The 139700-nt window shown below is 36.0% G+C and overlaps 3 protein-coding genes across 4 annotated transcripts; all 3 read left to right on the plus strand.

Moving 5' to 3' along the window:
- The first annotated feature begins 12517 nt into the window (after window positions 1-12517).
- Window positions 12518-42810, plus strand: LOC105463704 (arylacetamide deacetylase like 2). Its single transcript, XM_011710936.2, has 5 exons — window positions 12518-12762; window positions 21481-21703; window positions 24687-24756; window positions 26111-26282; window positions 38513-42810. The coding sequence occupies exons 1-5, from the start codon at window positions 12625-12627 to the stop codon at window positions 39113-39115; spliced, it is 1206 nt and encodes a 401-aa protein (XP_011709238.1). The 5' UTR covers window positions 12518-12624; the 3' UTR covers window positions 39116-42810.
- An 8946-nt stretch (window positions 42811-51756) lies between these two features.
- LOC105463703 (arylacetamide deacetylase-like) lies at window positions 51757-75839 on the plus strand. 2 transcript variants are annotated; one of them, XR_011619805.1, is made up of 3 exons: window positions 51757-52023; window positions 66601-66824; window positions 74771-75352. XR_011619805.1 is itself a non-coding variant. In XM_071091108.1 (3 exons), exons 1-3 carry the CDS (start codon window positions 51886-51888, stop codon window positions 74842-74844), a joined length of 282 nt encoding a protein of 93 aa, XP_070947209.1. In that variant the 5' UTR covers window positions 51757-51885; the 3' UTR covers window positions 74845-75839. The 2 variants fall into 2 exon arrangements, 1 of the variants encoding a protein (XP_070947209.1); XM_071091108.1 differs by lacking the exon at window positions 66601-66824 and adding an exon at window positions 69134-69203 and having other exon boundaries at window positions 74771-75839.
- Window positions 75840-97103: 21264 nt separating this feature from the next.
- LOC105463706 (arylacetamide deacetylase) lies at window positions 97104-113551 on the plus strand. The gene is made up of 5 exons (XM_011710937.3): window positions 97104-97381; window positions 100489-100711; window positions 105705-105774; window positions 109725-109896; window positions 112538-113551. Exons 1-5 carry the CDS (start codon window positions 97244-97246, stop codon window positions 113132-113134), a joined length of 1200 nt encoding a protein of 399 aa, XP_011709239.1. The 5' UTR covers window positions 97104-97243; the 3' UTR covers window positions 113135-113551.
- Window positions 113552-139700: the final 26149 nt, after the last annotated feature.

Here is a 139700-nt window from a genome sequence, read left to right on the forward strand (position 1 = left end):
TATCTATTTCTGCCACAATTGTGAGAAGAGTGTGGTGAAGTCTTTGGCTCTTTTTCTGTTTATGGGGGTTTAGGTTGTCATTATTGGTTTCTTCCTTTTACCTTCTTCAGGCTGAGATGTTAATGAGTTATCTATTTTTTAGAGTACGTCATCTGTCCTAGGTCACTGAGGAGGATTCCAGGGCCTGGGAGAGGGAATGCTGGATCATATTTCTAATCTCATGAGAATCCTCCGTACTGTTTTCCATAATGGCTGTACCATCTTACTTTCTCATCAACCATGCACAAGAGTTCCAATTTTTCTGCATCCTTGTTAACATTTGTTACTTCTGTTCTTTTGATAGTGGCCATCATACTGGGTGTGAGTTGATATTTTATTGTGGATTTTGATTTGCATGCCTCTTATGGTTAGTGTTGTTGACTATCTTTCCATATGCCTGTTGGCCATTTGTATATCTTCTTTAGGGAATTGCCTATTCAAGTCCTTTGCCCATCAGATTGTTTGTGTTGTTCTTGTTGTTGAGTTTTTGAAGTTCCTTATACATTTTTGATATTAATCTTTTATCATCAGATATATGACTTGCAAATATTTTCTCCCATTTTATTGGTTGGCTTTTCACACTGGTGATTGTTTCCTTTGTTGTGGAAAAGTTTTAAAGTTCGATGTAGTCCCATTTGCCCATTTTGCTTTTGTTACTTGTGCTTTTAGTGCCATATCCAAATAAATCATTGACAAATCCAGTGTCCCAATACTTGCCCTGTGCTTTCTGCTAGGAGTTTTATAGTTGTAGGTCTTACAATTAAGTATTAAATCTGTTTTTGAGTTAATTTTTGTATATGATGTCAGAGTATTTTTTAAATTTTTCATTGTAAAATCAAACAATATAGTAGATTACATGAAATAAATGTATAGCTAATGAATTATCATGATATGAAGACCCTTGTAAACCCCACCCTGGTTAAGAAATAGAACTTTGCCAGCCACCCGTGTGCCCACCCTTGTGCTACAATCAAGTCACATTTATTCTCTTCTTCCATGTGTAACCCTATCTAGAATTTTTTGTTAATAATTTTACTGCATTTCCATGTAGTATTATCACCCACCTATGAATCATTAGAAACTCAAATTTATTCTTGCACAAGTTTAAACATGGTATGTCTTTTAACTGTGTTTAATCTACAGGTACACTGTATTTCTAATTTATCTGTTGAAGGACATGAGCCATTTGACCTGTAGCTTACTAAAATCTGGATTTTGCTGATTGCATATATTTTTGCAGTTTACCATATTCCATTGTCTCTGTATTTTCTGTGAATTGCTGGTTGGAATCCAAAGGTTTGATCAGATTGAAATCTAATCACCTTGGCAAGAGTATACACAGTGGGGCTTTCTTTCCTCAGAAAAGACATAATTGTTACTTTTTGTTTATGTTAGAAACCATTGAGGCTCAAAGTACAGATTTATTCACTGGAGATTGAAAAATATTTTAATTCTATTATTTTGCTTTTGCACATTACCTGGACTATTCAAACAAAATGGTTACCCTTATGTATTATTTAGTTATCCAGTGGCACACGTCTTATAAGACAAGCAGTATAAGTTGTCAATCATTTCCTTTTCTTTACCTACTTTTCAAGATAATGAATGGATTCCCTGCTATCTTCATAGTGCAACCAATTAATTTAAAATAATATATTAGTATATACTCAGGGATTTCAGCCCATTATGTCAGTTAATTCCTTATTGAAGCAGTTCAAAATTTCCCATTTGGGGCCAGTGGACACTCTTTTCAGTCATCTTGATATGAGTCTGGAAATCTTTGACCACTTCTTTGCTGTCTGGTATGTTGGTATTTTCCAGGCTCACATTATTTATTCCCAGCACAGGTCTGGGATTAGCTATTTATCCCCAAATACCGAATTTCAGTTTATTATCTGGGCTTACTTTGATGAAAGTGATGTTTCAAAACTACTATCTGTTGCGAGAAGTCTGGGACCCTGAACGGAGGGACCTGCTGACGCTGTGACAGAAGAACATAAATTGTGAAGATTTCATGGACATTTATCACTTCCCCCAATCAATACTCCTATAATTTCCTATGCCTGTCTTTAATCACTCAATCCCGTCATCTTCGTAAGTGGATGATGTATGTCGCCTCAGGACCCTGTGATTATTGTGTTAACTACACAAATTGTTCATAAAGCATGTGTGTTTGAACAATATGAAATCTGGGCACCTTAAGAACAGGATAACAGCGATTTTCAGGGAACAAGGGAGATAACCTTAAAGTCTGATTGCCTGCGAGCCGGGCAGAAAAGAGCCATATTTCTCTTATTACCAAAAACAGGTAAGAGAAATATCACTGAATTCTTTCCCCAGTAAGGAATATTAATAATTAACAGCCCTGGGAAAAGAATGCATTCTCAGGTGGGGCCTCTAAAATGCCGCTCTTGGGGGTGTCTGCATTATGCAGTTGCAGATAAGGGATGAAACATGTCCTGGCCTCCTGCAGCACTCCCAGGCTTGCTAGGATTAGGAAATTCCAGCCTGGCAAATTCTGGTCAGACCGGTTCTCTGCTCTGGAATCCTGTTAAGATGTTAATCAATGACCATGGGTGCACAGCAGGACTTGGAATTTCATTAGTAATTCTAGTTTCGCTCTGACCTTGTGATCTTGCCCTGACTTTCTACCTCGTGAACTTTTGTTGCCCGTGAAGCATGTGATCTCTGTGACCTACATCCTACTCGTACACTCCCTCCCCTTTGAAAATTGCTAATAAAAACGTGCTGATTTTACGGCTCATGTGGCATCACAGAACCTGCCGACATGTGATGTCTTCCCTGGACACCCAACTTTAAAATTTCTCTCCTTTATACTCTTTCCCTTTATTTCTCAGACCTGCCAACACAATAGAAAAGAATGTACATTGAATTATCAGGGGCGGGTTCCCCCAGTAATTACCTGAGCATGAGGTCTTGTCAGTGAACACAAACAGGAATTTTATATAAATATTTAAAGTAATTCTTAACTTTACTCTGATTTTTTTTAGTTTCAGTGCAGGAACAAGGTTTTTACCTGATCTCTTTTATATCACATCTCTCTTTTTATCACACTAAGAATTTAAGAATGTAGGCTCTTAATAGACATACAATGAGAAAATTAAAAGAGCCACAATTTCGAATACTTTCAAATTTGCTTTTTCTCACTTAAACATTAAGTCTCAGAAAAACAATATGAATATTATCACCAATAATTTTGATTGCTGAAAATAGTTAATTTAGTCTTTTCACTATTTTCTTTTTCCCCTACTTAATCTAGTTGCACTTTGTCTACACTGTCAGATAAAAAATGCCCTCACATGCTATTCTCTCTCCTTTAACCACAATTCTCCTTTATAAATGTATTAAATAACAGTACATTTAATGATGTCATTCAATGCCTATGTTGATAGCTCTCTATTAATTTTGGTTGTGTGAAGGTTACTCTCTACTAGATTCCTTTTGAAACAGAAAAGATTACCTTGTCCCCCTCACAGGGTGTGCAATGGGGGTGTGGCTTGCTTCTTCAGTGCCCCACTGCTCAGAACTCTAGGGGAGCATACAGACAGGCAGGCTGTGGGGCTCTGATCCCAGGGCAGTGTCTAGGAGAATGTCTACAGCCGAAGCTCCAGTGAACATGTGTTACAGGGTGCTCTTTTAATTTGCTGTCTATAGGCAGCTTGTATTAACCAGCTCAATTAGACCCTCTACCCTGTTGCAAGGACAGAGAACATTTTGTATCCTGGGTTCTTACCTTGGTGTATTGGAAGAATTGGATCACATGTGGGCTTGGAGAATGAGTGCAGAGTTTTATTGAGTGGAAGTAGCTCTCAGTCAATGGCAGAGTCAGAAGGGAGATGGTTTTCCCTTGGAGTTGGGCCACTCGGCAGCCTGGGCTCTCCTCCAACTGGCCCAGCCAAACTCTGCCTTGTCCCGCCAGTCAATGGCCTGCCACCCTGCCAGTGCCTGTCAGCATGCTCTTCCTCCAGCATGCTCTCAACAACCAGCCACTTGTGTTTTCTTCAGCCAATGTGTTCCTCTCAACCTCCAGCCACTTCTGTCTGCCCTGGGGTCTTGGGGATTTTTATAGGCACAGGATGGAGGCATGGCGGGCCAGGGTGGTCTTGGGAAATGCAACATTTGGGCGCAAAGGCAGAAGTGTCTGTCTTCATTTAGGTCCGTGGGGATGGAACCCTAGCCAGGGACTGCACCCTCCTCTACCCAGCACTTCACTTCCCAACTTTTGTATCATTTAAAGGGACCACACTCTTCCCTTCCCAGCACTTTTGGATTATGTTGGAAGTGCTCTTGAGTGCAATATTTACTGACTTCTTATATGTTGAAAAGTTATGAATATTAAATTCTTACCTCACATTTACTTTTATTACATATATAGATACACTTTATTTTCTTCTGGCATAAAGAATGTCTATTAAATTACAATGATAATCTAATTACCTACCTTATAAGCCAAATGATCTTTTTGTCTGGATACATATTTATTTCCTTTTTCTTTAGAGTACAGTAATTTTATAAGCATATGTCTTGGTGTTGACCATTCTGGTTCATATTCTCAGGTACATGGTGTGGTCCTTCATTATGTATTTCCAAGTCTTTTTTATTTTAGCAAAGTTTCTTGAATTGTAGTTGTTAATATTTTTTTCTGATGCCTTCTGTTTTTGTTAGTTTGTTTTGTTTTTTCATGAAGTAGGGTTTTGCTCTGTCATCCAGGCTGGAGTACAGCGACATGATCATGGCTCACTGCAGCCTCAACATCTCGGGCTCAATCAATACTCCCTCTTCAGTCTCCTGGGTGGCTGTGACTAAAGGCATGTGGCACCATGTCTGGCTAATTTTTTTTTAACCAGTCACCCATAGGTGGGTATTTGGGTTACTTGTTACGTTTTTCTGTTAAAAAGAATGTCACAAAGTAAAATTTAGTTATATGTACATAATTTCATACATTTAGATTTGTATAACGAATTATCGCAAATGTGATGTTTGGATCAAATTGGAAAGTATAGTTACATTATTAGGTGTTACAATTGTCTTTCCTATGGTTTGACCATTTTGCACTAGTGTATTAGTGCATGAAAGTATTTTTTCCACTATGCTTTAGAATGAGTTGTCAATCTTTTTTATTTTTACAATTAATTTGGAAAAAGTTACATTTCTCTGAAATATTATGAGCTTATTATACATTATATTAAATTTCTTTTAACATGTTTAAGGGCTATTTGTATTTCCCTTTGCTTTGAATGTGCATTCATAAACCTCATTGATTTCCTATTGCATTGTTGGTGGTATTATTCTCAATATACAGAACATTTATACATTAGGGAACTACCTGTTCTGTAGTACGTGTTCCACACATTTTAAATGTTTTTACATTTGTCTTTTTCTTACTGGTAACTTTGTGTTTGGATGGACTCTTTAACTGAGGAGGTCTACAGACCTGAAGTTCTGGACCCGCAATCTCGGCTCATGTGATAGTGAGCAAAGAATTGCAAACTAACACTAAAATGCAAGCTCAAAGCAAACTTTATTGAAGCACAGTAATACATTCTCAGAGGGAGAGCAGACTAATTTCTGCAAAGTGAAATTAGCCCCTCCTTACAAAACTCAAGGGGCTTTTATGACAGTTTTGTGGAGAGGAGTTGAGGTTTGGGCTATGTCAGAGTGACAGGATGAAGTTATGTGATTGGCAGTTTATGGTTACATAGCTAAAATTAAACTGCATATGTTCTTACCCATAGTTTGTTAAGAAAAACCCACTGGAGGGATAAAATCACATGTAAATTTTATTATAATGATAGTATAATGAGCTTGGGGTGAACTCGAGGACACAGTTCCATGCTACTGGACATGCACCACTTTAGGGGATTTCCACCTGTCCCCTAGTTTCTCCTTCTCCAGGATGTGCTGGCCACAGACTTTACCACAAACTCAATCCCTTAGGGTGGAGTTAGGGCAGTTCTGGGGCTGAGCTTAGGTGGACCATAGGCTGCTGTCTTAGTGACAGCATTTTTGTTCTCTTCTTTTACCCGCTCCTAGCTGCTAATGTCTATCTACCTAACATTTTTAATACATGTTGTATTAGTCCATTTTCCCACTGCTGTAAAGATACTACATGAGGCTGGGTAATTTATAAAGGAAAGAGGTTTAGTTGACTCACAGTTTCACTTGGCTGGGGAGGCCTTAGGAAACTTACAATTGTGGTGGAAGGCAAAGGGGAAAGAAGCCATGTCTTACATGGTGGCAGGCAAGAGAGAACATGAGAGTGAAGGAGGAACTGCCAAGCACTTATAAAACCATCAGATCTTATGAGAACTCACTCACTGTCATGAGAACAGCATAGGGGAAACCACCCTCATGATCCAATAACCTCCCACCAGGTCTCTCCCTCCACACCTGAGGATTACAATTCAGTAAGAGATTTGGGTGGGGACACAGAGCCCAACCATATCATATGTAGAACTTGCTTACTGTGAGTTTAAGTTTTTAAAATTGTATTGTAAAATCTATCAGTCTTTTTAATAATCATTTCCAGGTTTTAAATAACCATTAAAACAAACTTCTCCTTTGTTATAACAGAGTTTACTCATATTTTTTCAAGTAGTTGCCTGGTTTTCTTTTGGTTTGTTTATTTCTATTGTGATAAAACATACCTAATGTTTATCATTTTAACCACTCATAAATGTTCAATTCAGATACGTTAAATACATTCACAATGTTTTGCAACCATGACCACTGTCTATATTCAAAACTTTTTTTTTTTTTTTTTTAAATCATTCCCAACAAAAGTCTGTGCCCATTAATCAATAACTCCCTTTCCCAACCTCTCCCCAGGCCCTGGTAACCTCTATTTTATGTTGTGTCTGTAAATTTAATCTATTCTGGGTAGCTCAGATAAGTGAAATTATTAAATATTTAACCTTCTGTGTCTAGTTTATTCCACTAGGCATAATGTTTCCAAAATCCATGTTACAGGAAAATAATTTCATTCCTTTGTATGACTGAATATTGCAAATATATACTACTCTATTGCAAATATATACCATTTATGTTTATGCATTCCTCAGCTGATTGACACTTGGATTGTTTCCAGCTCTTGGCTTTCGTGGATAATGCTGCAATGGACATTTGAGGGTTTCGAGGAATTTGTCCCTTCGTTCTAGGTTATCTAATTTTTAGGCCTACTACAGCTGTTTATTTTATTCTCTTATAATCCTTTTCATCTCTGTAAGGCCAGTTACTTATGTCCTCACTCTCTCTTCTGATTTTAGTTATTTGTGTATTTTTGCTTTTTGGATTTGTCGTTCCAACTAAAGGTTTGTCAGTTTTGTTGGTTTTCTTCAGACATCCAACTTTTGGTTTCTCTGATTTTCTCTATTTTTTCTATTCTCTCTTTTTAAAATTCACATCATAATGTCTACTATTTGTTATTTCTGCTAGCTTTGAGCTTAATTTGCTTCCCACACCGCCAGTTCCTTAAGGTGTAAATTTAGGTTGCTGACTTGAGATTTTTCTCTTTCTTTCTTTCTTTTTTTCTTTTCTTTTCTTTTCTTCTTTTTTTTTTTTTTTGGTTGCATTTTCAGCTATAAATTTCCCTCTTAGCACTGCTCTGCTGCAACTCATAAGTTTTGGTGTGTTGTGGTTTTGTTTTCATTCATCTCTTTGTATTCTCTAATTTTCCTTATGATTTTTTTTTTCTCTGACCTATTGATTGTTTAAAAGCGTGTTGTTTAGTCTGGGTGCAGTGGCTCATGCCTGTAATGCCAGCACTTTGAGAGGCCAAGTGGGAGCATTGCTTGAGGCCAGGAGTTTGCAACCACCTTGGACAATATAGGTATATCCTGTCTGTACAGAAAATTAAAAAATTAATTGGGTGTAGTAGCACACACCTGTAGTCTTAGCTACTCAGGAGGTTGAGGCAGGAGGCTGAGGCAGGAGGATTGCTTGAGCCCAGGAGTTTGAGGCTGCAGTGAGCTATGATTGCACTACAGCACTGCAGGCTGGGCAATAAGGCAAGACCTTGTCTACAAAAATAACAAATAAATAGAAATAAAATATGTTTAATTTCCACATATTTGTGAATTTTCCTGTGTTCGTTTTGTTATTAATTTCTAACTACACCATTTTGATCATAGAAAAATACTTTTTATGATAAGCTACTATATAAAAAATCTATTAAGACCTGTTATGTGGCCTAATATATAGTCTATCTTAGAGAATATCCCATGTGCACTTGAAATAATGTGTATTTTGTTGTTGTTGGGTGGAGTGTTCTATATATATATATGTGTTAGGTCTAGTCAGTTTATTGTGTAGTTAAAGTTCTCTATTCCTTCATATATCTTCTATCTGGTTGTTTTATTCATTCTTGAAAGTGGTTAGGATTTCAACATATAGATTTTAGGGGTGGGGCATAAACATTCAGTGTATAGCAACATTTAAAAGAAATATTTGTATGTATGTGTCCTGCACATATCATTAAAAGAAGAAGATTCATACCCACTACGTAAGTTCAGTTTGGTGTTACTCATACTATAATTTGCACTTCTTTAGGAGGAGATAAAGATAAATTGATCAACTCTACCTCTTAGGGATCACAAAAAGCAACGTAGAAGGAATTGAACTGAAAATTAAAAGGAAAAATGAATGTTTGACAAGGAGATGGGATCAGAGAAATTGAGTGGTTCATTCTAGGAGGAGAGATGTGATAAGAGCTCTAGAAGCTTTATTGGTTTGTTGTTGTTGTCGTTATACAATCATTTCCGGCAACTGCTGGGGTCAACCTAAAGTATAGGATAAAAGGAGAGACGTTGTGAAGATGGTCGGAAACATATACCGTCCTATTGAGGAATTTGTTGGATTTTCTCTCAGAAGAAATGAAGAAAATACTACTTGCTATAAAAGTGTTTGAGATTGTCTGAACTTCATAGAACTAAGTTGTGGGAAGGGGCATCCAAGACTCCATAGATATTAGTCATAGATTATGATACTGTATGGTGAAAATTTGTGAAGCTCAAATAAGCACACTGTCCTGAACTGTTTGCATGGTGCTTCAGAACTCCACACACCAAAAACCACAAAAGGGCAAATCAAACATTATTTCTCTTTCTTCCACAATGCCTCTTTCTGTTCATTTATGTGTGTGTATGTGTGATGTGTGTGAAGGCAGAAGTCTTGCTATCTTTACCTTACCTCTATTCCTCCCTTAGTTTTGGCCATAACTGACCCTTCCTAAAGTTACTTTCCAGATACCATTGCTGTTGGTGGATTTGAGAATTTCCCTTTCCTACTATCTTTAGGCATCAATTAACCAATTAACTAGGCCATCCTTTAATTTATTTTAAATGTTTATTAAGCACTGCTACATGAACAGCTTTGAGCACTTAGGGGTTGCAAGGATAAAAAAATTAGGGTGTCTTCCTTTAATAATCTTATTGTCTACTTAAAAAGGGAGGCACACAAATGAATTAAATTAAAGCTTTATAATTAGGCTAAGATGGTAAGTCCCATTTTGTCCAGGACAGTTCCAACATATGAACATTATTACTATTATTATTATTATTATTATTTTTTGTTGTTGTTGTTGTTGTTGTTGAAACAGAGTCTCGCTTTGTCGCCCAGACTGGAGTGCAGTGGCCGGATCTCAGCTCACTGCGAGCTCCGCCTCCCGGGTTCACGCCCTTCTCCTGCCTCAGCCTCCCGAGTAGCTGGGACTACAGACGCCCGCCACCTCGCCCGGCTAGCTTTTTGTATTTTTTAGTAGAGACGGGGTTTCACCGTGTTAGCCAGGATGGTCTCGATCTCCTGACCTTGTGATCCGCCCGTCTCGGCCTCCCAAAGTGCTGGGATTACAGGCTTGAGCCACCGCGCCCGGCCATGAACATTATTTTTAATAATAGTGTCACCTTTACTTTAATAGTGTTCTTCTTTAAATGATAGACTATATTAAGTTATAACTAAGGAATTCAGAGAAGCCTGAAATATAGGTGAATAAAAATAAATGTTTAAATAATTCAATTTTGATAGACTTAAAGAGGTCCAATATATACCTTTAATGATATATATGATATATATATATACTTATAACGTTTACTTATGTCAGTAAAATGATATATATACTTATATCATTAAAAGTATACATTGGACCTCTGATATGAGTGTATTCTATTACTAAAAATTATTTCCCATAAGTATCAATCCTGTACTTACTATTTACTATGTCCTGACACATCAGAGAGAAAATCTCTAGTACTCCTTGTATCTCTGAAGAATTTTCAGGTGATCAGCTCTAATGTGGACAGGGTCTCTCTCAGGCTGTCAGGTTGCAGCAGGCACAAGTCCAACATTTGCATTTGATGTTCTCTGCCACCCTAGGCTAAATTATTCATGTGAATTAGTCCTAAAGATTTACCACTGAAACACATGAACAAAGTCACTATATGTATTAGTCAGGGTTCTCTAAAGGAATAGAACCAACAGGAGATAGATAGATAGATAGGTAGATAGATAGATAGATAGATAGATAGATAGATAGATAGATGATATACACATGTACACACACACGGATATACCTATATAACTATGTATAGATATCTATCATATATTTATATCTCCAAATCTATATATACATCTATATAGCTATATAAATCTATATATCTATTATCTATTGTATCATAACATGGATAGATACACACACATTTATATATATTTATAATATATAAATGTATATATAATGTATTATATATACATATAATATATAAATATATAACATAAATTTATATATTATATGCACACATTTTATATTTATGATATATAAATTTATATGTTAATAATATATTTATAATATATAAATATGTGCTTGTGTTTATCCATATATTAGTGTGTATGTATGTGTGTATATATATTTTATATATATATATAATATATATAAAGTGTAAATTGGCCCACACAATTATTTAGGCAAAGAAGTCCCACAGTATGCTGTGTATAAGATGGAGAACCAGAACCAGGAAAGTTAATGTTCTATAAAACCAGTCTGAGTCTGAAGAACTGAGAACTGGGAGCAGGGAGGTGGTGTCTGGTGTGAGTCTCAGAGTCTAAAGGCCTAAGAACTAGGAACTCCAATATCCAAGGGCAGGAGAAGATGGATGTCTGTTGTGCTTTGTTAAGTGAAGAATAATTTAAGTTAGGTTTGGTGTAGTCAGGTGCAGCATAATGAGGACATTTAGACTGGAATGTCAAAAAGATGAAGTTTATTTACTTGAAGTTTCCAGAAAGAGGAGGGTAAAATGTCTCGCAGAGCCAATGGAAAGCGGGAGGCAGTCAAGGATACTGTCTCTCAACCAGCAGGTGAAAAGCAAGCAAGAGATGGAGGGACCTATGGGTAGAACCCTTTATCGGGGTTCAGGATGACCTAGGTGGGTTTTCCACAACAGAGTTGGATTTAATTTGAAGGAAGCATGAGTTTAACTGTGAGAACTTGGGTTACATGATTGTATTTACCAGAATTAAAGCAGAAGTAAGGCAGCAAATGGGGCCTTATCTATCTAGAAACAAAAACAGAAACTGGGTGGAGACTGTCTCGAAATATGTAGGTCATTTGTGACAAGCCGAGGACAGACCAAGAAGGTGGTGCTGAGGCAGCACTAATATGAATTAGAGTTACAACAATGTCCCAGCCCAAGAAGAGAGTGAATTTACCTTTCCACCACATACTGGTCTGTTCAGGCCATCAGTAAGTAGATTGGATTCTGCCTACCCACATTGGGGAGGGTGATTTTCTTCATTCACTCTGCCAGTTCAAATGCTAATCTTTTCCAGAAACACTCTCAAAGACATACCCAGAAATTCTTTTTTTACGAGCTATTTACTATTAACGAGCATCCCTTAGCTCAGTCAAATTGACACATAAAGTTCATCATCATACTATGTAATCCTCTAAAAAAACAGATAATTGCGCTGAGCTTCCTGGCTTAGTCTATGGAAAAATTCCAGTTTGATGCTTAACAGAACTCGAACAAGCCCCCTCATCCCTTGTTTTTTAATCCAAAACTTGTTCCACCACAAGAAAGTTTTGTTAACATGGTTAATAATCCATGATAACAGCATTAGCCTGGATTTTGACATAATATCAGCAAACTTAAAAAACAAAAAACAAAACAAAACAAAAACCTGTTTTTAAAACCTGTTGCAACCACCACCCAACCACTAAAATTTGCTTCATGACTTATTCAGTGCTTTCATTTAGGTTCTGATTTAAGTCTCAATAATAAAGTTGTTTTGGGCTGATGATGGTATCACAGGACGAAGAAACACTGTAAGAGCATTAAATTGCATGATAATAATGCATGCACACCCTGATGAATTATGACATCTGTTCCAGTCTGTGTGCTTGCAAAACAAGTTACTAGCGACACTGTAACATTTGAATTGAAAATTAGCTTCATGTTGTTAAGACAATCACATTACCTGAGAGAGTTCCCAAGTCTACATTTGCTCTACTGGTTACTATTCAGTGTTTATGAAAAATTTTAATCTCAGTACTGTGAAGAAGCTGGAAAAAGGGATATTATGATGCTAAAAGCTCTCTGTTTGGGGCTGCTCTGTGTTATTTTTGTCTCTCATTTTTACACACCCATGCCAGACAACATTGAAGAAAGCTGGAAAATAATGGCCTTGGATGCCATCGCTAAAACTTGTACATTTACGGTAAGGTTAACATTTTTTTCTGTTCGATATTGGGATGACTTATTGATGAAAAATGGATGCTTATGAACTCTTTTATTAATAGTATTAATATCACCATTTTGAAAGAACCATTGCTTGAGTAAATTAATTAAATAATATTAAGTAAATAAAACTTCCTACATCTGTGCGAAACAATGAGACAGAATTCTCACTTCTAAGACTTTATGTCTAAATGTGACATGTATACAATAAATTTATTGTGACATGTATAAAATAAAAGGCTTTGAGGTTTATTTGAGAATTTGACTTAAATTTGAACTTTCAGGAACAACCTAGTCCCATAATTATCTTTTAGCCGTTCAGATATACGTTATTGATATTTGTAACTCTTTGATATTAATTTAAGCCTCTTACTATTTAATGGCTTTAATAGTCCATCTTCAATTCTAAATTGCTGGTTTTCAGGGACTATCTGACTGGGCATGTGCAGAATTAATTATAAATTCATGCAAAAATAGTTCCTTTAAAAGGAAGAGATAGGATTAGAAACTAATATTTTTGAGTTCTTAAATTGTGTAGGCTTTGTATAATATGTACTTCCATTGATTTCCCAATATCCTGCAATTATTTTTATCTAGTTATGGGGTGGGGGAAGAGATTGAGAAGAGCACCTGCAGGTAAAAAGTAACAGCTCCATAATTTGAACTCTAAACTGTCTCATTTTGAAATACATACACTTTCTGCCAAGCCAGATAGCTTCCAGAAAGGGTAACAATAAGAGGCTCAAAGGAGAAGGCAACAGCAGAAGATGATCAGAAAAAAGCGAGCAATCCATGGTCTAAGAAGGAGAGGCTGTCTTTTGATGCTTTGTACAGCAAACAATACACTTGTTTTGTGAAACCACAGTCAGCTACTTCTGATATCTGCTAATATTTTCCCCTGTAATCACTTCTAGAGGCTTATCTTCTCCATAACTTTTCTCCAATACTCTTACTTCCTGAGTAAGCATATGTGGGTAAGCAAGTGTCAGTTCCACAGAGAAAATGCTATCTTTCCTTCCTTGATTATCTCATTTGTATCGCAGACCATTAACTTGTTTAAACCCCACTATAGCCCACTGAAGGACTTATTATTATTACTATCATATAGACAAGGAAATTGAGCTACAGAAAGTAATTTTCTTAATGTCAATCAGCTAGTAAGCAGTAGCATAAGATGCTGGTTTAAATGGATGCAAACTTGGCTTTGACATTTACTGGCTACAACTTAGAGTTTCTGCATACTTCCTGGTCATTAAAGTATAGGGGTTAGCACGGTGGCTCACGATTGTAATTTCAGTACTTTGGGAGACCAAGGCAGGTGGATCACCTGAGGCTAGGAGTTCAAGACCAGCCTGGCCAACATGGGGAAACCCCATCTGTACTAAACATATAAAAATTAGCCAGCTCTGGTGGCGCACACCTGTAATCCCAGCTACTGGGGAGGCTGAGGCAGGAGAATCATTTGAATCCGGGAGGCGGAGGTTGCAGTGAGCCTAGGTCATGCCACTGCACTCCAGCCTGGATGACAGAGCAAGATCCCATCTCAAAAAAAAAAAAAAATTAAATTAAAATTAAGAAAATAAAGTATAGTGGCTAGATGTTCTCAATTGCCCTGTAAATACCTTAATTTCCTTGGAATAATTATAATAATTAAGATTGTTTACTGTGTTATCAACCATGTAATTTTTAAGATTTTTTTATGAGTAAACTGTCCAGTGACATAACACAAAAGTCCTGGAAAAGCTGGTCAGAAATACCAAAGGCAACTTTTTTCAAGGACCTCAAATATGGAATTTAAGTGTGAGGAAAGTGCACTAATCTTTTTGGCATTGAAAGCCAAAAAATTTGGATTATTACTAGTGTGGTCATATGACAATATTTAAAACTTTGAATTAAATAAAATGAACAATGAAGAAAGAAAACATGACAGCATGCCTACAAAATGGGTTTTTTTCCCTGAAAAAAAAATTACAAATCAAAAATAATTACAGCAGCACAAAAAAAAAACTACTAGTAAATTAATGGATTTTGAATAGGACAGCTCTCAGCCTAAAATACTAAATATTTGAGATTTTCTTCTTTTTATACACAAGGATTTATTATTATTATTATTATTTTTTGTCTTTTACTTCAAGTTCTGGGATACATGTGCAGAACGTGCAGGTTTGTTACATAGGTATACACGTGCCATCGTGGTTTGCTGCACCTATCAACTTGTCATCTAGGTTTTAAGCCCTGCATACCTTAGGTATTTGTCCTAATGCTCTCACTCCCCTTTTCCCCCACCTCCCTACAAGCCCTGGTGCATGATGTTCCTCTCCCTGTGCCCATGTGTTCTCATTGTTCAACTCCCACTTGTGAGTGAGAACATGCGATGTTTGGTTTTCTGTTCCTGTGTTAGTTTGCTGAGAATGATGGCTTCCAGCTCCATCCGTGTCCCTACAATGGACATGAACTCATTCCTTTTTATGGTTGCATAGTATTTCATGGTGTATATGTGCCACATTTTCTTTATCTATTCTATCATTGATGGGCATTTGGGTTGGTTCCAAGTCTTTGTTATTGTGAATAGTGGTGCAATAAACATTAAGTGTGCATGTGTCTTTACAGTAGATATATTCATAATCCTTTGGGTATATTCCAAGTAATGGGATAGCTGGGTCAAATGATATTTCTGATTAAAGATCACTGAGGAATCGTCACACTGTATTTCACAATGGTTGAACTAATTTACACTCCCACCAACAGTGTAAAAGTGTTCCTATTTCTCTGCATCCACGCCACCTTCTATTGTCTCCTGACTTTTTAATGATCACTATTCTAACTGGTGTGAGATGATATCTCATTGTGGTTTTGATTTGTATTTCTCTAATGACCAGTGATGATGAGCTCTTTTTTGTGTTTGTTGGCTGCATAAATTTGTTCTTTTGAGAAGTGTCTGTTCATAACCTTTGCCCACTATTTGATGTTTTATTCTTGCAAATTTGTTTAAGTTCCTCATAGATTCTGGCGTTTAGACCTTTGTCAGATGGGTAGATTGCAGAAATGTTCTCCCATTCTGTAGGTTGCCTGTTCACTCAGATGATAGTTTCTTCTTCTGTGCAGAAGCTCTTTAGTTTGATTAGATCCCATTTGTCGATTTTAGCTTTTGTTGCAGCTGCTTTTGGTGATTTAGTCATGAAGCCTTTGCCCATGCCTATGTCCTGAATGGTATTGCCTAAGTTTTCTTCTAGGGTTTTTATGGTTTTAGGTCTTACATTAAAGTCTTTAATCCATCTTGAGTTAATTTTTGTATAAGGTATAAGGAAGGGGTCCAGTATAAGCTTTCTACATATGGCTAGCCAGTTCTCCCAGCACCATTTTTTAAATAGAGAGTCCTTTTCCCATTGCTTGTTTTTGTCAGGTTTGTCCAAGATCAGATGGTTGTAGATGTGTGGTGTTATTTTTGAGGGCTCTGTTTTGTTCCATTAGTCTATATGTCTGTTTTGGTACCAGTACCATGCTGTTTTGGTTACTGTAGGCTTGTAGTATACTTTGAAGTCAGGTAATATGATGCCTCCAGTTTTGTTCTTTTTGCTTAGAATTGTCTTGGCTATACAGGTTCTTTTTTGGTTCCACATAAAATTTAAAGTAGTTTTTTATAATTCTGCAAAGAAAGTCGATGGTAGCTTAATGGAATAGCATTGAATCTATAAGTTACTTTGAGCAGTATGGCCATTTCCATGATATTGATTCTTCTTATCTATGAGCATGGAATTTGTTTTCCCATTTGTTTGTGTCCTCTCTTATTTCTTTGAGCAGAGGTTTGTAGTTCTCCTTGAAGAGGTTCTTCATAATTCATGTAAGTTGTATTCCTAGGTATTTTATTCTCTTTGTAGCAATTGTGAATGGAAGTTGACTCATGATTTGGTTCTCTGCTTGTCTATTACTGGTGTATAGGAATGCTTGTGATTTTTGCACATTGATTGATTTTGCATATTGCTTTGCTGAAATTGTTTATCAGCTTAAGGAGTTTTAGGGCTGAGACGATGCGATTTTCTAAATATACAACCATGTCATCTGCAAACAGACAATTTGACTTCCTCTCTTACTATTGGCATACGCTTTATTTCTTTATTGCCCTGGCCAGAGCTTCCAATATTGTGTTGAATAGGAGTGGTGAGAGAGCATATCCTTGTCTTTTGCCAGTTTTCAAAGAGAATGGTTCCCGCTTTTGCCCATTCAGTATGATATTGGCTATGGGTTTGTCAGAAATGGCTCTTATTGTTTCGAGATATGTTCCATCAATACCTAGTTTATTGAAAGTTTTTAGCATGAAAGGTTGTTGAATTTTATAGAAAGTGTTTTCTACATCAATTGAGTTTCTTGTCATTGGTTCTGTTTATGTGATGCATTATGTTTATTGTTTTGCACAGGATGAAGCAGTCTTGCATCTCAGGGATCAAGCCTACTTGATCGTGGTGGATAAGCTTTTTGATGTGCTGCTGGATTTGGTTTGCCCATATTTTATGGTGTATTTTTGCATTTATGTTCATCGGGGATATTGGCCTGAAATTTTTTTGTGTGTGTCTCTGCCAGTTTTTTTGTATCAGGATGAAGCCAGCCTCATAAAATTAGTTAGGGAGGAGTCATGTTTTTCTATTGCTTGGAATAATTTCAGAAGGTACGGTACCAGCTCTTCTTTGTACCTCTGGTAGAATTTGGCTGTGAATATGTCTGATCCTGGGCTTTTTTTGGTTGGTAGGCTATTAATTACTGCCTCAATTTCAGAACTGGTTATTGATCTCTTCAGGGATTTGATGTCATCCTGGTTTAGTCTTGGGAGGGTGTATGTGTCCAGGAATTTATCCATTTCTTCTAGAATTTCTAGTTTATTTGCATAGAGGTGTTTATAGTATTCTCTGATGCTTGCTTGTATTTCTGTGGGATCAGTGGTGATATCCCCTTTATCATTTTTTATTGTGTCAATTTGATTCTTCTCCCTTTTCTTCTTTATTAGTCTAGCCAGTGGTCTATCTAGTTTGTTAATCTTTTCAAAAATTGGATTTGTTTGCTCTTGCTTCTCAAGTTCTTTTAATTGCGATGTTCGGGTGTCGATTTCAGACCAGAAGCTTTCTGATGTGGCCATTTAGTGGTATAAATTTCCCTCTTAACAGTGCTTTCGTTGCGTCCCAGAGGTTCTGGTACATTGTCTCTTCATTCTCACTGGTTTCAAAGAACTTTGTTATTTCTGCCTTAATTTAGTTATTTACCCAGTAGTCATTCAGGAGCAGGTTGTTCAACTTTCATGTAGTTCTGCGATTTTGAGTGAGTTTCCTAATCCTGAGTTCTAATTTGATTGTGCTGTGGTCCAAGAGACTGTTTTTTTTTTTTTATGATTTTCATTCTTTTGCATTTGCTGAGGAGTGTTTTACTTCCAACTATGTGGTCGATGTTAGAAAAAGTGCTATGTGCTGCTGAGAAGAATGTATGTTCTGTTGATTTGGGGTGGAGAGTTCTGTAGATGAATATTAGGTCCACTTGGTCCAGAACTGAGTACAAGTCCTGAGTATCCTTGTTAATTTTCTGTCTCATTGATCTGTCTAATATTGACAGTGGGATGTTAAGGTCTCCCACTACTATTGTGTGGGAGTCTAAGTCTCTTTGAAGGTCTCTAATAATTTGTTTTATGAAACCTGGTGCTCCTATATTGGATGCAGATGTATTTAGGATAGTTAGCTCTTCTTGTTGCCTTGGTACCTTTACCATTATGTAATGTCCTTCTTTGTCTTCTTTGATCTTTGTTGGTATAAAGTCTGTTTTATCAGAGACTAGGTTTGCAACACTTGCTTTTTTTTTCTTCTTCTTCTTCTTTCCATTTGCTTGGTAAATCTTCCTTCATCCCTTTATTTTGAGCCTATGTGTGTCTTTCAATGTGAGATGGGTCTCCTGAATACAGCACACTAGTGAGTCTTGACTCCTTATCCAATTTGCTAGCCTGTGTCTTTTAATAGGGGCATTAACTCATTTACATTTAAGGTAAACATTGTTATGTGTGAATTTGATCCTGTCATCCTGATGCTAGCTGGTTATTTTGCACATTAGTCAATGCAATTTCTTCAGAGTGTCATTGGTCTTTATATTTTGGTGTGCTTTTTCAGTGGCTGGTACCAGTTTTTGTTTTCCATATTTATTTTCTTTCCATATTTCTTTCCTTTCCATATTTCCTCCATATTTCCTTTTGCAAGGCAGGCCTGGTGGCAACAAAATCCCTCAGCATTTGCATGTCTGGAAAAGATTTTATTTCTCCTTTGCTTATGAAGCGTAGTTTGACTGGATATGAAATTCTGGGTTGAAAATTCTTTTCTTTAAGAATATTGAATATTTGTCCCCACTCTCTTGTGGCTTGTAGAGTTTCTGCAGAGAGATCCACTGTTAGTCTGATGGGCCTCCCTTTGTAGATAACCTGATCTTTCTCTCTGGCTGCTCTTAACATTTTTCCTCTGTTTTAATCTTAGAGGATCTGATGATTATGTGTCATAGAGTTGCTCTTCTCAAGGAGTATCTTATACAGTGTTCTCTGTATTTCCTGAATTTGAATATTGGCCTGTCTTGCTATACTGGGGAAGTTCTTCTGGATAATATCCTGAGGTGTGTTTTCCAACTTGATTCCATTCTCCTTGTCACTTTCAGGTGCAACAATCTAATGTAAGTTTGGTCTTTTCACATTGTTCCACATTTCTTGGAGGCTTTGTTTGTTCCTTTTCATTCTTTTTTTTCCCTAATCTTGTCTTCACACTTTATTTCATTAAGTTGATCTTCAGTCTCTGATCTCCTTTCTTCCACTCGATTGATTCAGCTATTGATACTTGTATATGCCTCACAAAGTTCTTGTGCTGTGTTTTTCAGCTCCATCTGGTCATTTATGTTCTTCTCTAAACTGGTTATTCTACTTAGCAGTTCCCATAACCTTTTATCAAGGTTCTTAGTTTCCTTGCAGTGGGGTAGAACATGCTCCTTTAGCTCAGAGGAGCTTGTTATTATCCACCTTCCGAATCCTACTTCTGTCAATTCGTCAATCTCATTCTCCATCCACGTTTGTGCCCTTGCTGGAGAGGAGTTACAATCATCTGGAAAAGAGTCATTCTGGTCTTTGGAATTTTCAGCATTTCTGGGCTGGTTTTTCATCATTTTCATGGACTTATCTACCTTTGATCTTTGAGGCTGATGACCTCTGGACGGGGTTTTTGTGTGGGGGTCCTTTTTGTTGATGTTGATGTTGTTGGTTTTTGTTTGTCAGTTTTTCTTCTAACAGTTAGGCTCCTCTTCTGCAGGTCTATTGCAGTTTGCTGGATGTCCATTCCAGACCCTGTTTGCCTGGGTATCACCAGTGGAGGCTGCAGAACAGCAAAGATTGCTGCTTGCTCCTTCCTCTGGAAGCTTCATCCCAGAGGGGCACCATCCTGATGCCAGCCAGAGCTCTCCTGTATGAGGTGTCTGTTGACCCTTGCTGGGAGATGTCTCCCTGTCAGGAGGCACAGGGGTCAAGGACGCATTTGAGGAGACAGTCTGTCCCTTAGCAGAGATCAAGCACTGTGTTGGGAGACTCCTCCTTCTCAGGATCAGCTACTCTCTTCAGAGTCAGCAGGCGGGAAAGTTTCAGTCTGCTGAAGCTGTGCCCACAGCGTCCTCTTCCCCCAGGTGCTCTGTCTCAGGAAGATGGGAGTTTTATCTGTAAGCCTCTGACCAGAGTTGCTGCCTTTCTTTCATATATGCCCTGCCAAGTGAGGAGGAACCTAAAGAGGCAGTCTGGCCACAGACACTTTGCTACTTGGTGCTGAATTCTACCCAGTCCAAACCTCCCAGCCTCCTTAGCAGGGTCAGGGGAAAACCACCTACTCAAGCTTCAGTAATGGTAGACCCTTCTCCCCACACCAAGTTAGATCATCCCAGGTTGACTTCAGACTGCTGTGCTGGCAGTGAGGATTTCAAGCCAGTGGATCTTAGCTTGCTGGGCTCCTTGGGAGTGGAACCCTCTGATCGAGACCTCTTGGCTCTCTGGCTTCAGCCTCCTTTCCAGGGGAGTGAACAGTTCTGTCTCACTGGAGCTCCAAGCACCACTGGGGTACAAAAGAAACTCCTGCAGCTAGCTCCATGTCTGCCCAAACTGCCACCCATTTTTTGCTTAAAACCCAGGGCCTTGGTGTTGTAGGTACACGAGAGAATCTCCTGATTTGAAGATTGCAAAAACCATGGAAAAGCGTAGTATCTCAGCTGGGTGGCACAGTCCTTCAATGGCTTCCCTTGGCTGGGGGAAGGAGGTCCCCTGGCTCTTTGCACTTCCTGGGTGAAGCAGTGCCCCACCCTGCTTCTGCTCGCCCTCTGTGGGCTACACCCACTGCCTAACCAATCCCCATGAGATGAACTGGGTGCCTCAGTTGGAAATGCAGAAATCACCTGCCTTCTGCATTGCTCTCACTGGGAGCTGCAGACCGCAGCTGTTCCTATTCGGCCAGTTTGCCAGATATTTGAGATTTTCAAGGGCAAGAAGATTATGCAATAAGATCTTCACAGTATTATTTGGAAATAATATTTATAAATAGTCTATTTCTTTTTGTTTACTTTGCTTATTTTTTCTTCCTTTTAAACTTTCTTTTTATATACATTTGGTGTTATTTACATATCTAAATATTTAATTTTGTTTGTTTTGTTCTTACAGGCTATGTGTTTTGAAAATATGGGTATTATGAGATATGAAGAGTTTATATCCATGATATTCAGGCTGGATTATACCCAACCACTTTCAGATGAATACATCACAGTGACTGATACAACATTTGTTGATATTCCAGTACGATTGTACTTGCCAAAAAGAAAGTCAGAAACCCGAAGGCGAGCTGTAATATATTTTCATGGTGGTGGTTTTTGTTTTGGAAGTTCCAGTAAGTTCACTGTGTAAGGAAAAAGTGTAGCTAGCCCTACGTTTTTGATATAAAAACTATTTTATATAAATATACACACTTATACTGATATGTACATCTATATATATATTTGTCTGGATATGGATAAGTATAGATATAAATGTTAGATATCTAATAAAGAGACATAGACATATGTTTGGCAAAGGGGATTTTAAATTCAGTTTTTGTTTTGCTTTGTTTTTTATTATCCTTAGCTTTCATATTGAATGAATATATATCAAATGAAAATAGGATATAAAGTCAATTACTAAAACTTTTTTTCTTGGGATCTGAATTTGGAGCAGAAACATTGAGGGGATGCAGATGTTTTAATTAACAAGTCAAAAGCATTTGCTTTTGGTTACTACAAGATCAAGTTTGCAGTTATTGATAACATAATATAAACAGTAGTAAGATTTAGAATGCAGTCGTTAGTATTGACTTTAAAAAGAAAGCACAAAATAGTACTATGTGATAGTAAGCTCTTCCCATAAAGTCGAAGTTCCTTACTTGTCTTTTTAGGCATTTTTCATACAGTGATTATCCAATAAATGTTTTTGTGAAGAAAAATAGTACACACAGAGTGAATGAGAGGGACATCTGATGATCTCTAGAGGGATTATTATCCAGAATGTTCCAACTCTTTTCTTTTATGAATTTTTTTATCTTCTTTATATTTTCAATAAATTAGATTTCATCTATAATTTAATTTATATCATGCATTAAAATGGTCAGAATAACCTGCTTTCTCGATAAGATAAATACCAAGTTTGCCTCATTTCTCTTCAAAGAAATGCATTCATTCCACTGAAGTTTTTTCAGGTCTATGAAATATCCAAGTGTTCATATACATATTACCTAGGAATTGAGTAAGCATAAAAGAAATGGCCACTGATGGGAAAATATCACTTTGAAAAATACTAAGAAGTATTCCTGATTATGAGGTTTATATCTCTTTTTATTGACAATGTAAAGTAATTGTAATTACTTTTATTTTTTTAATAAATAAATTTTTTATTACTTTTATAAAGTAATTGTAATTACTTTACATTACTTTACAATGTAAAGACCGTAGGCAATGACTGTGATCAATAATTTCTAAAACTGTGAGAATTATTATTCAGGATATGACATTCCAACATTCCGCTTAGCTAAATTCTAGATGTCTTTTTTCAATATTTTGGTTTTATATTTACACATTATTCGTTTTCAGATCTCCCAAACATATGTGAATAGACTGGAAAAGACTTAGATACTTTCTATTTTTTCGCCAAGAAAAAAGACATTATAACTATTTTCTAGTATTTGCAAATTTTAATTTTCTTTCTTTTCCCCCAGGCTTCCTCTTTTTTCTTCTCTAAAACATATCAAAGTTGCTTTGAGAACTAAGAAATACAGGAAAATGTTGGTTATGAAATGAAACTGGAAATAAGACCACAAGTTCTCTGGATGAAATGGACTCCCTGTGGCTGATAAAGATACCCAAATTATGATACTAAGAACTCAGTGTCCATAATGAGTGAGAAAAGGGTGGTCACACATCCCTTTGTTCCCAGAGAAGGCAGATCCAAACATTCTGTTTGTGCCCCTGAGCTAAGATGTTTCCAAGCTAAAACACTTTGACTAGAAAACTCCTCCCACCGGTTGCTTGAAAGGGGTATCTAACAGACTTTCAGTTTGGGACTTGGAAACCACCCAGTCAGGAATCAGCTCCTTTGAACTATTTGAATAAGTTTGAATCCTTTATTTATATATATAGATCTGATTCTGATTGAGGGGTGCCAGCTGATTCTCCGTATTTAAGCCACAGACCCTCTTTTTGGTCTCTGGAGCACACTTTTATTTTCCATGGAAGGCTATGTCTCCCTAATCTGCAGATTTAAAAAAAAAAAAAAAGAAAATATGGTCTTTTGTTAACACAGTAAAGTTCAGAGAGTTCTTAGGTCTTGTACATTTTGGTCTTTATCTATGCATGGCTTTTTCTTGAAAATTAACTTAATCTTTAAGAAAACGTTATTTTTGTCTATTTAAAAGACTAGGTGACTTACTTTCCTGTGTTCCAGGTTATATATATACCCCGTGGTTAGTTTTTACTTTGCAGTTTTGTTTATGTGCAAGAGAAGGTCCAGAAAAGTCTGGAATTTGATCACAACTCTAGAATTCTCTGGATTTCTAGGATCTTGTGGTAAATAAAGCAGCAGCAGATGTCACAGAATTTGCCAATGTGATTGGCCAGGGCCCTGGTAAATAGGATATGTGGGGACCTGGGGAAAGGGGTGTGTGTGTGTGTGTGTGTGTGTGTGTGTGTGTGTGTGTGTTATGTGTCTGGGGAAAGTCAATGGCTTGTACGTCAAGCATGTCAAAACTCATATGTATATCAAGTCTTCACACTGACCTGCCAGAGGCTCTCTCATATCTGGTGATTATTCCTTAGACTCTGTCTTAATGCCAATGTTATTAGGCTATTTTATTATGTGGCATCTTCAGAGAAGACAGAGGTTTTGAAGAACCATGTTTAGAGATTTAATACATACTATTACTTTCTTTTCCTCTGACTTCTGAACTAATTAAAAACTTACAGAGTTCACATAAATGCAAGTCAAAATATTACCATTATTTCAGATGAAGTAAAATGCACCAGGATACAAAGGGTCCTGGGAAGGGTCATTGTGTACAGACAGCAGATGTCAAGACAAAATTACAATAGGCTGAACCTATTCTAGTTTATCCTCCCCAAAATAATCGGTAAAGTCATCCTTTTCTCCCTGGAGAGAGAGGCTGAAAAGACTAGGAATGGGAGAGTGTGCCATGTGGATGCAGGTCCATCTGCTTGGAAATAGGGGGTGGAAATAAAAGCTCCTATGTGATATTCACAAACCACAGTTATTTTCACATTCATATCTGTAACTGTTTCTACTGCTTTCTAATTACATGAAATACTTTGATGTTTATTTCTTCATTTCAGAACAGAGGGCTTTTGACTTCCTGAATAGATGGACTGCAAATACACTTGATGCTGTCGTTGTAGGTGTGGAGTAAGAGAATTTTTTTTTTTTTGTGGCTACTATGATTTTTGCCTTTACCATGTAGAGGTTTGATTCCCACATCAAGTCAGCTATGCTTCAAATATAATTTTTTAAATTAATATATTTTACTTGTCACCTTTTGCATCATAGACCGCTCCTCAAAGAGTTTCAGTGTCCTATTATTTTTCTGTGATTGTCAGAATATCTGAATGATACCCCAGGGTAAGCAGTTTTGGAAACACTTGCTCTAGATATGTAAGACTCAGGTCCTATAAGGCTCTAGTAGTGTCCCAAGTAACATAGCTGGACAGAAGGAAGTATATTAGCTATTACACATTTGGGATATTGGATTGTATTTGAGCAGGCAAGAGAAGTTTAATTTCATAGCTTTTGAAGTAATCTAAATACTACTTTATATCTGTTTTGATATAATAATATAAGTTTGTGCTTGGCTTATACATTCTATCAAATCCCTACAATTTGTGTCATTCTTTGTCTAAAAAGTATAAATCCACTGTATTTTAAATAAAGATACCAACATCTTTTTGGTACACATCTATGTCTAAGCTACAAATTACTTAGAGTTTTCTAGATAGCTTATAATAAAATTCTAAGAACCCTATTACCAGCACTTCCTACTGGCTATAGAAATATACACGCTTTAGCATTCTGAAGATCAAAAAGGAAAAGCTCTACGAATAGGCTGCTAGAGGTATTTTTCTGTTTTACCAGTCTACATATACTGGGGAAAAAATCTATTTGTGCCCATGAAAAGAATTGTGTGATAATTTGCCTTACAAATGGATTTACCAGAAATACACAAGCTCTCTGGCATATTTAAATTTTATTTATATTTCAAAATTTTTATCTAGTAATAACTACTGGATATTATCCATGATGAAGTATATGCACCGTCAGCTTGTAAAACTTTTACCTAAATGACCTTGATAAACTAGGACACTGCCTACAATATGCTCTCAGATCTGCAATCCATTGTGCTTTTTAAATAAGGGTTATAAAAAAGTGTTTGGATTACAAGTTATGTTGAGAATATGACGGAAGCCATAGACCATCTCCATTCTAAAACACACTTGGACTAAAAATTTTGCTTACAATTCCTAGGAAGTTCATAAAACTCCCCTGACTCCTCACAAATAATGCCATCCATGGACTTTAGGTACAAGATTGAAGACCTTATACTTTATTAAAATAATTTTCATTTTAATCAAGAGTTAGTAGAAAACTTAGGCTTGATTTTTAGAACACTGAACAAGAAAGGCTGGTGTAAAATTGCATCTATTTGGTATTTGAGAATTAAATGGACAGATACAACTGTAAATGCTTTATTATTGTTTCTATAAAGTTATAGGCTAGCTCCTCAACACCACTTTCCGGCTCAGTTTGAAGATGGCCTTGCTGCAGTCAAATTTTTTCTTCTGGAAAAAATTCTCACAAAATATGGAGTGGATCCCACCCGAATCTGCATTTCAGGAGACAGTTCTGGGGGCAATTTAGCAACAGCGGTCACTCAACAGGTACATTATATTTGTTTTTATGATACGAAGTAGAAGTTGAGGCTCATTTTTTTTTTTCTATAGATAATTCAGTTCTTCCAGTACCATTTGTTGAAAAGACCATTCTTTCCCATTGAATTACAGTGGCACTTGAGTAAACGTTTATTTAACTTTAGTGTAACTATTTCTGGATTCTTTTGTTCCATTGATATACATGTCTATCCTACTGCCAATATTACACTGACTTCAACTTTGTTCTTCTTTAAAAAAAATGTTTCTAGTATTCCATATCTTTCTCATTAAAATATTAGATTATCTTACCAATTTTTAAAAAGAAAGACTAACTGATTTTTTATTAGGATTGCATTGAGTCTATAACTTTGGGGAGGACTGACATCTCAATAATATCGAGTTTTCCAATTAATGTACATGGCATGTCTCATATTTTATTAGATCCCCTTCAGTTTCTTAGCAACATTTTGCTATTTTCAGTGTAGAAATCATGGAGATCTTTTCCCAAATTTTACCCTGAGTTTTTTTTAACATTTTATTAAAAATAGTATTTTCTGAATGTTTATTTGGAACATATTGGAATTAGGAATTTGGAACTTATTTCTATGCTATGTAGAAATACAATCGATTTTGATATTGGCCTTTTCCCATCATATCCTCAATAACTCACTTATAACTCTAGTGTTCTTTGTTTTGTTTTTGTTTTTGCTTTTGTTTTAGTTTCCTAGGATTTTCTATACAATTATATTTTCAATGACTAGAGACAGTTTAAGTTCTTGCTTCCCAGTACTTACTCCTTTTAATTTTTCTTTTATTAGTGCACTGTCTGGGGCCTTTAGTAAAATATTTAATATAACTGTCTTGCTTTGTATTTTCAGACGAAATTTTTCAATATTTCATCAATAAATATAGTATTATCTGAAATTACTAGTTAGCTTTTGTCAGATTGAGGAAGTTATTTCTACTCCTAGTTTGCTGATAGTTTTTGCATAAATGGGTGTTGAATTAGTCAAATGATTTTAATGCAGCTATTGAGATGATCGTGTAACTTTTCTTATTTATTCTTTTAGTGTGGTAAATTATGCCAATTGACTTTTAAACATTAAATGTTAAATTATGCTTACATTCTAGGCATGAGCCTTACTTGGTCATGATGAATTAAAATTTTTATACATTGCTGCTTTCTGTTTGCTCTAGTTCATTAAATGTTTTGTACTTTTGAAATTAGTCTTCATTTTTTAACACTTTTTGTCAGGTTTTTTTTTTTTTTTTTTTCCCCGAGATGGAGTTTTGCTCTGTCATCCAGGTTGGAGTGCAGTGGCTCGATCTCGGCTCACTGCAACCTCTGCCTCCTGTCTTTGTCAGGTTTTGAGAGAAAAATTACACTAGCTTCATTAAATAATTTGGGAAGAATTCCAACTCTCTTATTTTCTGTTTTTTTTTTTTTTCTCTTTTGTAAGGTTGTATTGAGGTACAATTGAAAACGAAAAATCATATGTATTTAAGATGTACAACATGATGTTTTGATATATGTATGCATTTTGAAACAATTAACACAAGCTAAGTAACATACTCGTTACCTAACATAGTTACCATTTATTTTTTCTGTATAGTGAGCATGTTTAAGATCTGTCTTAGCAAATTTTGAGTATGCAGTATTATTAACTATAGTCACCGCACTTAATGTTAGATCTCCAGAACTTATTCATCCTGCGTAACTGAAACTTTGTAATCTTTCACCAACATCTCCCCGATTTCCCCATCTCCATCCTCTTGCATCTATATCCCCAGCTCCTCATAACCACCACCTACTATCCACTTCTAGGGGTTTAACTTTCTCAGGTTCTACATGTAAGCAAGATTATGCAGTATTTGTCTGTCTTCACCTGACTTATTTCATTCAGTGTAAGGACCTCCAGGTTCATCAATGTTGTCACCAATGATAGGATTTTCTTCTTGCTGAAGGCTTAATAATATTCCATTGTGTGTGTTTGTGTGTGTGTATATGTAGATACACACACACACCAAATTTTCTTTATCCATTTATCCGACTGACAAACAGTTTGATTCCATATCTTGGCTACTGTGAATACTGCTGCAATGAATATGCGAGTACAGATATCTCTTCATGTTATTGACTTTGTTTCCTTTGGATATATAGCTAGAAGTGGTGTTGCTGAATCATCTGGTACTGTTTTCCATAACGGATACACTAATGGACATTTCCAACAACAATGTACAAGGGGTCCCTTTTCTCTATACATTTACCAATGCTTATTATTTTTTCCCTTTTTTGATAGTAGCCATTCTAACAGGCATTAACTGATATGTCATTAGGGTTTTAATTTGCATTTCCTGGATAATTGGTGATGTCGAACACTTTTTTGTATACCTGTTGACCACTTGTACATCCTCTCTTGAGAAATATCTACTCAGTTCTATTTCCAATTTTTAAATTGGATTATTTGTTTTCTTGCCATTTAGTTGAGTTCTTTATACATTTTGAATATTAACCCCTTATTGAACCCATAGTTTGAAATATTTTCTTCTATTTTGTAGAGTGTCTCTTCACTCTCTTGATTGTTTCTTTTTTAGTGCAGAAGCTTTTTAGTTTGAGGCAATCCTATATATCTATTTTTGCTTTTGTTGCCTGTACTTTTGGAGTCATACCTCCCAAATTATTGCTTAGACCAATATTAAGATATTTTTCTTTAAGATTTCTTTTAGTAGCTATACAGTTTTATATTAAGTGTTAAACCTTTGATTCATCATTTCTAGATGATATTTGTATATGAAATGAAATGAATGTCCACTTTCATTCTTCTGCATGTGGATATAGAGAATTCTCAACATTTTTTATTGAAAAGACTGTCTTTTCCTCTTGTGTGTTCTTGGCACCTTTATCAAAGATCAATTGACCATTGCTATAGCTTGGTCTTTCCCAGTCAAAGCTCATGTTGAAATTTGATCCCCAATGTGGCAGTGTTGAAAGACTGAGCCCAGTGAGAGGTGTTTGGGGCAGGAGGGGGGATCCTTCATGAATAGATTAATACCCTTCAGAGGGAAGGAATGAGTGAATTCTTGCTCTCCAGGGAATGAATTAATTTGCGAGACAGCAGATTATTAAAAAGAATTTGGCTTCCTTGGTTTCTCTCTCTTGCTTCCTTTCTTGCCATGTGATTTCTTTGCACATGCAGATTCCTGATTCTCTTTCAGCCATGGATTAAAGCAGCCAGAGGCCATTATCAGATGCAGATACCCAATCTTGAAACTTTCAACCACTAGAATTGTGAGACAGTTTTTTTTTTTTTTAATAAATTACCCAGTCTCAGGCATTCTGTTGCAGCAGCACTAACTGAACTAAAACAACAATTTATTTCTTAGCTCTTTATCCTGTTCCATTGGTCTATATGTTTGTTTTTATGCCAGTACCATACTGTTTTGATTATTGTAGCTTTACAGTTTATTTTGAAATCAGGGATTGTCATGCCTCCAGGTTTGTTCTTTTTACTCAAGATTATATTGACTATTCAGTCTTTTGTGGTTCTATATGAATTTTCTATTTCTGTAAAAAATACCATTGAAATTTTGGTTGGAATTGCATTGAATCTGTACATTGCTTTGTGTAGTATAGACATTTTAACAATATTAATTATTTGGACCCAGAAACATGGTTAATCTTTTCATTTACTTGTGTCTTCTTCAATTTCTTTCTTTAATATTTTATAGCTTACTGTGTATAGAGCTTTCTACCTCCTTGGTTAAATTTATTCCTAGTGTTTTATTTATGTACTTATTTTTGTTGCTGTTGAAAAGGGATTTTTTAAAATTTCTTTTTAAGATAGTTTGTTGTTAGTATACAGAAATGCAAGTGATTTTTGAATGTTGAATTTGTATCCTGCGACTTTACTGAATTTATTTACTTGTACTAACAGGTTTTTGATAGTCTTAGGGTTTTCTGTATCTGATATCATGTAATCTACAAACACACTTTTTTTTTTTTTTTTTTTTTTTGAGACAGAGTCTCACTCTGTTGCCCAGGCTGGAGTGCAGTGGCATGATCTCCACTCACTGCACGCTCTGCCTTCTGGGTTCATGCCATTCTCCTGCCTCAGCCTCCCAAGTAGCTGGGACTACAGGCATCCGCCATCATGCCTAGCTAATTTTTGTATTTTTAGTAGAAACGGCATTTCACAGTGTCAGCCAGGATGGTCTCGATCTCCTGACCTCGTGATCTGCCCGCCTCAGCCTCCCAAAGTGCTGGAATTACAGGCGTGAGCCACCGCACCCGGTCCAGACATTTTTACTTCTTTCTCATTTGGATGCTTTTTATTTATGTTTTTGTTTGTTTGTGTTTTTGTTTTTTAACAGTTCTGACTAGGTCTTCTAGTATTTTGTTAAATAGATATGGTGAGAATGGGTATCTTTGTCTTGTTCCTGATCTCAGAGGAAAAGCTTTCAGCTTTTCACCACTGACTATGATGTTAGCTGTGAGCTTGTCTATATGGCCTTTATTTATTATGTTGAGGTACTTTCCTCTATACATAATTAGTTGAGATTTTGTATTATGAAAAGATACTGCATTTTGTCAAGCCATTTTATGCATCCGTTGAGATGTTCATGTAATTTTTATTCTTCATTCTCTTACCTTTCTATTTTAAAACAATGATGAAACTGGTCTTCTTCAGACTTCTTTTTGAGAAAAACTGCTCTGTACTTTTTAAAATATGACTTTAGTTATAAAAACTTGAACCAAAACGTTACTCTAGGTGCCTCTCTATTTATTTTTTAAAATTTCTTTCCTCTTAAGTATTATAAGATTCAGGAATAAAGCACAGGAAGAAGTTTATATACATACATATTTGACATACATATACACTTGAAAAATATGTTATACATACGTATATAAGTACATATGCACATACATACATATACATACATATACATATGCCTATATGTATATATTAATCTATGACATCATACACACAAAATCCTATTGTGAAACCAAAATGGCCGTGATAACAAAGCCTCACCTTTGGTTCTATGCCTGGGCCTCCTTTCAACCCAACCTGTTCCACTTTAGTTGCCCTTCATGTTTAGAGCTCTAAGTAAATGTTCTTAGGAGAAAAATAAAAGAGGGCTTCATTGCCAAGAAGAAAATTTGCAAACCATTAGACATGTTGATTCCTGAGGACTCTTCCAGCATGAACTTGTTTGCTATTTACTTGAAATAATGTCATTTATTTAAAAGATCTTGCTGGAGTAAAATGAGGAGTGTGATAGAGGGTAAAAATTGGAGAATGCCCTGCTTAGAGATTATTATACTAATTACTATGTAAAATTGTATAGCAGTCTGGTCTAAAATTTCATCTGAAACCGGTTTGGGGAATGTAGAGATTCTGAAAGCTCCAACAATTACCCAATAGTGATTAAGCAACATCTTACCACACCTCTAATTTCTTCTTGCACATTTGTAACATTTGCTTGGCTTTGCAAGTGTAGCAAGCATAACTGAAACAACAATTGGGCTTGGTGTATTGGCTCATTCCTATAGTCCCAGCACTTTGGGAAGCCCAGTGGGGAGGATTAGTTGAGGCCAGGAGCTCAAGACCAGTCTAGGCAAAAAAATAAAAATAGCCAGGGGTAGTGGTACACTCCTGTAGTCCCAGCCACTCAATAGGCTGAGGCAGGAGGATTGCTTGGGCCCAGGAGTTCGAGGTTTGCAGTGAACTAGAATCACACCACTGCACTCCAACATGGGTGACAGAGCAAGACCATGCCTCTAAACAACAAAAAAGAAAAGAAAGAAAGAAAAAAGAAATAACAGTTGGATGTAGCCATACAGATTCATGAAAATGTGATACCCTACCTTATAACTTTTCAGCAGAACAATACTTAGTAACACCGGCCCCAAACAGAGATGTGATTCTCAGTAAAATCTGTAGGACAGCACAAAAGTGAATAAAAATCACTCTATTTCTTAAATTATTCTATTTCTATTTCTTAAACATACATAATATCTATTCTATTGGTCTTTCCCAGTCAAAGCTCATGTTGAAATCTGATCCCCAATGTGGCAGTGTGGAAAGACTGAGCCTAGTGAGAGGCGTTTGGGGCAGGAGGGTGGGTCCTTCATGAATAGATTATACCCTTCAGAGGGAAGGAATGAGTGAATTCTAATAGAACATGAGTTTTATGTCTAATGAGTGCGTTCTAAGAGAACGTCATTCTATTTCTTAATTAATTATATAAGAACATAGTGTCTATTTAGATGTTCTGATTTATCTGTTCAGAGGGAACATAGTGCAGCATGCAGATGAACAGACTGCAGAAGAACTCAGTGTACTTCATGAGCATTTAATAAGGTGATTTTCTTTATCCTTTCCTATTTACTTTTATGATTATGCTTTAAGTTATTTGTTCTTCATGGACTGCTAAACTTTCTACATGAATTAAATTTTCATTGAAAAACTTTACTCCCTGTACTGTTTTTATTTTGGGTCATAAGCATCAACTTTTACTTTGAAATGATTATAGAGCTCATTTTTTCCAATGTTTCATGATCCTGTGATCGACAATATGTTATAGATTATGACTTTAAAAATTCGGTATCAATAATCACCACTGAGAGATATATGAAAAATGACTCTTTTGTTTCCATTCACATTATAAAAGGATTTTCTCATGGATTAGGGCACATATACTATCCTGTCATTTTTCAATTGTATTCTTTATTGAGAAGAAATGAATATCTTATACCTATTATTGCTAGATTTCCTGGCAACATCACATGATGTGTCCTAAACTCACTAATGTGGCTCGCTGGTCACAATGATCTGGATGATCACTACAGCTTGAAAACTTTTGTGGACATGGTGCCTTAATCTTTAATTAAGAGGAAAAAGTATTTCTAAACTTTAATCATATCACCTAAATACAATTTCATGGCCACATTTTATTTTAAAATAATGTGTGCATTGCTCTTATTTAGGATCAGAGATATTCTTTTTACTTTCGTAAAATAATGGGAATTTATTTGATATTTTGAAGTAATTAGTAAGTCCTACTCTCTTAGATATTCTAAAAAATAAGTATTTCAGTGTAGGTAATTTAAAGAGGAAGCTATGATATACGATACCTCTACTTATTTAGGTTTATAGCTTTGGTCTTTCTAAATATACTTTTGCTTCTAATTTGTATCTTCTTTCATAAGGTGGTAATAAAGCCTTATCATCTTATTTATAATAATATTTCTATGGCATCCAATATTTCTATGGCTATATATGATATTACATATGTGACACTTCTTTAAAAATATAAAAAAAAATTCTTTAAAAACAGTTTAATAGCAAATGTTAATCAGAAATTATAATCAATGGTGATAATTTTTAGAAAAATATGACTGACATACAGCATTCTTGGACATGGGATGATGTCCCATACATAGATAATATGTATGTTAGTTTCTATTATTTTGTTTGTTTACCTCTGTGTAATCCCATCATTCAGTGTTATACAGGTCGCCTGAAATCCATCAGAAGCAGAAACATCTGTCTTCTATTACTTGCACCTGGAAGTGGTATCACCATGAGTCCTGCACTTTTGAGTGATATAATCTGTTTTACTGTCATACTTTTAGGACACAAAGTGGGAAGTGGGATTTTAGGGGAAGAATAAGTATCAGGAAAGGACAGGATTAACCTGCAAGGAGGAGAGCAGGCTGATTATCCTGGACTCTTGTCTAGCCCGTGTGGGAGTTTTGCAGTTTCCAGCATGGTTGGAACATGCATGCTTGGATGAGGCCAAAAAAATCCTCCCATATTGGAATTTCTTCATGGTGGTTCATAGTTTATCAAGATACCCATTGGCTGGTTGTGTATTGGTGGAATCAGGTTTGGGGTTGTTAGGGGTAGTTGATAGAAAGGAAAATTAGTGGGGATAGCAGTCACAGTTGCTATGAAGTTAAATGCTCTGGGTTGAAAATGACAGATATGTTAAGTTTGGTGAGCAATACTTATCAATAGCAATGTAGGAACTCCTCAAATAACAAGTTATCATTTTGTGTAAATCCATCCTTACATGGATAACAGGCCATGGATAAGTTGGTGTGGGCATGCAGGAATTTGAATAACACACACTCAAATCAGGGAGCTAGATGGTAGGGTATCTTGTGAACCAGTAACTGGATTGAGAAGCGTAGTAGATGATGAGGGGCAAAGTGCAAGGGCTGCAATATGTTCCTCTGGCAGTGGAAACTATCATTCTCTAGGAAAGTGCCATGTCCTTTGAATGGTCACAGGGTAATTGGGAAATGGGAGAGGATTCAGTAATGCCTCAGACTCTCTGGAGTTGACTTTAGGTCAAGCACAAGTGTCCATGGCAGATTACTGCTTCGAATGGGCTTTGAAGCAGTTTAGTCATAGAATGACACAGGACATGACGTCATGGATCATCCCTTCTCTGACTTTGTTACCAACTTCCTTTCAGCCACCACTCCCAATTCATGCTGTCCAAGAGGGTTGTTTGTGAATGAAAACACTGATGTAGGAGTGAAAATGGTGCTGGTCAACATGTTTACTCCAAGCATTTTAGCATGGCATAGCAGATTTTCATGAACTGGGTCCCAAATTTTGCTTTCAAAAGTATAGACTTAGGAGACCAGTCTTCATGGTATAAATAAATTACTTTCTTGATGACAATCTTAACAGTGGCATGGCCTATAACTTGAAAAACACAACCTATAACTTGAACAAATTAAAGATTCATACTTGGTGACTTAATAAAGGAGGGACAGAGCAAATAATATATATGAGACAATTTTACTGTAAATACCATAAGTTTAGGATTAATCGTGTTTAATTATAAAGGAAAGCTCAAATACGTAGTATCCATTTTGTTTTCATGAAAATAATGTTCATTGTTGAAAAAGATTAAGAATAAAGACGGACTTTACTTAAACTCTTCCACAGTCTATGAGTTACTTAGATGTCCAAAGGTCTTTATTATATTGGAAATATGATAAAACTGTAAATAGAAATTTGAAATACAGTTACCAGTGTCTAAATTCTAAGGACATTGCCATAAGAGAAGATGATTGCCTTCATTAGTCATTAGGAGCAACATGGCGAAACCCCATCTCTACAAAAAAAAGAAAAAACTGATATATAAACAACAAGGTAAGGTTAGTGGACGAAGCCTTCCTGGAAAGGATAAGCAGAGGTTATAAGGATAAAATCTTGCAACAATATGAAAGCATTTTGGAAAGTATAACTTAGAAAAGTATAGGTTTCATAATTTTTTTGTATCTCCTGTAAGTTCTAGCATAATATTGCAACATGTTGCTAGTATTTGGTAAATGTTTCCTACTCATTCTTATTATAGGGTTCATAAATAAATTGTTCAATGAGTGGAAAGGCATTCAAATCAAAGGGGAGTGTCCAGAAAAGATTCCCACAGATTAGCCCCAGACCTCACTCAGGTCCCAAGGACTTTTCCCCTTGTTATGGGCAGAGTTTAGGGTTGGCCACCTGTTATTTTCTTAATCCAGGATAATTGAGGTCACACTGTTAGCTATGGCATGATTTGCAGTTTGAGTGGCTGGTATCAATCTTGTGCTTCCTGTTCTACAAAAAGATGTAGGTTCTGATGGGTATGGGGACACAAGATGCTACCTGCCCAGGTTGGCATACTTCCCGTAGCAGCCCCTTCTGCATGCCTTCCCCTCCTACCTGACTGCCAGGCTCAGTATTCTGCAGAAGCCAGCATTGATGATATCTCATTTCTCAGGTCTGCAAGGGCCCCCTCAGCTGCAGATTGGTAATGTGACAATTAACCTTCAAGGGCACGAAGTCTCAGGTATGAGGCACACAGCAGCAATCAGTTACCAGTGTCTAAACTCTAAGGACATTGTCATGAGCTAGATATGTTCTCTCAACTTTTTTGATCTTTTACTTTTTCATTCTTATTCTTTACAAAGTAATAACATCCTGAGAGGAATGTCACATATTTTTTTGCACTCAAGTACATATTAGTTACCCACAAAATCAGAAATATATATCCATTCCTTCATTTCCATTTTATAGAATGCTCCATTCTAGGCTTGTTTTGGTTTAGTATTAATGTTTATGCACACTTTTGAACTTTGCTTAGCTCGTTGTCTTCGGGACCATATAGGTCTAGGAGCAAAGAACTAAGCTATAGATAGGTCAATCATTCAGCGTTACTTTTGGGACCTACTTGTCTTATACTTGTTACTGTTTCTCGGATCTTATTATTCCTGGCTCCAGATATAGTGTCCTGTTAAAAGAATTATAAATCAGATATTATGGTTTATAATATTATGGTTTCCATATTATTAAAATATTCATTTTTCAATGATTTTCCCATAAGATATTAATGACTTTATTATCTTATGTCCAGTAAGGGGTACAATGACAACTCAGGTATCATGTCAGTGTTTGTGAAATTCAAAACCAAGTAGAAAGATTAATCATGTACATTTTTGTATAAAAAGGAAAAATGACAATTGGTCTTAAAGAGGTAATAAAGATTTGGGAATTTAAAAAAGAAGCGTTTCCTTTCATCAGGTATTCACATGCATAATCACACATATATGCTTATGAGTATATATAAAATGTGTAGAAAATATCTGAAACACACCAGATAAATAACATAGTTGTTAACACTATGGCAAAATTGCCAACCTCAGAGAATCTGACTCAGTTGCTTTTCCAATATCTTGAAGAGAACTGACTTTAGCATGGGTTTTGAAGAATATTAGAGAGGAAAAATGCCTTGAATGGCAAAGTAACAAATGACATAATGGGGAACATAGAAATGGGAAATACTGACACATTTGTTGAAGTGATTTATTCCATATGGCATTTCAGAAAGGAAAGGTAGGGTCAGGCAAGGGTATTGATGGACACTTTTTGACCTGTCCCTGTTTATGTGTTCTCTGTTTGTTTGTTTTTTTTCCTAGATTAGCAAGATGGAGAGTAGGATGACTGAGGGTGGGCTATTGATAACAATCTTTGATTAGTAAGTTATCTACCTAAGGGCACTGCAGAGAGATTTGGGATCTAGGAAGGTTTCTGTAAGTTAACTTTATTTTGGTTCATTTTCATTCCACACTCATTAAACCTCTAGCATCTTGGAAGTACGTTGTGGAGCTTAAACCTCTAGCATCTTGAAAGTACATTGTGGAGCTTAAACCTCTAGCATCTTGGAAGTACGTTGTGGAGATGGTAGGATACCATTTCCTTTTCTGAGGTACCTCTTGGACTTCAATTTAGTTTTTCCTTTCTGTTCAGCTAATCACTGTGGTGAATGGTTGATTTAGAGGTACCTTCTGTGGTCCTGAGCTTTTCACTTGGAGCAGTAGCAGGTATTTTCATTTGTCCAGATGCCAGCCTCTAGCCAAGCAATAACTCCTGGGAGATTAATTCAAGGTGTTCTCTTGCAGTCTGCAGGGTCATAGGTGAGGTCTCAAATGCCTTTCTCTTTGGAAAAGAAAAGGCACTCCTTATTAAGTACTTCACATTTTTTCCTTGCGTATCAAACTTATGCACATCAATTTTTGTCATAATTTTCTTCCTTTGTTTCTCCAACACTGCATCTTTTTCATAAAATACCTGTTGATTGGCTTTTTATTTTTCTTCACCTTGGTCCATGTGCTTTTGCACTGGGATAATGTTTCTTAAAAATTATGGTATGATGTTGGTAATGTCTACCTTGTTGCCAAAGAACATATTCTAAAAATTTTTAAGACTTTTTTAAGATTCTATAATGAAATAATATGATTTAATAGCTATATTTATTTCTTCAACTCACTCTGGCTACTTTATTTAAGAAGGATTTTTACAAACTTATTTGTACTGTCAATTTCCCCTAGAAATATCTTTAGAATTGGATCATTTTCATTTGTGATTTTTGACCAAAATATCCTGCATATCTCTCTTGCCTTGTACATTCTCTGTCTCTTTCCCCCCTTCTCTTATTCTTTCTCCTTTTTTCCTCACACACAAAATCAATATTTTAAAAATTTTAATTTTAAATTGGTTTGAATTTTTTTTCATGCCATGGAAATATATTTTAAATATTGTAAAAATAATTATGATATATCACATCAATTTATGTAGATTTGTTTATCTCATGATTGCTAGATAATTAAGATTAAATTTTATTCTCCTGGTATTTTGGAAAATTTTGTATTACAGAATATTACCATATATTTTCAGGTGCAGAATGATGCTGAAATAAAACATAAAATCAAGATGCAAGTCTTACTTTACCCTGGCCTACAGATAACAGATTCTTATTTGCCATCTCACCGAGAAAATGAGCATGGTATAGTTTTGACCAGGGATGTAGCCATAAAACTCGTGAGCTTATATTTCACCAAGGATGAAGCACTTCCCCGGGCAATGAGAAGAAACCAACACATGCCTCTGGAGTCAAGACATCTGTTTAAGTTTGTTAACTGGAGTATTCTCCTTCCTGAGAAGTATAGAAAAGACTATGTGTATACTGAACCAATTCTTGGAGGACTTAGTTATTCATTGCCAGGACTTACAGACAGCAGAGCATTACCCTTGTTGGCCAATGATTCTCAGTTACAGAATTTGCCACTAACCTATATTCTTACTTGTCAACATGATGTCTTAAGAGACGATGGACTTATGTATGTTACAAGACTTCGAAATGTTGGAGTCCAAGTTGTTCACGACCATATTGAGGATGGAATTCATGGAGCTTTATCATACATGACTTCACCATTTTATTTACGCCTAGGTCTTAGGATAAGAGATATGTATGTAAGTTGGCTGGATAAGAATTTATAAATATATGATGATGATGTATATGTATAGCCCTTACATGGTGGATTGTAATTTGTGATATTTTGTAGTTTGGGGGCAAAGAACAATGTCATTTGAGTTGTCTAAATCTATATTTGAATCATTTTATAGCAGTTAATGTGTGTCCTTGAACAGTTATTAAATTTTCTGACTTGCAGACCCTGAATATGTAAAATGTATGTAATCTGGCCTATTTTCTCCTTACTTATAATTTATTATAATTATGTTGGTCCTAATAAGAACCAGTGCTTATTAAAGTTGAGAAATAAGAGTGGTTATTGGCAAATTAGGAAAGATAGTTTCCAGATAGGCACAGAAATTGTTGTAGTGAGTGGGAAGAGAAAAAAGAATGGAACAAACTTGCTGCTAAAAATGTATGGAAACCACTGGACTAAATAAATTCTATGGACCCTATATTAGTTTCTTGTGACTATTATAGCAAATTACTACAAATTCAGTTGCTTAAAACAACAGACATTTATTCTTTTACAGTTCTGCGGTCCTAAACTATGAAATTAGGTCCAAACCAAGTCATAGGCAAGAGACACACCTTTCTTGGAGACTCTCTAGAAGGTGCTCTTTGCCTCTTTTAACCTCAGGTGGCTGCCAGTATTCTTTGACTATTGTTAGATCACTTTAAATCTTGAAGGCCAGCATCTTCCAATCTCTTTCTGCTTCATCTTCACATTACCTTCTTCTCTGCCTGTGTCTAATCTCCCTATGGGCTTCTCTTAGAAAAACACATGTGTTTATACTTAGGAGGGTCTACCTAAATGGTCTAGGATAATCTCTGCATCTCACGATCCTCAATTTAATTGCATTTGCATATTTCCCCCACCCTTTTCTTTATAAAGTAACCCTCAGACATTAGGATGTAGTTATCTTTTGGGAGGCCATTTTTAAAAACATTTTCAGTTAAATTTTATTTTTTAAAGGAGGCAGCAGATCAATATAATTCAAGAACCTGATCTAAATATGCATTCAATAATGAAGAGCATTTGAGTATGGACTAGAAAAGTTTCTCCCAAAAACTTTCGAATGTATCATCTGAAATTACCTAAAGAATAAATCACTTCGTAGTCCTTTTGTTGACTGGAATCATAAACAGAAAACTGAAAATTTATTGCTATGAAAACAGATCCATGGTACAATGTTATAAATTTTAGTATTAAGCATAGTCAGTTGAATCCAATTAAGAAGTTAAAAATGTAGTAAAAAATGTGTGTATGTATGAGTACGTGCATGTGTGTGTGAAAAATCTACCATCCAATTGACCCAAAAGCAACTTATTCAATTGGGACCAGACATTTTTCTCAATTCTCCATTATTCAGAAGGCAATTCAGTCCACAAACAAAATAAGATTATTTTAATGTAGAGAGAAATTAATTATGTTCAAAGAGCCCTTTTTCTTTCACTCAATTTCAGTACCCCAAAGTTAAAAACGCATCCTTGACTATGACAAATGAAAATAAGTGTCACGGGAATCTGTTAATTTTTTCCTCTGAGAAATAAAATCTAAATGGAGATTTGATACTATATGCTATGCTATATACACTAAGAGAATTGTATTTTTCATAATTCTGATTTGACCCGCTTTAAACTCGATATATTTTAAAATTTGTAATTTGTTTTTCATGATACTGAATCTGGTTCCAGTTCTTTTTAATCATTTAACATACTGGCTGCCCATTCTAATTAGGAAAACAAGTACTAGAAATCTCTTCTTTTTAACAGCATGTGCTGATTTGTAAGCAAATCATTAAAAATGCAGCTCTCTAGGAAGTAAATTTTGTTGATTGTCCTATTGTCTGAACATTTTTCACAATGATTCCTGACTAAAAATCCTTTCGATTTTGTAAGCACTACACTAGTGTGTAGTGTCACTAGTATGCACTTTCAAGCCTTGAAACAGGAAGGGTGGCTCCTGTTTGTTTTAATTTTTGAAAAATTTTGTATCTTGCAGAGCAGGAAAGCCCTTCTTTTTTTGCTACATAAGTATGTGGTAGAAACATATGCTAAGGTAGGCCAGTCAATCCTTTTTTATTTATTCTGTAAATTTGGTCCCAGAATATTTCTGGAAGGAACCACAGCTAGACTAGCTTCCTTTGCAGTCCCTTACCTCACTAACTTCTTTTGTGGCTTTATCCAGGCACTGTTACTATTTGCATGCTGGTGTTCATTTCACTGGATCTTACTTTCAAAGTTTGTTCCCTTTTGTATGGTGGTGTGAGCATTGTGATCAAGCCATTAAGTTTGGAAACAAGTGAACAAAAGTCATCTGTTATAATGTACTTTATTTTATTTTCAAATTGACAATAATTGTACATATTCATGGGATACATAGTGGTGTTTCAATACATATCATGTATAGTGATTATATCACGGTAATTGGCACATCATCCCAAACATTTAGAATTTCTTTGTGTTGGGAATGTTCAATATCCTTTTTTAGCTGTTTGAAATTATGTAATATATTATTGTTAACTATAGTCATCCTACAGTGGTACAGAAACTACCTAGCTGTAATGTTGTATCTTTCAACAATTCTAATTTATTTCTTGACAGTGTAGGGGAAGACTTGATTACACCCCATGCCACGACAGCTAAAAAGTCCAATGTTTTCAGTCTCTTTGTAGCTATGTTATCCAGACATCGATTTGTATTTACATCTCATATTCCTTTCTAAGAGAAATAGTTATACAGAACCTGAGAGTCAAATTCAATATTCTCTAGGTACCAAGGCAAGGGTTTATGTTATAGTTTGTGTCTTAGTCCAAGTCCCAAGTCTTGATGATACAGCTCCACAACCTACCTTCATAATACCCAGGGAAAGTATACAGAAGAAATTCTTGATTTTTTCTATCCAAATTTCTACAACTCATCTGTTATTTTTACTGATGATCTGCCTGTGTCTCCTGGAAACACATAGGTGTAGGTTTCTGACACACATATCTAACATGTAAAGGAGTAACATTTCCAAAGTACCTCCAAACAGCCACATCCTAAAAGAAATCTCTAGGTTTTTCTGCTGAAATATCCATTCCAGCATTGTGTTTGTTTGCTAGAGCTGCTGTAACAAAATGTCACAAACTGAGTGCCTTAAATAAACAAAAGGAATTTATTGCCTCATGGTTCAGAAGGCTAGAAGTTGGAGATCAAGGTGTCAGCACGCCATGATCCCTCTGAAGGCACCAAGGATGGATCTGTTTCAGGACTCCTGGCCTGTAGCAGCATAACTCCAATCTTCACATGATATTCTCCCTTTGTATGTGTTCTTCTCCAATTTTCCCTTTTTATACAGATAGCAGTCAGATTAGATTAGGGCCCACCCTAATAACTTCATTTTAACCTTACCGTCTTTGTAAAGACCCTGTTTGCAAATAAAATCACATGTAAATTATCGGGGGTTAGGACTCCAACATATGTGTGTGTGTGTTTATATACATATAGTGAGATATATATATGTGTTTGTGTGTGTGTGTTTATATATATATATATATGTATGTATATATATATATGGCAAGTATTGTATGCTCCAATTTCTTAAAAGTAAAAAAAGGCCTCGTGCCATTGGTGGTGTTCTGAAAGGAAGAGTCCATCAATTTTCCTAGCAAGGATCATATGTTCCAATTTCTTAAAAGTAAAAAAAAGGCCTTGTGTCATTAGATGTGTTCTGAAAGGAAGAGTCCATCAATTTTTCTTCTGTGCATTTCTCTCTGGGGAACAGGATAGCAGCAGAAACCGAGCTGCTAGCTGAACACAGCATAGGTCATATCAGAGCCTGCCGTGAGCTCAGAGGTACCCTCATGGATCATATCAAGGGTAGAACATACCACTCTTCTCTTGTCATGTTTGAGCCTATTTTGTACACTCACCATCTATGAAGAAAATCATTTGCCCTTGAGACATAGCAGCTCCTTTTAAATCTAGTTCTGATTAATCCAGAACGTTGTTCCATTTGGGTTATGTGAACTAGTACTTTTAATTTTTTCACATAGCTCTGTAGAGTCTTTTCAAAAAGACTCTCACTGATAGAACTTACTGGAACAATTTCTCCTAGCATGTGCCTTGGTGAGACATTAATGACACTAATGACACTATGGGCAGTTCACAGAAGTCTGCTCCAAGCCTCACTGTGGACAGAAATATCCACATTTGTAGCAAGATTATCTGGGAACATCTTTGTTTGACTCCAACTCCAGCAGGAGGACCTCTCTCCTTTTTATTTATTTTTTAAAATCACATTTGTGGTTTCACAGCAGGAGCATATCCAAGATTACACACATCAAATACGTGGCTAGGCCCACCGTGCAATAGGTAAAATTTCTCATGGATCTTTAAGACCAATGCAAAATTTATACATATATATATACATATCTGTGTGTAAGAGCATGTGTATAAAGAAGCATTTAAAATATATATGCAAATCATGAAATCTATTTCAATCTGTTATCAGAAATGACATCCGTACCCTAGGTTTTGTGTGGCAGTGGCGGTGGGCTGGACTGCCATCTACCATGCCAGCTCCTCCTCCCGTGCCACTGCCCATGACTCCCCAAACAACTGAGGGAATGGGATCAGCCTCACCTAGGCCTTCATGGGGTCCACACGCTACTCCCCTGGCTGTGATGCACCACCCCTCTGGCTCCCACTGCGTCCTCAGTGAGCTAGAGGCTGGGCAGCAGCCTTTGCAACTGCGTGCAGCTGCCCACTTTTTCAGCTTGCCTGTAATTATAATAAAGAAAAACATATATAAAAATAAGTATAATGTAAATTTTGCATACCTTCAAGCCTGTTAATGAATATGGGGAATTCAAGTTCACTGCCATGTGATATACTTTCAGCTTTGATATAAACTCAAAGAGAAGACTGCTTTCAATTGTAGGCCTACACTCTTTGCTTGATTATTTTACTTCATCTCCAACCAAATTCTGTTCACTAATTTTCGTGCAGCTTGCACCAAATAAGGCAAACTTCAGTCTCAGTACTGAGCTACTGCAGCGGTTCAAAAAGATCTATGCCCTCGATGTGTACTGTTTTCCCTATCAGCTGTCACAGGCAGTGATGTGCATGACAGGGTGAATTGTATAGGATTTTATATTCCATCACTTTGGTATATATAATTTGAATATATATGTGTATGAATGTTAGAATGGATGTAATAACGGACAAAAATAAATGTCTAGTAGAGTGTTTCCCTAAAATTAAAATATGGCTTATACTTTTCCACTTACAGAAAACAAAATGAAAGGTAAGTAAATCAAAAACTGATAATTTTTGAAGACGAATAAGACAAATAACACCACATGCCCCTCGCCAGACTATAGAGAAATAAAAAAGACACAATATTGGGAATGAAAAAGAAGACAGAAGGTATTGAAATAATTATGTGACCGCTACGTGCCATTGGGGGCACACACATAAAACCTAGAGGGCATGGGTAAGATACAAATAGGGGGAAAAATGATACTTCCTATAGTATAGTTTGAAGTCAGGTAACTTGATACCTCCAGCTTCGTTCTTTTTGCCTAGGATTGTCTTGGCTATTCCAACTGTTTTGGTTCCACATGAATTTTAAAATTGTTTTTTCTTGTTCTGCGAAGAATGTTATTGGTAGTTTGATAGGAATAGCATTGAATCTGCACATTGCCTTAGGCAGGCGGGCCATTTTAATGATATTGATTCTTCCTATCCATGAGCGTGGGAAATTTTTCCATTTGTGTCATCTCTAATTTCTTTGAGCAGTGTTTTGTAATTCCCATTGTAGAGATCTTTCACCTCCCTGGTTAGCTGTGTTCCAAGGTATTATATTCTTTTTGTGGCAATTGTGAACGGGATTGTATTCCTGATTTGGCTCTTGGCTTGGCTGTTGTTGGTGTATAGGAATGCTAGGGATTTTTGTACATTGATTTTGTATTCTATAACTTTGCTGAAGTTGTTTATCGATTGAGGGAGCTTTGGGACAAGATTATGGGGTTTTCTAGTTATAGAATTGTGTCATCTGCAAACAGGAATAATTTGACTTCCTCTCTTCCTATTTGGATGCCCTTTAGTTCTTTCTCTTGCCTGATTGCTCTGGCCAGGACTTCCAATACTCTGCTGAATAGGTGGTGAGAGAGAGCATTCTTGTCTTCTGCCAGTTTTCAAGGGGAATGTGTCCAGCTTTTGCCCATTCAGTATGATGTTGGGTGTGGGTTTGTCACAGGTGGCTCAAACAGCATGGTACTGGTACACAAACAGACACACAGACCAATGAAACAGAATAGAGAGCCCAGAAATAAGGCTGCACACTTACGACCAACTGATCTTCAACAAAGCTGACAAAAACAAGCAATGGGGAAATGACTCCCTATTTAATAAAATGATGCTGAAATAACTGGCTAACCATATCCAGAAGATTGAAACTGAACCCCTTTCTTACACCATATATATAAATCAACTCAAGATTGATTAAAGACTTAAATGTAAAATCCAAAACTATAAAAACCCTTGAAGACAACCTGGACAATACCATTCTGGACATAGGAACAGGCAAAAATTTCAAAATGAAGACGCCAACAGTAAACGCGACAAAAGCAAAAATTGACAAATGGCATCAAATTAAACTTAAGAGTTTCTGCACAGCTAAAGAAACTAGCAACAGAATAAACAGATAATCTACATAATGGGAGAAAACATTTGCAAAGTATGCATTGGACAAAGGTCTAATATCCAGCATATATAAGATACTTAAATTTACAAGAGGAAAACAAATAACCCCATTAAAAAGTGGGCAAAGGATATGAACAGATACCACTTTTCAAAAGAAGACATACATGTGGCCAACAAGAATATGAAAAAAAGCTTAATATCACTGATCATTAGAGAAATGCAAATCAAAACCACAATGAAATATCGTCTCATGCCAGTCAGAACAGCAATTATTAACAAGTCAAAAAAAACCAGATGCTGCTGAGGTTGCAGAGAAAAGCGAATGCTTCTACATTGTTGGGAGTGTAAATTAGTTCAACCATTGTGGAAATCAGTGTGGAGATTCCTTAATGAGCTAAAAACAGAACTATCATTTGACCCAGCAATCCCATAACTGGGTATATACCCAGAGGAATATAAATCATTCTACCATAAAGATACACGCATGTGAATGTTCACTGTAGCACTATTCACAACAGCAAAGTCATGGAATCAACCTAAATGTCCATCAAAGACAGAATGGATACAGAAAATGTGGTACATATATACCATGGAATACTATGCAGCCATAAAAAAGAATGAGATCATGTCTTTTGTGGGAACATGGATAGAGCTGGAGGCCATTATACTTATCTAACTAATGCAGAAACAGAAAACCAAATGTTGTGTATTCTCATTTATAAGTGAGAGCTAAATGATGAGAACTCATGGACACAAAAAAGGAAATAACAGACACTGGGGCCTACTTAAGGGTGGAGGGTGGAAGGAGAGAGAGGAGCAGAAAAATAACAATTGAGTACTGGGCTTAGTACCTGAGTGATGAAATAATCTGTACAACAAACCCTTGTGACATGAGTTTAGCTATGTAACAAACCTGCATATGTACTCTTGGACCTAAAATCAAAGTTTAAAAAAACAAGTAATTACTGGAAAAACAATCACCATAGCTGGAAAAGAAAAAAAAAAAAATCCTCCCTTAATTTATAAAGCTGAGAAAAATTGGAAAATTAATTAGTAATACATCACTGGAGAAGGCATCAGCAAAACATGGATTCATAGTAATATGAGTTTTATCAGAATTGCATGAGTTATTTAAAATTAATTAATTCTACTGTAATTGAAATTATTCCAAGTGACAAAAAAACAATAAAAACATTCCAAATCTTTTTGGGAAGCAATCCAGCAATGTATCAAAAGAAAATACAATTTGAGCAGGCAGGCATGCCATAGTGACACAGTATCAGAATATATATCAATATAATTTATTACATCAAAAAATTTATAGATTTAGCAGAGAAGAAGATTTAAAAAAAAAAAGAATTAATAGAGAAGAACCATGTAAATGAACTGATGAAGCAAACGGCATGATAAAATTAATAGCTGTTCCTAGTTTATATAAATCAGAGGAAACATGAATAGATTAAAATTCCGTAACATGATGAAAGTGAAATGACCAAACACAATGGAAAGAGTTAACATAAATAATGAATCACAAAACATTTTTCTGTTGAAATTGTAAATAGGAAGTGATGACTATTATAACTCATATCTCTTGAATTCATACTATTTCCAATTCAAATCAGTTTATCTATCTTTTTATCTTATATATATATCTTCTTTTCTTCACACGAAGATTCCTGCTTCTCATGTACACTGGAGACAATAGAATTATATTGTTTTTCACCTGCTTTATCACACATTACACAGAAGTTATTTTTAGAAAAACATACCAATACAGCCAGCAGTGTGATTATTGAAAATAGTTTAAAATGTTTTGCATCTGTTCTCTCCATTTACTCTCTATTTTGTAAAAATAAACTTTTTATTTTGAAATAATATTTAGATTTTCAGAAAAGTTGCACTGATAGTATAGAGAATTTCTGTATTACTTTCACCCATTTCCCCTATTGTTAACATATTGCATAACCATAATACATTTGCCAAAAATAAGAAACCAACATTGGTATATTACTGTTAACTAAACTCCAGATTTTTTCAAAAATTTCAATATTTTTTCCAGTCATGGCCTTTTTCGATTCTAGAATTTAATCTAGGATGACCCAATGTTTCTATTTGTCATGTCTGTTTAGACTTCTCTGGTCTATGACAATTTCTCAGTGTTTGCTTATTTTTCATGACTTCATAGTTTTGAGGAGTACTCATCAGGTATTTTGTGAAATGTCCCTCAATTTGTATTTGTCCTATGTTTTCTCATAATCAGTCTGGATCATGGGTTTGAAAGGAAGACCACATAGGAGCAATGACCTTTTCATATAACATCAGGGAAAACAATGCTATCACCATGACTCGTAACTGATGATATTAACCTTATTCATTTGGCCAAGGCAGTTTTTCCCAGAAGTCTCTACCATAAAATTACTTTTTCCTCCATCTTTCTGTATTCCTTAGAAGCAACTCATTAAGTTCAGTCCACACTCAAGGAGCAGGGAAAACTAAACTTTATCTCCTATGGGGTCAGAGCTACATAAATTGTTTGGAATTCTTCCATAAGGAAGACTTGTCTCTTCTCTTTCATTTATTTATTCAATTATTTATTTAGATCAGTATGTCAAGATGTATTTATATATAAAACTTCCTTTTGGTCTAAAAAGTGCTATATAATATCTGAAGACAATCAGATTTTTCTGCCTTCTATTACATAAGTTATTCGATTTTTTTTTTTTTTTTTTTTGGGGACAGCGTCTTTCTCTGTCCCGGGGTGGAGCGCAGTGGCACCATCTTGGCTCATTGCAACCTCCGCCTCCTGGATTCAAATGATTCTTCTGTCTCAGCCTTCTGAGTAATTGGGATTACAGGCACGTGCCACCACGCCCGGCTAATTTTTATATTTTTAGTAGAGACAGGGCTTCACCATGTTGGCCCGGTTGGTCTCCAACTCCTGACCTCGTGATTCACCAGCTTCAGCCTCTGAAAGTGCTGGGATTACAGGCATGAGCCACTGCGCCTGGCCTGTGCAAGGGAATTTTTAAGTTTAATAATCTTACTATTAATAGAATGTGTCAGTATTGGCTACAATGCTTTAACTTTTTTTCTTGTTATGTTGTTTACCTCATTAATATGTAGCTTCAAATCTTAATTTTTTTAAGATTTCAGGAATATCTTGAATTGTAGTTTTGAATAATTGTTCCATTCCCTTCCTTTGGTTTTTCTTTCATGTACAGTATCATTATATCTATGTTGGATCTTCTTTCCCTGTCTTCATTTGCTGTTTTTTTAAAAGTCATTCTAATTTTGATCCTAATTTCTTTTTGCATTCACTTATATGTTTATATACTATAAATTTCAACATATTTGGTATACAATACTGTGTGTTTTGGCAAATGTATAGCATCATGTAAATTTTACCATAATTGAGGCACAGAACAGCTTCGTAGCTTGAAAATATTTTCTCCTATTTCTCCCTTGTAGTCAAACCCTTTTTTTGCCCTCAGCCCCACAGAAACTACTGATCCATTTTTTTCTGTAAATTTACTTTTTTCAGGATTTCATAAAAATGAATCATAGAGTATGTAGCCAGTAACTTCCTTTTATTTGAAACTTCTATCTCATTTTTACGCCATATTTCCCCTATGACATTTTCTGTATTCCTTGTAGCTTTATATAATTTTTATTCGCCTCTGTGTCCATTTTGGTTTAGTCTTTATTTTTGAAATGGTGTTGTTTGTTTGTTCTTTAATTTGTTTGGGGGTTCTTTATTGTGTGTTATTGACTAATTTCTGAGTTTTCATAATTCTGGTTTATGATGTTCTTTCACATTGCAGATTATTGTGTTAATGACTTTGGCTTATTTTAAAACATTAGGATATAGTTTTCCTCTGCTTTGTGGGCTTTAATTGTCTATAAAGAGGTTGTTTTGCTTATTATGTTTGCTGTTATAATGACTCTGAATGATATTTAACCTCAGTTATTTCTGAGGCTTGTTTTCACAGGAAATTCATTAACTTAGAAGTTAGTTCCTTAGAAAGGAACCATGATTTTGTGTATTTTCTATTAATAACTTTTCTTCTTCTGTTGTTCTTATAAAATATTCCATTTTATTCACACAATTTAATCTGCTTCTTTCCCCATTTCCTGCTTAATTTAGATTATTTTCCAATTTCTTCTCAGTATGGAGTTCTTTTCTGGAAGAGCCTTTGATTGACTAGTGTTGAGGGACAGTAGGCCCCAGCCTGTTCCACCCCCTTCAGGTCACACTGAAGATAGTTTATACTCAGCATAAGGCTGTGCAAACCCCAGCCAGTTTCAACTGTTTTCTCAGATTTGTAACCACAATTTCAGGTGAATATTTGTTGATTAATTCTTATTCTGTCAAATACTTCATCGCTTTCCTCTGCTTCCACCTGCACGTAGGGAAGCTTATACCACAGAGGCTTTGTAGTTGTTGATAAATTATTCCCAACATAGATACTTGGAAGCTGGTTTGTTGTTATATTTTTGCCTCACATTTTTCTTCTTATTATGTTGTCCATAGGTTTTTGGTTTTGTTATATTCGTTTCTTTGTGAGTTCTTGTGAGGAGATTTGGGGATTTTCAAAAGTTGAGAACCTGTAGTAGAAGATTTTAACTCATTTTTTTTCAGTAACTGATAGAAAAACACAAAAATTAAGTAAAAAAAAAAGTTTCAATAACACAATAAAATTGACTTAATTTACACAAATTGAACTCATACCAAATAATGTCATAATACACATTCTTTTAAAGTACATATGAAACATTTTTTTTAAGTTCTTGGCCACAAAGCAATTATCCTCAAATTTAAAAAGATAGAAATACAGAGGTTAATAACAACTTCAGACTTAGGTTGGGAGTTACAGCATTGGTTCTCAGGCCGTCACACTTAGGCTGAATTACACTATCGGCTTTCCTGGTTCTCCAGCTTGAAGATGACAGATAGTGGAACTACTACACCTCTCCAATCACATGCGCCAATTTCTACAATATGTTTCTTGTTTTATACATACATATATCTGCTTCTACATTCAGTCATGCACCCATAGCAACGTTTTGGTCAATGAAAGACTGCACATATTGATGGTGGTGCCAAAGGATTGTAATATTGTATTTTTATTGTACAGTTTCTAGGTTAAGATATTGATGTAGTTCGGCTCTGTGTCCCCACCGAAATCTCATATTAAAGGAGGGTCCTGGAGGGAAGTGATTGTATCATGGGAGGAGACTTCCCCCATGCTGTTCTTGTGATAGAGTTCCCATGAGATCTGGTTGTTTGAAAGTGTGTAGCACCTTCCCTTCACTTGCTCTCTCTCCTGCTCCACCATGTGAAGATGTGCCGGCTTCCCCTTCCACCATGATTGCAAGTTTTAAAATATTCTGTTTGGGCCAGGCGCGGTGACTCACGACTGTAATCCCAGGACTTTTAGAGGCCTGGGCGGGTTTATCACCTGAGGTCAGGAGTTCGAGACCAGCCTGACCAACATGGTGAAACCCCATCTCTATTAAAAGTACAAAAATTAGCCAGGCGTGGTGGTGTGCACCTGTAATCTCAGCTACTTGAAAGGCTAAGGCAGGAGAATTGCTTGAACCCTTGAGGCGGGGGTTGCAGTGAGCAGAGATCGTGCCATTGTACTCCAGCCTGGGTGACAGTCAGACTCCCATCTCAAAAACACAAAACAAAACATAATAACAACAAAAAAATTATGTTTGTTCTTCCTTACTCTAAGGTTTGTTATTTGAGACATACACTGGGTTTCCTGCACTGTCACATGGCCTTTTTAAAAACACAGTATTCAACTCTTAGTAACTGCGCATTAAATGTTTACTAACTGCCTAGCAACATAATAAGGCTGTTGGATTGGACGGAACTTGCAGAAAATAAGTGCTGATTGTTTCTCAGAGCTCTCCTTTGTTGTTCTGCTAAGTATATTTATTTAGGCCCATGAAATAAAAAACTCAACAGTGGAATTTGTACTCAGGAAGTTATGTAACACTTTATGGCAGGACTTAAAACAATGAAAATTCAGCCACTGAATGTTTCAAACATGTATTTGCTGTGTTGCCAAAGTAGAAAAAGCAGAAGGGAAACATCATGGGAAGAAAGACTATTTTGTTTCTGATTGCAAGGGTCCTTGGGGCGTATTATGTTTATACTCCTCTCCCAGATAATATTGAGGAACCCTTTTGGCTGGTGTGGATAGCTGCACATGTGAAAACGGTAACAAATTTGGTAAGTTCAGAATTTCACTGTCTCTGTGAATATTTAAGTTTAATCAGGAGAAAATAATTACCAGCTATATTATTTTTAAAACTTTCTGCTGTCTTGGAAATTTTGCTCTTAAAGTTTGCTTGACGATTTTCAAACCTTAAAAAAAAAAAAAAAAAAAAAAAAAAACCAACTTTATTCTTTAACACAGATCCCTAACAGAATAAGTATGAAGGAAGTATTCAAGTAATTTTAATTTTAAATATTAGAAAACAAAATATGCTGGCTGAGAAAAACAATTAATCTTACTGTGATTTTCATGGCATGAATACTGACAGAATGAAGTATTTATGAAGTATAAACTTCAGAAAAGGTAGAATTGAGAGGCACTGTGATTAGTTATAGAAAATTCTACACAACAATCTTGGATTTGGACATGAAAATGTATTCTTACTGAAATATTCTGTCGAAAGGTCAACTGGTAAAAGGCCAAGGGAAATGGAACACACAGCATGATTCTCAGTTGAAGGAGAGTGAGCCACTGAGGTGACAGGGCAGTTCCCTGGCTGGCTGCCCTCAGTGTCCACACTGGCCCTCGGAAACCTGTGGTTCTTTTCTAGTGAGGCTAACTACTTGGATATGAAGCCGTTCATGATTTCCTTGAAACTTCTCTGTAGCAAACTGCCTTCTTGTAGCAAAAGAAAAAGATAATTAAAGGACACTTAGCCTGGATATTTACACCTGGCTCACACTCTGTTTCCTTGCATATATTTTTTAGGTGTTTCAACATTCTCTACTGGCATTTATTGCAGCCCTGAATAAGTGTGATACATGCCTTATTCTCAGGGTTTTTGTTTTCCTTCGTTTTTTCTATTTTCTATTTTATTTTTTTTTTTAGAGATAGAGTCTTGCTCTATCGCCCAGCCTGGAGTGCAGTGTTCCAATCTCAGCTCATTGCAACCTCTGTCTCCTGGGTTCAAGTGATTCTCCTGCCTCAGCCTCCCAAGTAGCTGGAATTACAGGCTTGCGCCACCATACCTGGCGCATTTTTGTATTTTTGGTAGAGACGGGGTTTTGCCATGTTGGCCATGCTGTTTTGAACCCCTGACCTCAGGTGATCCGCCAACCTCGACCTCCTAAATTGCTGGCATTACAGGTGTGAGCCACAGTGCCTGGCCCTCTTTGTGGTTTTTGTTTGTTTGTTTGTTTTAAAGACAAGTTCTTGATCTCTCTGTTGCCCAGAATGGAGTGCAGTGGTGATCATAGCTTACCGCAGCCTGGAACTCTTGGGCTCAAGTGATCCTCCCACAACTTGGCCTCCCGAGCAGTTAGGGCAACAGGCACACACTACCATGCTTAGCTATTTTTTTTTTTTAACATTTTTTGTGGAGATGGGGTCTTCTTTTGTTGCCCAGGCTGGTTTTAAACTCCTGGCCTCAAGTAATCCCCAAACCTTTGCCTCCAATGCCCTGCTACTACAGGCATCAGCCACTACATTCAGCCTCACATTTTCATTTTCTATTAGTTACTTCATTTTCTAGTCATTTTATTAGCATATAGAGTTGGTCCTCTGTATATATGGGTTTTGCATACCACATATATTATATTTTTCATCCTCAAGTTTAATTTTTAAAAATCTGTGTGTAAGTAGACTCACTCAGTTCAAACTTGTTAAACGGTCCAGTGTATGTTGTTACTGGACTTGGGTCAGTTTCACTGGAATATAGCTTTAAGCCTTATTTTTAAAAAGTTATTCTGGAGTTATTTATAAAAATAATTATTTTGGGTCACTGTTTTGCTCTATTTTATTATTTGTATTTATTTTGTGTGTGTATATATATATATTTGTATACTAAAATATGTCATTTCTCTTTGAAAGTTCCTAGTCCCTTTTTACATTTCACTTCCTTGTGTTTGTTTTTTTGTATCTATCATATATATTACCTTGAGTTTCTTTACCTCGGTTTTATTTCTGAAGTTATGTGTCTTTTTTGCCTTATTGCTTTTCTGAGTTCTACCAGTACTAGTACTAGTACTAATTTTTAGTCACTCCTTCCTTCCTTTTGACTAGCAATCATTTGCCAATATCTGCCTATTATTTGAATATGTGTTTTTGCTTTTTAATATTTCTTCTATGTTATTTTTAAAAATAACTGTGAAATAACGTGTTATATATTTTATCTTTGTAGTAACTTTTTTCTAGTTTGTTTTCTTCATGTGTCAGAACCTGTTATTACTTTTCATATAATACATAGTAACTTGCATGAATGTTATGTATACAACTTTTGTATTATTCATACTTTAATAAGATGAGTTTTCTTGGGCGAACTATTACAAAAATTTCCTGGGACATAGAGGTAGTCAAGATTTTTTTCCTTTACTTTTTGTGCCTAAAGGGCTCCTATTGCTACTCTCTCTCTCTCTCTATATATATATATATTTATACATATATTTATATATAAATTTATAAATATTAAAAAATGTATACACAATTTTTATATATCAAATTACACCTATATATTGCTATACTTATATATATGACTAACATATCTGTCAATTAGATTGATAAATATTGATATAGCTATAAAACCCTCTTTCATATTTTCATCTGTTTTTCTCTCTGGTCGTCCTGAATCCCCCAGTCTATTACTGGCAATTGTTAGCAAAGTATGTAGCCACTCCTTCCCGAAGTTATCTTCCACTATAGACTTGGTTTGTCTTGAGATCAGTTACCTCTGGACCCTAGAGGTTTTGTTTTTGTTTTGTTTTTGCTGCTTATCTTAGTAATCAAGCCTTGTTATGTTTCAGTCCTGCTAGCAAGAGTCTTTAAACTTGGCAAGGTGCTTTCATCTTTGGTGCCAATACTTAACATCTTTTTCGAAGATCTGCCACCTTCAGAGCCCTCCACTCTCCCTTTTTGTCTTTCATTCTGCTCTATCACAGTTGTTTGCTGTGCAGTTCAGTTGCTTTGGTTCAACACTGCAAATAATTTATAGTTCATGGGTTTTCTTTAATTCTTCGTTTCTTTGAAGAAATAGAGTTTATCACCATGATTATTGATTATTTGTTTACTTTCATGTTCTGTATGGTTTCCTGCAGAAGAAAAGCATAGATTTGAAGGAACTTAAAGCCCTGACTCCTTTAAAAAAAGAAAAGAAAAGAAAAGAAAAACACGTATTTGCCAAAGTACATCAGATTACCACAGAATCTGGCATGTTTTCAAAACCTCTATAAAATCATCACCTTTTCATGAAGTACCTTATTTTTTCCCCTTTTCCTCCAACCCTTCCAAAAAGAAAAAAAAAATCCAACAACTTGCTTGAATTTATTGCCATCTGGTCCTACCTTGTGGTTACCAATCAATTTGAGCATAATATATTAAAATGGTAATTCAAACTTTTAATAATTCAGTGATGAAGATAAATGGAAGTGACTGAGTTGAATCAAGTCTCAACTAGTCTGTGATGCAGCATTATCTTCTAGAGTAGCAATATCAATTATATTTAGCCACAGTGCCAATTCTGATAGATTGCTCAGCATGACCTTGAAAGGACTCTGAGGTTGCAATTTAGGCTTAGTAAGAAATAATACTGCAATCAAGTAACACTGTCAGACCTATCCCAGACTAGGGATTATTAGCATTTGTGAAAAGAGTTTTCTATCATTACACCAGATTGTAAGGGTTTTAAGCTTTTAGGTTTGAGGTCATTTAAAAAAAAAAAAATAGTTTTATCTTCTGTTTTCATTCTATTTGCCATTGATTCTCACAGCCCTGCTTACTTCTTTTTCCTGGTATGGCCTACCCAAAGATACACTGGCTGGCCTCCAAAGCATGAACTTCAAAGCCCAGTGACAATTTGAGTTTCCAAATTGTTGAATAACCACACTGGGTAAACAAAGCTCTAACTTGGTGTAGCCAGAGGCCTGGACACTGTTTAACTTTGAATCATTAGAAATTCAATTTTATTATTTTTTCTTGGGTAATAGACCTTTCTACGATGGATTAAGATTCACCAATAAACAATTTTGTATGTACACTGAGGGATATAAATTTCAGAGTTAGTCAGAATTTTATTCTATACCATTTAATGTTTCAAATTTATATCAAAAATTGCTTTTAGGTTATAGTGTCAGTATAAAGAGAGCAAGATGATCAGTATAAAGATATGTCCATTAAGCCACTGCTCCAATTCATCATATTCCACTAAAGAGAAGACAGCTGAATAAAGTATAAAACTCCTGTCATTCACTTCAGATTTCAGACACCAGGCAATATGTTTTGAATGCTGATGAATCCTCAGTCTTTTGTTATATATTTACTACACTTACTAATAGAATCTAAAAACTTGTGAGATTATAGAATGCCCTTGCAAAATATTATGCTTAGTAATTTCTCCCATATGTTACAATTAGTACTTTCACAGCTAAATTCCTATTTTTAGTTTGTATTGCATATACCTTTCTGTATTATTTTAATAAAATATTTAGTTGAAACATAACAAACTTTCTTTACAGATGAAATAGCTGAGGCCAGTGATTTATGTTTTGAAAAACAGGCTTGTATTTCTGTACTTAACTGATTTAAATCCAGGGAGGACCAACTAAGCCAGCATAAATTACTTTTGTGGGAAAAAGTGGCAAACAATGCCCTCCCTGCTTACTGGTGCCCAGCAGCTGTCCCAAAGGGACGTTAGGAGTTAGACCCACAAAAAGCACACAGTTTCTAGAAAGGACTGCTGTGATGTCACAATTGAAGCCAGAAGAATAGAACTTCATGCAGGTGAGGGTGAAACACAAATGCTTAGTCAGTGTCTGACAGGCTTTGGAGGCTGATTACTCCAGCATTAATGACCCAGATGTAGCATGATTGGGCAGGGAAATGGGGTTAGCCACAGGAAACAGCAATCCTGCTAGATTCTGGGCTGGGCCCAGGGTGACCTCGATTTTAGGTTTCTGCATAGACTCTCACATCCATGAAAGTTCAACAAATACTGAGGGATTGGTGACCACTGTGTTTCTGGTCATCTTCTCTCTTCTTTGGGCCTTTCATAATGTTGGTCACTAAGGAGCAGCATATTGGCTGCTCAGGAGTGACCACTAGCCTACATGCCAGCACTTACTGCCTCTGGGGACCTACATGAACAGTGTCTTAATCACTTTTACCTCAGTAGACTCATCTAAAAACTAGAAAGATATTACTGCTTACCAGATTTTAGTGAGAGACAAATGGGTGCATGGATGGAAAGCAAGTATCTGGCAAGGATTAAAAACTCAATAAATAGAGTAGTTATCTGTATCTTTCTGCATAAAATTGCTAGTATTATCAGTGGATATTTGTGATTTTAGTTCCTGATGTAATCATATAAAAAGTTTTCCCAGCTAACATGTGCCAAAAAGATTAAAAAAACATAGCAAATCATGCCCAAGTGACATTTGTGGAAAAATAACTGACAGTTTTATATAGATAAATATATGAATTTCAATATAGATATACATATGAACACAGATTTCTGTATGGATTAGGTATAGATTTAAATAAGACATGTAACTCAATGTAAATATACATACAGTACATTATATAGGTGAATGTATACATTATGAAGTCATTATTATCTATATCTATTTATAATAGCTGTTAGTTGGTTAATTGTTGCCTTTGTTTTGATTATAACTAACTTCTTAACTTCAGGAAAAACCTAGTAACAACTGAATATATGATTTTGGATAAAATTAATCTGAGACAGCATTAAATAACAGAATAATAATTATAAAAGACTTTTCAATAAATGAATTAGGAAATTAGACTATTGTATAGTTTAACTCAACGACTGTTGCAAAATCACTACTTTTAAAAACAGTGGTAGGCTTGGGAGCAAAATGGCCAAATAGGAACAGCTCCAGCCTCCAGCTCCCAGCGCGAGCGACACAGAAGATGGGTGATTTCTGCATTTTCAACTGAGGTACCAGGTTCATCTCACTGAGGAGTGCCAGACAATCAGTGCTGGTCAGCTGTACAGCTCGACCAGCAAGAGGTGAAGCAGGGCCAGGCATCGCCTCATCTGGGAAGCACAAGGAGGAAGGGAATCCCTTTTCCTAGCCAGGGGAACTGAGTCACACAACACCTGGAAAATCGGGTAACTCCCACCTGAATACTGTGCTTTACCAAGGGTCTTAGCAAACGGCACACTAAGACATTATATTCCACACCTGGCCGGGAGGGTCCCACGTCCACGGAGCCTCCCTCATTGCTAGCACAGCAGTCTGCGATCTAACTGCAAGGCAGCAGCAAGGCTGGGGAGGGGCACCCGCCATTGCTGAGGCTTAAGTAGCTAAACAAAGCTGCTGGGAAGCTCGAACTGGGTGGAGCCCACAGCAGCTCAAGGAGTCCTGCCTGTCTCTGTAGACTCCACCTCTGGGTACAGAGCATTGCTAAACAAAAAGCAGCAGAAACCTCTTTAGATGCAAATGACCCTGTCTGACAACTTTGAAGAGAGCAGTGTATCTCCCAACACGGAGGTTGAGATCTGAGAACAGACAGACTGCCTGCTCAAGTGGGTCCCTGACCCCTGAGAAGCCTACCTGGAAGACATCCCCCACTAGGTGCAGACCAGCACCTCACACCTCACACGGCTGGGTACACCTCTGAGACGAAGCTTCCACAGCAAGAATCAGACAGGAACACTCGCTGTTCAGCACTATTCTATCTTCTGCAGCCTCCGCTGCTGATACCCAGGCAAACAGGGTCTGGAGTGGACCTCAAGCAATCTCCAACAGACCTACAGCTGAGGATCCTGACTCTTAGAAGGAAAACTAACACACAGAAAGGACACCCACACCAAAACCCCATCAGTACATCACCATCATCAAAGACCAAAGGCAGATAAAACCACAAAGATGGGGAAAAAGCAGGGCAGAAAAGCTGGAAATTCAAAAAATAAGAGGGCATCTCCCCCTCCAAAGGAACACAGCTCATTGTCAGCAATGGATCAAAGTTGGATGGAGAATGACTTTGACGAGTTGAGAGAAGAAGGCTTCAGTCCATCAAACTTCTCAGAGCTAAAGGAGGAATTACGTACCCAGTGCAAAGAAACTAAAAATCTTAAAAAAAGAATGGAAGAATGGATGACTAGAATAATCAATGCAGAGAAGGCCATAAACGAACTGAACAGAGATAAAAACCATGACATGAGAAATACCTGACAAATGCACTAGCTTCAGTAACCGACTCAATCAACTGGAAGAAAGAGTATCAGCGATTGAGGATCAAATGAATGAAATGAAGTGAGAGGAGAAGTCTAAAGAAAAAAGAGGAAAAAGAAATGAACAAAGCCTTCAAGAAGTATGGGATTATGTGAAAAGACCAAATCTGTGTCTGATTGGGATGCCTGAAAGTGAGGGGGAAAATGGAATCAAGTTGGAAAACACTCTTCAGGGTATCATCCAGGAGAACTTCCCCAACCTAGTAAGGCAGGCCAACATTCAAACTCAGGAAATACAGAGAACGCCACAAAGATACTCCTCAAGAAGAGCAACTCCAAGACACATAATTGCCAGATTCACCAAAGTGGAAATGAAGGGAAAAATGTTAAGGGCAGCCAGAGAGAAAGGTCGGGTTACCCACAAAGGGAAGCCCATCAGACTAACAGCAGATCTCTCAGCAGAAACTCTCCAAGCCAGAAGAGAGTGGGGGCCAATATTTAACATTCACAAAGAAAAGACTTTTCAACACAGAATTTCATATCCAGCCAAACTAAGTTTCATAAGTGAAGGAGAAATAAAAATCTTTACAGACAAGCAAATGCTTAGAGATTTTGTCACCACCAGGCCTGCCCTACAAGATATCCTGAAGGAAGCACTAAACGTGGAAAGGAACAACTGGTACCAGCCATTGCAAAAACATGCCAAAATGTAAAGACCATCGATGCTAAGAAGAAACTGCATCAACTAATGAGCAAAATAACCCGCTAATATCACAATGACAAGATCAAGTTCACACATAACAACATTAACCTTAAATGTAAATGGACTAAATGGTCCATTTAAAAGACACAGACTGGCAAATTGGATAAAGAGTCAAGACCCATCAGTTTGCTGTATTCAGGAGACCCATCTCACATGCAGAGACACACATAGGCTCAAAATAAAGGGATGGAGGAAGATCTACCAAGCCAATGGAGAACAAAAGAAAGCAGGGGTTGTATTCCTAGTCTCTCATAAAACAGACTTTAACCATCAAAGATCAAAATAGACAAAGAAGGCCATTACATAATGGTAAAGGGATCAATTCAACAGGAAGAGCTAACTATCCTAAATATATATGCACCCAATACAGGAGCACCCACAGTTATAAAGCAAGTCCTTAGAGACTTACAAAGAGATATAGACTCGCATACAATAATAATGGGAGACTTCAACACCCCACTGTCAACATTAGACAGATCAATGAGACAGAAAGTTAACAAGGATATTCAGGAATTGAACTCAATTCTGCACCAAGCAGACCTAATAGACATCCACAGAACTCTCCACCCCAAATCAACAGAATATACATTCTTCTCAGCATCATATTGCACTTATTCGAAAATTGACCACATAATTGGAAGTAAAGCACTCCTCAGCAAATGTACAAGAACAGAAATTATAACGAACTGTCTCTCAGACCACAGTGCAATCAAACTAGAACTCCGGACTGAGAAACTCAATCAAAACCACTCAACTATATGGAAACTGAACAACCTGCTCATGAATGCCTACTGGGTACATAACGAAATGAAGGCAGAAATAAAGATGTTCTTTGAAATCAATGAGAACAAAGATACAACATACCAGAATCTCTGGGACACATTTAAAGCAGTGTGTAGAGGGAAATTTATAGCACTAAATGCCCACAAGAGAAAGCTGGAAAGATCAAAAATTGACACTCTAACATCACAATTAAAAGAATTAGAGAACCAAGAGCAAACACATTCAAAAGCTAGCAGAAGGCAAGAAATAACTAAGATCAGAACAGAACTGAAGGAGACAGAGACACAAAAACCCTCCCCCAAAAAATCAATGAATCCAGGAGCTGGTTTTTTGAAAAGATCAACAAAATTGATAGACCGCTAGCAAGACTAATAAAGAAGAAAAGAGAGAAGAATCAAATAGACGCAATAAAAAGTGATAAAGGGGATATCACCACCAACCCCACAGAAATACAAACTACCATCAGAGAATACTATAAACACCTCTACGTGAATAAACTAGAAAATCTAGAAGAAATGGATAATTTCCTGGACACTTACACTCTCTCAAGACTAAACCAGGAAGAAGGTGAATCCCTGAATAGACCAATAGCAGGCTCTGAAATTGAGGCAATAATTAATAGCCTACCAACCAAAAACAGTCCAGGACCAGACGGATTCACAGCCGAATTCTACCAGAGGTACAAGGAGGGCTGGTACCATTCCTTCTGAAACTATTCCAATCAATAGAAAAAGAGGGAATCCTCCCTAACTCATTTTATGAGGCCAACATCAGCTTATCCACCATGATCAAGTGGGCTTCATCCCTGTGATGCAAGGCTGGTTCAACATACGCAAATCAATAAATGTAATCCAGCATATAAACAGAACCAAAGACAAGAACCACATGATTATCTCAATAGATGCAGAAAAGGCCTTTGACAAAATTCAATAGCCCTTCATGCTAAAAACTCTCAATAAATCCGGCATTGATGGAACGTATCTCAAAATAATAAGAGCTATTTATGACAAACCCACAGCCAATATCATACTGAATGGGCAAAAACTGGAAGCATTCCCTTTGAAAACTGGCACAACACAGGGATGCCTTCTCTCACCACTCCTATTCAACATAGTGTTGGAAGTTCTGGCTAGGGCAATCAAGCAAGAGAAAGAAATCAAGGGTATTCAGTTAGGAAAAGAAGAAGTCAAATTGTCCCTGTTTGCAGATGACATGATTGTATATTTAGAAAACCCCATTGTCTCAGCCCAAAATCTCCTTAAGCGGATAAGCAACTTCAGCAAAGTCTCAGGATAAAAAATCAATGTGTAAAAATCACAAGCATTCTAATATTCCAGTAACAGACAGAGAGCCAAATCATGAATGAACTCCCATTCACAATTGCTTCAAAGAGAATAAAATACCTAGGAATCCACCTTACAAGGGATGTAAAGGACCTCTTCAAGGAGAACTACAAACCACTGCTCAGTGAAACAAAAGAGGACATAAACAAATGGAAGAACATACCATGCTCATGGATAGGAATAATCAATATCATGAAAATGACCATACTTCCCAAGGTAATTTATAGATTCAATGCCATCCCCATCAAGCTACCAATGACTTTCTTCACAGAATTGGAAAAATCTGCTATAAAGTTCATATGGAACCAAAAAAGAGCCCGCATTGCAAAGACAATCCTAAGTCAAAAGAATAAAGCTGAAGGCATCATGCTACCTGACTTCAAACTATACTACAAGGCTACAGTAACCAAAACAGCATGGTACTGGTACCAAAACAGAGATATAGACCAATGGAACAGAACAGAGTCCTCAGAAATAATACCACACACCTACTGCCATCTGATCTTTGACAAACCTGAGAAAAACAAGAAATGGGGAAAGGATTCCCTATTTAATAAATGGTGCTGGGAAAATTGGCTAGCCATAAGTAGAAAGCTGAAAGTGGATCCTTTCCTTACTCCTTATACAAAAATTAATTCAAGATGGATTAGAGACTTAAATGTTAGACCTAATACCATAAAAATTCTAGAAGAAAACCTAGGTAATACCATTCAGGTCATAGGCATGGGCAAGGACTTCATGTCTAAAACACCAAAAGCAATGGCAACAAAAGCCAAAATTGACAAATGGGATCTAATTAAACTAAAGAGCTTCTGCACAGCAAAAGAAACTACCATCAGTGTGAACAGGCAACCTACAGAATGGAGAAATTTTTTGCAATCTGCTCATCTGACAAAGGACTAATATCCAGAACCTACAAAGAACTCAAACAAATTTACAAGAAAAAAACAAACAACCCCATCAAAAAGTGGGCAAAGGATATGAACAGACATTTCTCAAAAGAAGACATGCATACAGCCAACAGACACATGAAAAAATGCTCATCATCACTGACCATCAGAGAAATGCCAATCAAAACCACATTGATATACCATCTCACACCAGTTACAATGGCAATCATTAAAAAGTCAGGAAACAACAGGTGCTGGAGAGGATGTGGAGAAATACGAACACTTTTACACTGTTGGTGGGATTGTAAACTAGTTCAACCATTGTGGAACACAGTATGGTGATTCCTCAAGGATCTAGAACTAGAAATACCATATGACCCAGCCATCCCATTACTGGGTATATACCCAAAGGATTATAAATCATGCTGCTATTATGACACATGCACACGTATGTTTATTGCGGCACTATTCACAATAGCAAAGAGTTGGAATCAACCCAAATGTCCATCGGTGACAGACTGGGTTAGGAAAATGTGGCACATATACACCTTGGAATATATGCAGCCATACAATGGATGAGTTTGTGTCCTTTGTAGTGACATGGATGCAGCTGGAAACCATCATTCTCAGCAAACTATCGCAAGAACAGAAAACCAAACACCGCATGTTCTCACTCATAGGTGGGAATTGAACAATGAGATCACTTGGACTCGGGAAGGGGAACATCACACACCCAGGCCTATTATGGGGAGCAGGGAGGATGGAGGGATATCATTGGGAGTTATACCTGATGTAAATGATGAGTTGATGGGTGCTGACGAGTTGATTGGTGCAGCACACCAACATGGCACAAGTATACATATGTAACAAACCTGCACGGAACTTATAGTATAACAATAAAAAAAAAAAAGAAAATAAATAAATAAAAAAAATAAAAACAAACAAAAAACCAGTGGTTTACACGATTTAATAATATTTAATCATACATGTTAACATTATATATATGTAAAAAATTTATTTTGTTGTTGGCTCATTAGGGCATATTAAGCTGCTTGTTAATACTCTTGTAAAGAAAGAATGGACAATTGTGTTCTGAATACAGCACCCCACAATGTCATCGTAGTAGAGCTTCCCAGGATAATTTCAACCATATAGCCCAAGAAAGTTAGCTCTCAAATAAAATGGTTTTTGTAAACACCCATGAAATATTGTCCTTCATTCAGGATTTTGATCAAGTTGCTCTGGCCTTTCTCACTGAATCTAAAAATTTTAAATACATTTTTCAGATTAAGATCAATTCGAGCATTCATGAGAAACTTTCTCCATGATGGTCAGTTAGAATCGATCCCACTTCTCTTCCTACCTTAGCCCCCTATTCAAGGTCTTTCCTCATTCTGTCTTGTATTAAATCTTATTTACGAGTACAGTTGAGCTTATTCATAGAGTCTATGAAGACTGGACTCTGTAAAACAGGCATCTTTAATCAATTGCACTTTTTAGCACTGTGCTTTGCACAGAGTGGACATTCAGTACATTTGATTGTCATAACATATTCACCTGCATTGAAGACCCACTCTCTGCCAGAAGAAACTTACACTTCAGGGACTCCTCTGAGGATGACCAAAAGGGAATCTTTGCAGAGATGTCAATGCTACCAACTCCTCTGGGTTCTCATAGGGAACTCAAGGGGATTAGGGTTCCCAGTGCTCTTGAGCATTCCCAGGGACTCTCATCAGTGAACAAACCAATAAACATGCAGGAAAAAGTGTTGTCAATGTATCTGTTCATTTAAAACCTCCAGAAGAATTCTAGCATCTAATCTTTCTTAAATGAGACTGTTACCTGCTGTTTCTGCTAGGGGAGGTTTGGTGGGACTTTGGAATTCAGAGTGTTTAGGTTCATCAGAACCCATACAAATGGTTCTAATCCAGTACTCAGAATGTTATTTAGATATAAATGTTAGACCAAATTTCAACTTTCGACTAAGACATCCAGGAGGACCATGAATTCGGTTGGTATTGCAGTTCCACGATACTTTGTTTCTATTTTCAGACAGAGATGTAAGATATAAGAGATTTCTTTCCGGGAAGGTATAGTAGTATTTGCTTTCCTGACTGTAATTTAAGAGGAAAACTAAAATCCTGAGAATGTAATGCTTCTTTCTGTTACATTTCACATGCAGTCGCTGCTTGACTTATCATTACTTACATAATATTTTTTTTTTGCAAGTCACTTAATGTCTGAAAACTCTCCCTTAATAGAAACTACAACAGTTGTTGAACTAAGTAACAGTTGCTACTGCATTTCATGCATTAACAGAATTTCATTTTTACATTGGCAATGAGGCTATTACTGTCTTTACATCTAACCAGATCAGATATCTAATTCTAACACATGTCTTAAATGTTTTTTTTTGAGACCTCCTTTTAGACCATATGCTTTATCAATCATGATTTTTTCAGAATACAGACACCACTATAAGGAGGTCAATAGGAATCAATTCAGAATAGAAGATTTGAGATACACAATCTTTAGAATGGGGGAGTGAGGAGCAGTCATCAATAATTCCAGCTGCCCGCATTACTGAAGTGGCAGTTCTCAGAAGGACAATCAGAAGCATTAAAAGCCACATATTTGTCAATGTCTGTATGAATGCCCACAGTATTGCAAAATCAAAAAATAATGGCTTTTCCTTCTTTTCTGTCCTCTAAGTCTTATAAGAGTGCCTCTCTGTAGCATAACTTAATTATAATTACACTGGCAAGGAGTTCCAGGAACTGTATTTCCTGACTTCCTCTTCCGGAATAGGGTGGGGACAATTTAGTGTTGAAAATAGACAATGTTGTTATTTCTTTTGTACTTATTTAATTTTCATTAATAGGAAAGAGGTTCAGCTAGCTGTTTGATCACCCAGCCCTTTAATCCACGTTTCCAACTTAAGATAGGAAAGCAAGTCTTCCTTATCCTTGGAATCCTAACATTAGAGGTCCGTTAGGATTTGGCTCATATTCACCTCTAGAGGTCCTTCTTCTTTATGGATCCCTGTACAGACATCTTTATTGTTTTACCAAACTACATGCATTTCTCTGATTACAATAGAAGTGTCCTTGTGGAGATTGCTTTGGCCTAGCATGAGATTTTCCCCTTTGACTGAACTCTGCTCTCCCTTCAGTACTCATATCAGGGCTCACCCGCTATTTGAAAACTCTTCACTTCTCATCCAGGCAGGTAGTTGACCCACTGACCACTGACAAAGTTCTTTGTACATATTTATGAGATATGCGGTGATGTTGTTTTGTAATTGCTAACACATCTATTTTTCCTTCTTGAATCTGAGCTTCTTTAGAAAAGAGAAGTTGTCTTATCTATCTTTGTAAATCAAACTGTCTAGCATGGAATTTATCAAGTTGTAATTCCTCAGTAATTCCTTACCTTTTTTTAACCTAAGGCAACTGTGTGACAACACCACTAAACCTCCGGTATTTCCAACTGTGCCATTCAGATTCACCTGTGAGACTATGAGACAGGACCATTGGGAATATCTATGCATAGTTCTGTGTTCATAAGCAACGCTGGCATTTGATATTTGTAAATTAGTATTTTCTTCCTATGTCTCCTTTTAGGTTTTGTCGGCCGAACCCTTTGGAAATCAATCATTTCATGAACACTGCAATGTTCTTTATGAGCTTTCAAGAAGTCCCACCTACATCTGGAGAAAATGTCACTGTGATGGAGACAACTTTCAATAATATTCCTGTCCATGTATATGTGCCAACACTAAAGTCAGAGATACTAAGAAGGAGCTTAGTTTATATTCATGGTGGTGGTTGGTGTATGGGGGATGCTGGTATGTGCTCCATGTTAAAAATTTTAGTGTATCATATAACATACATTTTACTGAAATGTTGACTCCATCATATCAAGACATACGTGTCAGATAACAAAACACTTCAGCTGTCCAAAATTTATTTCTTTGGAGCTATGTAGATTTAAAAGAACTATTTTAAATCTCATTCTGAAAGAGGGCATAATAACTACCCAAAGCTGTAGCAAATCTCAGATAAGAAGAGAACTTGTTTCACGAACTTAGACATTTATTATTAATTGCAGATTTGATAGAAAGTTGCAGTAAAAAACAACAAAGTGAGTTGAACAGTGGATTAAATATGAAGAAATAGAAATGGTAACTCTAGTCTTTTTGTAAGCTTAAATATTAAGGAAATGAGAAAGAAGGTGTTAGATTAAAAACACAGAGCTGGCACTTTGGGAGGCCGAGGCAGGCAGATCACCAGGTCAGGAGATTCAGACCATCCTGGCTAACACAGTGAAATCCCCTCTCTACTAAAAAAATACAAAAAATTAGCCAGGCGTGGTGGCAGGTGCCTGTAGTCCCAGCTACTTGGGAGGCTGAGGCAGGAGAATGGGGTGAACCCAGGAGGCGGAGCTTGCAGTGAGCTGAGATCACGCCACTGCACTCCAGCCTGGGCAACAGAGCGAGACTCTGTCTCAAAAAAAAAAAAAAAAAAAAGAAACAGAGTTGAATAGGGGTATTTTATTTTGATTTCATATTATATCATATATATTTTGTTTAATGCATTTATGTATTTATATAAACATGATATATTTTATATATAATTTTATTTGCTATAGAATCTAAAATTATTTTATTTGTATACAAATATATTTTATATTATATGTTTTTATTATATATATTTTATAATTATGTATGGGAGGTCTAGGAACATGATTATAAGCTGAAGTTAAGATGGTGGTAAATTGAGGTACATTGGAGAAATGTGGGGAGTGCTAGCTAGAGGAAGGGATGGGGGTTTATCTGACCTAGAGAATATGGAAGCAAATTGGATTCAATGTAGATGGGAAGAATTGGCAACACACAGGAGGAGGAACATATCTTCATTTGTGACAGAAGGAAAGTAGGTGTTGATGGGTATTGATGTAGATTGGGAATGTAAATTGGAGAAGTAAATGGGGTGATTCTATCATTTTCTCTAAATTCAGATAGTAAAGTCATCACTTAACAATGCAGTGATATTTCTAACACAAAAACTGAGTATGACATCCCCGTTTCCACGAGTCTCTTCTGCCCGAAGACCTTCTTTGAAAACTTTTACATCAAAGTATCTGTGAAAAATGAAAATATGTTTACTAAGGTAAAGGAACTAAATAAGAATAAACTCAGAAAAAAATAACATTTGCCTAATACTATTTCAATGTTAAAGGAAAACATAAAAATATGTATTCTAATAAAAAATATGAGCATGACTTTTTATAGTAAAGGTCAAATAAAAACTTAAGACTTAGTGTGTATTTGACATGTCAAGATTACTCAGCACCTGATTTTGGAAACGTTACAAGATAATAATATCTACTCCTCTTTCCATGGCCCCCAAGAGATGGGTTTTGTAAGAACCTCATATCCTGTTACTTCTCCTTCACCACTGTATGATTTCTCCTGACACTTGTTACTACCAAATTCTATTTATCTTTCAACAATTTTCTTATCTGCATTTGCCCAAGCCCATAGCAAACAAGTGTGACCCATCCCCAATTCATACACATACCAAAACAAAACAAAACAACAGAACAAAACACATTCTTTCTTGTCTGCCAAGAAAATATGAATACCTAATTCAAGTCTTAGCTCTCTCTATTTCCTATTTACTCTTCTGTATCTCTCTCTGGGAGTTTTTGTGAATTCTAATTTGATTTCCAAAGAGCACTTTCTGTACTCTATTAAAGAAACTATTATTTTGCATTACTGCTTTTGGTTTGTATGCCTTCCCTCCCTACCCCTGTCTCCAGTAGACTGCGACTTCCTTAAAGTTGGAGCTAATATAAATGTGTTTGTACTTTCAACACCTAACACCTGCTAAATGACTGAGGCAGAGATTAATCTTGAGGAGACAAAACTGGTTTAAACAATCCAGTGTAAAAATGTAGGAATGAATGAGAAAGCTGACAATGCACATGTAAAAGGAACACTGGGAAGAATTAATGTTCTATAATTACAATAAAATATTAGAAATATTTTTTCTAGAGTATATCAATGAGGATCAAGGTGTACTAGTAGGCTTTCCGTTGAAAAAAACACTCATCAATTCATTTGGCTGCTTCTTTTTTAAAAAAAAATTTCAGCTTTGTTTAATTATGACCTTCTGTCAAGACGAAGAACCGATAGACTTGATGCTGTTGTTGTATCAACCAAGTAAGAACACCCTTGGTTTGTTTGGGTTTTGGCCAGATGCTTTTATATTGGAAAATGCTCTCAGTTTTTTGGTATTTCTTTGGTTATGCCAAGAAATTGAGATAATGAGCATAGAGAAAGTGAGCTTGAGCATTATAGGAACAGACACGGGAAATAATAAATCAGATCAAACAGGAATCAGAAACAGGAAGCTTAGAAATAGTTAGAATACAATTAAACTATTGGATCTTACGGACAAATTACCTCTGCTGGATTTCCAGCCTAGTTTTCACTAGGAGAGTGAATAAGAATGAGGGCCTGGAAATCAGACAATCAGGTTCAAATTTGGGTTCTAAAATTAATTCTGCAACTTCGTACAAGTTGCATGTGATCTCTTTAGCTTAGTTTCCTCATCTTTAAACTGGGAATCGTATAATATTTTCTACATAATAGGGTTGTTTTGAGGATTAGATGATAAAGCAAAGGTACTATAAGGTTTGTCAGAGTAAAATCCTTTACTAGAAGCAATTAGCCACCAAATTGCACGTGGGAACATAAGCAAAATCTATTCTCAAAAAGCATTCTAGATCAATAATTCCTGGAAAATTGACCCAATAAAAATGGGTAGAAAAACGAAGAACCATTTGAAAAAACACAGTAGTGACCATATGTCAACTGACCATTAGATTAAGGTAGAATTCTAACAGCTCTGAAGATTTGCTTACCATTTATTGGTTACCACCAAAGTGTAATGATCACAGAAGAAAAACATTCTGAAGAAATTTATCTAGGGAAATGTAACACCTGCTTGTGTGTTTGTTTTTTCCTTAAGCTTAATCCAAGCTTTGTATTAAAGAGTTTACTTGTGTAAATGACCGTTGTAAAAGTTTTCATATAGAGCATCATCATAAGGATGAAATCTGTTTTTGGATTTGAGATGACCCAAAGTATCAGGTTTGCTAAAGAAAAAGTTTACCTTTGATTTTAGGGTTACAGTGAGCAGAAAATCACATACCTTTTAATTAAAAATGGTTGATTTAAAATTATTATTCTGCCCACAGCTATAGATAGCACCTAAATATCACTTTCCAAATCAATTTGAAGATGTATATAATGCACTAAGATGGTTGTTATGCCAAGATATTCTTGAAAAATATGGTATAGACCCTAAAAGAATTGGCATTTCTGGAGGCACTGCTGGTGGAAGTCCAGCTGCAGTGGTGACCCAACAGATATGATGCTCAGATTTGCTTTAGTTCTTAAATATCCAATGCTTAAACATATTTACTTCAGATAAAATTTTTAGAAAAAAATGTTAGCAGATTCATAGATATATACTTGCAGAAGAAATTATACTTTTCATATATTATTCACACCGTTTATATGACATTTAGCTAAAATTATACACCTATGAGTTGTCAATTTAAAGTATTCCATAATTATAACTAGCCTACTATATTATGGATAAAATTGTTTTAGGTACTTTTTCTTTGACGTAATAAACCAGGCAGTGATATCTTAGAAGCAATGTTTCTACAGGGAAAAATAATTACATAAACTTTGCAAATGAATGTCTGTAGTTTAATAACTGATTCTGCAATTGAACTACTGACTTTGATAGTAAATATCACATCTCAATTTACTGTGCAAAAAATATTGTTTTCGCTGATTTTATTATTTATTTTATATACTTTGGAAATGTGTAAATTTTGGTTATTGGTACGTTCAAGATAACCTTTTTCTGATTTCTAGCCAAAGGAAAAATACAAATTTTGTGATTCATTCTAATATACTACAGAACAGATACATGCAACTTCCCCAAAATTGAATTATATATTGCCTACACATTGTTGCTCTGAGAGGCCTCCTAGTGCAGTACAATTAACCCATGAGGAGGCACAGATTATTGGAGCTGAAGCAATGTCCAGTTATGACCTTAGACAAGCCAACTAATCTCTTCAAGCATCAATTTATTTTTATTATATTACATAATAAGCCTTTCCTCTTATGGAGTTTAGACTTCTAAAATGATGAACCAGTTAATTCTGACCCATACTTATTAAAAATCTAGCTAAAGTATCTTGTAAAGGGCTAAAAAGATATAGAAAACTTCTAGGCCAAAAATTTTAAAAGACTAAAAAGAGAAAACTTCACAAAAAATAATTGTAGCACTCAACATCCTCTCTGCCCTAAAGACATATGGTAGTCAAAAGGAAACAATTAAACCAAGATGAGCTTTGGAAGCTTCTCAGGGTTATACATTCAAATCCTTGCAGATATGAGTACACTCATAAATCACTCCTCTCTTTAAGTGACGCCCTGTAGAAATATACTCTCAGAGTCAAAGTGAACCTGATGTAAAACAAAACTCACTTCCATTTAAAGCCTTGCTGCACATCATCCAGATGGCTGGAGGAACCTCAAGCTTTGAATTTAAATTAAATTAAGGTAGTGTGAGTGGTAATTACTACTGTGCGATGGACTGAAATACATAAAAGACATTGCTGGAGAAATACGATACCATCATAGTCTTTAAATTATTATTGCAAATACCTTGTGAAATTGAATGCCCAAAACACTGTAAAATATACTTGGGCAAACAAGTAAGCAAGAAACCATGAAGGAAAGCAAGTTGAATCAGCAGACAATAGAAATACTCTACAAAATTTAGATCTTAGAGCTATCAGCCACAGAACGTGAAACAATTGTTCTACTTTCTTCAGTGAAAATGAGGGTTACAAATTTCAGCAGAAAATTCGAGGTTTGTTAAAAAAAAACAAATTCTGAAACAAAAAAAATAAACTTATAAAAATTAAAACCTTAAAAATGGCATAAGTAATTTTACACAGCTGAAGAGATCATTTGTAAATTGATAGATGGGAAAGGTGAGTCATATCAACTCATGTAACCATGCAAAATGAAACTTGAAGAGCCAAAAAGGTAAATAACACAAAAAAGAAGATTAAAGATATAGTAGATACAGTCTGAAAATCCAATAGTGCTTTAAATGTTATACCAAGGCCGGGCATGGTGGCTCAAGCCTGTAATCCCAGCACGTTGGGAGGCCGAGACGGGCGGATCACGAGGTCAGAAGATCGAGACCATACTGGCTAACACGGTGAAACCCCATCTCTACTAAAAAAAACGCAAAAATCTAGCCGGGCGCGGTGGCGGGCGCCTGTAGTCCCAGCTACTCGGGAGGCTGAGGCAGGAGAATGGCGTAAACTCGGGAGGCGGAGCTTGCAGTGAGCTGAGATCCGGCCACTGCACTCCAGCCTGGGCGACAGAGCGAGGCTCCGTCTCAAAAAAATAAAAAAAAAATGTTATACCAAAAAGAGAGGTAAGAGAATGGGAGAAAAAGATACTTAGAAATATAACAGTAGGCTTGCTGCGGTGGCTCACGCTTGTAATCACAGCACTTTGGGACGCCAAGGCGGGTGGATCACCTGAGCTCAGGAGTTCAAGACCAGCCTGACCAACATGGTGAAACCGTGTCTCTACCAAAAATAAATTAAAAAAAAAATAGCCGGGCATGGTGGTGGGCGCCTGTAATCTCAGCTACTCAGGAGACTGAGGCAGAAGAATCTCTTAAACTCGGGAGGCAGAGGTTACAGTGAGCCAGATCGCGCCACTGCACTCCAACCTGGGTGACAAGAGCAAAACTCCATCTGAAAAAAAAAAATATATATATATATATATATATATATGTATATACGCATATATATACACACGCATATATGCATATATCAGGCGCGTGCCACTATGCCCAGCTAATTTTTGTATTTTTAGTAGAAACGGGGTTTCACCCTGTTGGCCAGGATGGTCTCCAGCTCTTGACCTCGTGATCCGCCTGCCTTGGCCTCCCAAAGTTCTGGGATTACAGGCGTGAGCCACCGTGCCCAGCCAATGTGCTTGATTTTCTATGCTTATTTTATTTAATAATAAAAGACAGCTTAATAAAACAGCTGCACGTTCAAAGATTTAGTTACCTGTAAAGTTGATTTATTGGTAAAATATAAAATATTTTGGTTTTTTCTTATCTAAAATCAACCACCTATTAGCTACCTACTTAATTATTTACCACACCTCTATTAATGTAAACAGCATCTTTCATACTAGATATTGAGCTAAATGGAATGTGTGTGGCAATCTTACTTGAGCTATAACAGTAAACTGATTATTTAAATTCAGAAATTATTTTTATATAAAAATATTCTAATGGACTTATAAATATTTTATTTTACTAAGTGGTTCTTATTATTAACTTTGTTTTAAATGTAATAAAATAAAATTTGCTGCTATTTGGTTTTGCTGCAGTATGTGCATATTTTATTTTTTATTTTTGGAAAGTTATATTTATATTCCCGGAAGAATGTCAGCATGCTGTGCTTTCTTCAGCGCTATACAGAAAATGCTGTTGTGAGTTTTCAGAAATAGGCTTCCAGTTTACCCATTAACCTCTGATCTGAGAAGCACCAGAATGCATAATGACTATTTACGACCTATACCAGTGGCTCCCAAATTTTAGCTTGCATCAGAATCACCTGAAGTCGTTCTTAAAACTCAAATTGCTGGTGTCTACTTCCCTAATTTAGTACCCCATTAACAGGAAACTTTTCGCACACCCTGAAAATATGCATGTTGATTTATAGATAATATTTTTCTTAACACTACTATAATTTGAATATTTAAAACATGAAAATTAAAATGAATTAGACGTTTACAGCAGGAATGAGAATCCTAATATGTTCTTGCTTAACTTTAATAAATATTTTTGTATTTATGGCTCCCAATCTCCCACATAACACTGAGAGAGTTATATTCTAATTAGGATACCACTGCCATATAGAAATGTAAAAAGATAATTATACAGATGATTGCAGCAGGAAGAGAAAGAACACACTTGAAATACTCCCATTTAAAAAACAAATCAATCTGATCCACATGTTTCACAGAGGGACTATAGGACTTACTCAGAACTAATTTGTTCAGTGTTACAGCCAATTAGAATTCTTAGTTATTTGATCTTTTTTTTTTTTTTTTTTCTTTTTGAGACGGAGTCTTGCTCTGTCACCCAGGCTGGAGTGCAGTGGCATGATCTTGGCTCACTGCAACCTCTGCCTCCTGGGTTCAAGCGATTCTCCTGCCTCAGCCTCCCCAGTAGCTGGGATTACAGATGTGCGTCACCATGCCTGACTAATTTTTCTATTTTTAGTAGAGATTGGGTTTCACCATGTTGGCCAAGGCTGGTATCGAACTCCTGACCTCAGGTGATCCACCACCTTGACCTCCCAAAGTGCATAAGCCACTGTGTCTGGCCTGAGATTTTGCTTTTTAATCACAGATTAGATGGTCTCTTTCCCCACCAACGAAAAAAATAGCACAAATCATTTTGCTTACGTTAATAGTATTATATTATAGATTCCTATAATATTGAAATTGGGAAAGTTCCTGAGATATATTTTTGTTGTTTCTGATTATCTTGTTGAGAATCTTAATTAATCTCACATCAATATATTGTTTTTAAATAAAAATGTTTTCAAATGAAAATTATTTATTCAAGAAACTTATTTTTAATTGTTTTTCAGCTCATAGAAGATCCAGATGTCAAGATCAAACTCAAGCTTCAGTCTTGAACATATCTTGCCCTTCAGACTCTTGACATGGATTTACTATCACATCGGGAAAACCTAGACTCTCTAGTTCTGTCCAAACCATTCATGGTCAGGTTCTGGAGTGAATACTTTACCACAGACAGATCACTTGAAAAATCATGTTCTTTAATCAACATGTACCGATGGAATCAAACCATCTGTTCAAATTTGTTAATTGGATTTCCTTGCTCACTGAGAAGTTTAAGAAAGGCCACTTTTGTTATATTCCAACTCATAAGTAGTTCTGAGCTGGCTAAAAAATATCCAGGGTTCCTAGATATGAGGGCAGCCCCTTTTTTGGCTGATGACAAGTTGCGTGGCCTATATCATCACCTGACCTATGTCATCACCCGTCAGTATGACATCTTAAGAGATGATGGACTCATGTACGTCACCCGACTGTGGAATGCTGGAGTTAAAGTGACCTATAACCACAGTGAGGATGGATTCCATGGAGCTCTTTCCTATAATGGGCTTACAATTGGGTATAGAATGAAGATCAGTATATGAGTTGGCTAAGTAAAAATCTATAGTAAAAAATGTAAGCAATGGTTTATTTAAAATGTATGAGGCTCAGAACAGGAAACAAATTAGTGAAAATCAAAGGGTTGATGTTTGAATTGATCTTTATCATCTGTGACCTTTCTAAGTTCCTCATCATCATAGTGGGTTTTGGTTTTGTTTTTATTTTTTGACTGCTAGCAAATTCTTCTCCATTTTATTTATTATTATGTTATTTACTCACTTCTGTGAAGATCCTTTCATATTTTCTTCTGCTACTCATTTGTTAAATCTCTAGTTTACAGCTATAGTTTTTTGATTGCCTAATAGTATTACAGATGAGAAGAAAGTTTTAAACAAACACATCTGGTTTGTAAAATGCCAGAGTTTCAGTCAGCATGAATTTAGAAACTTGAAATATTTCCCTGTGAGAACCGATATGAAATATGTGCCATCTCTTTTAAAAAGCATTTGCCTCAATATAATGGTGTTTGCCTATCACTGTAAAATTTATCTCTTAATACAGACCTCTTCCTGTACTAGGATACCAACATTAATGCAAATGATATTTTAGTTATTTTAGGGAAAGGCAGCTCTAATTTTGTGAGACATTAGGGAGATTGAGGTAGGCACAGAGCTAGCATAAGGCAGTAGCTCCACATGTGGCAGTGGCTTATGGTGGCGAGCAAAGCTTAGGACAAGGAAGAAATGATACAACCAAATTAAAAAACTTAAATCTCTGAAAGTTCTTGTGTCCATATAGGCACCATATGGGGGAAAGACCACAAAGAATAAGCCTTAGTGATCATATGGTATGTAAGGTTTGATCGTTTTGGAGGTGTACTGAGGAAGGCAGCAGAGGACCAGCACAGTTTCTTCATAGCAACTGGAAACCAAGCTTGCTTTATTTTCTCGCTCAGCTGTTGACAGGCAGGAAGCACTGGTGGGGACAGTGGGAGAAATCACACACTTCCATTTTTGTTTGTTATATCAGAAAAAACAATAGCATTCCTGGAAGCCCCACTTTCTCTATATACATATACACATACATATACATTTTTATATGTCATTTTACAGAATTATATCTCATGTGATCAGCCTTAGCTGTTAAGGTTGCCTGAGGAGTCATATTTTTTTAATCTGAGCACATCATTCTGAATAAAACTAATATTCAGTAAAATCACGTGAGCAGTAGATAGGCAATAAGAAGTAGGCCACAAATTCTTTAGGGTAAGTGATTAAAATTAAGTGTGAATAATATATAGAAATATTTGGGATCATATAATGCATAGGATGGATGTATAAATGAATTACACTTACAACTCCCAGTGGAGCATCACTGTAATATTTGTGTACTCAATTAGTTGAAGAAGGCATTTGTCTGTTTTTTTAAATTTGGATCTCTATGCCCTATTCCTTAACCTCCCTCAAGCCAGGTGCCTATAAATCAAAATAATCTACGTTCCCTTATGAGAACATAATCTTAATTTGGAGTAGGAAGATACATTTAAATATAGACACGAGTTATGATACAAAAAACCTTATTAAAGCAACATAAACAATAATGATGAAATGAATTGGTATTAGTTATACCATGTTTTCCCAAGACTACTGTCAAAACGAAGATGCAATAGAGTGAGGGAATGATAGCAACAGCAACAAAACATTCTTTAATTATTTACCTACAGATTCAGTTTCTGGTACAAATATCCATCTAGGTGCCTATCTTTGGTTTTCTCAAAGTAAAATAGGATAAATAATTATGGGTGTCCTCTACCTTACCAACTGGCTTTTTGTATTCTAAGTCACCAGATCTGGCTCTTACTAATTGTTTTTTATCCCTCTCTACATCAGTCATCACTCCCAAGTCACTCTCATCTCCCAAATCCTAATCCCTGTAAAGTCATTCCCTGTACCTTACTCTGTCTTTTCCACAGTCCCTCCCTGATTCCTATAAATTCCACTGTGCTGTCTGGGACTCGTGATTCATTATGCATGACACCCTCAAGCTTTTGTAAGTGTTTTCCATCAACTTTCAACTGAGATCCAGTACTTAATTTAGGATCATGCTGCTTCTATTTTTCTTCTTCCACATTATTCATACTACAGGATTTTAATGTGCAGTAGATGTCTTCCTTGCTCATTGCTGCTCCCAGACTGTTACCTCTCTTTAAAGCCTTCTGAATTATTGTAGCAGACTAGATCACCAATCTCCCTTCGCATTTTGTAGTCATCTGCTTACCTCTGAGTCACTGGCTCTCATGTCTCAAGTATTTTATCTTTAAGCTCATTGTCACTCTAATATCCAAATCCATTATTATTGTCATTCCAATATCCACAATGTAATATCTCCAATATTACATTTGAGAATTTCAAAATCTATACAGATAATACAGCCAGCAACACAGACTCTGATTTTTATGACTTGCTGTTTTCCAATGATCTGTCGTCTATTCCTCTGTTCTGCACAAATCATTTGTCCTTATAATCATGCCTTAGACCTTGTTACTAACAAAACTATACCCTCTCTATAATCTCAGCATTAAATAGACTACTGTCAGATTATAACCTGCTGTATTTGCGGACCACTCCCACTAATACTTCAATAGTCACAATGCTTGAGAATTTTACCTGGATTTCGTATTTCCTCTCTATGCTCATATATTTTTCTTTTTTATTTTCTTCATTACTCATATTAAGTTGTATAGTCAGTCATTATCACTTCGTTGCATATATACCCCCAGGTTTTCTCTCTGTCTCCCCCATCTCTTTCTCCTTCCCCTATCACTCTTTATCCTTCACAGATGAGCATGATAGAATAAAATAATCCTGCTTCAATGTTCTCATTGTAAATTCAATATTGCGAGCTTCCAATGTGCCCTTAATGCTGTCCATCAATCATATTATTTTCCCCAAGTCAATCTCTCCTATTATTATAACTAAACTGTGTTCTTATATAAAGCCAAATTCTCTTAAGTGTATACTAGATTTCATCCCCTTTTGCTTTCTCAAAGACAATATTCTAGAAATTATCTCTTTTTCATTCTGCTTTATTGCTATCTCTTGGATCATTTCCACCAGAATACAAATATGATAAAATTTCACTTTCTTTAAAAAATTCTCTCATGACTCTATTTCCCCTTCCAGTTCCACCATATTTCTCTATTTTCCTTTATAGCAAAACAAATAGAAAAACTGAGTGGAGCTGTCTATATTTGCTGCCTCCATATACTTTCTTCCAAATCGTTCTTATATATCTTCTCCAATCAACCTTTCATCCAAAATTGCTCTAACCACCAAAATCTTTCTTGTCAATGTTAATGATGTAGCAGGCTAGATCACCAATCTCCCTTCTATTTTGCAGTCTTCTGGTTACCTCTGAGTCACTGGCTCTCATGTCACTACATCTATTGTTGCTTTCGGATCTATTTTGAGTAGAGTGCTTCTGATCTTGGAACTCAGGCCTCTTCTCTATCTTCAGTTTATTCTCTGAGATGCCATTCAGTCTCATGGCCTTAAATGACAGGGAAGGCAACCCCCGCAGGTCACATCTTCAGTCTGGAGATTCTCAAATCCAGATTAGTATGTATCCAGTGGGCTACTTGGCAAGCTCACTTGGATTTAAATAAAAATCCCAAACAAATTTTTGATCTCCCTCAAATAACCTCTGATCTTTGTCTGTCTTATTTCAGTAAATAGCAATCACACTTTCAGTTGTTCAGAACAAAAGCAAAACAAAAGAGCAAACAAAATTAGCTTTTTTTATTTTACTTTTTTTTTCTTTTTTTTTTTTCTTTTTTTTTTTTTTGAGACGGAGTCTCGCTGTGTCGCCCAGGCTGTAGTGCAGTGGCGCGATCTTGGCTCACTGCAAGCTCCGCCTCCCAGGTTCACACCATTCTCCTGCCTCAGCCTCCCGAGTAGCTGGGACTAGCAGAGATCACACCACTGCACTCCAGCCTGGGTAAGAGAGCAAGACTATGTCTCAAAAAAAAAAAAAAAAGTAGATATAAAAGTAAAATGTTTGGATAAGCCATACTATGCGTCTTCTATTCATAAGAAATCTGGATTGGCTATATTAATATCAAAGTAAATTTCAGAACAAAACAAAATTATGGATAAAGAGAGGCATTTCAAAGATACAGCAGTCAAAGACAAAACGATCTTAAATGTATGTACACCTAGTATCAGAGATTCAAAGTGTAGGAAGCAAAAAAAATGACTAAACTGAAGAGAGAATTGATAAACCCACAGTTATGATTGAAGATTTCAAAACTCTTCTCTCATTTTATAGAACAAAATAGGGGACAAATTTATAGGAACATAAAAGTCCTGAATAATATCATCATATGACTTAACCTAAATATAGAATAGATATTGACTATCTCTTAATAAGTTGTTCTAGGTATTCTTATTTTTGATAGATTTGTATTTTGGGCTTCATACTAGAGTTGTGAGTGGACTGCCCACCAAAACTACAGTATTACCGGGTTCTAGGTTTATTCATGTACTTAATTTTACCAGCGGGTTTTATACCTTCAAATGCTTTCTTTTTACATATTAGTGTTTATATTTCATATAAAAACAGTTAGAAGAAAAGCTAGAAAATATTTACCAAAGTTCTATTTTTCCTTTTTCACGTTCCCACCTTGTCTCTAAAGGTCTCCACTCCCTCCCCTTTACCATCTTTTTCCCTGGTTCCCATCTTCTCCCCTAGTTACCACCCACAGTGAGCTGTGCACACCTGTTATTAATTACCTTCACTAAGTTTTATGATCTAGCACTCAGATTCTTGTACAAGCTTTTCATGCTTTGGGTTCACTTTCTCTATCTGGGGGGATGATTTTAGCTCAGTCTTAGACCTTTCATTTCCCTTTCTTTTCTGTGTACTTTTCCCAGACAATTCTCTCCCATATCTCATTCTCTGTACAGTTTCAAGGCAAGAACTTGAGAAATAACTCTGTTGAAAGTTACCTTTTACTTTTCTACTTAGAAGTAATTTGAAGTTTGAGGCTTTGTAGCTTTATTCGTTCTTGTTGAACTGTTTTGTTGGAGGATGTTTCTTGAGATTTGAATTTTTGAAGTCATCATTATTCTTGAGCACTTGGAAGATTAACAATTGAAAATTAAAATATAAAAGATGGTTTAAAAATCATATTTGACTTAGCTAAAGTGAATATTAGTGAACTAGAACATAACTATCAAGAAGTAGATTACCTCAGAGAGAGCGATAAAGACATAAAAGATTTGAAAGAGTGACTAAATATGTGGAGAATAAAGGTAATGAGTACAGGGGAATAATTTGCAGTCTTTGACATAATAGGTGACATATGGTTAGGATATAGTTAAATTTATATAGCTGTTAATATGTAAGTCCTCAATTTTTCTATTAAGCCATTTCTGTTTTATTGTTAATATGTAGAAATGTTATTCATAGTAAAGAAATTAATCCTTTGTTGCGGAATTGTATTTTCTTTTGAGATAGCCATTTATCTTTTAACAAAATTTCTTTCTACATTTGTATTGTCCATTTTCATACTTCTATAAAAATGCCTGAGACTAAGCAATTTATAAAGAAAAGAGGTTTAATTGACTCTCAGTTCTGCATGACTGGGGAGGCCTCAGGAAACTTACAATCATGGCAGAAGGCAAAGGGGAAGCAAGGCACATCTTACATGGCAGCAGGCAAGAGAGAGAGACAGACAGAGAGGAGAGGGAGAAGCGCCAGATATTTATCAAACAACAAGATCTCATGAGAACTCGCACACTATCATGAGAGTAACATGGGGGGAAACTGCCCCAATAATCCAATTACCTCCCACCAGGTCCTTCCTTCAACATGTGGGATTACAATTCAGATTACAGTTCGAGGTGAGTTTTGCATAGGGACACAGCCAAACCATATCAGGTTCTACAAAATGTGTTGTGCCATTATCTTAAAATTTATTTCCAATGTTATTGCACTGTGCTAATATATAATTATGTCAAAGTGCCTTAAGAGAGTAAAATCTGGGTATGCAAAATAAAGCTATTATTTTTAAAATGGCATAAAACATGATATATTTAGAGAGAAATTTAACAAAATACATACAAGACGGGTTCACAGACAAATGGAAGCTATTCTGGGAAAAATTAAAGATGTCCTAAATAAACAGAAAGAAATAAGATGCTCATTGCCCAAAAGACTCAAGGTTACTTAGGTGTCAGTTCTCCTATTTATTTACCACGATCCCAATCTAGTTTCCAGAAGGCTTTAGTTTGATTTTTAAAGAAAATATCATATTTATCCTAAAATGTGTATGAAAATAAAAATGAATGTAGAATATTTAAAAAACTATTTTAGAAAACAAATTTATAACATTTACAGTACATGATTTTAAGATTGTATATAAAACTACTGTAATCAAGATAGTTCAGTAGAATAATATTCAAAAATGATTTATTTCAATGAAGTATTTCAATAAGGATAGACAGATAGATCATAAAAAGACAATCTAGAAATAAATCTGTAACTTTGGGGTCAATTTTTTCAAGACAAAATTGCCAAAGTAATTCAATTCCAAAAGTGTAGTATATTTTTAAATGGTGCTTAACATTTGAGTATCCGTATAAAAAATCCTTAACCCCGACTTTTATTTCATTCCATATATAAAAATTATTAATAATATCAAAATGAATCATGGATGTAAATACAAAAAAATAAAAAAAACCCAACCTTTAAAACTTCTGGGAGAAAACATAAGAGAAAAATCGTTGTAATCTTTTATTAGGCCAAAATTTCTTAGATTAAACATGGGACAGAAAAAAGCACTAGGCATAAAAGAAAAGTAGATAAATTGAACTTTATCAAAATTCAAACTTTGTTCCTATTATAAGAAGAGATACAAAAAAAGAAAGCAACATTTAAAAAGTGGTTTTAATTCTTTATTAGAGAGGTATCTTAATACCCTCACAGTTAAAGAAAATTAATTTATTCAACAAACATGTATTTAAAGACTTTGGATTTGGGACTGTGCATATAGCCATGATGCAAGTTCTTGATATTGTCTCTTTCGAGAGAGAGAAAGAAAGGGAGTTATTAAAACCTGACAAGTTCTTTGATAGAAATGTATGTGTGAGTGTATGGGTACATGGATTAGAATTCAGTCTGTTTTGATGCTCTCTTTGGTGGGCTATATACACTAGATCACATCCTAAATTCCATGGCATTTATGTTTTCTAAGCTGCAAAGCTTGGCATATTGAGTGAATTATAAAGAAAAGTGAAGACATCTGCTATTTCCTTAGCCTTGTGCAAACATTCAGTCATGACAACCAGAGGTAGCAGCATGACATAGCTAATTTTTTTTTGCTCCTTACTTACAGCTTTGGAGGCCAATCCACTAGGAAAGCAGCCAATTTGAACACTTCTTAGTCCACAGTTTTCTCCTGCTTCCAATAGCACAACTGTGTTGTATATTGCTGTGTTGCAACGTTAAGAATTGTCTTATTCTGCCTTATTTTGAATGACTATATGTGCACATAACATGATTTATGTCAGTATTAGCCTTGTGTCTTTCTATAGCAATAAAGATTGCTTTAGTTAAATCTCCTTTGGTCCATCAACAACTAATGAGGATTCATTTGATAAACAGATTGCTTGAAGTCCCGCCATTTTTTCTAGATGAGGTGAGAAGATTAAAGGGAGTAAATGAAACCATTTTCAAAATGATTTTCTCTCTTTTATGAGATATTTTTCAATATCCACAGTGATTTTCCAGTTCATAAACAAATTTCTCAGTTATTTGGAAAGAAAGGTATTAATTAAAAAGCTTAGATTAATTTGGTAAGAATGATACACTCTCAAATTACAACCACTTTCTAAGTTTTCTAACTTGAGAAAAGCCTTAATTTGCTATTGAAAACATGCTTAAATCTTAATCTTTAATTGGGTCAAAAAATAAGATCCTAGGGTTTACTTATTATTTAAATTCTGACAGTATTTCTACAAACACTTTGGAAACATTTACAAATGTAAAATTGAAAGCTGTACCATTTTTTGCCTTAGTAACATTTGTTTGAATATGAGTGAAACTAAATATCTTTAAAAAGTCAAGAATTTGGTGCAGCAAGAAGCTCTGATGTCAGTATTTTTACATTGTTGTTGCATATGGGGTTCTGATATGCCATTATTTTACATGGTACCTATTATCCACAAGGGAAAGTGTGACTCATGTGGACAAAGGGGAAAGAAAAACCACGGAAAACTTTCTCTTATCTGTGTAAAAGTTGCACTCCTTTAATCTGTAAAACTCCACTTAGAACTGATGATTTATACATTGTTTCTTTTCTCCATTTTTAATAGATTAATAATCTGTAAGAAGTCAGGGAAAGGCTTTTGACTTTCATTGGTCATTAGGCGTTAATATACTGCACTTTTGCACTGTACCATCTTGGCCTTTTCTATGCTATCAAAAATTGCTACATTTCTACAGATTTCAGGTCAGCAGTTTCGGCAGCATTTTTTTAAAATAGGGGACAGATTAAGTCAGATCTATATCAGCATGAATCATGTTTGCGTCCCTTTCTCACTGTAATGATGATATTATGCAGTGATAAAAGTAGTAACTATATTACCATTTATTGTGAATCTCCTAGATGCCAAGCGCTAGCTTAATTCTTTGCATTCATTACTACCTTAACCCAAACAACAGTCCTATTAGATGTGAATTAACATATCTTCATTATAAATCACATTATTGAATCAAGAACATTCTAACAAACTTCCCTTAAGTGAGTTGAAATCCTCATCTTGAAATGGTGAACACAATATATACTTATTATGGAGTATTGTTTAAACAGTAAATATCTTCATTATATGGGCTTTTATGGAAAGGGGTTTATTTAGCTTTTTGTACCTTGTTCTTACTCCGAGCTCCATTTTCTTGATTTTAATCACAAAGTAAACTTTTGATTACATTGAACTTGGACTGGCCACAAAGTGACGAATGCACAAGTGTTTCCTGCTAGAACTTCAGCTGAAGTCTATTGATTTTAGCATTCTTTCTTCATATTGTTTTTGATTTTACTCTTCCTCCTTGGGATTTGGTAAATAAATATGGAGAGTAGTAAGATAGAATTCAATAGAGCATCCACTCAGACAGTGAAAATCATTAAGAAGCAACCTGCTCAAAATTGTAATGTTTTGAAGAGAAATCTATCTGTCTGTGATATATATCTGCTATACAGATAGATTACATAGATTGATTACATAACGGTAAGAAGACAGATGATGATGATGATGAAGAAAGACAGACAGATAGATAGATAGATAGATAGATAGATAGATAGATAGATAGATAGATTACATAGATTTACACACACAAACACAAGATTGGAGAGACTCCTGAGAAAGCTTCCCTTATGGTGTGAGCCAGGGAGGGAAATGGCAGCTGAATGGTGGCAGAAGTCCATTGGGATCCTTGTCCTCTATCTCTCTTAAGAAATAAAACCCTAACATGCAGGAGTGAAGGACACCAGTAAAGCTGCCCTAGGGCACTGGTGAAAATACATCGCAGTTGGCAGAAGGGAATAAAAAACAGCAACAACAATGACAACAACAAAAACCTTCAATGCCACAAGGAGGAGCAGCATTTGAAAACGGAATATTATAGCTAAGAAAATAACCTTAAGCTTGGCACGGTGGCTCAGGCCTGTAATCCCAGCACTTTGGAAGGTCGAAGCCAGTGGATCATCTGAGGTCAGGAGTTTGAAATCAACCTGGCCAACATGGTGAAACCCTGTCTCTACTAAAAATACAAAAATTAGCCAGGCATGGTGGCACACGCCTGTAATCCCAGCTACTGGGGAGGCTGAGGCAGGAGAATCACTTGAACCCAGAAAGCGGAGGCTGCAGTGAGCCGAAATAGCACCATTGCACTCCAACCTGGGTGACAAGCAAAACTCCGTCAAAAATAAATAAATAAATAAATAAATACCCAAAGGAAAAAAAAACAAAACCTTAAAAGTTAGGCTTAGTATTCACATATCTGTTTTATGATTGATACATAGTATTTATGGGGTACACGTGATATATTGTGGCATGTGAGAAAGGTTTACTTTTGGAGGAGTTAAAAATTATAGCTCATAATTTGTTATCGCTTACTGAAAACTAGATGCCCTTGTAGTACAGATGAGTCCAAATGACTATACACAATTGGTTTAAATAAGACCCATGATCCTGATTCATCAGGAAAGAATCTTTGGTTGGATTCATGTCAGGATTAGCAGGATTACTTAAAGGTCTTGGTTCTTTAAGAGGATAGTGTCAGAAGAATTATAGCGAAACACAGCGTTTAATTTTGATTCTCTCCTGGACAAGTGCTGCTGTAAATTGAAATTTTTCCATTTATATCATCCACTCTCCATGCAAAAATTTTCTTGACTACACAGAAAAAGGTGGTTATCCAAATTGTTTTCTTGCCTTTCTAGAACATAGAACCGTGTTAAAGAAAGAGTAAGACTTGGCTGTGCGTGGTAGCTCATGTAATCCCAGCACTTTGGGAGGCCAAGGCAGGAGGATTGCTTGAGCCCAGGAGTTCAAGACCAACCTGAGCAACATAGCAAGACCTCATCACTACAGATAATTTATTTTTAAAAAATTAGCTGGGAATGATGGCACACACCTGTGGTCCCAGCTACTCAGGAGGATGAAGTGGGAGGATCCCTGGAGCCTAGGCGGTAGAGGCTACAAAGAGGTATGATTCCACCACTGCACTCCCGTACTCCAGCCTGGGCAACAGAGAAACACCCCCTCTCAAAAAATAAAATACAATAAAAGGGAAAGAAAAGAAAAGAGTGAATCCTACATTAAAGACAGCAGAATAGCAGAATAAGCTTAAGGACACATCAAGGACTCCTTCATTTCTTATCAAGTACCTTGATATTCAACAACATATCAGGTGAGGTCATATATTAACTAAGATGGGATATGAAAGAGCAAGAAGTTATATAGATTAAAAGTTATATTTACAAAGCCTACTTTAGTGCCTTTTATATTACAAAGTCCTTTATTTTTCTCATCTGCCAGTCAGCCTTTCTAAGACATGACTCAAAGTTTCTTTTGCAGCAAGGTTTTCCATTATTCACTACAAACCACTCCAATCAGTACTTAAGATATTCAATTTGCCCATATTACTTGGGGTTTATGAAAGATAAAATAAAGTTAATTATTTAAAATATATCAGAACTTTTAAATGAATCAGTTTGTTTTCTCTCCACTGGGAGGATGTGCTTCTACTATTTTTTTCCAGAATATCTGAGAATTAACATGCTTTTCTCCAAGTCAGTGGGCAACAGACCTCTGTCCAGTGACGATCTGAAGATACAATAATGCTAGCAGTTTGGACAGAAGTTGCCAGAAGTGAGTATTTTCCTTTTCACAGTGCTCACTGGAATTTGTACTATTACTGGTAACACTTGATACAACATAACAATCTGTTTTGCTGACAAGAATTCTCTGGGATAGAAAGTTAGGTAATAGTTTTGGGTGGGGGTTTTCCAATGTCTATTTAATTTCAGGCATGGATATAAACTATAATGCTGTCTTGCTGAAGAAACAGAGTTACAAAATGAGAAGAAACTCTTTTACTTTCTGATATTGGGAGTCCTCATAGCATATTGTATCTATACACTCCTCTCAGATAATGTCAAGGAACCATGGAAAATAATGCTGCTAAAAGCTGTTGTGGAAAGTCGTCATATTCGGGAAGTGAAAAAAATTATTGATCAAGAAAGACAAGTTTTCTAGGATTCTGATTGTTTTTCTTTTTAAAAAATAAGTTTTATATGTACTTGGTTTCTTATTGTCAAATTTTACTGGCTTCTTTATTGTATCCCTGGATGATCCTAAAGTATACCACTAACAAGATGAAGAAGGTGATATCTGGATTATATTTATAATAAAAATGACCTATTCTAATAGCAGTAAAGCCATAAAATATACAATAATTTAAAAACATTCTTCTATTTAGGTATGATTTTTAAATTTCATACAACTCTCAGAAGTCATATGTTTGAACTACTCTAACTGTGACATTTAAGCCTTAATAGTAGATTTGGGGTATATACTACAGATGGGTAAGTTCTTATAAAAATATACTATAGCTTCACTGACTGAAAAAAATGCATAAAAACTATGAGAGATGTGGTTAGTAGCTTTGGAAGAATGTCTCTCTCTACTATGACTATTTCACTGAGAATCTGACCCAGTCAGTCTCCTCAAATCTTCTTGCTACAAAATTAACTCTCTCTCTCAGTCTCTCTCTTTCTGTACGTGTATGTATCCATAGTTTTATATATATATACACACACACACACACACACACAAAAAAGTGTGTGTGTATATATGTGTGTGTGTGTATATACAACCATATATATACACACACACACATATACCAATGTATAGAGAGAGTAAATTTTAACTGTAACAAGTAAGAATTGTTTGGTGGTAGACATTAGAAACTGCTGAATCTTCACAGGAAGAGGTCTTTGATCTTAACATCCATAATTCCAAGAATGGAGAGCTTATTACTTTCTTATGTACCCACTCCTTGTCTGCAAGATAATTTAAAGAAAATTTTATTTTTTAAATAGTAATATATTTAAATAGTTGAAAATCAAAGCAATATTTTAAAAAAGTATACAATGACACATCCTGCTCCCATTTCTAACTTTATTTATCCTATTCTCAACCCAGTCATCTATAGATCATCAGTCTTACTAGCTTCTTGTGACCCATCCTGGGTATTCTGTGTACAAGTAATACTAGTAATAATAAATACAGATAACAGAAAAATATACTCTTATCCTTCTTTCTTTCTTACATAAGAAACAGCATCACATGTATGCTATTATGGTCTTTACATTTTCATTTAATTATACATCCTAGAGATGTTTCTACACCTTTACATACAAATCGTCCTCATTCTTTTACATCGTGGCATAGGACTTAATATCTGTATAAACTATAGTTTATTTAATCAGATCTGTTCAAATGGAAACTTTCGTTCTTTCTAATGTTTTGTCATTACAAACAATGAAATGGTATTTCATATGGTTTGACTATGTTCCCACCCAAATCTCATTTTGAATTGTGGTTCCCACAATTCCTGTGTGTTGTGGGAGGAACCCAGTGGGAGTTAATTGAATCATGGAGGTCTTTCCTGTGCTGTTCGCATGATAGTGACTAAGTCTCACAAAATCTGCACAAGCTCTGTCTTGCCTGCTGCCATGTAAGACATCCCTTGCTCTTCTGCCATGACTGTGAGGCCTCCCCAGCCACGTGGAACTATGAGCCAGTTACAACTCTTTCCTTTATAAATCACCGGGTTTCAGATATGTCTTTATTAGCAGCATGAGAACAGATGAATACAGTATTATATAATAACATATTTAATTTGGAGGCTAGATTTTATCAATAAATAATCTATGTGTTGGGCCAATTGTAATTTTGCTACTCTTTGCAAAATTGTCCTTTAGTAATTTCAACTCCTACAAATAAGGCATGAATATACCTTTGTCTTGTTAACTTCTCAATAAAGTGTGTTATGATTTTTCTGGATTTCATTTCTCCAATATAATTGAGAAGTGGTATCTTAGTATAATTTAATTTTATACATCACTTATTAAGAGTAACTTTTAAAATCTTTTATGTTTGAGTCATTTGCATCTATTTTCCTTTGAACTCCAAGAAGCTTCTTTGTCCAATTTTTAATTGGGTTTTTGTTTTTTAAAAATTTCTATATTAAGAAAATACAATTTTTCCCAATTTGTCTTCTGTCTTTATTACAATAAATTGTCCATGATGAAGTATGTTTTTTTGCTACTCTTCAGTTTTAAATCAAAATTTATTGGTCTTTTAAATCATGTCTTCTAGAATTTGATTCATAGCTAAGAAGTTTATCTCCACTCTAAGACTATAGAATAATTCCCCTTTAGTGTCTTCTGGGGCTTTCCTGGCTTCTTTTTTATGTTTAAATCTTTGCTGCAGTTGGAATATATGTTGATAAGTAATGAGAAGTTTAGATTGAACTTTTACTTATCTCAAATTTTCTATCCTAGTCCCATTTCTTGGAAAGTCCATTGCGATATAAGATCATTATAAAAGATTCGTGAAAATCAGGCATCTAAGAAAAGGCTGAAATGCTTCCTGCAAAATCTATGAGATTTAATTAGATAAAGATAGGCATGGAGAGAATAAGATAGCATTTTCTTTCCAAGAAAAATGGTGGTGGTGCATTCAATATAAAGGAGCAGATTTCCCTTAAATGCACAAGTGGCCAAAAATGAGGGTGAAAATGGCATTTCTGAGCACTGTCCTCAGAACACTAGAAAACCATCATAGCAGCCTACCATGAACCTGGAGCTTGGATATTTTTTTCTTTAACTTAAAGTTTCATTTGCATTAAAAAAATTTCACCCAGTCAGGTAACGTCAATGACTTTCAAACTTTTAGCTGTGATCAAGTTTTCAAAATTGTTCAGGGAAATACTTTTGGAATTTAAATAGTAATCACAATCGAGATTTTGCGTGGCCCCAATAGGTACTGATGATTAATTATGTTTTCAGTAGCAAATCAAGACTATTCTCAAGCATTTGGAAACTTATTTTGGTTTGGATTTGTTTTTTTATTGCCAAATTTATTTGAACTTCTCAGTAAATATCTTTCTTTCTAGGAATACTGGAATCTGCTCACAAACTTGGAATATCAGGTTTTGGTATATCTGACTTTATGGTCACTGAATAGTTCTCGCTGAATAGAGAGGCAAGAAATACGTTGTGCCTCACCTAAGTAAAATAGCCTGACCCATAAAAGTGTTATGAATGAATTGCACTGTTATGGGATATTGAGAATCAGAGGCCACCAAATAAACCTACCTTTATTGCTACAGAAAAACACTAACCCTGCTAAGCCAGGACTAAAACTGCTGTAAATCAGTACAGCATATTATCATAGCCATTCAAATTTAAAACAGTATTGACAGCACACACCACAGCACTTCTCACTAGCAGGATTATCTATTATTGAAGAAGAGCAGAAAATAGTCATTGACCAGGAAAGGACCAATTTGTCTGCTAATGACAGGACACCAAAACTATTAGTAAGGGTGCCCCTAGACTCTGCCTAAAGATCTCAGAGAACAGAAACTTTCTCTTCCACATTTAATCCTTTAAGCTGAGTTAAAATGCTACTACTGTGTGCGAAGTCTGGGAATGCTTACACAACACGAAGGAAATACCCAATGTCTTCGCCTTTGTAACTACTAGCTCTATTGTGGTTTTTTGAGTACACTGATATTCATGACACGGGCTCATGTATTTGTTCTTTTAGGGAAGCATCATAATAGTCTAGCCCCCTCCTCTGTACATCCATATTATCCAATGTGCATATAAAAGTGCATATCAGAGTTGGCTACATAATTTGTGGAGTGCAGAGCAAAGTAAAAATAAAGGACACCTTATTCAAAAGGCAGACTTAAAAATGCAGTTAAAAATATTAAAACATAAAGACTTTTCTTTAAAAAAATGTATTATATTATAAAATAGGAGTAATAGTGATATGAATACAACATAAAGTTACAAATTGCAAAACCATGTTTGCATCATTTTGTATAATATAATGAATAACAACTGAATAAAAACAATTTTTCAGTGTGATTTATTGATTGATCATAAGATTTTCTGGCCCACTTTTTTGTAAATTTATTTTATCGTTCAAATTTATTTATTTTTTTGCTTCATTTTCTTTCTTTTTTTCTTTCTTTCTTTCTTTCTTTCTTTCTTTCTTTCTTTTTTTTTTTTTGGAGACAGAGTCTCGCTCTGTTGCCCAGGCTGGAGTGCAGTGGCATGATATCAGCTCACTGCAACCTGTGCCTCCTGGATTCAAGCAATTCTCCTGCCTCAGCCTCCCAAGTAGCTGGGACTACAGGTGCACTCCATCACGCCTGACTAATTTTTTGCATGAAACTAGGTTTCACTATGTTGCCCAGGCTGGTCTCGAACTGCTGAGCTCAGGCAATCTGCCTGCCTTGGCCTCCCAAAGTGCTATGATTACAGGCGGGAGCCACCGTGCCCTGTACATTTTCAAATGACATAGTTGAAAGTGAAGTCAGTTATTCTTGGCAAATGCAAGACTGCAATTAAGTTTTGATAATTTTTAGTTTTGAGAAGGCTCATTCTTCTGATACAACTGTTAGTAGAAGTGGGAAGAGTATTTTATGGACTGTCACAACATTGGGATACATTTCTGATAACATTTAAAATATAAACTTCAATGCATCTGGAGTTGATGATTCCTTTGAAAGAATTCTTTAAAAAAGATTCAACTCTTGATATAAGTGCTTTTATAAAAGTTTGAATTAATTTTAAATGTACATTTGTACCATGAAATGTTAGTGTTTGCTCTGACATTACCTATAACTTGTGGAGGCTGTACAAGAAACTGAATTTTTTGTATGCCTACTGTTTTTCTGTATACTTGTTCTAATCATAGAATAATAATAATTAAAAGAATATTTTTCTAATAATAATAACCTATTATTAGACCATGTAAGAATTAATGAGATAAGAGTGTTAATCGCCAACTAATACTTTTTTAAAATTCTTTTTATTTTTTGAGACGGAGTCTTGCTCTTTCGCCCAGGCTGGAGTGCAATGATCTCGACTCACTGCAAACTCCACCTCCTGGGTTCACGCCATTCTCCTGCCTCAGCCTCCCGAGTAGTTGGGACTACAGGCACCCGCCACCACACCCGGCTAATTTTTTGTATTTTTAGTAGAGACGGGGTTTCACTGTGTTAGCCAGGATGGTCTCGTTCTCCTGACCTTGTGATCCACCCGCCTAGGAACCCAAAGTGCTGGGATTACAAGGGTGAGCCACCGCGCCTGGCCAATAATTTTTAGTATTACTGTCTTTCCCCTTACTATTTTCAGCTCTTGCTTCATTAACTATGAAGTTCTGTTGTTACACGCATATACACTTAGAATTGTTATGTCATCTTGGAGAACTGAACTTTTTGTTATTACAAAATGTCTCTATTCCAGTTAATATTCTTTTTTCCCAGACACTTATCTGAATATTTTTCTCTTTCTTGAGATCATTATATTAAGATTTCTCCTTGAACATCATTTTAATAATATTTGGAGAATAGAGAGGATGTTAAAACATTGCTTACCTTACCATCTTGTTTTATAGGTATTTCCTTTTGAAATATACACTTGAAAAATGAATAGGATTTTTTCTTTGAAATCTCAATAACTAGGCCTTCCATGAAAAAACTGTAGAAGTTTTTCATCTACTTTATTGAGTTGTTGGTCTATTCCTTCTTTGTATGAGTTTGTTATACTTTCTATATACTAATATTTTCATATTTTCTTATTTATATGTATTACATATATCATTATCCACATTGTAACTTGTCTTTTCTTTCCTTTCTTTTTTTCTTTTTTTGAGATGGAGTCTCGCTCTGTCGCCCAGGCTGGAGTGCAGTGACACAGTCTCGGCTCACTGCAACTTCTGCCTCCTGTGTTCAAGCAATTCTCCTGCCTTGGCCTCCCAAGTAGCTGGTATTACAGGTGCCCACCACTGCACCTGGCTAATTTTTGTATTTTTAGTAGAGACAAGGTTTCACCATGTTGACCAGACTGCTCTAGAACTCCTGGCCTCAAGTGATCTGTCTCAGCCTCCCAAAGTGTTGGGATTACAGGCGTGAGCCTCCATATCTGGTCACGTAGCTTGCCTTTTCAATCACTTTATAGGGCAGTTTGATTAACATAAATTATTAATCTTAACTAAACTCAATTTTTCAATATTTCTATCATGGCTTTTGATGGTTTCCTTTGTTTGTTCCTTAACGTGTGTGTGTTTTATTAAATTTTTCTTAAGGATTGTCTCCTCTTACCCACTGTCATACGCCCAGAAGTATAGGAATAGCAGAAGACCTGCACTTCTCTCTTCCTATATTTTTGTTTTTCTCTAGGCTAAGCTCATTTAATCTGACTGAGAGGCCTTCTGCTAAGTTTGTTGTCCAAACTCTACTTTCCTTTCAAGTTCCAGTTCACTCCAAGTTGAAATTCTTTTCCTTCTCTTACATCTTTATGATTATCTCAGATAACTTTGTCTATATCTCTGGTAAGATCTTGTTTTGTCATTCATGTCTCTCATTTGGCTCCAAGGTTTTTGTTGGTGGCAGTTTTGTTTTGTTTTAGGATGATGAATTTACCTGTTTCCACTTGGTCTTCACACTATTTCACGCAGAATTATAGACCCATAATGGTATTCCTATTGAATGATGGGTAAATGAGGATTCATTTCACTTAGAATAATTCTTATTTTACAATATTTGAACTTCTGTATATTAAAGTGGTATCATTTTTCCGAGAATATGTAATTTAAGACCATTTGGATCATATCATATATGAATGCGCACTTCTTGGTTCAAAATTATTTTTGACACTTAGAATGTGTGTGTATGTGTATGCGTTTTATTTTAGACCCTGTTTGCTGAAATGTTGGGGCCAAACAACTTGATAGAGCCTGTGATGTTCCTCTCAAGCTTCCTAAAGCTTCCACCAACCTCAGATGAAAATATAACTGTGAGAAGTAAATTTAACAGCATTCTTGTCTGCATATGTGTGCCAAAATGGAAGCCAGAATCAAGAAGAATCAGCTTATTTTATAACCATGGTGGTGGCTTGTGTTTGAGTAGTAACAGTAAGTATCAATTGTTGGAAAATGTATTTAATACAATTCTGATATTACTTTGACTACTCATATAATCTGCAAATTAAATATCGTGTTCTTACTTCCGAAATTTATTTCATTAAAGCAAGATAAATTAATTGAATTTTTGAAATCTCAATCTAAATAAAAGTTTAGTAACAGCTGAACTTTGAAATATTTTACTAGTGTTTTGCCCTACCTAAGAGTTTCTGACCCTTCCATTCACTGACAGAACTTACAAATTTCACAGATTTACCAAGCTCCTTTGTGAGCTTGCCAACATACCACTGGAAATGACTCATTTTTCTTTCGTGTCTCAAATAAATAATTCTTTTCCAAATATGCTTCTCTCAAGTCCCCAAATAGAGGTAGGAAAACTGCAGAGTTTTCATATACTAAAATTAAATATTGGCTAGGTGTGATGGCTCACGTCTATAACCCCAGCACTTTGGGAGGCCAAGGTGGGAGCATCACTTGAGGCCAGGAATTTGAGACCAACCTAGGCACAATAGTGAGACTCGGTCTATAAACTAAGTATAAACAATTGAATATTAAGACATAGTTTGCTTTCTTTGAATTGTTTCCTGCTTAATATTATAGGATTAAATAATGGGTTGTATTTTCCTTTTAATTTTTTCTCCAACAATATTATTATCCTTTCCAAGATCAAAACGTACTCCAGAAAAAATGCTTCAGTTTTCCTGTTTAATAAAACAGCTAGTATTTTTTTTTTCATGTGGAATATTTCAATGAACAAGACAATAGATTAAATGTAGAAAGATAGTTCAAGGCTCAAGGTCCAGGGTGCTGGGAGTATGGCCTAGAAAGGAAGGGACATGCCCCCTTGCTCTGCTAGTCTATGCCCTACAGTGAAGCCAGCAATCAGAGGAAAGCCAGACAGTCCTCTAGAGTGTGGGGCTTGGGACAGAGGCCTCAATTGCCAAGATTTAAGGAGGGTTCTGATTGTCAGTGTTACAGGTTTGGGCTTAGAGTGTGCTGACCTGTAGCAACTTGCAAATGGTGAAGAAAGAGGGTACACTCTTAGGTGACTGAGAAGGGCTAGAGATCTACAGGAAGCCAAGAGAAAAGAATATCAGGAAAGAGGATGGACTTAGTAATTTTCCTTTTTGCATATAAATGTTTTATAATTTTATGCAACAGAACATAAGATTTCAGTAACGTAAAATGAAAATTAAATGTTAACTTGAAAAACTATAAAATTGCAAAAGTAATGAAATCGAGACAATCTTGTAGTATTAAATTTAAACATCGTTTTAAGCTCATGTTTTCAAAATCTGTCTTTTCTAGCTCTGCAAACTAAAATGGCTTAGTACCAATGACTACATATAATGTCAAGATTTTTTTCTTTACTAACATTTGCCACTAAAGGAAACCAGGACTCCTTGAAGAAATTATTTACTCCAGGCTTCAGCCAGGAAAGATTTATGTATGTATTAAAAAAGTTATAACAGTAAATACACGAAGGTGTCAACATCAGTGAGCTTAGCAATGTAGGAATCTGGTTTATTATTACTGTTAGGGTCCACCCAACTGGACTGTTTTCCCCTACCATAGACCTAAGCCCCAAAGGCCAAAAGTAAAACCCCCTACCCCAAACCCACCTGTGACTGACCAGAGGCCAGCTGTTTCAGGATGTGGTCAAGACGTCTACCTTACACAACAGAGCTGGCAAGAAAAACATCCCCAGGAAGCTGTCAGACACCTGGCACAAAGGACCCCCGCCCCCAACCTTTTCTTTTTCCTTTACCCTGACCCGTTTCTACACCCTGTACAACCTTGCTATAGCCTGTAAGCAGGGCTGCTTCCTCTGCTTTTGTCAGGAGGTAGCCGGGCAGGACTGACAATAAATCAGCTTGCCTGAACTTGGGTCTATTGGCCTCATTTCTTTCTTGGCTGTCCTTCCAATTATGCCTTACAATTATTATTTTTCTTTTGTGCATTTTTATTGTATAACATATATATATGTATATACAAGATCTTGGAAAAAAATAAGTTGTTTGAAAATGTTTTCTATGTACTCTCCGAGCTACCTTGATTTTTTCTGGCTTTAGTACTTGAAGTATAATGACCTTGGCCAAGTGATTTAGACTTTTGAAAACTCATTTTACTCATTTTGAGAAAATAATAGTACTAGTCTTATAGGTGTCTGGACTCAGATTATATATCCAAATCACTTAACATAGGGTTTGAATCTCAGAATAAATAATAAATGTCCACTATTACTATTATCATTACTATCATTATTATTTTTATAATCTCCCTCTCAAAAAATTTTCAGATTGAATTACCAATATTTCTGTCTCTGACAAGATAATTTAAATTTTATAAGGGCAGAAATAATAGCTGTTTTGTTTTCTACACTCTCAACACTAAGAATATATTTGGCCGGGCGCTGTGGCTCATGCCTATAATCCCAATACTTTGGGAGGCCGAGGCAAGCAGATCACTGGAGGTCAGGAGTTCGAAATCAGCCTGGCTAACATGGTGAAACCCCGTCTCTACTAAAAATACAAAAATTAGCCAGGCATGGTGGCGCAGGCCTGTAATATATATACATATATATATATGTATATACATGTATACGTACATATATGTACATGTATATGTATATATGTATATACATATTTACGTATATATGTATATACACATATATGTACGTATAATGTGTATATACATATATATGTATGTATATGTACATATATGTGTGTGTGTGTATATATATAATTTGTTTTTTCCATGATAAGCTATTTTAAAACAAAGATGCTGAATTCAGTATGTTTTCTATGGATAATTTTGTTAGAGTTAAAGAATTTTTTCCCAAGTTATTACTCAATACATGCTGTTTATTGGAATACAAATAACACTATGATCATTGACAAACTTTGCCCTAGTTTCCTGTTACTCATTAAACCTTGAAGTTGCACTTAACACAAGTGTATCTGGATAACAGATAAAATTTTGACCTTATTATGCCAACCCTTAAACTAAGTGAGCAACTCTATATTCAGAAGAGCAAGATAAAGCTTTTGGGTGGAGCTGAAGCACACTACTTATTAAAGTACACTATTCAGACACATCATGTAAGTTTACTTTCTGTGTTTCTAGAGACCAAGAAGCAGGACGTACACCATGGGAAGAAAATCACTGTACCTTCTGATTGGGGGGATCCTCATAGCATATTATATTTATACGCCTCTCTCAGATAACATTGAGGAGCCATGGAGATTGATGTGGATAAACGCACATCAGAAAACTATAGAAAATTTGGTAAGTTTGGAATTTTATGAATTCAGATGTGCATACACCACGAACTGACCCAGAGAATTAAGTTTTTCAAGATTCTATTCTTTTGATTTTTTGACTTATTCATCTTTTAAAATAAACGCTGTGGCCTCTGACAATATATTACTTAGAAACGTCGTTTGTTTTCTGTCTTATGTATTGGAATCATGTTAAAAAGCTATCAAGAACAGCAAGCAAGGAGTCATTTGAATAGGTTTTACTAAAAAGTACTTTGTTTAGGTAGCTTTAATGTCACGATAGTGGCTCTCCTTTGAATTATTATCTTAGGTATGGTTTGTTACCTAAATTTTATACTCAAATTAGAGATCATCTGATTATGCAGCACTGTGTTGGTTATAGATTTTTATGCATTTATCTTTAGAATTCAGAATATAGACTAAGGACACGTAAATAAGTTCTCAAGAAAAGATTCAATAGGCAGGCTGGTTGGCACATGCCTAGGATTAACCACGAGAGGCACAATATGCATAAATGAGAAGGGGAGGGAGACCTCGGTGTCCTGGCAACTGGCTGCTTGCCAGGGCAGCTTGAATGCTGGCAAACTAAAAAGGTGTAGCTCTCTCTGGATCCTTGAGGATATTTTACTATTACTTCTTTGGTTACTTTATTATCTTCATTAAAAAAAAAATCTCTTTTCAGAACTTAAACCAAATGAATGTTGTAACTCCTGGATTAATCTTTTACTATGCATTTATTCAACAATTCAACTCTGTCAAATCCTATTAGGCAAACAAGTGGTCTGTCCCCACACAGTTGACATTCTAGTGGTGGAGAAAAAATATAAATTAGAATTAAATGAATAAATGATTTTAATTCATGAGAAGTACCTTGAAGGAGGTAAGATGGAAAAAAGGAGTAATTTGGGCAGAAGGCAAGAGTGGGATACTGTATGTATGGCAAGAAAAAGCCATTCTGAAGAGGAAACATCTACTTAGGGACCAGAAGAATGAAAAGAAACCAACCGTTCTAAGTGCTCAGACAAATGTTTTCCAGCAGAGACAGCAGCAAGTACAAAAACCCCAGCTACAGAATATTGACAAGTCCAAGAAATCATATGAAACATTTGGGTTTAATGGGGAAATTGTTGCAATTAGTTTGGAGAGGTTAGAAGTCACATCATACAGTGCTTTGTGGGCACTGGTAGTAAGTTTTGATTTAATTCTGTATGTGATGCAGAACTATTAAAGATCTTTAAGAAAGGGACACATTTTTTTCCCTCATATTTGCTGTCTGTGCTACAATATGTGAGAGGTCTTTGATTTTTTTTTCTTGGAGTCTTTATATTAATTTTTTATTTATTTAAGCAATTATATATATATTCTTATCTGCTAGCCTTTTAATTCATTCATTCATTAATTCACTTACATTCTGCTCACAATTTATGAAAGTAACATATTTTCAGAGCTCTCAGTAGATATACTTTTTAAAGGTTGTTTTAATGCTTTTTCTTATTCCTGAATTATCTGCTTGTTTGTTTGCTTGCTTTTTTGTGGTCAATTATGCTCCTGGTTTGTCCCTTTTTTCCTGATTAGTTTTGCTGGCTTCTCTGAAATGTCTGGCAATCTTTGAGTGTTCATACCCTTTATTAAATGTTTACATTATGAACATTACATCAAGAATCAAACTACTAGATTGAGAATCCTGGTAAATATCATTTACTAGCTGTGTAGGCATAGATGACATATTTAACCTTCCTGGGCTCACTTTCCTCCTATCTGACATGGATATGAAAATGTTATCTTCCTCCCGTATAAGCAAGTTGTTAATATTACTGAGATGACAACAATAGAGTGCTCAGAACTGACTCATTCTACAGTGAAAGGATGGGCTGCAGGCATGCAAGCTGCCCTCCCTTTTTCTCCCACTCATTCCTTCCCTCCCAACCCTGACTCTCAGCTCCCACGTACAACCAGCTGCATAGCCACACCTCACTGCACCTCCCTATTTCTAAACTAAACCAGTTCCTCGACCTGCCAGGGTTTTTCCTTTTCTTACTTGGTTAGCAAAAGACTTAGGAAAAGGTATTTATTTCAAGTCTCAGATAAAATTGCTTTTCCAGTTGCTACTCCCAGGTAGCTCTTTGTAATTGCCTGCTGTTTGCTCCCAAAGTACCTTGTACAGAGCTCTGTAATATATTTACATTGTTTGGTAACCATTTATTTATCTGTCTTTCACACTTAACTCTGAGATGCTTGAGAAGAGCATTTGTCTGGTTCATCTCTGAAACCCTAAAGCTTGGTAGAGAACCTGACACATTTTAGTGAAATAGGAACTAAATCAGTAGCAGGGGTCAATATGAAACTTCATCTTTGCTCTCTGAAGGTTGCTGAAAGTCAACTGACAGGTCTGGTTAATAGAAGAAAAAGGCATATACATTTTTTAGCATACTTAATAGACTTACAAAATATAAAATCTCAAAGAAATGGCCAGATGGGTGACCTTTTATTTTTATTTTTATTTTTATTTTTAAACTATCTTGAGGTTACAGAAAAAATGATGGCTTGGCCAAAAAATGTTATGGTGGCAAGACAGGTTATGGGAAGAAGAGAAGAGGAGACATGGTTAGTAAAAGTGGTCTTGTTAGGTACATGGATCCTCATAGGTAGTAGCCCTCAGAGAGAATAGATGGTAAAAATTTCTTTCAGACCTTTAAAGGTGTCAGATTCTCAGTAGATTTTTCCCAAATCTGGACAAATGAAGGCTCTCAGAGAAAGCCTGCATTAATGCAGATTTTCTCTGCAGATGCAAATCACCTTCACAAAAGAAAAGCTTTCCAGCTATTCTTGTATTTCCAGCCCTTCTGAAAAGCCACCTTGCAATATGTCAAGGAGATATATTTTGGGATGAAATATTTTTATTTCCTTCACAGTATACTCCCTCTTTTTTAAGAACCACCCTAGGCATCACCTTCGAATTTCTGGTTTCTTTTAAAAGGACCAAACAAGATTCATGCATGAAAATTTAGTTCATTCCATTTGAGTTTATTAAGGATTAATGTGTACCTGTGAGTCCATAGATCTCTTTGCCATTTGATACTTGAATTTTAAGATGTTTTTGAATTTCATTTTTAGGCTACATTTGTGGAGCTGCTGGGACTTCACCACATTATGGATTCTTTGAAGGTTGTCTGGAGCTTTTATGAAGTCCCACCAACCTCAGATGAAAATGTCACTGTGACTGAGACAAAATTCAACAACATTCTTGTTCGAGTATATGTGCCAAAGAGAAAGTCTGAAGTACTAAGAAGGGGGTTGTTTTATATCCATGGTGGAGGCTGGTGCATGGGAAGTGCTGGTAAGTGAATGCTTTGAAAAATCTCTGTCACTGAGGTAGTTCGCAAACATTTTACTAAGTCTTCAGTAGGTACACATGCCCTTTGGCATGGACATTAATGCCTCTTTTATCTTCTCGTACTTTGTTCTGATGGCAAAGTTTTACTTTTCCTTGAATCTTTATATCACTCTTTTCCGCATATGCATTTCCTCATCAACCCAGGTAGAGGTGAGAAGACACTTTTTTTTTCTATTTATTGCAATTACTCTAAGAAAGCCGTGTTATTTCTATCATTCTCCACTTGATGTTACAGAACCATTTAATGTTTTCATCCATTTACTCATGGGTACTATATGCCTGGTAATATTTTGAGATCTTTGAATATATTTTTGAATAGACAAAATTTCCTCACACCTGTAATCCCAGCACTTTGGGAGGCCAAGGCGAGTGGATCACTTGAGATCAGGAGTTTGAGACCAGTCTGGCCAACATGGTGAAACCCCGTGTCTACTAAAAAAAATACAAAAATTAGCCAGGCATGGTAGCAGGTGCATGTTATCCCAGCTACTTGGGAGGCTGAGGCAGGATAATCTCTTGAACCCAGGAGGTGGAGGTCACAGTGAGCCAAGATCGCACCATTGCACTCCAGCCTGGGCAACAGAGCAAGACTCTGCCTCAAATTAATAATAATAATAATAATAATAATAATAATAATAATAATAATTCCTGTCTTCCTGTCTTCTTGGAGCTTACATTCTAATGGAGACAATCTTTAATCAATTGATAAATAACTAAAAAATGCAGTGTGTTTTAAAGTGATAAATGTAGGAAATAATAGGCCAGAATGTTAGAAGAAAAACCTTAGACAAATTGGCACCGTCCCAAACCAGAATAGGTTCAGAGAGTCTTCAGCGCTGCCTCATGGTTGAAGAAGAGTTACGAATAGAAAAAGGAAAGTGACATTTAGAAAACAGAAGTGAGGTACAGAAATAGGCGGATTGGTTACAGCTCAGCGTTTGCCTTATTTGAAACTGATTTGACAAGTTGGTTACCTTTGGCTGAAACTCAGTGATTGGGACAAGAGTAGATTACACATCCAATTAAGTTACAACTCACTATGTATCGAGAAACCTTTAAACTATGGAAAGAGGCAACTGTAGGCTAAACTTAGTTTATTTGGCAAGAGTAACCAAGATTGGGTGTGAAGGTTGTATATTTCTTGATGTATAGAATTACAGCAGAAAGAGAAAAACGTTTAGAAGTGGAAGCACTAGGATAAAAGTCCCAATTGTGTGAGAAAATCACCTAACCCACCTGAGCTCTAGGGCTCTTGATATTTATCTGTTTACCTCCAATGAATACAGTATAGATTAACTGGAGGAGTGAAGATTGGACTGGGCCTACTAAGTTAAGAACTCTGAACTCTAGAGAGGAAGAATAAATTAGTCCTGAAAAGAAAATGTTACAAGCTTGAAATTAAGCAGATTTGTCCATTGATGTGGGAAGTTAGATGAAAAAAAAGACAGAAAAAAATGAGAGAGACACCTGAATGAGTGCCTTGTTTCTGACAGGCTGACTGGGAGGGTGAGAACAGATTTCTGGGGAATGCAAACAAAATTGTTGGGTGAAGGAATAAGCAGACAGCAAAGCACTGAGGTGGTCAAAAAAGTCAAAAATGAAAAGAAAGCCAAAGAAGGTGAGAACCTCAAGAAAGACGAAATAATAAAAGTACTGGATTGTGTAGAAATGTCAAGTAAGTAGGATGGAAGTATGTCTCTTGGATGTTGAACTTTTTATGTTAATATTGTTGAGGAGAGACTTGTTGACATGACGGATATTCACAGAGAAACACATCACAGCAAGCAAAAAGAGAGACAGAAGAATATAAAATGGTAAGAATAATTGCTGGCCTTGTATTGATGGAACATATCGCAAAATAATAAGAGCTATTTATGACAAACTCACAGCCAGTATCATACTGAGCGGGCAAAAACTGGAAGCATTCCCTTTGAAAACTGGCACAACACAGGGATGCCCTCTCTCACTACTCCTATTCAACATAGTGTTGGAAGTTCTGGCTAGGGCAATCAGGCAAGAGAAAGAAATCAAGGGTATTCCATTAAGAAAAGAAGAAGTCAAATTGTCCCTGTTTGCAGATGATATGATTTTATATTTAGAAAATCCCATTGTCTCAGCTCAAAATCTCCTTAAACTGATAAGCAACTTCAGCAAAGTCTCAGGATACAAAATTAATGTGCAAAAATCACAAGCATTCTTATACACCAGTAACAGACAAACAGAGAGTCAAATCGTTAATTAACTCCCATTCACAATTGCTTCAAAGAGAATAAAACACCTAGGAATCCAACTTACAAGGGATGTAAAGGACCTCTTCAAGGAGAACTACAAACCACTGCTCAGTAAAATAAAAGAGGACACAAACAAATGGAAGAACATACCATGCTCATGGACAGGAAGAATCAATATTGTGAAAATGGCTACACTGCCCAAGGTAATTTATAGATTCAATGCCATCCCCATCAAGCTACCAATGAGTTTCTTCACAGAATTGGAAAAAACTGCTTTAAAGTTCATATGGAACCAAAAAAGAGCCCGCATCTCCAAGACAATCCTAAGTCAAAAAACAAAGCTGGAGACATCACGCTACCTGACTTCAAACTATACTACAAGGCTACAGTAACCAAAACAGCATGGTACTGGTACCAAAACAGAGATATAGACCAATGGAACAGAAGAGAGCCCTCAGAAATAATTCCACACATCTACAGCCATCTGATCTTCGACAAACTTGAGAGAAACAAGAAATGGGGAAAGGATTCCCTATTTAATAAATGGTGCTGGGAAAATTGGCTACCCATAAGTAGAAAGCTGAAATTGGATTCTTTCCTTACTTCTTATACGAAAATTAATTCAGGATGGATTAGAGACTTAAATGTTAGACCTAATACCATAAAAACCCTAGAAGAAAGCCTAGGCAATACCATTCAGGACATAGGCACGGGCAAGGACTTCATGTCTAAAACACCAAAAGTAATGGCAACAAAAACCAAAATTGAGAAATGGGATCTGATTAAACTAAAGAGCTTCTGCACAGCAAAAGAAACTACCATCAGAGTGAACAGGCAACCTACAGAATGGGAGAAAATTTTTGCAATCTGACAAAGGGCTAATATCCAGAACTCATCTGACAAAGGGCTAATATCCAGAAACTATAAAGAACTCAATCAAATTTACAAGAAAAAAACAAACAACCCCATCAAGAAGTGGGCAAAGGATATGAACAGACACTTCTCAAAAGAAGACATTCATACAGCCAACAGACACATGAAAAAAATGCTCATCATCACTCACCATCAGAGAAATGCAAATCAAAACCACAATGATATACTATCTCACACCAGTTAGAATGGCAATCATTAAAAAATCAGGAAACAACAGGTGCTGGAGAGGATGTGGAGAAATAGGGACACTTTTACACTGTTGGTGGGACTGTAAACTAGTTCAACCATTGTGGAAAACAGTGTGGCGACTCCTCAAGGATCTAGAACTAGAAATACCATTTGACCCAGTCAACCCATTACTGGGGATATACCCAAAGGATTATAAGTCATGCTGCTATAAAGACACATGCACACTTATGTTTATTGCGGCACTATTCACAATAACAAAGACTTGGAATCAACCCAAATGTCCGTCAGTGACAGACTGGATTAAGAAAATGTGGCACATATATACCATGGAGTACTATGCAGCCATAAAAAGGATGAGTTCATGTCCTTTGTAGGGACACGGATGAAGCTGGAAACCATCATTCTCAGCAAACTATCGCAAGAACAGAAAACTAAATACCGCATGTTCTCACTCATAGCTGGGAATTGAACAATGAGATCACTTGGACACAGGAAGGGGAACATCACACACCAGGTCCTATTGTGGGGAGGGGGGGAGGGATAGCATTAGGAGATATATCTAATGTAAATGATGAGTTAATGGGTGCAGCACACCAACACGGCACATGCATACATATGTAACAAACCTGCATGTTGTGCACATGTACCCTAGAACTTAAAGTCTAAAAAAGAAAAAAAAGAATAATTGCTGGCCTTAAAAGGACTTAGTTGTGAAATAAGCAAGAAAATTATAGATTGAAACGAGAGCTAAGTAAGAGCATTTTCTTTTATTTTTGTGCAGGAGAAATATAAACAAGTTGGTAGACTGAAATAAATGAAGGTAATAAGTAGAAATACGTTAGCCAAGTAATGGGCTGGGAGTGTTGACTGATAGATACACATCCCAGAGGAAATGAAAGGGAAGAAAATTTAGAGCACTAGTAAAATAATTGGATATAGAGAGGAAGGTTGGAAATGGAAAAAAAGAGTATTACGTCTTCCTCTTAGACAAGAGAAAAAGAGGCAAAGACAGGCCTCAGCTAAGTATATTCTTAAAGTAGTAGTACAGATGCAAGCAGTAAGTTCTAGTGTTTGTTTAAGGGGACCTAGTTCTATTCCACTTATATTCAGGTGCCTTTTCTATTGTCCCGTGCAGACTTAGGTGATCCTTCTATGTTGCTACAATTCTGTCTGCATCTCCTTGGCTCACATATCTGACAACATGTTGGTCAAGTTAGCGACTTGTCTTTTTATCTTTGTATACCCATCATCTAAAACAGAGCCAAATCATTACCTCCTTCCAGTAACAGAGCTGGGTTAATCTAGAGAATGAGTCTGACATAGAAGGATCAATGGCAAAATGTGCAAGACAAAAGATAAAAGGCAGGGAGAGCATTAGGAGGTTCGCTGGGAAACTTGAATTCCACTGAGTCGTGGATGGATGGCTTCTTATAAATACAGTGTTAAATTTGTCTCTCCTGTTTTAAGGTAAAACAGAACTTCCAGAACGTGAAAGAAGTGCAGCAGGATTTTTTTGTGAAGGAAACAGCCTTGTCTTCGTTTGTCTATTTTACTAATATGTTGCTTTTATCCTTTTATTTCAGCTATAAATGATTATGACTTGCTGTCAAGATGGACAGCAGACCGACTTGATGCTGTCGTCATATCAACCAAGTAAGAGCTGTGCTGTTTGGTTTTCTGGCCAGATTCCTGACATGCCAAGATTCTCTCAGCTTTCTTTTTTTGTTTGTTTGTTGTGAGTGTGTGTGTGTGTGTGTGTGTGTGTGTGTGTGTGTCACAGTCTCACTCTGTCACCTAGGCTGGAGTGCAGTGGTAGGATCTCAGCTCGCTGCAACCTCTGTCCTGGGTTCAAGTGATTCTCAAACCTCAGCCTCCCGAGTAGCTGGGATTACAGGCGCGAATCACCACGCCCAGCTAATTTTTGTATTTTCAGTAGAGATGGGGGTTTCACCATGTTGGTCAGGCAGGTCTCGAGCTCCTGACCTCAAGTTATCTGCCCTCCTCAGCCTCCTAAAATACTGGGATTACAGGCGTGTGCCACCACGCTCAGTCAATTCTCTCAGCTTTCTCAGCCGATGCATGATTATGCCAAAAATAAATGTTTCTCAGATGACACTAAGTAGGCAATTGCAAGTGAGTGCTAGGCCTGACCTGATTAGAGCTGAGAAAAAAAAAATCTGTATATGTGTGTACACGTGTTATTTAGGCAAAAAGAAACAACAAAAAGTAAAAAAACAAATTGTTTTCACATAAATTCAAACTGTATCATTTATGGACATAATTACCTGAATGATATTTCCTTTCAATCCTTAATTCACAGTCTTTAAAAATGAGTGCCCTGGAGTCACAGGGTCATCTATAAAAGTGCATCATAAATAATTTCCATCTCAGATGGTCATTGTGAAGAGTAAGTGATAACATCCTTGAAACAGACTTAGCCCAGTGTATAGCACTTGGTGAGCCTAAACTGTAGGCTATATAATTTTAAATATTTAAAATTTTTATATTTAAAATATAGCCTACAGTTTAGGCTCACCAAGTGCTATACACTGCACTAAGTATATTAAAAATTTATTATCAAATTAAACAAAATAGATGAGTTCATATAAAATTGTGTTAAATAATCCACTTATGGAAAGAGCACTTAGGGACAGTAAAATTAGGGGTGGATTGCTGGGTAGACCCATGCCAGAGTAGTATATATTTAAATTGAAATTTCAGAAAGTAAATGAACAGTTAAAAAATTACATACTCATCCCCATTTGTCAAGTTAAATCATTATTATAATGTTGGGACATAATCTTGATCAATATTTGGTTGTATGTGATCACTCATAAATGTAGTGGCTAGAATAATATTTTGTAAAATGCAGTTAGAAAATCCAGGCTTATGGTGTTTTGCATTCCAACTTTATTCTTAAAGAGAATTTTCTTAAATATGGCAAGTCAAATTACAGGATAAGACCTACACCTGTGTTTGATTCATTGAAATGACTAATAAATCACATGCACTTGAAAGATAAAATATACTTTAAAATATGTATGAAATGTATGCCTTACCTTCAAATATTCTCATTTTATTGATATTAAAGATGAAGAACTCCAACATTAAAAGATAGATAATTTTGGTTCTATTTAAATTAAAATGACCATTAAGCTCATGAAAAGATGCTCAATATCATTAGTCATTAGAGAAACGCAAGTCAAAACCACAATGAAATACCGCTTCACACCCATTAGGATGGGTATAATATATATATTTAAAAAGATAATAACAAGTGTTGGTGGGGACATGGAAAAATCAGAATTCTCTATACTACTGGTGCGAATAAACACTTTGACAGCTCCTTAAAACGTCAAACAGAGTTACCATATTGACCCAGTATTTCCATTTCTAGGTGTATACACAAGAGAAATGAAAACATGCCCATATAAAAACTTGTATGTTTGTAGAAGCATTATTCATAAACCTTAAAAGTGGAAGCAACCCAATGTTCATGAACTGATAAATAGATGGATAAAATGTGGTATATCTATACAACTGAATATTTAAAATTCAATCAAATATTTAAATCAAATGCGGCATATCTATACAGATATTCAGTTGTGTAAATATACCACATTTTATTAATCCATTTATCAGTTAATTATTCATTTGTTAATAGAAGGACTGCTACAGTATGGACAAATCTTGAAAATATTATGCTAGATGAAACAAGTCAGTCACAAATGGCAAGTTTTGTGATTCCATTTATAGAAAATGTCCAAAATAGGGCAAATGAGTAGAGACAGAATGTAGATTAATGGTTGCCTATGGTTGGGTTTGGAGGATGGGGAGAAATGAGAAGTGACTACTAATGGGTATAGGGTTTCCTTTCAGCGTGAGGAAAATCTTCCAAAATTGATTGTGGCAATGATTGCACAACTCTGAATATATTGAAAATCACTGAATTGCATACTTATAATGTGTTAATTTCATGGGTTATGAATGTCTCAGTAAAATGGTTATGTTAAAAATTCAGGTCGGGTGCAGTGGCTCATGCCTGTAATCCCAACACTTTGGGAGGCCGAGGCAGGTGGATCACGAGATCAGGAGTTCGAGCCCAGCCTGGCCAACATGGTGAAACTCCATCTCTACTAAAAATACAAAAATTAGCCAGGTGTGGTGGTGGGCACCAGCTACTCGGGAGGTTGAGGCAGGAGAATTGCTTGAACCTGGGAGTTGGAGGTTGCGGTGAGCTGAGATCGTGCCACTGGACTCCAGCCTGGGCGACAGAGCTAGACTTTGTCATTAGCAGAAATCTTAAAGTTTGTGTGTGTGTATATATGTGGGTATAGACATATATGTACTTTAAACAGTTTTAAATACATATATACTTTTTCAAATCCAAAATATAAAAACACTTACCAATTAATAGAAGTATAGGGGAAAGAGTCAGAAAGACAATTTACAGAAAAGGATATCCAAATCATCAAACAATATATGAAAATGTACTGTATACATCAGGAAAATACAAATTAAGACTATTGCGATACCTTTATATACTCAAAATTATAGATAAAATGAGAAAGACATAAAATACCAAGTGTTGATGAGGTTTTGAATCAACAGCACTTCCATAAGCTCTGGTTTAAGAATGACTTGGTAAACTACTTAGCAAAACTCTTTGACATTATTAAGTAAAGCTTATGCATACCTCTGTTACTATCAGTAGCACAGGTATATATCAACAAGAATACATCCATATGATCACAAAAAAAACATGTACTAGAATATTCATAGCAGCACTGTTTGTGCCCAAGACTGCAAGCAGTCTAAATCCCCATAACATTTTTTTAATCTGGAAAAATATTTATTTAGTATTTATTGTTTGTTTAATTATTTGCAAGAATATTTAATATGTGATCTACCCTCTTAATGAATTTTTAAATTTGCATTATTTTTGACTCTACAGCAGATCTGTAGAGCTTATTCAACTTGTTTGACTGAAACTTTATGCCAGCTGATCAGTAACTCCCCATTTCCTCCTCCCCACAGCCCTTGCAACCATAGTTTCACTCTGATTCTATGAATTTGACTATTTTAGACACCTTATATAAGTGGAAACATACAGTATTGGTTATTCCACGACTGGCTTATTTCACTTAGCCCGTCAACATGTTAATGGCTGAATGATTTGTGGTATATTCAAACAATAGAGTACTATACAGGAAGGTAGAAGCAATGTGAATGAGGATCAGAAACATAATGTTGAACAATTGAAACCAGATACATAGTATATGCTATATGATTTCATTTATTTAAAGGCAAAAACTAGGCAAAATTAATTTATGCTGTTATGTCAAATTAGTGGTTACTTTAGGAATTAAAGAGAGTAAACAAAAGGTTTCTGGGATGCTGGAAATGTTATATTTCATGATCTGAGTGCTGATTATGTGGCTGTGTTTAGTTTGAAAATTAAAGAAATTATATACTTATGTGCACTTCCAGCATGTACTAGGTTGGTGCAAAAGTTATTGCGGTTTTGCCATTATTTTGCACCAATAATATATTATGTTCTAATAAAAACAAAAAAATGTGTGAACTATGTTTTCTCTCTACAGCTACAGATTAGCACCTAAGTATCATTTCCCAATTCAATTTGAAGATGTATATAACGCCTTAAGTTGGTTCTTACGTAAAACAGTTCTTGCAAAATACGGTGTGAACCCTGAGAGAATCGGTATTTCTGGAGATAGTGCAGGAGGGAATTTAGCTGCAGCAGTGACTCAACAGGTATGATGTTGATAGTTTCTATGCTTTTTAAAAATAGTCTACTTATAAACATATTTAATGCATGTATTAAAATATAAATGCAAATAGAAGATATTAATTTTTTGAAACTATTAAAGAGAATATTGAGAAGAAATGACTAAAACATTATAATGTCAATCTCTGCTTCTGTCATAGATTTTTTTTTCTTTCTTAAGGGAATGTTAACTCTTTGGATAAATCATTAATTTGAAATTATAGCCTGCATGTGGTAGCTCAGAAGTGCAATCCCAGCGTGCTCTGAGAGACCAAGGCAAAAGGATCACTTGAGACCAGGAGTTTGATAGCAGCCTGGGAAATACAGTGAGACCCTGTCTCCACAAAAATAAAGGAATAAATAAATGAATAAATAAATAAATAAATAAATAATAAGAAAAGAAAAATTAGCCTGGCATAATAGTGTGAGTTTGTAGTCCTAGCTACCTGGGAGGCTGAGGAGGCTGAGGCGGAAGGATCTCTTAAGCATAGGAGTTCAAGGTTACAGTAAGCTATAATCATGCCTCTGTACTCCAGCCTGGTTGACAGAGTAAGGTCCTGTCTCTTAAAAGCATAAACAATAAAATAATATGTGTCAGTAAAATATTATACTAAGTAGGTGAATGAGATCATGTAATTGTGAGACTAATGATCCTATTACCCTATTAGAGGTTCAGACGAATTCATAGAACCTTTGATGGCATATTCCTCTATTACCATAACAATAATCCTATTTTTAGAAAATTATCAACACATTCAAAGATTCCCATGCTACTTACAAAGAAGAAATATGAAGAATTCAAAAGATTTTTGTATGTAGATGTAAAATCAGATCTTTTTATCGTCATTTAATGATGATATAATAATAATAAATGGCATTTTTGCCCCAGATTATATGTAGAATAGATTTTGTTTTTATGATGAAGAAACACTGCTATTGATTGTTTAAACATCTAAACTCTTTTCCCATGTAGTAGTCGGAAAGGGACTATTTTCCCATGGAGTGGCAGTCAGGAGAAGGAGCTACCTAAGATCTTCTCTCTAAGAATGTATGTAGAAGGTTAGATTTTATTAGTTGACTTTAGTTACAAATGAGGGTTCTAAAGCAATTTTAAAACATTGCTGTTATTGGTTTTGTTAATTACATTTACTTATAATTTTTCACACTTAAAAGCATTTTGACTGCTAGAATCTGTTGAACAATATTCTTAAAAGTAAAGATTTATAATTGCACTTTGTTTCAATCATAAGACAGAACAAGTATTTGAAACTTCACAGGTAGATTTCTAATCATTACGATAAATTTCATAATGTAGCAGCAAAAGCATTAGATTGGACATCAGGAAACTTGGAGATGCAGTAATTTCTAGAATTGATACTGGCTTAATCTCTTTAAATAAATATTCATTTTCTCTCCTGTAAGAAAAATGAACTCTTTCAACTTTAAAGAGTTGTTTGAGGGTCATATGAATAAATTTATATAAAAATGCTTGGCAACTTGTACCAATCTTTACAAATAGTCTCCAAAATGGTCTATTTTGATAATTATAGTTAAAATGTAGATAAATACCACAATTTGCAAAATATTTGAGGTTACATCTAATAATATCTGTAATTTTATGTAGAAGTTCTATACATCTTTTATAGTATATTATACACTTTGAAAACATAAAATTATTTTTTAACCTATATGTTTTCACAATTTAAAACATATTTTGTAATATTTCATTCTTATAAGTCTCCTTTTTTCCTACCTGGTATTGGTATATCTCTTTTTACAGACTGATTATTACAAATATTAGCACAATAGACTTGATATAGAAGATGATGTTAATAGACCATTTCACAGAGAAGTCTTGCCCAAATCTCCTAAAGTAACATGTCACTTTAGCATCAAAGCCATGTCAGAAACCTCTATTAAGTGATCCTTCTTCTTCATAGCAAAGCTTATTAATATACTGGTATATTTTAATAATTTTTTTTGAGACAGTGTCTCACTCTGTCTCCCAGGCTGGAGTACAGTGGTGTTTTCTCAGCTCACTGCAACCTCCACTTCACGGGTTCAAGCAATTCTTGTGTCTCAGCCTCCTGAGTAGCTTGAATGACGGGTGTGTGCTACCACACCTGGCTAATTTTTGTATTTTTAGTCAAGACAGGTTTTTGCCATGTTAGCCAGCTGGTCTCGAACTCCTGACCTCAAGCAATTCACCCACTTCAGCCTTCCAAAGTGCTGGGATTACAGGATTGAGCCACAATACCAGGCCTATTTTAATATACTCTTACATGAATAGAAGAGAATATTTATGCAGTTCTTCTGGTTATCATTCCTAGTAGAAAGTATAGGAGATTGACTTTGTAATGATCACTTAGATCTTTTTGTATTATCCATAAAGCATATATGACAGATGATTTTCCTTAAGTTGAAAATACTGATGAATATCTAGCTCTAGAAACCCATTTCGAATGTTAGAAAGTTTGTTGTGATGGTATGTTTCATTTATTACTTAAGTCTTTTTGAGATCATGAATAGATAGATAGATAAAGACAAGAGAGATAGATAGATAATCTTATTAGGGCTACTTTATTGTTTTAAATGAAAATGATTTGTGCAAATCATCTTGTTTCTCAGCTCCTTGATGACCCAGATGTCAAGATCAAACTCAAGATCCAGGCTTTAATTTATCCTGCCCTTCAGCCTCTTGATGTAGATTTACCATCATATCAAGAAAATTCAAATTTTCTAATTCTATCCAAATCACTCATGGTCAGATTCTGGAGTGAATATTTTACCACTGATAGATCACTTGAAAAAGCCATGCTTTCCAGACAACATGTACCTGTGGAATCAAGTCATCTCTTCAAATTTGTTAATTGGAGTTCCCTGCTCCCTGAGAGGTTTATAAAAGGACATGTTTATAACAACCCAAATTATGGCAGTTCTGAGCTGGCTAAAAAATATCCAGGGTTCCTAGATGTGAGGGCAGCCCCTTTGTTGGCTGATGACAAAAAATTACATAGTTTACCCCTGACCTATGTCATCACCTGTCAATATGATCCCTTAAGAGATGATGGACTCATGTATGTCACCCGACTTCGCAACGCTGGAGTTCAGGTTACTCATAACCATGTTGAGGATGGATTCCATGGAGCATTTTCAATTCTGGAACTTAAAATTAGTCACAGACTTATAAATCAGTATATTGAGTGGCTAAAGGAAAATCTATAGTAAAACATGTAGCTATAACATATTTTTTAAAATAAAGTAAATCTCAAAACCTCAGAAAATTTGCATTAGAAATTGGCCTTTCTTAGAATGGTCTAATTAAGTTCCACATGTAGCATAATTCTTAAATAGTCACTTTTCTGTTTTTTTTTCTTACTGTGGGATTTCATTTCAATTTTCTACATTGTCTATTTGCTTTTTCTGAAATTTTCCTTCTTACACTGTTAATCTTATTTTTAAAAATATTACATTCTTGTATACTTTATTTTTGTGTGTTGGCTACTATTTACAATGCAGGAGAATAAATGTGAGCAAATATTGCCTGTCTGAATAATGTCCAGATTTTAATCAATGTTCATTTACAACCTGAAACATTCCTAATCACAGATATGAATTAAATGCCAATTCTTTTCAAAAGCAGTTGTCTCAGTGAAATGTCAATTTATTACCACAGTAAATTTCTCTATGTAACACTTTTAGAATTCAGGTACCAAGTGTTAAACTAATCAATGCTAAAATATATATATATATATATATATATATATATATATATATATATATGTCTCACTGTGGTACTTTGGGGAATTAGCTGCTTTTTATTTGAGGAAAGGTAAAGAAACTGAAGTTTAGTAAAGACAGAAGAAATATTTGGGATGAAAACTTACCTAACAGCCAAAGACTACAGATGTGGAAGTCACTGGCCAATGATAGAAAAATCAAAGAAAATTTTAATCTCTGAAAATCCCATCCCAATATTGCAGGGAGAAAAATAAATAAAATGGAATATATTTAATGCTGGGCAGAATTACTTGTATTGACTATGAACTATGTAGTGTATTCTAATTATAAAGAAGCCCAACTACGGCAGTCTTCAGATGGTGCAGAAGCTCCACATCATTATCGGGGACTAAAGCTTTTTCTATCTTTGTACTCACTGATATGGTTTGACTGTGTCCCCACCCAAATCTCATCTTGAATTGTAATTCCCACAATTCCCAAGTGTCATGGGAGGAACCCAGTGGGAGGTAATTGAATCATGGGGACGACTCTTTCTCATGCTGTTCTCATGATAGAGAATAAGTCTCACAAGAGCTGATGGTTTTAAAAATGAGAGTTTCCCTGCACAAGCTCTCTCTCTCTTTGCTTGCTGCTATCCATGTAAGATATAACTTGCTCCTCCTTGCCTTCCCCCATGATTGTGAGGCCTCTCCAACCATGTGAAACTATAAGTCCATTAAACCCCTTTTGCTTCCCAGTCTCGGGTATGTCTTTACCAGCAGTGTGAAAACAGACTAATATACTCACCATCCTCAGTGTCTGTTTGTGTGCATACTTATAATTATTGTATTTTTGAGTACCATCTAAATATTCTATCTAGGCAGAGAAGGGATATGGCAGAAGAGCTATATTTGAGGTAATTTTATTTTATCAGAAAAGCAGTAGTAATCTCAGGACATCCAACTAAGAGACTTCTTATATTTCATTTTCTAGGACAGTGTCACAAGGAATTTTGCAAAATAGAATTTTAGTAGTTGGGCAAATTGTAGTTTTTTATTTTAAAAAATAAGGCAATACCCTAGCCAGAGCAATCAGACAAGAAGAAGAAATAAAGGGCATCCAAATCAGTAAAGAGGAACTCAAACTGTCACAGTTTGCCAGTGATATGATTATACCTAGAAAACCCTAAAGACTCATCAGATCATAGGTCTGATAAATGAATTCAGTAAAGTTTCAGGATACAAAATAAAATTACACAAATCAGTAGCTCTGCCATATACCAGCTCAGTGACCAAGCTGAAAATCAAATCAAGAACTCAACCCCTTTTACAACAGTTGCAAAAAACGAAATAAAATTAAATACTCAGGAATATACCTAACTAAGTAAGTGAAAGATCTCTACAAGGAAAACTACAAAACACTACTGAAAGAAATCATAGATGACCTAAACAAATGGAAATACATCCCATTCTCATGGATACATAGAATCAGTATTGTGAAAATGACCATACTACCAAAATCAATCTATAAAATCAATGCAATTCCCATCAAAATACAATCATTATTCTTCACAGAACTAGAAAAAATATATAAAATTCATGTGGAACCAGAAAAGAGCCCACATAGCCAAAGCAAGACTAAGTGAAACAAAAACAAAAGCAAAAACAAAAACAAATCTGGAGACATCACATAACCTGACTTCAAACTATACTACAAGGCTATAGTTACCAAAACAGCATGATACTGTTATAAAAACAGGCATGTAGACCAATGGAACAGAATAGAGAACCAAGAAATGAACCCAAATACTTACAGCCAACAAAGCAAATGAAAACATAAAGTAGGGAAAGGACAACCTATTCAACAAATAATGCTGGGATAATTGGCAAGTCACATGGAGAAGAATGAAACTGGATCCTTATCACTCATCTTATACAAAAATCAACTCAAGATGAATCAAAGACTTAAATCTAAGACCTGAAACCATAAAAATTATAGAAGATAACATTGGAAAAAACTTCTTCTACTTATTGGCTTAGGCAAAGTGTTCATGATGAAGAACCCAAAAGCGAATGCAACAAAAAGCAAAAATAAATAGGTGGGACTTAATTAAACCAACACACTTCTGCATAGCAAATGAAATAATCAGCAAATTTAACAGACAACCCACAGAGTGGGAGAAAATCTTTGCAATCTATGCATCTAACAAAGGACTAATATCCAGAATCCACAAGGAACCACAAGGAACAAATCAGCAACAAAAAAACAATCAAATAAAAAAATGGGCTAAGGCCATGAATAGACAGTTCTCAAAAGAAGATATACAAATGGCCAAGAAACATGAAAAAATTCTCAGCGTTACCAATTATCAGAGAAATGCAAATCAAACCACAATACAATACCACCTTACTCCTGCAAGAAGGCCATAATTTAAAAATTAAAAAATAATAGATGTTGGCATGAATGTGGACAAAAGTGTAAAAGAAAACACTTTTACACTGCTGGTGGGAATGTAAAGTAATACAACCACTATGGAAAACACTATGAAACTTTCTTAAAGAACTAAAAGCTGAACTACTATTTGATCCAGTAATCCTGCTACTGGGTATCTTCCCAAAGGGAAAAGAAGTCATTATATGAAAAAGACCTTTGCACATGCATGTTTATAGCAGCACAATTTGCAATTGCAAAAGTATGGAACCAGCCTAAATGCCCATTAACCAACAAGTGGACAAATAACATATATATGTACACACACACACACACACACACACACACCCACCATGGAATACTACCTAGCCATAAAAAGAAATGAAATAATGGAATTTGCAGAAACCTGGATGGGTTTGGAGACCATCACTGTAAGTGAAATAATTCAGCAGTGGGAAACCAAATATTATATGTTCTCACTTATAAGTTGGAGCTCAGCTATGAGGACACAAAGGCATAAGAATGATATAATGAACACTGGGGACTTGGGGAGAAGGTTGAGAGGGTGGTGAGGGATAAAACCCTACACATTGGGACAGTGTATACTGCTCGGGTGATGGGTGCAACAAAATCTCAGAAATTACCACTAAAGAACTTATCCATGTAACCAAACACCACCTGCTGCCCCAAAATTATTAAAATAATGAAAAATGAAAAAAAAAGTCCAGGGGATAAAAGTTGGAAAAAAAATTAAAAGCACTTAATCTGTAAAACAGGCAAAAAATAAATAAAGAAAAGAAAAGAAAAAAATAAAAGAAAAGAAAAGAAAGGAAAGGAAAGAAAGCAATAATACAGGCAACTAGTAGAATGTGCCACACATATCTACAGCAGGAATTTGTTAAAAAACAATTGTGGAATAATGATTTTCTGAGTAAATAAGGAGAGTTGTAGGTTAATATTAAAGGTAATGAATAGAAACATAAGTTGCATTATGGTCCCAAACTGACCGTTTCTGTACCATGTACAAATAAAAAATGTGTTGGCTGCTTTGAAATAATCTCTAGAACTCATCCATGCCTGGCATGTGCTATTGTTTTATCTGATCCTTCTTCAAGGGTAGAAAGCAGTGACACTAACATAGATACTAATAAGCAAACACCTTCTTGGTCAGAAAGTTGGGTTTTTAACTGTTATCTGTGATATCTGTACGTTAAGCAAGTATTTTCTTTGACACTTTGATATTCTGCTTTTTGCCTTTAGGACAAAAAGAACTAAAAGCTGAACTACCATTTGATCCAGTTTTCAAAGGCATAAAGTCCTAAAGGCAGAAAGCAGACAGGAGAAGCAGGTCAGAGTGTCAGCCTACTGAGGTCTATGAAACTAACATTCTGAAAGTTGGAACTTTATCTTCATAAAGGTGATAATCTTTTTAGATTAGTTTAATTTTTAGTAAAGTTGAGTGGCAGTGATACGATTTCAAAACAGGGGGATTACTTTGGGAGAAAATCCAAAAATTCCAATGATCTGGCAATTCTACTTTCAGGTGTTTTTCTCAAAACAAATTGAGACATAGGTCTACAAGACAGACTGGTACAGGTAAGTGTACTTTAGCTTTATTAGCATCAGCAAAAAAAAATGGGGAGGGTGGAATTCTCTAACATTTTGTATTTTCCTCCTCTTCAACTTCTAACAACTGAAATTTAGTACTTGAGGACGCTGCTTTCTCTATACTCCTGACACCACAAGGGCTAGGAGTGAAGTGGGGATTTGCCTTACTTACTGCTCCTTGAAGACCATTCCTTCTACCTCCAGTTTTGTTCAGGGGTTAGCAACCTACAGCCTACAGGCCAAATTCAACCTCTTGCCTGTTTTTGTACAACTCTAAGATAAAAATGATTTATACATTATAAAGCAGTGTGGAAAAAATAAGAAAAATAAGAAGCAGTGATGGTAGCAGTGGAGGAGGAGTAACAGGAGGAGCAGCAGCAGGAGGAAGAAGAGCAGGAGGAGGGAGGAACGGGAGCAGGAAACAAAGACTATATATGACTGGCAAAGCCTAAAATTTTATTATCTGACCCTTTACAGAAAAAGCTTGCAATAGACCTTACCACTAATACTCAGTTCTCTTTGAGGTCATCTCCTGAGCCCTGTGTTACTCTCTCTCATATCTTAAAAGATTTTTAGCTCACTGACAATATCTCACAATTACATTGGTAATCTCAGTATTTATCTAGATAATCTGTTGAACTACCTAGAATCTCAGCTGTTTGGCATTCTCTCCTCCAATAATCTTGTTATTTTCTTGGATAAAAGACTCTCATGGTCAATCCTAGAATGTGTTATGATCAATTACTGTGCCCACTCTCGAATATACCAAACATTCTAGTTCACTCCCGTTGGGTCTCTAATTTTAATAACATTTAAGAAATAATAGAACTTAAAATTCATTGACTATATCCAACATTTCACTCTTCCTCATTGCCCTAATGTAATTTTTTCTCTTCCTTACCCAGAATATGTTCTGTGGTCAATTAGAATAATGTCTCCCTTGCATATGCCATCAACCATCAACCCCTTTGGATCTCTACTAATGTACTCGTTTATCAGAACTCCAACCTTGAAGACCTTCACTCACTGCCTACTCTTCACATGTACCTATGCAGCTACACATGGTTGAAGAAAAGCAAAAAAGTGCTGAAATGTCCCAATTAAATGAAGTCTGTAAACCTCAATTATGCCTTTAATAATGCCTAGCAATCATACTATAATTTTCTAGTCCCTTGAGTCTTTTGTTCCTAACTCTCATCAGATCTACAACACCTCCTCCACCATCTTTTATCTCAACTGATTACTGTGCTTCCCATTTCACCAAGGACACAGAAACAACTGAAGAAAATTTCCACAAGTTCTCACCCTGTATCGATCCAAGCACCAATATCCTCACCTCTATAGTCTATTTCACCTTTTATTACTATAGATGAACTGAGCGTTTGTGCTTCTGTGTAAGGATTGTTCCTCTCAATATGTGCACACATGAATGACTTGATTTTGATATTTCTTCAAGTTTAGTGTGTATTAAGAATCATCTCAAAGGGTTCTTTTAACAAATGAATTTTGGGATACCACTACCCAGAACTTTCCTTCATCAGGAAGCCCTTAGATTATTCCAAACAAAGAACATTTGAAATAAAACCAATCTGGTGACAGAGAAAGATAAATATATTAACCACTTCAGTTGAATAAGAATTTTGTTCTTCAGACTGGAAAGAAGGAAGGAAGCGTACTGCCAAGAAAACCTTGACACTTGCCCTGAATTTGGAGGAACAGACGGGAGTCCCCAGTGAAGAGGATAGCTGTGGGAAAGCATTGGAAACAGGAGAAACAATGCTTTGGAGATCCTGGAGGCAGTAAACCACATAGTTCATTTCATTCTTTGACATCTTTCCTGGAGAGTAGAAGGCAGGAAAGCTGGCTGGAGAAGTGAGGTCCTGAGAAGCCTGGGCTGCGGAGCCAAATACACTGAAGGGTGCTCTGATTGATGCGGTACATGATGTGATCTTTAGGAGAACAGTGTGGTAGGTGGACTGCAGAGACACTAAATGGAAACAGAATGAGGCCCTGGCTATACCTGCAGTGATTGTGTGGCTTGAGAAGCTGCAAAAAAAACTAGGGGAGTGTCTCTGAGGAATTTGTAGGGACACAAGAATTTCAAGAAGAAGGGGGTAATTGGTTCTGTCGTTGCCAAAAATAAGATGTGAGAAAGTGTCAGCTAGTCTCCTAAAGACCTGTGGCTCATGCAGTTACTTTCTGGATCTTCCTTTTTCCTTCCCTGAGCTTCAAATATAAAGGTGAAGTCAAGTCATTCCTTTATGACATAGGGCAGTGGTCTCATATTACTATCACATGAGAGTTTTAAAACATCATTTGCTGAAGCTACACCTTGAGCTACTATTATGTCTCAATCTCTGATGGAATGGCCTAAGCATCGGTATTTTTTTGAAGCTCTTCACGAGATTTCAATGTACAGGAAGATCAAGAAACACTGACTTAGAGAGTGAGGAACATTTCTTTTCATGTACAGAGTTCCAAAACCATTTAAGTGATTCAATTTTCCAGTAGTAATATTTATCATCGACCAATAATATTCATCAGACTTTACTTTAGGAAATATATATCTTAGAAAATCCTAGACATAGATAGATAGATAGATAGATAGATAGATAGATAGATAGATAGATACAGATGTACACATACATATATGTATATATGTCTATATCGTAGAACTAAATGAGTATATAAATATGTGTGTACACACTCATTTAGTTTTCACAATTTCATTAGGTAGACAATATATGTAGTATATATAAAAATATCCATATAGTTTTTCACATATATACACACATATATAAAATATATTTAATATATTTAATATATTTATATATAATATATATATAATATATATGTGTGTGTGTGTTTGTGTATATATATATTTTTAATTTTTTTATTTTTTTGAGATGGAGTCCCACTCCGTTGCCCAGGCTGGAGCGCAGTGGCACTATCTCGGATCACTGTAACCTCTGCCTTCCGGGTTCAAGAGATTCTCCTCCCTCTGCTTCTGGAGCAGCTGGGATCACAGGCGCCCACCACCACACCCGTCTAATTTTTTTTTTTTTTTTTTTTTTGAGAGGGAGTCTCACTCTGTCGCCCAGGCTGGAGGGCAGTGGCGCGATCTCGGCTCACTGCAAGCTCCGCCTCCCGGGTTTACGCCATTCTCCTGCCTCAGCCTCCCTAGAAGCTGGGACTACAGGCGTCCGCCACCTCGCCCGGCTAATTTTTTGTATTTTTAGTAGAGACGGGGTTTCACCGTGTTAGCCAGGATGGTCTCGATCTCTTGACCTCGTGATCCGCCCGCCTCGGCCTCCCAAAGTGCTGGGATTACAGGCGTGAGCCACCGCTCCTGGCTGACAACAATATTAATAGGTGTTTTGCAGAGAAGGAAAAGGAAGAAATTGAATTTACATGGGTTTCCAAGGTCCCATGGCTAACATGTGGCAGAGCTGGAAGCCAACCCCCATGGGCCAGCTTCAAAGGCTTTGCCATCAATTGCTTAAGGATTTTGGAGACTACTTTTTGCTTTCTTAGAAAGGGTGGCAGGAAAACAAGGGAATCTGAATCATAGAAATACTAGATTAAGTATAAAACCACTAACTAGATAACCTCAGGAAAGTCTCAAGATTCCTGAGACCGCCGCAAAGATCCACAGCTCTGTTGTTAATAGTGTGCAACGTGGATAATCAAGAGTTCGTTATGCTTAGTTTCTTTACCATAGAAACAAATCAACACCACTTGTGATGTACCTCAATCGTGGAAAAAGCATTTAACACTTTGCAATGAATCACTGCAAATTGGTATGTTGCTTTGGTCCCAAGTGTATGTGTTGGGGAGCATCAGGAGGGAATTTGAGCTGCACAAATACCCAGTGAACCAAAAAGGTGCTCAGGCGTTTAGAAACTCACCAGATGCCAGAGGAGGCATGATGAGCAGGATCCAGGAGTTAGATTTTGATTTCCTCTGTGCTCTGAGCTCTTTAACCTGGACCTGAGGAGTATCTGCCTAGCAACCCGTTAAAAGGAAGCAGTGGGAAAAACACCCATTGTGGCTGGTGACCATTTTAGCTCAAAAAAACCACAGCTGCTGTTTGTTACCAAATGCCAAAAAAATCACCAAACCTTGTTAATTGTTTCACGTAACTTATGTCTAGCCTTCTAGCTTTTAAAATTTTTCATTTACACGGGGAGCAGGATTGAAAATAAATTAAATTAAAAAATAAAATAAAATAAAATAAACTTTTCATAGCTTTCCCGGAGCTTTTCAAGTTTATTTTATATTATATTATTGTTAAATGGGGTCTAATCTTGGTACCAGTACTTTAAATTGTTCTCTTAGGATGAATATTCACAATTTCTTTCTCTTGATACCAAAAAGAGATTAATTAGGGCTGGAATTATTTCCAATGGCATTTCAAAAATTCGTAGCTCCTCCCTCTCCCTAGGCTTGAGCATTTTTATAAAATTAAAAATCGTCCTTTTTTGGAAAGTCCAAGATTCTTTAAAACTGAAGTCTCTTATAAAAAACCAAGAGGAGGCTGAGAGGAGGCTTCTCACTCATTTGCCAGTTTCTTTAAAACAAGAGGTACTGTTGTCAGTACTTTTAAAGTGCTGAAAAAGACTACATAGCTGCAAAAGAAGGCTGTTTCATTCTAGAGCTGTTTTCTCTCAGTGAACATCCATTGACTTCATTTGGATATTGTATCTGAGTGAGACCTCTTTTTCACAAGTAAAGTCAGTCAGTTGAACTCTTTATCAGACAAACATACTCTTCATTTATCTCTTGATGAGACAATGTCATTCTTCCCTTTGAAGCTGAGGCTTCGGATTCTCCAGAGGTCTCCACCTCCCACAAAGTCTTCACGAGGTGACTCGCTCTTCAAGGAGCCCTACTATTATGCCATATGGTGTTATGACTCAGCAAACCTGCAGTCCCTTCTACTTCCAAGACCTGGAGAGACATGTTCTAACTGCTTCTGGATGAGCCAGGCATACCAGTACTAGTTCATGCCATCCAAAAAGAAACTTCATGTTCCTTTTAACTCTAAATTACTAAAGCTGGAAGTTATATTCTTCTGATCTTCAAGAGTTCCCGGAATTATGCTCTCTGGTGGTTAAACTCCCTTCCCTAAAAAGTGGCTCATCCTAATAGCGCAATGTTCACTATGTGTCAGCTTGAAAATTCGATGCCTGTAAAATACTCGAATTAGAGAATGCATTTTTTGTTTTTTTCCAAACGGTTCTTCTTAACTTTCTGAGGGTGAAGACCAATTTAACAGGATTACATGTAAATTGACCTTTCAGCTACGACCATTTCAAATCTAGGAAAATTTTTCTCCTGTATATGCTTTATCCTTAGGTAAAGATACATAGTATCTATTTAGAGATCTAATCTCAACTTTATAACCTTTAAAATATTTATTCTATAAATTAAATACCAAATATGAACATAAAGTATGTACACATATACATATATGTGTATATGTGTGTGTGTGTATATAGGTATACACATATACATAAAATCTCAAAGAAATTGGCAATAAGATTAAACTGTGACCCCCTGGAGTATAGGAGAAGTTATATACATGAGCTAGAACTCAATCAGTAGTTTGGAATTGAAGATTGGTTAGGAAATAAGAAACTTCATACTTTATACTAATTTAAGTAAAACACTTTGCTTGAATATATTTAAGTATATAGACTGTTAGATGAATTGTATTTTTAATCTAATTAAATTAGAAGTAACATGCATTAATATATTAGCTAAATCTCATTTATTTACAGTGAATTGAAGTTGGACATATTCCTTGAAGATATTTTGAACATTATTTTAATGATTATTCAATTAAAAAGTGATTTTACTTTATTTGCTAAAGAATGACTTTCAGTAGTTTAGTCTCAAAATTGTTACACATGATTACCAGTGTGAAATATATGAGCACACATAAAAATAATATCTCCCTGACAAAAACAGCTCCCGTTAGAAAATATTTTATTAACTAATCAAATAATCTTCTGGTAAATATAGAGAGATGTTTAAAAGTTGCAATCAAACTATGAGGACACAATAAAACTAAAGGAAATGCAAGAATACCTGAACCATTTATTAATAAAATACTGATTTATACAATTGGTATTTAAAAATGACAGTTATTTTGTCATTTTCTTTTGAAAATAAACAAACTATGCCTGTAATCTCAGCACTTTGGGAAGCTGAGGTGGGCGAATCACGAGGTCAGGAGATCGAGACCATCCTGGCTAACATGGTGAAATCCCGTCTCTACTAAAAATACAAAAAATTAGCCCGGCACGGTGGCAGGCGCCTATAGTCCAGGCTACTGGGGAGGCTGCAGCAGGAGAGTCACTTGAACCCAGGAGGTGGAGGTTGCACTGAGTCGAGATTGCGCCACTGCACTCCAGCCTGGGCAACAGAGCGAGACTCTGTCTCAAAAATAAATAAATAAATAAATAAATAAACTATTACTTAAAAATTAATTAATGGAAAATAATGGATTGGAAATTATTACAATTTACTCCTTTAGCATAATCGTGTATGACTTCTGCACAGTTTTCTCTCAGAAGAAAATGAGAAGATGGGTATAGTCAAATGAGTTTAGATTTTTTAGTGCTGAATTTTCCAATACTGTGCAAAGAAACTGAAATTGCTTTCACAGTCAGAAGAAAATAAGATAAAATTCAGAAAAAGGAAATAAAGGCAAATGCATTCAGTTGGAACGGAACTCCACCACCAGTTAGTGACTACAGAGGATGGATTGTTTTCTTTCATACGTTCTTAGTCTGCCCCCTTGTGGGCTCCAGAAAGCTGTTACCCAGCATAAGCTAACGTGATAAAGCTAGATAGATATCCAATAAAATCATGTTTGAATAATTCCTTTAATGTGGTTTAGAAAAATGCCTACACTTGCTTTAGCCGATCAAATAAAAGCATTTACAATTATAAATAAATATCTCAAAACCTAGACCTCTAAATAAATTGAAAAAAGATATTTCCTTTAATTCCTCAATTTTTTTTTAAGAATGAAATTACCCGTCCTGGGCAACATAGGGAGAGTCTGTCTCTAAAACAATTAGCCAGGGATGGTGGCATAGTCCCAGCCTCTCAGCAGGCTGAAGGGGGAGGATCCTTTGAGCCAAGGAGTTTCAAGCCGCAGTGAACTGCCATCATTGTGCTACTGTGCTCCAGCCTGGGCTGAGAGACGGAGACTCCGTCTTTCAAAATAAAAGAAAAAGAAAATAAATTACTATATAAGCCTCATAGAAATTGGAACTATAAAGCAATTGTCAAGAAATGTTATCTGAAACAATCTGGCTGAGGCTTTTTTTTTTTTTTTGCATTTATTTAATGTTCCATGTATAGAATGGAAAGCATTTATGACTTCTTTGTAAAAATAAACTGCATTACTATTATCGGAGAGAGGAATAGGCACATTAACTACAGTATCTTCGTGTAACTGAAAATTGCTCCGATGGAGACACTGCAAGTTTGAAGATCTGAACTTCATTGCCAATGTCATTGTCATTCCTTGATTTGCCTAAACTTAAAATTTCAATATTTGTAGATTATAAAAGGTATCCTGTGATAACCATCTCCTGGCATATTTATAACTAATAGCTAAATATTGTTGATGTGTTTTAAATTAAATTCTTAAATTTTTAGCATTTAAATAGGTAATCACTAGGTAACTATAATCAATATGCTTGATTTTGTTTTTTATTATGTATCCATATGTTTCATTTTATCTTCTGCATTACACACAGTTCTTCTGTGAATTCAGGCATACATTGTTTTTCATTTTTGGCAGTACAGTACACTTTTGGCTTTCCATGTTTAATTGGATGAGTAGATTCTTACACATAATAAGACAAAGAATAAACATTAACACTTTGTTTAATTATAATACCATTTTCTCGAGTAGTGTTCCAGGATTCAGTATGATCATAACCTTTAAGTAAAGTTCACTACATTGTTTCAAGATATAAAGCAAAGTAAAACCAGGTAGTACAAACTATGTTACATGCTCATACAGGCCCGCGCGTGTGTGCGCACACACACACACACACACAATTTTCTTACCGAGACATCTCCCTATAACTCTTTGGTGATCCTGGACAAGGTTCCCTTGCCTCTTTGGATTTAGTGTTCTTACCTATGAAATGGTAGTATATCAATATTTTTTTGAACCGAGGTCTACAAATCCGCTTGTGTATCCACAAGTGGTCCAGGAGGTTTTTAAAGTACAGTTTTCCCTCAGTATCTCTAGGGAATTGATTCCAGGACCTCTCACAAATACTAAAATCCACTGGTGCTCAAGTTCCTGTTATAAAATGGCATAGTATTTGCATATAATCCAAGGAAATCCTCCTCTGTAGATTATTTGTAAATCCTCCTCTATACAGTCATGCATCACTTAACCATAGGGATACATTCTGAGAAATGTCGTTAAGCAATTTTGTTGTTGTGTGAATTTCATAGAATGTGCTTACACAAACCTGGATACACGACTATACACCTAGGCTATATGGTATAGCCCTATCACTTCTAGACTGCAAACCTGTACAGCATATTAGTGTACTGAATACCACAGGCAATTGGAATACAATTGTATTTGTGTATCTAAACATATTTAAAGATAGCAAAGGCGATGCCATGCACTATAATGTTAAAATGGCTGTGATATCACTAGGCAGCAGAAATTTTTCAGCTTCATTAGAATATTATGGGGCTACCATTGTATATGTGGTCCATTGTTGACCAAAACATCAATATGTAGCACATAACTGTACTTTAAATCATCTCTAGATTACTTATAATACCTCATCCACTGTAAATGTTATGTAAATAGTTATTATACCATGTTGTTTAAGGAATACGACAAGAAAAAATGTCTGCATATGTTCAGTGCAGATACGATTTAAAAAAATGTATTTTTGATCCAGGATTGGTTGAATCCACAGATGTATAACTCATGACTATGAAGGGATGACTGTGCTTTGTTTTTATAATTATGGTAATATAAATATACACAAATTGTGGATAATTTAGATGACCACTTTATAACTGGGCACAGCCATGAAACCAAAACCTAAAGTCGAGGTTTTGAATTTTTAAAATTGAAAAATCTTTGTAGTCCTCATAGGTACTCTTGATAGTCCATAAGTGCCCAAATTTGAGAAACGTTTCTCAGATTCCTTTCAGTATTTAATATTGATTTAAAAATATGATGTTCACTTGCTTTAAATGAAGCTATCAGCAGAAAGCAGCACACTGAAAAAAAAAAGACAAAATTGAATTTCCTCTATTGGGTTTGCGTACTCAACTTCTACAAGCGTCTTCAAAGAAGTAGAGCGATTTAGACGATAATGCGTGTGATGTCTAAAGTCAAGCAGTAACAATGTTTGTGAAGGAAAACCTCCAGGAAGCGCTTGCTAAAATTTCTAACAAAATGATGTTAATCTATAGTGCTCTTTGTCAGCATGTAACAGAAGAGATGTCATAAACTCTGAGAGAAAAGAAAAGCCAAAACATTAAAAGGATTCATGACATCAATGATACAGAAGCAAAGAATGTTAAGCATTTCAAGGAAATACACTCCACAAGCACAAAAGTCACTCCCTTGTGGTTTCAAAATAATTGAACTTATGCAAAAATGAAGTTATGAATGGACTGAACAATATTAAGAGCAATTTATCAAAAGAAAGGTTGCTGATCAGTTGCAGAATGAACATACTCTAAAGGTAAAGATGGTTCAGAGTATTTGGACTAATCAGTTGTAATAACTCAAAACAGAAGGAAATAGATGGCAAGTAGAAAGACTAATACCTGTTGAGCTTCTACTGTGTGTTTATTTTAATCAAATAATTACTAAGATCATCTACCAATAACAATCATGGGTTCAAACACTGTCTCCACTAACAAATAATTCAAAGCCCACAAATTTGTAAAGATCACTAAAAACAAAAGCAGAATTCAAAAATTGTCAAATACAAAATTTCTTATTTTTAGGAGCCAATATAATTAGTTACCAATATTTATTTTTGGTTTGTTTTGGGGGTTTTTGTTTCATTTTATTTTTTGTTTTTTGGGTTTTGTTTTTGTTTTTGTTTTGAGACAAACAAAAACACTCTGTCACCCTGGCTAGAGTGCAGCAGTGCATTTATGGCTCAGCCTTATCCTCCCCAGACTCAGGTGATTCTCCCGTATCAGCCTATGGAGTGGCTACAGGTGTGTGCCACCATGCCAGGCTAACTTTTCTTTTTTCTGTAGAGACCAGGGTTTTGCCGTGTTCCCCAGGCTGGTCTTGAACTCCTGGGCTCAAGGAATCCTCCCGACTCTGCCTCCCAAAGTGGCTGGATAACAGACTTTAGTCACCAGGCACAGTCAGTTACCAACACTTAATTACTATATTGATGCTACTTTTGAAATCTAATTATTTGAGTTTTATTTAATTTGATCTGATATGTTGAGTATGATAAAGACAATCATGAATCTGTTACCAAAATATCTAATGATTATACTTTTTCATTAAAGAAACTAATTTAAAATTCATAACTGAGTATTTGTCATAAAATACATCATTATCCTATAATTAATATGTCCTATAATTGTATCCTATAATCCTTTTTTTTTTAGCATATATGTGTTCTTTCTAGACATATAACAGAGGGGATATGCTTTAATACTAAAATTATAACTTTAATTTTTTAAAAAAATTATATTTCTTTATGAATCAGTCTTTAAAAATTTTAGACTCTTTATGGCACCATATATTCATTTCTGACCAAACACACCAAAAATAAAAACAAAAACCCAGATAAACACCAGAACTGCCCATCTAAGTTAGATCTTGCCCCTTTCTCTCTCGTGAATAATGGAAAAATCACCAGCTTTCACAACTTTGCAGAAAAGGTCAAAAATAAACAAAAGAACAGGCCCTGTGTTTTATTATGATAACACAAATAAAAGAGAAAGCAAACATTTCTCCCTCTGCTTTCATGGTACACAAGATTAAAAGCAACAGCTGGTTTTGCCTTCCTAAAGCTATCTATCATGTTCACAATTGCCTAACACTGACTTAGAGATAAACTGAGCTGAAGGTATATGGAGAGAAGGGGACTATCATAATTGTGCCGTGACTTCTGGCTGACCGAATTCTGTGAAACCTACAGCACTCCTGATATTCTCCCTCACTTCAGAGCAGTGTCTCAACACTTTACTAATTAGTGTACTAGCTTTGTGATTTTGCCATATCTATGTGTCATTCATACTATTAATTTTCTTAATGTTTTCTATTATTATGAAATTAAATACACTTGTTCTTAAGAAGTCAACTTTATATTATATCATAAGCAGGAAAGCAGTGTCTCCTGTCATGAATGTAATAGGAACAAAATACTAATACATACTATCTGAATACTCTTGCCTAACAAAACTTTGAGCCTAAGGTCTCCTATGCCTTTTATAAAGGATAACAGCAAGTGTTACAGAACACTAAAAACTTGAAATAATCAAATAAGAGTTTCTTCTTGACGTATTTCACATTGGTTGAAAGGTAATTGTGAAAAGGAAATGCAAGATGAGAGTTTGGTAATAAAAAAGTCAGGATTGAAAATGTTTTAGATTCTTACATTTCCAGGCACTTCAGAAAAATATCAATTTTATGTGAAGTTCCACGACAACCCAGAATATCCCATCAGGCCTCCCCAAGGTTGGAGTGAAGTCTGCTGGAGGCACAATAGGTTTCATCCTCCACAGACTCAGCTCTCCGTCTGTCCATATCATTCCTTTCTCCTGATATATGATTCTCTCACTATGTTTCCTTCAAGTTAATGGGCTGTTAAATGTACACTGGCTACTATATTAGAGTAACAGCAACTTATTGGGTATAAATAAAACTATGAGATTTGACAGAAATATAGTTTGGAATTTGCTGTTGTTTTCCAGGTTGACTTCCATCCAATACTAGGCTGAGGTCAGTTATGTTTATTTTGTTTGCTTGCTTTCTCCCCAGTTGTATCAATTATTGAGCATTTAAGATCCAATTTTGTTTGCCTCCAAAGTTTGCCATTGATCAACATATAATTCAATTTCTAGAAGCAAGTGATAAAACTTAACCGAACCAACTATGCCCAAACCACATCAGTTAACACCACTTGGCTGAATATAATTCTTTTCATTCTCTAAGGCTCAACCCGAAAACATTCTCTTTTTACTTTTTCAATAAGAACTTTATTTCATTGTTGCAACACTCAATTTTTGTCCTCTTTTTAAAAATTATTTTAAAAGTTATTTTTATTTCATATTTCCCTGTAGTACCTATTACAATGTTTTGTATTAGAAACTAAATAATTCCTGAATTCATTTATGAATAAATAGATAGGAAGTGACTATATTTGAACCAAACGCTATTAAAGACTTCCCAAACAATTATGTTGATTACATTAAAGAGAATATATATCTTGTTTTTTGCATACAGTATATTGAATCTCTAATGAAAACAAGCTTTGAAAATATATTTAGGAGATTAACTTTGCATTTTAAAATCCAACATGTGGAATTTTTATAAAGATGACAGTATTTTGCATAGAAATGTGCTCCCTCCCTCAAAGGAAGAATGGAGAAAGTCATTGCTTTATCGTGATTCCATTTAATAAAATTTACATCTGTCCTCAGAGAACTTATGAAACCAAGTATTTAATTTTTATGTATTAAAACTGACATAACTATGTCATATAATAGCAATTTATATTTAAATGCAGAGACCAAAACTTTTAGAGTTGTTTTATAAAAGCAGACCTAACAAATACTTTTAAAATGTTTGTCTTTTTAACTTAGCTATAATTTATTACTGAGTAAGATATAAATCAAAGTTAATCATTCTCCGTATTTTTATTGCTTTAAAAGGCATATCTGAAATGGTGAATTATTTTCTCATTAGAATTTTAATCAATTAGAAAAGTTCCATTTTATGATTTATTTATTTTTGTAGTCAATATTTAATCTGCTATTATGTGTTAGGCACTTCAAGTGAATAATGATTAATCAGCTTTGTCTTTTCTGTTTAGTTGGGACTCTTGTTTTTAAGTAAAAGAAACACGTTTAGTCATTTAAATAATAAAGCAGTTTAGTGGGGATTTGAGGGAATATGGGAGAGTAATTTCTAAAATACAGCAAAGCAGCTGATAGAAAACCAAAGGCAGAAACTGCATAGAGTCAGAGATCATGGAAAAGTGAAGGTAACAGCTATCAGTGACCCAAGGGCCTCTCTCTTAGAGGGTGATTCCCCTACCTTGCTCTGGATTTCTGATTTAAAATGGAATAAATGACACAGCAACAACTTTTACCTTATAGAAATCTTGATACATGCTTTGACTTCTGCTCTTGATGATGCCTCATTTTCTCAGTTACCCAGTTTGAAATTTCCAAAGAGAAATCTAATATCTAGGCTTACTTTTCCAAACCAGATTATTTGGAGATGCAGAGGTCAAACCATGAGAGCCCACCCTTAAACATCGTGCACAATAAGGGCTTACTTGCTCAGCATGCCCTGCGGGTTAGCAGGATCTCTTAAGTGTGACTGAGATTTCTTGAATATTTTCCTCCAAAAACTTTTGGTTTCTAGAGGTAGATAAGCACATCATTCAGAGTATTCTTTGCATATTCACAGGTAGAACCTAATTTCACTTTTTAGTTTTTTCAAATAATATGTTAACATAATCATATATGTTTTCTTATCTCACTTTACAAGTAAAAATCTTGTCAGATTACATGAAAATTCTACTTACGTTATATTTCTTTTTTTCCTTTTTCTTTTACTTTAAGTTCTGGGATACAAGTGCAGAACATGTGGGTTTGTTACATAGGTATACATGTGCCAGAGTGGTTTGCTGCACCTATCAAGCCATCATCTAGGTTTTAAGCCCCACGTGCATTAGCTCTTTGTCCCAATGTTCTCCCCCGCTTCTCATTCATGCCCCTTACTGGCCCAAGTGTGTGTTGTTACCTTCCCTGTGTCCATGTATTCTCATTGTTCGACTCCCACTTATGAGTGAGAACATGTGGTGTTTGGTTTTCTGTTCCTGTGTTAGTATGCTGAGGATGATGGCTTCCAGCTTCATCCTTGTCCCTGCAAAGGACATGAACTCATTCCTTTTTATGGCTGCATAGTATTCCATGGTGTATATTACCACATTTTCTTTATCCAGTCTATCATTGATGGGCATTTGGGTTGTTTCCATGTCTTTGTTATTGTAAATAGTGCCACAATAAACATTCATGTGTATGTGTCTTTATAGTAGAGTAGAATGATTTATAATCTCTCAGGTATATATCAGTAATGGATTGCTAGGTCAAATGGTATTTCTGGTTCTAGATCCTTGAGGAATCACCCCACTGTCTTCCACAATGGTGGAACTAATTTACATGCCCACCAACAGTATAAAAGCTTCCCTATTTCTCCACAGCATTGCCAGTATCTATTGTTTCTTGACCTTTTTAAAAATCGCCATTCTGACTGGCATTAGATAATATCTGATTGTGGTTCTGATTTGCATTTCTCTAATGACCAGTGATATTGAGCTTTTTTCATATGTTTGTTGACTTCATAAATGTCTTCTTTTGAGAAGTGTCTATTCATATCCTTTGCCCACTTTTTGATGGAGTTGTTTGGCTTTTTTTCTTGTAAATTTGTTTAAGTTCTTTGTAGATTCTGAATATTAGACCTTTGTCAGGTGGGTAGATTGCAAAAATTTTCTCCTATTCTTTAGTGTTTATAGTATTCTCTGATGGTAGTTTGTATTTCTGTAGGGTCAGTGGTGATATCCACTTTATTATTTTTTATTGTGTCTATTTGATTCTTCTCTCTTTTCTTCTTTATTAGTCTAGGATTCTTCTCTCTTTTCTTCTTTATTAGTCTAGTTAGTGGTCTATATATTTTGTTTTTTGTTTTTAATAAAAACAGCTCCTGGATTCATTGATTTTTTGAACTCTCTGTGTGTGTGTGTGTGTGTCTGTATCTCTTTCAGTTCTGCTCTGATCTTAGTTAATTGTCTTCTGCTAGGTTTTGGATTTGTTTGTCTTGCTTCTCTAGCTCTTTTAATTGTGATGTTAGGATGTTGACTTGAGATTTTATAGCTTTCTGATCTGGATATTTAGTGCTATAAATTTCCCTCTTAACACTGCTTTAGCAGTCCCAGTGATTCTGATACTTTGTGTCTTTGTTCTCATTGTTTTCAAAGAACTTCTTAATTTCTGCCTAAATTGCATTATTTACCCATTATTCATTCAGAAGCAGGTTGTTCCATTTCCATGTAGTGGTGTGGTTTTGAGTGAATTTCTTAATCCTGAGTTCTAATTTGATTGCACTATGGTCTGAGAGACTGTTATGATTTCTGTTCTTTTGCATTTGCTGAGGAGTGTTTTACTTCCAAGTATGTGGTTGATTTTAGAATCAGTGCCATGTCCACTAAGAATGTATATTATCTTGATTGGTGGTGGAAAATTCTGTAGATGTCTATTAGGTCCACTCGATCCAGAGCTTAGTTCAAGTCCTGAATATCCTTGTTAATTTTCTGTCTCAGTGATCTAATATTGGCAGTGGGGAGTTAAAGTCTCCCACTATTATTGTGTGGGAGGATAAGTCTCTTTTGTAAGTCTCTAAGTATGTTTTATGAATCTGGGCACTCCCATATTGGGTGCATATATATTTAGGATAGTTACCTCTACTTGTTGAATTGATCCCTTTATCATTATGTAATGCCCTTCTTTGTCTCTTTTGAACTTGGATGATTTAAAGTCTGTCTTGTCAGAGACTAGGATTGCAACCACTGATTTTTTATTTTATTTATTTTATTTATTTATTTATTTTGCTTTCCATTTGCTTGGCAAATTTTCCTTCATCCCTTGTTTTAAGCCTATGTGTGTCTTTGCATGTGAGGTGGGGCTCCTCAACACATCCTGAGCACATCAATGGGTCTTGATTATCCAATTTGCCAGTCTGTGTCTTTTAATTTGGTATTTAGCACATTTACATTTAAGGTTAATATTTTATGTGTGAATTTGACCCTGTCATCAAGATGCTATCTGGTTATTTTGCACACTAGTTGATGCAGTTTCTTCATAGTGACATTGGTCTTTATATTTTGGTGTTTTTGCAGTAGCTGGTACTGGATTTTCTATTCCAAATTTAGTGCTTCCTTCAGCAGCTCTTTTAAGGCAGCTCTGATGAAATCTCTCAGCATTTGCTTGTCTGTAAAGGATTTTATTTCTCCTTCTCTTATGAAGCTTAGTTTGGCTGGATATGAAATTCTGGGTTGAAAATTATTTCCTTTAACAATGTTGAATATTGGCCCTCACTCTCTTCTGGTTTGGAGAGTTTCTGCTGAGAAGTCCACTGTCAGTCTGATGTGCTTCCCTTTGTAGGTGACCTGGTCTTTCTCTCTGGCTGCCCTTAGCATTTTTCCCTATATTTCAACTTTGGAGAATCTGATGATTATGTGTCGTGGGGTTGATCTTCTCATGGAGTATCTTAGTGGTGTTCTCTGTATTTCCTGAATTTGCATGTTGCCCTGTCTTGCTAGGTTGGGGAAGTTCTCTTGGATAATATCCTGAAGTGTGTTTTCTAACTTGGTTCCCTATCTCTTTCAGGTACTCCAGTCGATCATAGGCTTGGTTTTTTAACATAGCTCCATATTTCTCTGAGATTTTGTTCATTTGTTTTCATCCTTTTTTCTCTAATCTTGTCTGCATGCCTTATTTCAGCAACACGGTCTTTAAACTCTGGTATCCTTTTTTCTGCTTGGTCGATTCGGCTGCTGATACTTGTGTATGCTTCATGAAGTTCTCGTGCTGTGTTTCTCAGCTCCATCAGGTCATTTATGTTCTTCTTTAAATTGGTTATTCTAGTTAGCAGCTCTTTTAACCATTTATCAAGGCTCTTAGCTTCTTTGCATTGGGTTAATACATGCTCCTTTAGCTCAGTGGAGTTTATTATTACCCACCTTCTGAAGCCTACTTCTGCCAATTTCTCCGTTTCATCCACTGTTGAGTTCTGCACCCTTGCTGGAGAGGCATTGCAATCATTTGGAAGAGAAGATCCACTCTGACCTTTTGGGTTTTCAGTGTGTTCTCATAGATTCTTTCTCATTTTCATGAGTTTGCCTAATTTCAATCTTTGAGGCTGTTGACCCTTGGATGAGGTTTTTATGGGGACTTTTTTTTGTTGATGCCGTTGTTGTTGCTTTCTGTTTGTTTTTCTTTCAGTGGTCAGGTCCCTCTTCTGTAGGGCAACTGCAGTTGGCTGGGGTTCACTTCAGGACCCATTCACCTGGTTCATTCTTGTGCCTGGAGATGCCACTTGAGGAGGCTGGAGAACAGCACAGTAAGGTGCCGGCTCCTTCCTCTGGGATCTCTGATCTCAAAGGGCACTGACCTGATGCCAGTAGGAATGCTCCTGTACACAGTGTCTGACAACCCCTGTTGGAAGGTCTTACCCAGTTGGGTAGCATGAGGAGCAGGACCCCTTTAATGAAGCACTTTGACTGTCCCTTGGTGGGGTGGGTGTGCTTCACTGGGGGGAAACCCATTCATCTGGGCTGCCCAGATTCCTTGGAACTAGCAGAGGAAAGACTAAGTCTCCTGGTCTGTGGAGACTGTGGCCACCTCTATCCACCCTAGGTGCTCAGGTCCAAGGAGATCAGGAGATCAGAGTTCTGTCCCAGAGCCCCTGACTGGAGTTGTTGGAGTTCCTGCGGAGAGGCCCCACCCAGTGTGGAAGGATGAGTCAGGGTAAGGCCCGAAGAGGCACTCTGACCGCAGTCTGCCACAGCCAGTGTGTTGAGCTGTGGGGCATACTGGTTGGGACCAAGCCATCCAGCCCTCCCTGGCTCCACTAGGGGAAAGCAAGGCCTGGAGCTATAGAGATGGCTGCTGCCCTTCCCCCACTCTGGGAGCTTAGTGTATGAGGCAGCTATCAGTCCCAGTGTTGGCTGCTGCCCCTCCCACAAGGAGCACAAATGGCTTAGACATCAGGCAGCGTCAGCTGAGGTCCTGGCCGCCCCTCCCCCCAGGAATTCGACGCTTAAGCAGATTGTAGCTGACTGGCTGTTGAGGATCTGTGTGACTCTGTGGTTGGGACCCTAGGCCTCGGTGGCATGAGCTCACGGATGGGATCTTCTGATCCACAGGTTTCACAGTTCTGTGGAAAAAGCAGTTTCCCAGGCTGGGTAGCATGCTCACTCACCACCTCCCTTGGCTGGAGGGTGGGTACTCCCCTGTCCTGTGTGGCTCTCAGGTGCGCCCCTGCACCACACTGCTCTTCCTTCCTCTCTGTGGGTTATGCCAGCGGCCTAGTCAATTTTGATGACAGAGCCTGGATACTTCCGTTGCCAGTGCAGGATTCACACGCTGTTATGGTTCTTTTCGGTGGGAGCCTCCATCATCACTGCTTCCAGTCAGCCATCTTGGTCTCGCTCCTCCTTAAGATATTTTTCTACACTTTGTTATAAAAAGTTTTAAACTGTTTTCTAAGATTTTATCTCAGTTTTATGTATCTACCTTCATAATATACCAGTGCTAATGTTTTTCTTTCAGTTATGCTCTAGTTAGGACTGAGAGTTAAGACCAGATGGTTTTTTCTCAATAAAGGGAACCAAGCAGCACACCATGATTTTTACATTTTGGAGAAATATTTGTAACATAATAGTTATTCATCTCTAAAAAGTTTAGAAAAATTCCATGCAGTTTATTTTTGAAGTTTGTTTTATTGTTCTTGTCACATCCTCTATTTGATGCTGTCGTTTTTGCTATGTTGGGTTTTTTAAGTAGTTTTCCATTTCCAGTAGGAAATAAACTTTGTATTTCTTAAGTATGGTATTTTGCCTATTGTATAACCTTTTTCTACCTCTTATTTAATGACATATCATATCCTATCTTTTATTAATTAGGTGATTTTGTCTAGCCAGAGATTTAAATAACCTGATTTCATTAGCTTTCAGATTATGTTTACTTCTGCTTTTTTCTTATAGCCTCTTTCTGGGTTCCTTTTTGGCTCTTTATTATAGATAGAAACATGGTGGCAGTGTTTACCCTTTATCTGTCTTACAAATGGAAACACCTTGGTCAATACACTACTCCTTAAGGAAGATTTGGTGAAAAGGCCTACCTTCTGTGAAAAGTTATGTTTTTATTTTTAGTTTTTGTCATTTTTTTCCAACATTTAATATGACGATTTTCAAACACTCAGAAAATTTGAGATAATTTAATATGAATACTCATATACCCACCACCTAGATGCACCTGCTTCATCAGTTAGTTGTCTATCTATTCTCTATCAATCGGTCCACCTTTTTTTTTTTTTTGAGAAGGAGTCTTGCTCTGTCGCCAGGCTAGAGTGCAGTGGTGGGATCTCGGCTCACTGCAACCTCCATCTCCTGGGTTCAAGCAATTTTCCTGCCTTAGCTTCCCAAGTAGCTGGGATTACAGGCACCCAGCACCACACCTGGCTAACTTTTGTATTTTTAGTAGAGACGGGGTTTCACCATGCTGCCCAGGCTGGTCTAGAACTCCTGACCTCAGGTGATCCACCTGCCTTGGCCTCCCAAAGTGCTGGGATTATAAGCATGAGCCACCACTCCCGGCCCCATCTTTTTTTTTTGTACGTTGCAGACATCAGTACATTTAATCCTTAAACATTTTAGCATGCATTTTAGTAACCAGAGTACAGTATTTATTTTTGTTCCTGCTGTTTTTGAGGTAAATTTATATACAATGAAAGACAGAAATATTATATAAAATATATATCATATATAAAAATATATATATTCTTACATATAAATATATATCATATATAAAAATACATATATTCTTTTATATATATATATATATAAAAGGAGAGTTTATAAAGTATTAACTCAAACAATCACAAGGTCCCACAATAGGTCATCTGCAGGCTGAGGAGCAAGGAGGGCCAGTTTGAGTTCCAAAACTGAAGAACTTGGACTCCAATGTTCAAGGGCAGGAAGCATCCAGCTCAGCAGAAAGATTTAGGCTGGGAGACTAGGCCAGTCTCTCTTTTCACATTTTTCTGCCTGCTTATATTCTAGCCATGCTGGCAGCTGACTAGATTGTGCCCACCCAGATTAAGGCCATGTCTGCATTTCCCAGCCCACTGATTCAAATGTTAATCTCCTTTGACGACACCCTCACAGACACACCCAGGATCAATACTTTGTATCCTTCCATCCAATCAAGCTGACACTCAGTATTATGCATCACACTTAGGCAACCCAAACGCTATCTCCATCAAGTTACAGAACATTACTATCATCACCTCCCAAAAAGTTTTCTGGTCCCTCTTTCCAGTAAATCCCAGTCCCATGGCCACAGATCCAGCCTTTGCCCAAATGTTTCCACAATAAATTTGTGTTTCTATACTCAGAAATCTTTTAATTTGCCCTAGTTTTCCTCACAAATCAAAGTGTTGTTTGATAAAATACTGTTAAATTTCAATAATATGAGCAATGTTATAGTAGTTTATAGCCTAAAGCATTTCAAATGTTGTAAACTATCTGATTTGATACTCCCCTACCACCACCAAGCAAATTTCTTTTACAGATGAAGATCTGATTACAGATGAACATCTGAGGCTGGTAGAGGTGGAAAAACACATTTGAGTGCAGTCAGAACCTAATCCCAGATTTGAAGATTCTGAAGCCAATGCTCTTTTCTGTTGTTTCATATACTGTAGTGTTCTAATTTTATTTTATTATGAAACAAGAATGCACAGATTGGCTGTGAAATATAGAAACATAAAGTTTCCTTTTTTTAACAGAATGAACCTACTTATTTTTCATCATAATATGCCAAAAATGAAATTTTACTCAGTAAAAATGAGACACATGATGTGAGGCAGCACATCACAGACACCTGTGCAGGTTTGATGGAAATGCTGTGTGGATGGACTGTCTTCACTGTGGTTTTGTACAGCACCTTGACCTATGCATTGCTAGTGAGGCATAACGCACTGGACATGTCACTAATGTTATGAAACATGTCATGCATTACAATGCGATATCAATAATTTATATATATATTTGAATCTGCTCCTAAGTTTTACAGAAACACTATAGCATTTATACTTCTGACTATTAAGATTATATTAAGAGCAACTTTCCTTGCCATAATATAAATAATGTTTATAAATGATTTTTATGAATAAAAAATGATTTTACTTTACAAATATCAGCTATTTTCCTGTGTCAACCCAAATAAACCTCTAGAGATGTCTACCAGTGGCTAAATTTTGTATTTTTGTAGAGCCAGAGTTTTGCCATGTTGCTGATGTTGGTCTCCAACTCCTGGCCTCGAGCAATCCGCCCACGTCTGCCTTCCAAAGTACTGAGATTATAGCCACGAGCCACTGTGCCTGGCCCAATTTGATTAATACTGATTTTAGTTTAAAACATGGTAGAAATTAAGTATATAAATGTTGAATTTGGCTTACAAGTAAATTTAATAAGCTACTCTTATTCAGCATATGATTGGAAGAGGTGATGCACCTTCCCCAAAGATCTGTGATTATTTTACTTTACACAGAGCATTGAGCAAATATAAATTTCTCTGCAACTTCAAGAAATGTCACTAGATGAGGATGAAGAAATTGCATCATATAAATCTCCAAGAAAAGGATAACAGAAATGGAGAAAACAGAGTTCTACATGTTTTTGGAATATAGTAAGACTTGAGAAAGCTAAAACAGCCCATGCCTGTTAAAGGCTAGCAAAGATGGCCATAGAAAAACCCGATCATTTCAGGAGTTTGATATGCAAGGTATTTTGAAACTCAGTGGTATTCAGACAGTGGATAAGCTACTTAGGAAAAATCAATCAATGCTGTTAACTGTTGGCTTGGTTCCAATATTTTGCCAAAATGGGCATATCTGATGCCATGGTATTTAAAAGCAAGCAGTGCAAGTAACCTGGAGCTGTGGTGATTCAGCACATATGTTCTCAGTTAATTT

The sequence above is a fragment of the Macaca nemestrina genome, chromosome 2, assembly GCF_043159975.1.
Source record: "Macaca nemestrina isolate mMacNem1 chromosome 2, mMacNem.hap1, whole genome shotgun sequence".
Taxonomy (NCBI): domain Eukaryota; kingdom Metazoa; phylum Chordata; class Mammalia; order Primates; family Cercopithecidae; genus Macaca; species Macaca nemestrina.

Bases quoted from the DNA above. Each gene is read 5' to 3' on its own strand.
- LOC105463704 (XM_011710936.2), top strand. From the start codon at position 12,625: ATGATGCTAAAAGCTCTCTGTTTGGGGCTGCTCTGTGTTATTTTTGTC. The intron at 21,704-24,686 runs GTAAGTTCACTG...TCTTCATTTCAG, and splicing joins TTTTTGTTTTGGAAGTTCCA to AACAGAGGGCTTTTGACTTC. The intron at 24,757-26,110 runs GTAAGAGAATTT...GTTTCTATAAAG, and splicing joins GCTGTCGTTGTAGGTGTGGA to TTATAGGCTAGCTCCTCAAC.
- LOC105463703 (XM_071091108.1), top strand. From the start codon at position 51,886: ATGGGAAGAAAGACTATTTTGTTTCTGATTGCAAGGGTCCTTGGGGCG. The intron at 52,024-69,133 runs GTAAGTTCAGAA...AAAAAATTTCAG, and splicing joins TGAAAACGGTAACAAATTTG to CTTTGTTTAATTATGACCTT. The intron at 69,204-74,770 runs GTAAGAACACCC...ATTGTTTTTCAG, and splicing joins GCTGTTGTTGTATCAACCAA to CTCATAGAAGATCCAGATGT.
- LOC105463706 (XM_011710937.3), top strand. From the start codon at position 97,244: ATGGGAAGAAAATCACTGTACCTTCTGATTGGGGGGATCCTCATAGCA. The intron at 97,382-100,488 runs GTAAGTTTGGAA...TTTCATTTTTAG, and splicing joins AGAAAACTATAGAAAATTTG to GCTACATTTGTGGAGCTGCT. The intron at 100,712-105,704 runs GTAAGTGAATGC...CTTTTATTTCAG, and splicing joins CTGGTGCATGGGAAGTGCTG to CTATAAATGATTATGACTTG.